The sequence below is a fragment of the Ovis canadensis genome, chromosome 18 (assembly GCF_042477335.2).
Source record: "Ovis canadensis isolate MfBH-ARS-UI-01 breed Bighorn chromosome 18, ARS-UI_OviCan_v2, whole genome shotgun sequence".
Classification (NCBI taxonomy): domain Eukaryota; kingdom Metazoa; phylum Chordata; class Mammalia; order Artiodactyla; family Bovidae; genus Ovis; species Ovis canadensis.
In genome coordinates, this window is record NC_091262.1 from 45707528 (window position 1) to 45848903 (window position 141376).

General features: G+C 48.0%; 2 protein-coding genes and 1 long non-coding RNA gene across 8 annotated transcripts; 1 reads left to right on the forward strand and 2 right to left on the reverse strand.

Moving 5' to 3' along the window:
* The first annotated feature begins 17603 nt into the window (after positions 1-17603).
* On the forward strand, positions 17604-62501 carry PSTPIP1 (proline-serine-threonine phosphatase interacting protein 1). 6 transcript variants are annotated; one of them, XM_069560142.1, is made up of 16 exons: positions 17842-18427; positions 42574-42674; positions 43007-43081; positions 43825-44086; positions 51483-51517; positions 51743-51849; positions 53547-53609; positions 54236-54334; positions 55180-55225; positions 56147-56226; positions 56772-56870; positions 57913-58009; positions 58542-58632; positions 60875-60930; positions 61133-61266; positions 62197-62501. In XM_069560142.1, exons 6-16 carry the CDS (start codon positions 51745-51747, stop codon positions 62326-62328), a joined length of 1002 nt encoding a protein of 333 aa, XP_069416243.1. In that variant the 5' UTR covers positions 17842-18427; positions 42574-42674; positions 43007-43081; positions 43825-44086; positions 51483-51517; positions 51743-51744; the 3' UTR covers positions 62329-62501. The 6 variants fall into 6 exon arrangements, with proteins under 6 accessions (XP_069416241.1, XP_069416239.1, XP_069416243.1 ...); XM_069560141.1 differs by lacking the exons at positions 17842-18427; positions 43825-44086 and adding exons at positions 35648-36690; positions 36914-37170; XM_069560143.1 differs by lacking the exon at positions 17842-18427 and adding an exon at positions 36914-37170.
* Positions 62502-79061: 16560 nt separating this feature from the next.
* Positions 79062-106686, reverse strand: TSPAN3 (tetraspanin 3). The gene is made up of 7 exons (XM_069560145.1): positions 106338-106686; positions 91520-91711; positions 91197-91271; positions 88055-88156; positions 86959-87111; positions 86616-86699; positions 79062-79967 (listed from the first exon to the last, which is right to left on the reverse strand). The coding sequence occupies exons 1-7, from the start codon at positions 106398-106400 to the stop codon at positions 79875-79877; spliced, it is 762 nt and encodes a 253-aa protein (XP_069416246.1). The 5' UTR covers positions 106401-106686; the 3' UTR covers positions 79062-79874.
* Positions 106687-135552: 28866 nt separating this feature from the next.
* LOC138423804 (uncharacterized) lies at positions 135553-137780 on the reverse strand. Its single transcript, XR_011250453.1, has 2 exons — positions 137310-137780; positions 135553-135956 (listed from the first exon to the last, which is right to left on the reverse strand). It is a non-coding gene; the product is annotated as an uncharacterized lncRNA (long non-coding RNA).
* Between the last annotated feature and the right edge of the window lie 3596 nt (positions 137781-141376).

Genomic DNA, 141376 nt, shown 5'->3' on the forward strand with positions numbered 1-141376 from the left:
AGTCTGGAAACCTACAAGCACACCAGTGCCAAAACCCCTTCCCTGTGCCTGGAGGAGACGTTTCGGAAGTCTGAAGAGACACGACGCCTCCCATCCTCCCTGCACCACTAGGCTGAACTCCTAAAACTACAGGATTTGGGGTAGGAATGCCAGAGTTGAGGAGCAGCCATTCTCCCCCTCTCTGCTCTCAGAGACAACATCGCGGGGTCCAGCTGAGAGGCCCAGCATCACCAAAGAATTTGCTGGCAAGTCCTGAATGCTGAGTTGGCCCCGCCTGCACAGCTCTGGATAGGGGGACAGCCAGCCCTCACCCCAAGGCTGGGAAGTGACTGGGGCCGGGTCTCCACAGGCAGAAGACTTGAGCAGGGACGCTCTGGGGTCAGGTGACTCCCTCGCACCTGCCCATGGCCCCAGGTGATCCTTTGGGGGGACAGCTTCACTAACTGTTGGACTGAAGTCAAGAGGCTCAGGCTTCTCACACTAAAAAACACTCAGAAACACTCAGATTGACTCTGACACAAAGCTCTTCCAGCCATAAGATGGGGGCTAGGGGGCTCTTGCTGATTTTCACTGCCCCACACTGCCAGCCTTCAGGGGGCGCTGTTCCTCCAACATCAGAGATTCTGAGCAAGAACCAAGGGCAGCTCCCAAGTGACAGCTCAGCGGTGCCTCACACGGATGGTAAAGACCCTGCAGATAAAGGCTTGGGGAGAATGAAGGGAAACTGGATTAGGCAGAAACACGGAAACTCCTTTGGGCGTGTACCTGGGCTCCCTCTTTCCTTGCTCCAATAGCACCACCTGCTCCTCCTTGCTGGAGGAGACCCTCCAAAATGCAGACCAAGAGAGGCTGAGCCCTCCCTCCATAGTGCCTGGCCCTGCACTTCTGTTTCCTGCCTCCTCACCTCCTAGCAGGAAAGCAGGGACCTTCCCTGGTAGGACCTGAAGATGGCCTTCTCCAGAAAGACACAGCCACAGCTTCTGTGAATGACAGACACACAGTGAGCAGTGGAAGGACAGTGTTGGGGAGGACTTTTCTTTGCCCTCTGGACCTTTGTCCCATGGGCATGACTCTCAGTTAAGGAGAGCCTGGGGCAGGCCAGTGAGCTTGGGGCTGGGAGTGTGGGGAGACGAGTGTAAGCACCTCTGGGGCAACCTAGGGCAGGGGTGGGTGACAGACTCGTAGGAAATAAGCATGGTCCCTGCCTGGAGAAAGGGCACTCACTATGAGGGTAACACCCATTCATGCCACAACTATTCTCGGAGCATCTCTTAGATGTCAGGCACTGGGCGAGTTGCAGTAAGAGCTGTGTGGTTCCAATGGTCTGGAGCCGATATTGGAGAGTAGAGACAAATAGTATATTTATGCGTGTGTGCATAGTTATGTCCGACTCTTTGCAACCCCATTGACTTGTAGCCTGCCAGGCTTCTCTGTCTATGGGATTTCCCAGGCAAGAATACTGGAGTGGGTTGCCATTTCCTCCTCCAGGGGATCTTCCCGATGCAGGGACCGAACCTACGTCTCTTCCGTCTCCTGCACTGGCAGGCGGATTCTTTACTCCCCTGGTGGCTCAGACGGTAAAGCGTCTGTCTACAATGCGGGAGACCCGTGTTCAATCCTTGGGTTGGGAAGATCCCCTGGAGAAGGAAATGGCAATCCACTCCAGCACTATTGCCTGGAAAATCCCATGGACGGAGGAGCCTGGCAGGCTACAATCCATGGGGTCGCTTCCGTCTCCTGCATTGACAGGTGAACTCTTTACCGCTGAGTCACCTGGGAAGCTCAAGGAAGCAACTATGTAACTCTAAATAGCAATATGAACAATGAAGGAAATCGGGAAGGTGCTGAGGCAGAGAATACTGGGGAGGAAGGAGACATGCTGATCAAGGAAGGCGGCACCCAGGCTGAAGCAGGGATTATGGAGGTCTCCCTCTGCCCAACACCCCTTTCCCTTTTCTCCTGCAGCCCTCTCCTTTCCCTCCTCTACTCTTGATCCACAAGGCTCTGGGAGAGGACATGTGACCCAGATCCAGCCAATCATGGCAGCACATCCCACACTGGCCACAGTGATTGGTTCATAGATGGGCACATGACCCCAATCCGGCAAAGGAAAGTCAGGCTGGAACTTTGACTGGACTCTTGAATAAGAACCTGTCTCTTTTTTGTTTGAGGATATTAAAACAAGGATGTAAGCCTTGAGCAGCCATGAGTGGCCACATGGAAAGAGTGTGCCTGGGAGCACAGCCAACCTCAAGGAAAGCAGAGATGAGAATTTCTCCTGAGAGAGATCTTTCGATCAAGCCCTAAGGCCATTTTTGGAATCTGCAGGAGGGAAGAGGAAAAGAAACATCAGCGTTCCCCTAAACTCTCTTCAGAATCATCTTCATCAGTCTTCTCTCTGCCCTCACTTCTATATGGAGCCGAAGGCGGGTGTTGGGCAGCCATTCATGGTCTGTTTGGAGCCCCTTTTGGCAGGTCCTGCAAGCACAAGTAGTTCCCTGAAGTCTCTTCATGTCTTCACCTTTGGACAGCAATCAGAACTCTGTGGGAGCAGAAAAGCCCCGTCTTTAACATCTTGTTATATGAGTATTGTTGGCTGATTCCGATAAATAAGGAAAACGAAGCTCAGAGACGTCGAGTAACTTTCCAAGAATACAGAGCTAAAGTCAAGCCCCAGTTTGTCTGGCTTCAAATCTTCCTCCCACTTTCTACTATCCCAACCTAGGGGGTGTTATGGCTGGGCAGGCAGATGGCTCCTAGTGTTGGGCTCTAGGCAGCTTGTGCTGGGATTCAGGTCCGTGACTCCAGCTCTGGCAGGCTGTGGGCAGGGCGGTCCCACATCCAGAGTGACATTTATCTGGAAAGTGTGGCTCAGGGTCTAGGCTTACAGTAATGGATTGGGTGCCCACTGTGTGTTATTGTGCTTCATCCAGATACGAAACTGACGACCAGCCAGAGCTAATGATACCTGCGGCTGGATGCCTTCTTGTCCTCCTTTCCTGAGTCAGGACTGACCCTTGGGATGGGGTGAGGCTGAGGCTGGCCAGCAGGGAATCCCAGCTGTTAGGAGCAGAGAAAGGCAGTGTCAGAAGCCAGACCCATACACCTTTCTCCCACATCCATCCATCCGGGACCGGGGCCAGCCTCCTCACGTCTCTCTGGAGTCCTCCCCTGCCCCTCTGCCTCCAGCCTCTCCCCTCACCCCTGTTTCCCAGAGCTGCCCCTCTGCCTCCAGCCTCTCCCCTCACCCCTGTTCCCCAGAGCTGCCATTGTTTGCCTGATCATTCATGTCTTGCTGCCAAACGAAGGTCCAAAAACATGTTTTGTAACAGCAACCCTTATCTGTAGAAGATCTTTGAAACTTCTGGGCCTGGCATTTACAGTGGGCTTCCTGAGCTATTTTTAGCTGTGTTTCTCCTTTCTTTCAGATGTGTATCCTGCATGTGTGTCAAACTGTGTGTGTCACACATTGGCTCAGGCAATTTCTTCCATCCCTGCCTCCCCTCTCCATTGTTAGTAAGGCAGTTCATTCGTTCAGTCCATCCACCTTTTGTTCAACAGGTATTCCAGGCATCTTGCTCTGCACCTACCATTCCAGGCAGCTTCGCAGACCATATCTCTGACACCTCACCCCTGCTTCTTCCCCTGCTGCATTCAACTGCAAACCCTTCAAGGGCAGGGGCTGTGTCTTGCCTGTTTTGCAGTCCCACAGTGTCCTGCCTGTGGCAGGGGTTAATAAATGTGTACCACTTGAATGGGACAAACACAGGCTCTGGTGGGAAAGCACTAGAAACACTGGCTTGAGAGGCTAGAGGTTAGTCTCAGCTCTGCCACTTACTAATGTGGCTCATGGAGAATTACTGTCCTTCTCTGGGCCTCAGGATGCCCACCTGTAAAATGGGACTGCCATCCTGTCCTGGGCACCTTGCTGGGCTGGAGCGGGCGGGAGACGGTGCAGGTGTGGGCTGTTACTACGATGGTCTCTCCCGTAGGCAGGGTATATGTTGACAGTGGAGGGAGATGACTGTGTTTCTCGGAGCCCTTTGGCCATGAGAGCTGAGTTGAGCAAAGACAGCAGGAGGACACTCTCAGGACCCCCAGTTGCCAGCCCAGGAGTTTCAGCAGGGGAAATGGCCAGCAACCTGATACACCTGTCTTTCTGAGGCTGGATGTGATGCTCCAATGCTCCAGGGCGTTCTGCCAGTATCCAGGGAGGTGGGGGCGGGCACGAGCTGTTCTCCAGCCCCAGGCTATCTGTGAAGGGTCTGTGAGCATGGCATCACTTGGCTCATTTGCAGTCCCGTGGTCCTCAAGGTTCCAAGCTGCCTCCAGTAACTTTCAGGGGGGGTGATGTGTGTAAAAGAAAGTGGAGTTTGAGTTTGAGTTTGAGTTGGGACATTTTATCATCACAGGCTATCTGAGTGGAAAGGGACAGCTGAGCCCTCGGAGTCAGATGCCTCACTGTCCAGAGAGGAAGCCGAGGCTCACACTGGAGAAGGGACAGGCCGAGGTCACTTTTATAGTCCAGGGGTGGGTTTTGGAGATTGAAACCCAGCCCTGTCGCTTAATCCTGTAAGAGCTGGAGCAAATTGTAACTCTAAGTCTCAGTTTCTGTAAATGTTAATGTGTGTGTGTTAGTTGCTCAGTTGTGTCCAACTCTTTGTGACCCCGTGGATTGCAGCCCACCAGGCTCCTCTGTCCATGGGATTCTCCAGGCAAGGATACTAGAGTGGATTGCCATTCCCTTCTCCAGGAAATCTTTCTGACTCAGGGATAGAACCCAGGTCTCCTGCATTATAGGCAGATTCTTTACGGTCTCAGCCACTGGGGAAGCTCATACATGTTAATGGGAGTTTTCAATGCTAATATGGCACACCTGTGAGGATTGGAGGGAATGGTGTGTATAAGGTGCCAGAGGCAGCTCAGGCACGTCTCCAACCCCCTGACCCAGGGTCATAGGGATGCTCCCTCCTGGACATCCTGAGCTGCTCAGGGGAAATTCCGCCCTGCTTCTCGGGTGACAAAGCTGTCAAAGGCTTTTGGAGCCAGGGCAGGAGAAGGCAAGATTATGCCAGTCAGGAGACTGATTCTGAGGAAGTGAGCATCTTGGGGCCTGGGCCAGCCTTCCCACCCCTTCCTTTTCTTCATTTGCTCATTTGTTCCTTAGAGATGGATTGAATGTCTACTCAACAATGGATTCTGTCTGGCTGCTGCTCCACCAGGGAGGAAGAAAACCAACTGCTCCCCGTCTGAAACCCTCATCGTCCAGTGGGGAGAGAGACAAAGCAAGGAGACACCACGAGAGTGGGAATTGCTTTAGAGTCTGCATGGGGTAGGGGACACGGAAGAAGTGGAGCTGCGGAAGCTCGCACTTTCTTTATTCTCATTTTAATTGCAGAGCAAGTTTACATGGTTGAGATCAAGCTGTATAATTTTATAACCTGCTATTTTCATTTGGCGTTAGTCATAAATGTTTTCTCCATGTGATTATTAAACTCTTTATAAATATTTTCAATGGCTGCAGCATATTTTCAGCAGAGCAACACCATAATTTAATTAGGCTTAGACATGTAGATTGGGGGATTTTTTTCCCCTATGATACATAATACTTTTACAAACATCTTTGTACATAAATTGTTTCCCATGTTTCTTGTTATTTCCTCCGGGTAGTTTTCGAATTCCTGGACACACTGTATCAAATTTTAAAAATTCCTCAGTAATTCCTTGATATTTACTGCCAAGTGTCTTTCTGAATTGGTTTTTATGGGGCCCCCTAGAGAGGCTGCTGTAGCGCTGGCTGGACTTAAGTCTGTGTAGAGGTAGGAGGTTATAATAGAAAGATAGGTTGGGGATGGGGATTAGAATATACAGACTTGGGATTCCAGTCCCAGACCCTTAATTTCCTCATCCTGTACAGTTCTCCTGTGACAGGGGCAATGACACTCTCCTTGAGTTGCTTTCTGAGGACGAGAAGTGCAGAGCTCAGCTCAGCTCGGCGTCTGACACACAGTAGGAGCATAGTAATGGTGACTACCACAGATGACAGTGTCCTGGTCGGGACTGGGAGGACCCAGTGCCCTCTGGAAGCAGAGGCTGCAGGGTGAGGCCTCAGCTCCAGCTTCCACCAGCCCAGGCACAAGTTCTCCTACACTGGCCAAGCCAGAGGCCCCAGCAGCCCAGCAGGCAACGGAGCAGAAGGAAGGGGCCAGAGAAAGTGAACAAAAGGCTCTGGGGGCAAACAGGGGGAGGAAGTGATTTCCAGGCTGACTGAGGAGGGGAGTGGGAAGGAGAGAAGCGGGAAGAGGGGCCGTAGGAAAAGGCAGGACCAAGGGCATGAGAACCAAAGGGAAGTGCTGGTTCTATACTGGAAAGTAAGGTGAATCCAGGTACTAACCAGGAGCACCCAGGCTGTCCCAAGGCCAGGGGTGGGCTCTGACAGGCTGCCCACACCTGGTTCCATGACTAGCTCACTTGACCCTTTGCTGGCTCTGACAGGCCCACCTGCAGAAATCTCTGGGGTCCTTCTATCTCTGACATCCTCTGGGCAGGCAGCTCCCTGGAGAGATGAATGACTCCCCATCTGGTCCTCTAAGTTTAAATCTACCAGACAATTTCTCTGGTGCAAACAGGAGACAGAACTGCTCCAGGTCTCTTGTACCAAAGGGAAGACTTTTCTGGAGGATTATTGGAAATGGGAAGTGCAGAGCTCAGAGGAAAAGGGCTTACTCAGAGAGAGTGACCACGGAGCACAATGGACAGGGGAGCCCTGAGGCAGGCTGGAGGAGAATTAGAAAATGGTGCCTACTTTGGTGGGTGAAGTCCCATGTCATACTGCTTGGCTACAGAAGCAAGCTCTGGTTTTCAGCCCTCACTCATCCCCTTGGCTGGACCTTCTTGTGTGGCAGTTTGTATTCTGCACAAGCAGACCCTGAGGCAGAGTTTGGAGCACGTGATGTTTATTAGAGATTCACACCTGTTGAAAGGAAGGGGGAGAAAGCAGGACGGGGCAGAGGAAAAGTCAACCTGTGTGTTTCAGGCTCAGTCAAGCTCAGCAAACACAGCACCAGCTCATCAGAGTTGTCCACGCATATGATCTCAGTGGAGGGGCCTTTATCCTTTTGCCAATAGTCATGCCAGGAAAGGTGTGACCTCAGCTAAGGCGGCCCCCTGCAACTGAGAAGGAAGGAAGTGACAGCTGGAGACTCTGTGCTGGGCACTCTCCCTGCAGCGGGGCAGCAGGTCCTTTGGGAGGGGACCTGGGCTTCACGCCTTTCACGTCTTAAGCAGTGAACCACCTACTCGACTGTACATGGCAGCCCTGTGGAGAGAAATTTCAGAGGTCACAAACCTGTGCCTTCTCTAGATGCTTTGAAAAGTGTGGATGAGGGGGGGAAAAAGTGACAGATCATTGTCTTTGTACTAAGGGAGTCCCGTCAGGAGAGTCACGTCCTCTGACCACGATGGTTCCTGATTTTCTTGCCTGGCAGTTTCGAAATGTCCGGGTTGTTGTATCTCACCACTTCCTCCCCTTCCCCAGCACTAGCTCCTGGGCCTTGTCATATGCTTTCTGCTGGGAAAGGGTGTCAGATTATTGTTCTGTTTGTCTCCTTATCAGCTTTCTGTGTGATCTGGCCACAAGTTCTTGACTTTCGGTACTGAGAAGGCAGCCCTAGAAAGAGGCATGATGTTCATGGGGAGAAAGGAGATGGAACCCTCTGGCTCTAAGATCTTTGGTGGTCCCTCAGTTCTCCTAGCTTGCAGTCCAGACCCTCAACCTGGTATGCAACACCTGCATGAGCTGCCCTGCCTCTTCCCAGGCCGGCACACAGCACCACTGAATGAATGGAAGTGCTTATTGTCATTAATAGTGATGATGATGATAACAATAATAAAAGAATTCATGTTTCTCTAGGCTCCTCCAAACCGCAGCCATCCATCATTCAGGGCTCAGATCAGCAATGACCTGAAACTTCTCAGCTCATCTATTCATACAAAATCATGACTCCTTAAAAATCTACTCCACCCATTTTGGGGAGACAAAGGTAAAGAGCAGTGAGTTCAGAGCAAACCTTCAGGGATTTCCCTGGCTATCCAGTAGTTAGAACTTTGCCTTCCAGCACAGAGGGTGCAGGTTCCATTACTAGTGGGGAAGCTAAGATCCCACATGCCTTGAGGCCAAAAAACCAGAACACTAAACACAAACAATATTGTAACAAATCCAATAAAGACTTTAAAAATAAAAAGAGCAAAACTTTGGACTCACTATTGAAAACAACCAGGGATCCTTGGAGAAACCTTGATTCTAGAGCTAGGGGCAGGTAAGTAAGAAGTACTCAAAAACAGATAGCGTCATATGAAAAGGAGACAGAAACTGCTCTAATCTGGGACAGTCTGAGCATCAACATAGATAACAGTAATAACAGATTATAACCTATTGAAATAGAAATTCCCGAGTCTTCATTAATATAAAGGAATGAATAGATAAATGAGGAAAAGGAAACACTTCTGTTCAGTAGGCTGCCAACTAATAAATATAGATGGAAGGGTGGAGTCAGAAAATTGTCAATGGATGTCAAAACAAGCAGGCGAAGCTGTGATGAGGAACAGATACATATATTTACATAGCCTTAAAATTTTCCCTATAAGATACTCATTAAACATGAAAGGGAAAACTGGTGGACACCACCCAAATCAAGTGACCAAAGTTAACATCACCAACAACAAGTTGACCTCATGTGCCTCCTGATACGAGGCACTGAGAAGAACACAAAAGTACTTGTGTGGTGTTCCTGTCATACGAAGTGTGTGATCTGAATGTAATCATGAGGGAAGAACCAGATGCAAACCCAAATGGAGAGACATTCTACAAAATGAGCAGCCTGCCGTTTTCCCCAGTATCAGTGTCATGAATGTCAAGGGAAGATAGAGGAACTGCCAGAGATGGAAGGAGACCAGGAGGGAAGCATAGACTTAAGGGACATTACGACCGATGGAATCAAAGGTGACTGAGGAGACGGACTAGACAAGAACCTTGTACAGTGTTCAGTTTCTTGGTTTTGAAACTTGTGCTGTGGTTATGTAAGAGAATGTCCTTGTTCATAGGAAATACGCACTGAAGAATTTAGGGGTAAAGGGTTCCATGTCTCTAGCTTACTCAGATAATATCTACTTCATTACTAAGCATATGTAATCAGTTCAGTTCAGTTCAGTTCAGTCGCTCAGTCGTGTCCAACTCTTTGCAACCCCATGAATCACAGCACGCCAGGCCTCCCTGTCCATCATCAACTCCTGGAGTTCACTCAGATTCACATCCATCAAGTCAGTGATGCCATCCAGCCATCTCATCTTCTGTCGTCCCCTTCTCCTCCTGCCCCCAATCCCTCCCAGCATCAGAGTCTCTTCCAATGAGTCAACTCTTCGCATGAGGTGGTCAGAGTATTGGAGTTTCAGCTTTAGCATCAGTCCTTCCAAAGAACACCCAGGGCTGGTCTCCTTTAGGATGGACTGATTGGATCTCCTTGCAGTCCAAGGGACTCTCAAGAGTATTCTCCAACACCACAGTTCAAAAGCATCAATTCTTCGGCACTCAGCTTTCTTCACAGTCCAACTTTCACATCCATACATGACCACTGGAAAAATCATAGCCTTGACTAGACAGACCTTTGCTGGCAAAGTAATATCTCTGCTTTTGAATATGCTATCTAGGTTGGTCATAACTTTCCTTCCAAGGAGTAAGTGTCTTTTGATTTCATGGCTGCAATCACCATCTGCAGTGGTTTTGGAGCCCAAAAAAATAAAGTCTGACACTGTTTTCACTGTTTCCCCATCTATTTCCCATGAAGTGATGGGACCAGATGCCATGATCTTTGTTTTCTGAATGCTGAGCTTTAAGCCAACTTTTTCACTCTCCTCTTTCACTTTCATCAAGAGGCTTTTTAGTTCCTCTTCACTTTCTGCCATAAGGGTGGTGTTATCTGCATATCTGTGTAAGTACAGAGAGAGATATAAGAAAGAATTGTGGTAAAAATGTAAATGATCTGCTGAATCTGGGGAAAGAGGATGAGAGTTCCTTGTACTCTTTTTAAACTATGTCAAAATAAAATGTAAAAATAAAAAATATATATATGAGAACACATGTCTTTCAGAGATATCTGGAAAGGGGTGCTGCTGAGGACAGGGCTTGGGAAGAAACTCAAGAGCTGGGCCCCGGCTCCCCAAGAACGTGGGGTTTCGCCGTCTGATGAGAGTCTATTGTCATGCCCTCCACACTGCTCAGGCCACCAGCCACTCCTGGGCTTTGTTCTGCTGTCTGAAGTCCTGGGAGTACATCTTCTCCAGTCACTCCCTGGGAGGACAGCCCCTTAGCAGCAACAATGCCAGGTCTGAAATGCTGTCATCACCGTGGGCTGACAGGCCTCTGTGCACGGGAGCGGAGCTGGATGACCTCATGCGCTTAAGTACTGGGCGAGGCATGTTAGAAACATCTTGTATAAATTTTGGAGCAACCCTGTTAAATACATAGGCTCATCATCCCCTTGTTCCAGACGAGGAACTTTGTCAGTGAGGTGAGGCTGGAGCCAGGATTCAAATCCTGTTCTTTGGTCTCCAAGCCGAGTGCTCTCCCCACCTCCCACCCCTCACCTGGATGCGCCCAGTCGCCCCCTGCTTCCACGCCTTGGCGTATGCTGTCTCCTTTGCTGCATCCGTGCTCCCTTCCCCATTTCTCAACTTACTGATTTCCTGGCCCAGACAAGACTGAAGTCAAGGTCTCCTGCCTTTGAATGCCAGGATCTCAGTAATAATTAAACAGCAGCTGGGCCAAAATCAAGCTTTGCCTTACTGTGAGCAGATACTTTCTGACCAAATGAAGACCAGCCCAACTGGGAAGGGGATTTTGAAAAACTGTTGATGCTCTTGTTTGAGACAGCTGCCGTTATGGAAAACACAAACCAAAACAGGCTAGAAAGGACCAGAGCAGGAATGGGGGGTGAGAGGTGATTATACCCTGCCTTCTCTGTTATTAAAAAGAATCCGATCAGTGGTTCTGTCCTGCTGGGCCTGTTTCCCTATCTGTAAAACGGAGCAGTAAGGGAATGAGAGGAGTTCCCTTCCAAGCGTGTGCGTCTGACTCACAGACGGTGACTAGAAACTGTGACAGATTCCCTGCCACTACCCAGTCAGTAAGTCTAAGCTGAGATCTGGCCTTATGTTTTTTAACCAAGTCCCACAGGTCTTCTGATAGGCCCCCTTCTTGCCATGTGAGACCCTCAAGAGGATCTCTGCGGGCCCTTCCACCTCTGCATTTCTCCACCCTCTGACTGGTGAGCTGGCGATGGTCGTTCTCAGCCTTCACCGAAGGAGCCCTTCCCCCACATCTGCAGGGCTGGGTGGGGGGTCCTGGTGACCCTGCTGGCCACCTGCTGGCCACTTAGCACTTCTGTGATGTCTTCTAAGCCTTCCGGCCAGCAACACCTGGCTTCTGAAGAATGATGATGACTGGAAACTTAGAGTCACACCCTGTGGCTGCAAATTAGTAAATCTGAAAGCTCCTTGTCAACTCTGAAGAGCTACATAAGTGGGAAGAAGCTTTATTTTTTTGCAACTGCTTCTCTGGGGAAAACTGAAAAGTAGAATCTATAGCACATCCTAAGGGCCACAGGCCACATCCATGGGCCCCTCTGCAAAGATCTGGGGCCAGGATGTTCCCAGGTGTCAGACAGGCCATCTGGGAGCCCCGCCCCCACCCCACAGGGCCCCTGGTCCCTGAACTTCCTCCCCAGCTGCTGACTTCCCCTCACTCCCCTCCCTCTTCATCAGGCTTTGGCCCCAGACTCTGCCCTGGCCCCTCACCTCCAGGCCTACTCTCTAGGAAGGAAAGACTCCACTTAGGGTGGAACTCTAGCTCAAGTGGTAGAGAATCTTCCTGCCATGCAGGAGACACAAGAGATGTGGGTTCAATCCCTGGGTCGGGAAAATCCCCTGGAGCAGGAACTGGCAACCCACTCCAGTATTCTTGCCTGGAAAATGCCATGGACAGAGGAGCCTGGCAGGCTATGTCCATGGGGTTGCAGAGTTGGACACGACTGAGCATGCGCACACTGACAAGTTAGCTGAACTCTCTGAACCTCAGCTTCCTTATCTGCTGGATGGTGTGAGGTCTCAGGCGTGTGTGCTTAGCACACAGCTCTGTGTGCTGAGACCCCAGCAGGCCTTGGCTGTCATTCTGGAGACTGCTTGCTGACTGGTCACACCAGCCAGCTCCTTCCGGCTACTCAGGCCCCAGCTCCCCTCCTGAGGGGGGACTCCCCTCTCTCCTGCACCCACCGCTGTTCTGCAGTCAGCACACCTCCCTACGTGGGCTTCCTCCCCCATCAGACAGGCAGGAGCTCTGCCTTGTTTGTTTCCACGTCCCAAGATAGGAAGGCTCAGGAAATGCCGGTGGGTGCTCTGCTGCCGGGTTTGTTCCATTCCGGGGCAGGGTAGCTACGGTTGAGTGCAGGGGCCCCAGCATGGTGGACATGTGCCTCTGGCCAACTGGAGGAGCCTGACGCATTTCCCCTAGGAACAATGGGCCGTGGAGCTTGGGTACAGGACCAGTCCAATTCAACCATGGAGTGAGCAGGCACCCCACGGCCATGCCATCATCATGGCAGTGTGCTCTGCTTCTCCAGAAAGGAAAGGTATGTGTGTCACCTGGCCTGCCTGGACAGTGGCAGGTATTATCAAGACAACAGTGAGAAAAGCAAATGTGAAAGTGATAGTCACTCAGTCATGTCCGGCTCTGCGACCCCGTGGGCTGTACACCATCAGGCTCTTCTGTCCATGGGATTCTCCAGACAAGAATACTGGAGCAGGTAGCCATTTCCTTCTCCAGAGGATCTTCCTGACCCAGAGTTAGAATCCAGGTCTCCTGAACTGCAGGCAGAGAGGGGCAAGACAAATGCCCCTTGGACCACGGGTGATGCTATTTCTGAATAAAATTCATGGTAAGGGCCTTCTGAATGCCTAAAGTCACCAAGGAGCTTTGAGATGCTCCTTTCTACAACGCCTTCCGTTTTCTAGAAGGCTCCAACCTATTGCTCAAGATTCTTCCTGTTTGAGATGAGGTTGAATCATGGGCTGGGGTCAGATCATGCAGTATCTACAGGCCATGTAAGGCCAATGACTATTGTTCAAAGAGCATTGAGAAATCATAGCTAAGGTGACCATGGAAAGTATATGATCTAATTTGGTCTGAAAATGTCATCCTGATGTGTGGAGAACAGGCGGTACTGAGCAGGGGTTCCCACAAGGATGTACATCTTGAAACCCTTTATAATGCTATCTTCGGATTTCTGTTTTTAAGTGAAGTCTGATGGGACAATGAGGCATGGATTCAGGGCTTGGCTCATGCATGGCCCCATCTCCTACCACCTCCCCTGATGAGTTCTCAGCTTTCCCCTCCCCCCTCCTGCCTAGCAACCACTGTCACCCTCTGCCCACAGCAGGGCCCGGGCATAGGTGTGGGAAGGCTCAGTGTTGCCTGGCAGCATTTCAGGACGGGGCATGGCAGTCCCCGCACTGAGCTGATGGCACCGTGGCACATTCGGCAGGTGACTCAGGTCTCCTGCCCACTCCTGACCCATGTACCGAGGGCGTCCTGGTATGAGCTTGCAGTAGTCTTGGGGATCACCCTCTACCATGAGAAAGGGAGATGCCTGGCTTGACTTCCCTGCCCCCAGCCGGAGAATGCAGTCTCGTGACTGGCAGGAGGGGAAACCCAGCAGCTGGTGGATTTCCTCTGAAAGTGAGTCAAGAGACGGAGGGCACTTGTCCCTCAAGTGTTCCCATGCCCAACGGGGTGCAACATTAAATAGCAAATGAAGCAAGTTGACAGAACATGGGAAAGGGAAAGACTATATTTTAGAAACTTTAATGGCAATTTGTCCCTTGCCTTGTTAATAAGAGGCCCCACACTTTCATTTTGCATTGATGCTGCAAATGACATAGCTGATCCTGGCAGAGAGCCATCAGTGAGATCAAGCATGTAAAGTACATGCAGACCCTGCAGGCAGTAATACTCCCTTGATGCTGGCTTGTATTATTGTTTTTGTTGTTTATTTGGCTCAAGAGGATGGATGAACTGGCTTCAGGAGCCAAACCCCTCCAAGGGGCTGGCTGTGGCAATGTTGTAATAACTGATTTTGTGCTTTGTTCTCAATCCATGGACCTACTACTTCTTGAGTTTGAGTTCCTCAAGGAAATGTATTCAAATGTCATGCAAAATAGGATGGGGCTCAGCCTTCATGGAGGGACTCCCTCCTTAAATAGGAGCAAAGTCTGGCTCCAAGCGCAGCTGCCTGGACTTCAAGGTGAATGGTGTTTTGATGCAACTGTGATTATGATTTTCAAGACTGGATTCCCTTCCCCAGGGAAACTGGTGATGAAGGGAGGCCTGAGAGCAGTTCCTTTTCTTCTCAGAGGCACTCAGATGTCTCCCTCCTTCTCCTCTGTCTCTGTAATGTCCCACCAGTCCATGCCTTCCTCCTGGCCTGCCCACCTAGGGCTCAGTCCTCTCTCAGAGTTATTATAACACCCTCTTCTGGTCTCACTCTCTCCCAACCACTTCCCATCTGGAGAGATCTTTCTAGAACCCATAAGTGGGTCCTCCAGCGCAGAGACCAGTCTGTGTCCTCTCTGAGCCCCAGTCCCAGCAGGGCCTGCCAAGAATTGGTACCTAGCAGTGTCTGTGGATCTGGTGGACAGAGGGCTGTGGTGGCCACAGTGGCTGGCTCTCAACATCCCCATCACCCCAATCAAGACATCCCCTTCCTGAGGCCGGTGATGGCCATACCTGTGCATATGATTCTGTCTCATTCTGGCCAATGAGACGTGAAGGGAGGTCTCCTCGGAGCCTGGGCAGGGAGGACTTTGAAGAAAATGAGACAAAAGGAGAGGAATCACTTTTCTTCCTCTGTGGCTGTGTGTGCGGTCGTAGACCAGAGCCATTGGAGCTGGAGAAGGGAGACAGTTCAGTTCAGTTGCTCAGTCATGTCCAACTCTTTGAGGCACAGTAAGTTAAGGGAGACAGTAAATGAGAAGAATCACAGAGAAACTGAGCCGGGGCCCTAATGAATTTCACCCAGGCCATGCTGCCTCCAGACCCCTTGTATGGATGATAACACATGTTGTCCACATCAGACCCTCTGGTTTTATGTTCCTTGGAGCCAAAGCATCCTTAGGCGGTGCAACTAACAAAGGGAAATTGGACAATGATCATGCGCCAGGGCTGGACTCTCATCCAATAGAGCCATCAGCCCCAACAGCCTCCCTAGACTCACCTTTTCCAGCTCTGGATCAGAGTGAGAGGTTCTGGAGGCAGAATTGGAGAAAGGAAGGATGAAACTCACTGTTAAGAGAGGTTGTTGGTAACAGACACGAGGGGACATTAAGACATGGGCTTTGGCATCAGAAAACCTGAGTCGAAGCCCAACACTCTATTTACCAACTGTGAGGTATTGAATGAATCAGATAAACTCTTTCTTTTCTCTTTTTTGATTTTTTGGCCATACCCCGCTGATCTTAGTTTCCTGACCAGGGATCAAACCCATGCCTCCTGCATTGGAAGGGGCAGGCTTAACCACTGGACCACCAGGCAAGTTCCAAGTCACATAAATTCTTTAATCTTTGGTTTGCTTCTCTGTGAGGAGAGGATGATGATAAGGGAGGACTAAATGAGGTAGTCGGTGTAAAAGGCTTAATGATGCCCCCAGTACTAAGCAAGTGTAAACCAAAGCAGAGTTGGCTATTGGCCACCGAGGTGGCCAAGCCTCAGTGGGGAGTTGAGGAGGGAGGAGGAAGGCCTCTCTACAGCAGAGCCCTTTAGAGTCTCTTTAGAATCCTCCTATTACTTCCTTCCCTAATTGCTTCAGCCCACAACCTGCATGGTCATCCATCTGGGGCTGCCCCAGGGCAGCTGGGACAGGAAGGTCTCAAGTGTGCAAGCTTTGTGGCAGGCCTTGAGGGAAGGGAGGATTTGTGCAGGGAAGGAAAATGAAGGAAGGCATGTCAGGAGGGAGTCTGGGGAGCAGAGAGAGGCAAAGACGTGGAGGTAGGAGTAGAGAGGGGACCTTTGCGGGGAAGGAAGAGGGCTATTTGGAGCAGAAATTTATGAGGGGTGATGGGAAGAGTCCCTGGAGAGGCAGGGGAGAGAGCCTGACTTGAAGTTTCCTGCTAATAAGAGGGTGTGTGTGTGCTCAGTGGCTAAGTCGTGTCTGACTCTTTGTGACCCCAGGGACAGTAGCCCACCAGGCTCCTCTTCCCATTCGTTTTTTCAGACAAGGGTAATGGAGCAGGTTGCCATTTCCTCCTCCAGGGGAATAAGAGGGCAAGAGCCTGAGGGTTTCTTGTTTGTCTCCAGAACCAGAAGCATCACTCCATTTGATAGATGGAAAATCTGAGGCCAGGGAGGCTGAGTCGGAGCTATCAGAGGTGGTGATGCCATTGGGATGAGATTCAGCCTCAGCCTTTGGCCTTCGGCATTCAAGGTGATACGTCAGCTGTCTTCAGCTACAAGCAACAAAAAATCCAACTGGGGTGCTTTCAGTGCTGGAGATGTTTATTAACTAGATCGTAAGGATTCTGGGCTTCCCTTGTGGCTCAGCTGGTAAAGAATCCGCCTGCAATGTGGGATATCTGGGTTCAACCCCTGGGGTAGGAAGATCCCCTGCAGGAGAGCTTGGCAACCTACTCCAGTATTTTTGCCTGGAGAATCCCCATGGACAAAGGAGCCTGGCGGCTATGGTCCATGGCTGGGACACAACTGAGTGACTGACACACACACAAGGATTCTGGAGGTAGGGGGCTACCCTCATAGCCTCTGCTCTGCAGCTCTCCCCAACAAGTTCTCTCTTGGGTGGTTATTTCAGAGGTGTGGGTGTGCCCCAACTCTAACCCCAGGCTCACATAGCTGGTACTTGGGAGCTTAGGTCTCTCCTGCGGCAGCTCTCATCTGTCTGATCACCACAGTCAGTGGTAAGAGAGGCATTGCTGAGGGTGGTGATTTGTGGACGATCCTGATTCACCCCTTCTTGCCAACACACCCCGGGCTCCGGCCCCCCCTGCCGGCATCTTCTGCTGAGTAGGCAGGCCCTTCCTTCCCAGGTGTCTGGGGCTCCAGTCCAAGGCTCTTCCCAAGGTAATACCAGACACACCGAGAGAGCCCCAGCACCTGCCCTACAAAAAACAGAAATTCCAGTAATTCCCTAATCTTTTCCAAAGATTAGGGGTGGCTGACAGGGAAACCAAGGCTTGGAGAGCTGGAGGGTGGATTAAAGTCCTTCTGAAGGGTAGGGCCCAGACAGAACAAAAACAGGGGCCTCCGCCTGGATTTTTCAAACTCTCCCATTTATGCCTCTGTAATCCTGTCTCTCTCGGTCCAACAACATTCTTTCAGCCTGAAGACCCCATCTTCAGAGGGGACTTCCTGCCCCAGAGAGGGTCTAATCTGGAGACCTGGAGAAGAGGCAGGCTCCATGAGGCTGTTCTCTATTGGCCTAGCTACCTGCTCCCCCCACCTCCATGCTCTCACCTTCCTCCCACAGCCAGCCCACAGCTATGTCTGCCCCCAGACTGTGATTCCTCGAGGGCAGGACGCGGACTGGGGCATCATGCACGCAGAGTTTGATAATGTTCTGGGTTGGGTGAGCCCCTCCCTTCCTGAAGTGGTTTGCTGGTGACGGGTGGAGAGTCTGGGCTCTCTGGACCTGGGTCGGGGTGGGGCTGGCGTGGTGGGTGACAGCACCTGGGTTCCTGCCCTCCTCCTTGCCCACAACTGCAGTGGGCCTCAGGCTCTCTGGGCTTGTGGCTCAGAGAACATTCCCCGCTAGAACATCAGAAGGGGGCAAGTGGAGGCGCGTAGCAGGGTGGCAGGTGGCAGGCGGGGCGGCTCCACTTCCTGTGGGGCGCCGGCCCTGGAGCCTGCCCCGGGGAGGTTGCACAAACCTTCCTGTGGAGGCCCCGGGGACCGCCTCTCCCGCTGGCCACTGCCTCTGCTGACCCGGGGCTGCCCTCCTTGCTCTCAGTCCTGCAGCCTGGACTGAGTCTTCCATCTCCGCAGGGCTGGCGAGGGGCCGGGCCGGACCGTGGGGCCCTTCCTCCCGTCACTGGGCACCAGCCCTTCCTCATTTTGCCGCTGATTCTAGCCCCAAACAAAACAGGTTGAGCCCTTTTCTTCCCTCTGGCAGTCTCTGGCTTACGGCTGCCTTCGGAGGCGCTGCAGAGGGCTCCGCCGGCCGGGGAGGGGGGCCCCGGGCCAGCCCTGCCGGGACTGGGACTGTGCGCCTGGCTCCTGGCCCTCGTTCAGCCCTGACCGTGGCAGGAGAGCAAGCTTTGCCGTGGCAGTTGCCTGAGGATGATGCCTCAGCTTCAGTTCAAAGATGCCTTTTGGGTGAGTGAAGACGCCTGTGGGTTTGAGCAACTGGAGTGTGCCTGGGGAGGCCAGCTCAGCTGACATTTCCTCAGGGCGGTGGGTTGGGGATGTGGCTCCCAGAGGGGGGGTTTTCTCATAAAAATGATGGCTGATTTTGATCCTTTATTGTCGTGGGGTGAGGGGTGTGACCTGGGCTGTTTCTGAGTTGGAAGTGGACAATGGGGGTCCTCGGTCTGGGGTACTGATTCCTCTGCAAACTTCAGCAAGCAAGGGATGGATATTCTCTGGGATCCCAGGGCAGATCTTTCCTCTGGGAGACCCCCTCTGCACAGCAGGAGCCTTTTAGGAGCATCTGATATATGGCTGGGAACTTGATGAGGACTTGTGAGGTAAAGGAGGAAGGGTCACAGGTCTGGGGACCAGATAAACTTGAATTTGGATTTTGGCTCTGCTATTTAGAGTCTGGACAAGTCATTTTACCTCTCTGAACTTCATTTCTGGCCACCCCCCCATCTATATGGTAGAGATAATTAACAAACGTGCTAACTGAATGGGAGAGCTAAACGAGGGGATCTAATGTAACAAAATCCCCTGCATCTCGCTGGAGCACCAAACGGGAATCTCTTGCCCTTACCCCACCCCTCTTCACCCCTCTTCCTTGCAGACCTTAGGGGTCCTTCAGGGAGGCAACAGGGCTGGGCAATTCCTTGCTCGCTTTCTTAAATTCAGCACATGTGTAAATCAAGTCTTTTCCTTGTGAAATTCCAGCGCCCAGCTGGCTTGTGGGGGTGAAATTGCTGGCCCCAGGCCACACAGCCTGCAAGCCCAATTTGGACCCCACCACCTTTTTTCCTGCTGTCTCTCAGCCTACCCCTCTGCTTCTCAAGCGCTGACTGCTCCCAGTGGCTCCCAGGGAAAAGCTGAGACCTCTCTGGTTAGAGCTGAGGAACGTGGCTGTCCTGAGGGCACCCCCTCCAGCCACGCAGAGGACACTGGCTCTTTGCTCAGTCGGCCTGAACTCAGCCGACAGTCTGGCCTCCCTGGGCCCTTTCCTGGGGCCTCCAGCCAGGAGGACGAGAGCTAACGAGCCAGGTCTTCCTTCCCTTCTGGGCCACGCTCTCCTTGGGGCCCATGGCCAGAGTCTGAGTGGCTCACTTCCCGCCTGCTCTAACTGCACAGTAGGCAGAGGACTGTCTCTCTGGGCCTCCATCTCCCCATTTCTACAGAGAGGGGCTGGGACCAGCCCAGAGAAGCCAAGGGAAGCAGACCTGCCTCGGCCCCTTCCAAGCACCAGGCTGGCAGCTGGGACCCATGCGAGGGGTGGGGGCTGCCGTCAGCAGGGGATGCGCAGACTGGACAGTGCATCACTATGTCATTGCTCTGACTTGGAGTGCAGAGCTGGGGAAAAGTTAGGGCTTCCCTGTGGCTCAGATGGCGATGAATCTGCCTGCAAGGCAGGAGACCTGGGTTTGATCCTTGGGTTGGGAAGATCCCCTGGAGAAGGAATTGCCAACCTACTCCAGTGTTCTTGCCTGGAGAATCCCATGGACATTGGAGCCTGGTGGGCTACAGCCCATAGGGTCACAAAAGAGTCAGACATGACTGGGAGACCCACACTTTCACTTGAACATCCAGGTGGTTAGCAGCCCATGGCGGGCCAAGCACACCCTGGCTGTATTTGAGTTCCAGGACGTCTGGTCCAGCCCAGAGCCTTTGGTTCCACCCTCCCGAGGACAGAGCTGGCCTGAGGAGCAGCCCCAAGGCAGGATCTGGGCAGGAAGGGGGTAGGTGGTACCGGAGGGAGCAGGGTGTGGTGGCAGCATTCTACCTGCGGCCGCTTCCTGTGCTGCGTCCCGCCACACTCTGTGCTCGCCCCACCTCTGAGTCGCTTGCAAGTTCTCCTCTCCTCTGCTGCTGGCTCCGGGGGCTTGGGGTAGAGGTGCCACTTCCTTAGGGAGGGCCAAAGCAGGGAGGGAAAGGCCAATGCCCCCGGGCTCTGAATCCTAACCTGTGTCCCAGACGCTCAGCCTGGCCCAGGCCGCAAGGACAACTAACCCCAGCACTAAAGACGTGTCAAGCACTGTCCTCAGGACTATGCATCTGTTGACTCATTTAAACCCAGGAAGTGGATGCTATTGTGGCACCTATTGTTCACAAGAAGAGGCCAAGGCACAGAGAGCCTCAGTCACTTGCCCAAAGTCACACAGCTGGGTGAAACCTGGACAGGTTGGCCCCAGTGTCTGCTCTCACTCAGGTGCTTCATTACCTCTTTAGCCATAGCGCCCATCACTGGATTTTTGGGTTACGTTGGTGAAGGAGGGAAAAACTCAGTCCTTCCTTACCTCCCAGAGAAATCAGATCAGATGGGCTCCACAGAAGTCTTCTGAACCCCAATTTATAGACAAAGCAGTAAAATGGAAAAGACACAGTGATCCAACTGCCGTGTGGGTGTTAGGGACAGGGCTCAGCCTGCCCTTCCCCCTGGCTTTCCCCCACCCCATGCCCAGGCAATGCCATTAACCACAGCTTGGGAACACGCTGCCTGCAAATGGCTGGTCTGTAGTGGAAGGAAGCCCCTGAGCTAGAAGGGTCGTGTCTAACACTGCGGCACTCCTGTTAACTGGCAGCCTCAACCATCCAAAACACAGGTGAGAGCCAGCCTTGTTCACAGCAGCACTTCATTGTGAGCAGGGAAAGTAAAATGGTTTCTGAGGTTCTAAGAGTTTGCATTAAAGCTTGCATACTTTACTCATTTGAGATGCCCTATAGCTTTTAGTTAGGGCCCATGAACTCTGATTTTACCCACAGTTTTAACAAGCTTAGTCATGTGATTTTGTTGACCTATAGATATAGCAAATGGTAGGTATCTACATGGAATCTGACTGATTAAATATTGGTGGGCCTGACCTGTTAGACCCGTTAGGGACAACAGAGGATGAGATGATTGGATGGCATCACTGACTTGATGGACATGAGTTTGAGTAAGCTCTGAGAGTTGGTGATGGACAGGGAAGCCTGGCGTGCTGCAGCCCATGGGATTGCAAGGAGTTGGACATGACTGAGCGACTGAGCTGACACTGACCTGTTAGAGACAGTTTCATAGATAGCTGGTAGCCTGATAGTAAGAGAAGAGACAACAACTTATAAAAAGCAGACACAGTGGTTAGAAGTGGTAGAGTTGACCAGTCCTGTCCCTCAATAGGCCTGTATTTGCAATCTTGTCAGTGTGGCCATGCAGTATTTATTTATAGCCTACTTCTATCTGCAGCCTAACGTTCAGGCTTCTTTTGGAGTGAGGCTGGGGTGGGCTAGCCACAGGGGAGGGAAGGGATCATTTGATTTCTGTTAATACACAGTGATAAAGAAGATCAGTTTTGCAGGAAGTTTGTGACTGAGCCTCAGAACAGGGGGCTGTTGGAGAGAAAGCTGAGGATAAGAGTACCAGGTGTCCAAGCTGACAGGGCCTTAGAGCTCCTGGAATCTGACTCAGCACCAGGCCAGAGGGGCAGAGAATCCCAGAGAATGCGGGATTACCACTCCTCATCCCAGTATACACAGCTTTCCTTGCGGGGGCTCTGCTCCCAGCAGCAGCCAAAGTGTATTGCAAGAAACACCTGTCTGCATCCTCAGCATAGGGCTGGTGAGTGGGCTGTGTGTTTGGTCAACGTTAATAGAATAAGTGGACAAACAGTAAGGGCCTCCACTGTCCTACTGCCTTCCTGAACCCATCTTCTCCTTCATTTTGCTTTAGTTACATTCAACAGATATTTGTTGAGAAGCGTTCCTACTAGGTAATCTAAGCTGGGCCCTGCGATCCTCATCCCCCATCCAAACAGCTGAATGAGACTGTCAGATTACCTTGCCCTAGAGGAAGTCAGGATTGACTTCTGGAGTCTAGAGTTCTTTGATAATGGACCAGGCACAGGAAGCACCCAGAGGACTGCTCTGAGCTGCACTTTCCCCTCCTGCCCTCTCATTGCCTCCCAGACCTATACATCCAGCCACTTTTGCAAAGAAGTCACGGGATATTGTTTTAAGAAGGAAAATCTAGTTCTGGACCAGGTTTTATTAAGACCCACATCCTGTCTTTTTCGGGGTTGTTAAAAGGAAAAGTAATGGCCACATATACTCCTTCTCATGCCTTTGCTCTTCCCTCCCTACCGTCATGGCTTTGGGCGGAAACCATCAAAGGGGACCTAGAAACCGGGCCTGAACTTTTCCCTCTGACTTGAGGTTACATTTCTCCCATTTGAGGCTGAGCTCCTGCTTCATTTGGAAATGCTAAGCGAGGAGGTGCTGAGCTCCGCAGCAGAAGACAGAGGAGGTACCACTTCCTTCGGTGGGGAAATGACTCACCAAGGATGCATGGGCTAGGGGCAGGGGGAGAGGGCTGAGGCCGCATGTGTCTGATCAGCTACTGCGGCCTCTTCCCCTCTCCGGTTCTGAGACTCTGAGGTTCCCTGCTGACGAGGAGAGTGTGGGGGAACACTCCTCTTCTTGACATAATTTTATCTTGAACATGCATGGGCCGGTGTGTGATTTCCTTATCTTCAAAACACCATTGTTAGTGACTGTACAGTCCTCCAATTTGTGGATTTGGTGGACATGCTGGGAATCCCATCCTCAGCATAGGGCTGGTGAGTGGGCTGTGTGTTTGGTCAATGTTAATAGAATAAGTGGACAAGCAGTAAGGGCCTCCATGGTCCTACTGCCTTCCTGAGCCCATCTTCTCCTTCATTTTGCTTTAGTTACATTCAACAGATATTTGTTGAGAAGCGTTCTCTACTAGGTAATCTAAGCTGGGCCCTGCGATCCTCATCCCCCATCCAAACAGCTGAATGAGACTGTCTCATTACCTTGCCCTAGAAAAAGTCAGGATCCTACAGAGGAGCCTACAGTCCATAGGGGTCACAAAGAGTCAGACATGACTAAGTGACTTAGCACACACACACGTGATTTATTTATACAATCCCCTGTTGCTGGACATTTAGATTCAGTTCAGTTTAGTTGCTCAGTGGTGTCCGACTCTTTGCAACCCCATGGACTGCAGCTTGCCAGGCTTCCCTGTCCTTCACCAACTCCAGAAACTTGCTCAAACTCACGTCCATTCCTCTGTCGTTTCCTCCTCCTGCTTTCAATTTTTCCTAGCACCAGGGTCTTTTCCAGTGAGTCAGTTCTTTACATCAGGTGGCCAAATTATTGGAGCTTCAGCATCAGTCCTTCCAACGAATATTCAGGACTGATTTCCTTTACGATAGACTGGTTTGATCTCCTTGCAGTCCAAGGGATTCTCAAGAGTCTTCTCCAACACCACAGTTCAAGAGCATTAATTCTTTGGTGCTCAGCTTTCTTTATGGTCCAACTCTCACATCTGTACATGACTACTGGAAAAACTGTAGCTTTAACTATGCAGACCTTTGTCTGCAAAGTTATTTCTCTGCTTTTTAATATGCTGTCTTAAAAAAAAAAGCAGAGATTATTGCCAACTATTTAGCATTCTGGGTCGATCTTTGTGTATCAAGATTTTGCACTTGACGACCACTTCTTGCATAGCTTCCCACATGAGGAGACATTCCTGGGTGGGAAGGTACAGCCAGTTCTCTGGCATTTGGCACTAGCAGCCACTCTGGGACCCCTCAGAGTCCTCTGGCCGGGCAGGAAACTTTTCATCCAGGAAAGAGGGATCAGAGTGGCCTGGAAGGGGCTCTGCTGGGAATCAAAGCCCACTCAGGTTTCGTGGATGGACTTGCAGCAGGGCAGGGCCCTGTGGCCTTGAAGGCTGAGGAGGCCAGTGGCTGAGGAGGGGGTCCTCCTGAGCAGGAGGGGATGGTAGAGGCAGGAGATGGGAGAGAGGGGCCTCTGGCTGGCCTTCCTTTGCCTCCACCTACTGCCCTTCCTGTGCCTTTCTGGCCGTGGCTGTTGAAAAGGATGAGAACGGACTCTCTCTGGGCTGGTCGCAGAGCTCCTTGAGGCATGGTGTTCTGTGTAAAAAGCACAGAACCAAGCGGTGTGTCTTGTGTGCAACCCATTGTGAAAAGTGGGGGGAAATAAGCGTTAGTGTTGGTATAGGCTTGTATTAGGGTTTCCCTGATGGCTCAGATGGTAAAGAATTCGCCTGTAACAGAGGAGACCTGGGTTTGATCCCTGAATCGGGAAGATCCCCTGGAGAAGGGAATGCCTACCCACTCCAGTATTCCTGCCTGGAGAATCCCATGGACAGAAGAGCCTAGTGGGCTACAGTCCAGGGGCTTGCAAAGAGTCAAACAAAACTGAAGTGACTTAGCACACTTGCATGGGCTTGTATTAACAACAGGAATCTCTGGAAAGATGCACAGAGAGCTAATTAAAGTGATGGCCTTTTGGGGGAAGTGAAAGAAGAAAGATTGATGGGTTTCAGGGCTGTGTGGCATTAAGTATTCTATGTACTTTTCTATAGCGTTTGGTTGTTGAACCATGTAAATATATTACCCAATGAAAATTAAATTACACAATTAAAAATGAAAAAGAAGATGTTTATTTCCTGTTCTGTGAAAATTCTTTTTTCTCTGAGTCCCAGATATGTCATTCTCAGAGGAGAGGCGGCTGTTCCTGGTTGTTGTTCAGCATCCCTTATGTACCAGGCCCTGTGACACATGTGTCCCCAAATCCACCTTGCAGGGAAGGACTTGCCAATGTCCTCCCATGTCCAGAATGGAGACACGGGGAGGTCAAGGGCCAAGTTTATGGTCATACATTCAAGGCAGAGCAGGGACAACCGTTAGCTCTGTCGGACCCTATCACATTCTGCCCCTGAATCCAAGGAGACTGGTGAGTTCTTGGTTCAATTATAATTCCTAAAGGATGAAAGGGTGGCTCCCTATTCGGTAACATTGGTTTCCATGGTTTTGGAAGTAAGGTGATTTCTCTCGCCATAATTTTCTGCAAATGATCACAGATTACATACGCCATTAAAAGGAAAATGTTTAAAAAACAAAACTAAGCAATTCCTGTTTTCAAGCTGAGATCGTGTTTTTAGGTGGCATTTGTGGTTCAGTGGCGTGAACTCTTCCACATACTCTGTGCACACTTTGCGGTGTGTGTGCCCCCAGGGACCCAAGGACTTGGTTCCTCCACAACCACTCCATAGGATGCGGTCGACCGTCTGATGGCCCCAGGTGACTGCAGAGCTTCGTGGTTGCGTTCGCCCTGCTTTTGTGATGCCTGCAGGTATTCCCCTGTAGCGTTTCCTGGCTGCTGTGTCCTGGGTCAAGAACGTAACCCACACCTTTGATTTTATTCTTGGTGGAAAAGATCTGCTTCTTAAGGTCCTCCTTGTTGTCCAGTTGCCAGGAACTCAGGGACTTTGGCTGGCTTCTCCTGGCACCTCCACACAGCCGAGATTGCTAGTCCCTGAGATGAAGAGGGAGGGCCTTGCTTGGGCTTGGAAAGGTGGGGGAGGACTTGGGAGGTGGTGGGAGGGCAAAGGTGGAAAGCTTGGCATGGGAAAAGGTGTGGAAGGGGGAGTGGTGCAGTGGGTTTGCAAGACGGTTTTCTGGCCCAGAGCACTGCGTACAGTGACTGTAGGAAGGGAGGACCCCGGCTGGGCTTTAAAAGGTCTTGACCAGCCTTGAGTGGAGGCAGAGAGCCTTTCTTCCTTTCTTCACCCTCTCCAGTGACGGATGTTTCTTCTCATGCAAAAAGAGGCTTGGAGGCTGTGGGCTGTGGTTAGGATGCCTGCCTGCCTCAGCTAGAGCCTGTCTGACGCTGCAAATGACACGATGGAGGGAACTGGTTGCGGAAATCGAAACTGCCTCACTTCTAGCAAGAGAGAGTGGTACCCGGTGCCCTGGGGGCTGCCCACGCTAGCTAGGGCATCCCGCTGGGCTAGCTCTGGAAGGCCCCTCCCTCATGGGCTTAGTCACTCTCTGTACTCCAGGCTCAGACGGGGGACAGGCCTCTTTGAAGCTTCCCCCCTCACTTGCTGAGGGGGAACTTGGAGAATCCTTTCTCCTTTCTGAACTTCAGTTTCCTCATCTGTAGGATATTAGAGTGAGTCTCCAGTGAGATAAAGGCTTTGAGGATGGAGACACTAAGCACAGTCCTCAGGGGACCACGTGCTGCTCAGCATTGGGAGCCAGTAGACCAGGAAGAGATCCCAAGGGATCCTGACTTATAATTGGATAGGCACCTACAGCGTGAGCCTCATATGTGGGTCTTCCTAATCTCAGGATGCCTCCCCAACTCTGTTCGCCATTGGATACTAAATTCCACCATTTGACAGTCATTCCTATGGCTTCAGGTGACAAGATGCAATAGCCCCATGAGGCTAGTATTCTTATCCCTTCTTTATAGAGAGAAAGTCATGGCTTATAGAGGGGATGTGGGCCTGGGGGTGCCACCCAGATGGACGTCGGGGCTGCTGGGCTAGGCTTGGCTGCTACCTTCCCCGGCCAGGTCAGAACACCCTTGACATTAGCAAGAGCGTGTGGTGGTTGGCTGAGACCCGGCAGCCTGAGCAATGGATAACAGGAGCAGGCCAGTAAGTGACAGGCCCTTCCTCTGATGTCGACAGGCCACCCGCTATTGGGCAACAGGAAGTATCTGCTGCTGTTCCAGAGACTAGCAGCCAGGGTGGGGATGGAGCAGCCAGATGGGATCAGGGTTCTCAGCTGCGGAAATAGAAAAGCAGAAGCTGAGCCATACTCAGAGAAAAAGAAGGGGAGATGGGTTGAGTCAGGAGGGTGCTTGACCTATTCAGGGGACAAGGAGGCCTACGCTGCTGGGGCAGAGTGATGGAGGTGAAAAGTGGTTGGAGATAAGATCAGAAACGTAACAGGGTTCACAACTCCAAAGCCCAGTCGCAGCTCCAGGTCAATTACATACAAATTTCAGAGTGGAGGAGCAGTAGCTTTCAAAGTTCTCCATTGGTGTTGAGAACTGTGGTTTTTCTGCTGCATGGCCATTGCTGACAGTGAGCATATATCTGGCTTTTACCATTTATGCGACCTCATTGGACTCACTTGTGAATTAGTAGAGGATAGAGGGGATTTTTTTTAACCTTATACAATTACTTTTCTGTGGCCAATGTCAATATACATAACAGAAAATTTACCATTTTAATCATTTTTAAGTGTGCAATTAAGTGGCATCTGTACTCTCATAATGTTCTACCAACCATCACTACTAATTCCAAAACTTTTTCATCATTTCAAACAGAAATTCTATACCCCTTAAATAATAACTCTTTATCTTGCTCCTCTCATCTCCTACTCTGCTTTTTGTCTCTATGAACTTGCCATGCTAGGGACCACGTATAAGTAGAATCAGGCGGTATTTGTCCTGTTTCATTTAGCATAGTGTCTTTAAGGTTCATCCATGTTTTAGCATGTATTAGAACTTCATTCCTTTTAATGGCTGAAAAATATTCCATGCTATGTGTATACCTAATTTTGTTTATCCATTCACCTGTTATTGGGCACTTGGGTTTTTATCTCATTTTTTATATTATGAAAAATGTCAAAAAAAAGAGAAAAATGTCACTATGAACATGGATGTACTAATCACTTCATGGCAAATAGATGGGGAAACAGTGGCTGACTTTATTTTTCTGGGCTCCAAAATCACTGCAGATGGTGATTGCAGCCATGAAATTAAAAGACGCTTACTCCTTGGAAGGAAAGTTATGACCAACCTAGACAGCATATTAAAAAGCAAAGACATTACTTTGTCAACAAAGGTCCATCTAGTCAAGGCTATGGTTTTTCCAGTGGTCATGTATGGATGTGAGAGTTGGACTATAAAAGCTGAGCACCGAAGAATTGATGCTTCTGAACTGTGGTACTGGAGACGACTCTTGAGAGTCCCTTGGACTGCAGGGAGATCCAACCAGTCCATCCTAAAGGAGATCAGTCCTGGGTGTTCACTGGAAGGATGTTGAAGCTGAAACTCCAATACTTTGGCCACCTGATGCGAAGAACTGACTCATTTGAAAAGACCCTGATGCTGGGAAAGATTGAGGGCAGGAGGAGAAGGAGATGACAGAGGATAAGATGGTTGGATGGCATCACTGACTCAATGGACATGGGTTTGAATGGACTCTGGGAGTTGGTGATGGACAGGGAGGCCTGGGGTGCTGCGGTCCATGGAGTCACAGAGTCGGACACAACTGAGCGACTGAACTGAATACTGGTTTGAATTCCTACTTTCAGTTCTTTTGGGTATAATACTAGGAATGGAGTTGCTGGATCATAAGCAATCCTATGTTTAACATGCTGAGTAACTGCTAAGCTATCAATATTTTCCCCAGAAGCTGCTCCATTTACATTGCATCAACAATGCACGAGGGTTCCAATTTCTCCACATCTTCACCAGAGCTTGTTATTTCCTGTGTCTTTTCCCCAATCATAGACATCCTAGTAGGCATGAAGTGGAATTTCTTTTTTTGTTTTTTAACTTTGGCTCTTTTATTTATTTGTCTATCTATGCAACATGTGTGATCTTAGTTCCCTGACCAGGGATCAAACCTGGGCCTGTTGCAGTGGAAGTGTAGACCCTTAACCACAGGTCAGGTGGGAAAGTCCCTCACTGGTGTTTTGATTCATATTTCCCAGTGACTAGTGATGTTGAGCATATTTTTACACTTTCATTGACAATTTATCTTCCTTAGAGAAATGTCTATTCAAGTCCTTTGTCTGCTTTTGAATTGGGTTATCTTTTTGTTGTTCAGTTTTAAAGTTCTTTATATAGCCTGGATAGTAATTATTTTAAGTATGACTTGCAAATATTTTCTCCCAATTTGTGGATTGTCTTTTCACTCTCTTGATGCTGGCTTTTAATGAAAATTTTTTTGTTTTGATAAAGTCTAACTAATTTGTTTTTTTCTTTTATTGACTGTTCTTTTGGTATCATATGCAAGAAATCATTGTTAAATTCAATGTCTTGAAACTTTCCCCCTATTTTCTGTTCAGAGTTTTACAGTTTTAGCTCTTACTTTTAGGTCATTTATCCATTTTGAGTTAGTTTTTGTATATGGTGTTAAGTAAGAGTCCAACTTCATGCCTTTGAATGTGAATATCCATTTCCCCATCACCTTTGGTTGAAAAGATGGTCTTTTCCACGTTGAATGGTCTTATCCTTGTTGAAACTCAGTTGACAGTATATGTGAGTGCTTATCTCTAGCTTTCTATTTCATTCCATTGGTCTATAAGTCTGTCCTTATGACAAAACTACACTATTTTAATTGCAATAGCTTTGTAGTGAGTTTTGAAATTAGAAAGTGTGAGTCTTCCAACTTTGTTCTTTTTTTCAATGTTGTTGGCTATTAAGGTCCTGTGTTGAGGTGGGTTTTCATTTTTAATAAAAAAATAAAGTACAGTTGATTTACAATATTGCATTAGTTTTAAATATACAAAAAAGTGGTTCAGTTATACATATTTTATATATGTATTTATATATATTCTTTTCAGATTCTTTTCCCTTATAGATTATATAAAATATTGAGTGTCTTTCCCTGTAATATACAGTAGCCCCTTGTTGGTTATCTATTTTAAATATAGTAGTATCCCTGGTGGGTCAGATGGTAAAGAATCTACCTGCAAAGTGGGAGACCCAGGTTCAATCCCTAGGTCTGGAAGATCCCCTGGAGGAGGGCATGCCAACCAACTCCAGTATTCTGCCTAGAGAATCCCATGGACAGAGGAGCCTGGCGGGCTACAGTCCATGGGGTCGTGAAGAGTTGGATATGACTGACCCACCAACAGTTTCTCTTTTGCGGCTTCCCTGGTGGCTCAGCTGGTAAAGGATCTGCCTGCAATGCAGGAGACCCTGGTTCGATTCCTGGGTCGGAAAGATTCCCTGGAGAAGGGATAGGCTGCCTACTCCAGTAGTCTAGTATAAATCTGCATCTCTATTCCTGCCCTGCAAATAGGTTCATCAGTACCACCGGGGCTTCCCAGGTGGCCTGGGAAAGCCTCGTGGTAAAGAGCCCCCTCTGCCAATGCAGGAGACACAGAGACGCAGGTTTGATCCCTGGGTCAGGAAGATCCCCTGAAGGAGGGCATGGCAACCCACTCCAATATTCTTGCCTGAAGAATCCCATGGACAGAGGAGCCTGGGGGGCTATGGTCCATGGGGTCGCAAAGAGTCAGACATGACTGAGTGACTTAGCAGAGCACACAGGTATCTGCTAATCCCAAACTCCTGACATATCCCTCCCTCCTTTCCCCTTAGGTAACCATCGTCTGTTTTCTGCCTGTGGATCTAGTTCTGTTCTATGAATAAGTTCTTTTTTTTTTTTTAGATGCCACATTTCAGTGACGTCATATGATATTTCTCTTTCTCTGTCTGGCTTCACTTAGTACGATCATCTCTGGGTCCATCCATGTTGCCGCAAAAGGCATGATTTCATTTTTATGGCTGAATAGTGTTTCACTGAATAGATGCACCACGTCTTCTTCATCCATTCAACTGCTGATGAACATTTAGGTTGCTTCCATGTCTTGGCTATTGTGAACAGTATTGGAATGAACAATGGGATGAAAGTATGTTTTTGAATGATGCTTTTCTCTGCATATATACCCAAGAATGGGATTGCAGGATCATAAGCTAGCTCTATTTTTAGTTTGTTAAGGACCCTCCATACTCTTCTCCGTAGTAGCTGTACCAGTTTACATTCCCACCAACAGTGCTGGAGGGTTCCTTTTTCTCTACACTCAAAGTGTTTTTATGGATGAGGAAACAGGTTTGAACATTTCTGAGGTGGTGCCAGTGATAAAGAATCTGCCTGCCATTGCAAGAGACACAAGACTTGAGTTTAATCCCTGGGTCAGGAAGATCCCTTGGAGGAGAGCATGGCAACCCAGTCTAGTACGCTTGCCTGAAGAATCCCCATGGAAAGAAGAGCCCTGGCAGGCTCTGGTCCATGGGGTGGCAAAGAGTTGGACACGACTGAAGTGACTTAGCACGCACACGTGAGGTTGCCACCAGTCTATGACAACGCCCCTCTAACTCTCCCAAGCCTGGATATACATGGAGAGACACCATCCCAAGAGAGAATCCCCTTGGGATGGTGGGTTCCTCCTTAGAGTTGCCCTACCTCTGGCCCCTGGGAAGGCCCATGACTTCTGAGCTTCCTTGAGTCCCCACCAGCTTTCATGCTTCAAGCACAATTGTCCCATAGGCTGCAGTCACCTACTTCTTCAGTGGACTATGAGAAGGCCTTGAGGGAACTGATGTCCACCTTGGCCCTTGTCTGCTTAGACCTGAGAGGCCTTTGAAAATCAGGATTTCTGATCCTCAACTTCCCAACTGTCAGCCACTGAAGCAAAAGAAGTCCCCTTCTTTGTCACCTCTTGAATGTTTCTCCTTCATTTGGACCAGCTCTGAGACCACTCTCCCAGACCTGGGGATCCCAGACTGCAGGTGGTAGGAAGGTCCAGAAGGTCATCTGGGGTCAGTCCACACAAACAGGGTGAGGTGGTAGCCAGGGGACCAACAGAGCCATCTGGATCGGTGTCCACGGAGCTGTCGTGAGGACTGAAACTGTGGGGCATGAGGGTCAGCACAGCATGAGGGTCCGCACTACTGGACAGCAGCACAATAGTAGGTGCTGAGCCGGGGTCTGCAGTTGTTCCCACTCTGACCCAGATGAGCATGGAAATTGATGCTGGAACCAAAGGGACAGTGTGGCTGATTCCAGGGTCAGGGGAAGACCAGCAGCTAAAACTAGGCCTCAGGGCAGGGCAGGAGCTGCCGTGAGGTTGCTGGGATTTTATTTTAGTATGCAGATCACCCCTAAGCCTAGAAGGGCTGCAGGTTTAGTGAGGGGAGGAGTTTGCACTCCAGGATCCAGCGGTCTTGGTTTGAGTCCCACCAACACGTTTGGTGCAATGCAGGAGACACAGGAGGCAGAAGTTCAATCCCTCGGTCAGGAAGATCCCTTGGAGGAGGAAATGGCAACCCGCTCTGGTATTCTTGCCTGGAGAATCTCATGGACAGAGAAGCCTGGTGGGCTCTAGTCCATGGGGTCGCAAAGAGTCAAACATGACTGAACAACTAAACAGACATCAACAACGTGTGGGTGCAAGTGAATGCTGAGAGGGAGAGTTAAGCAGTGATGGCCCCGAGAGAACAGGCTTGCCCCAGAGCCCCAGGACCCCAGAGGTGGCATCTTGCTCCACTTAAAGATGTGCTTTCCCTCGGTGCTGCTCTGTGCCTGATACACGCTGGCTGTGTGGGCCAGGGTAAAGCAATTCCCAGTCTCTAACGCAGAACCCAAAGATGGTGGAGGGCGCCATCCTTGTCTCTCGCACTGCCTTTAGCACCAAGCGCCCCGCTTGGACTCCATTGCGCTTGTGGTTGAGCCCTCCACACTCTCAGTTTCTAGCTCCTTGTCTGTATTAAACCTATCACTGTGGTTAAAAGCCAGAGATGTGCTCAAATGAATGTTAATGGCCTAATAAATGCAAGAGCCCCACATGCAGACCCCTAGCAGGTACAGGAGACCCAGAAAGCCCCTGGGTAACCAGAGCCCAAGGGTCAGCTCTGAGGTCCAGAACCTGCCAAGGGCAGCAGAGGAGGCTGAGGGGCCTTCTGCAGTGGCTGCCGGGGGTCTTTTCCTGCCTTTGGGGAGAGGTGTGAGGAGTGGGCCCATCTCTGTCTTGAGTAAGTCTCGAGCCCAGAAGAATCTGCCAGTTCTCACCCTGTAGCCGTTTATACCGCCAAGCAAGACACCCCGCCTTGGCCCCAGGAGCGTCCGAGTCTAAGTGTTCATTCCGCTTTACGGATGAAAACCCTGAGGCTGAGACTGGAAGCAACCAATCGAGATAAGCGTCACAGCTAGGATCCAAACCCACCTCTCCTTTTTTATTTCCTTTCTTGGTTTACTTTCACTTAACATGTACCGATCACCACGGCCACCCTTTTCCAGGAGCTCATTAAGTCTCAGGATGACCTCTGTTGGGCTCCTACGTATATTATTCCATTTAGTCCTCAGGGCCCCTGGGGGGAGGGCAGTGTTTCACAGCCCTTTTATAGAGGAGGGGCTCTGTGCACGGGAGGTTACGTAACTTGCCCAAGTTCACACTGTCTGTATGCATGGGCTTGGCCAGGACCAGAATCCGGTGCCTGGACTCTTTCCACACCCCCTGCCTGAACTTCTTCTTGATAAGGGGGTGTACCCATGGGCCATCCCCTGGCAGGTATAGGTGGTGTGCAAGGGGTGATGCTTGGGGAAAGGGACAAGTAGAAACAGAGCCTTGGCTATCGGTGCTAGCCCCCAGTTCCTGGCCGGTCACTCACAAGCTGGAACCCGTGCAGCAAGGAGCCGTGGGGCTGGCTCTGCACAGGGTGTGGTCACCGCCTGTCCTTGCTTATGGGCCAGAGTCTCCTCTGGGGCTTAGTGTCTGGGGTGGCTCAGTAACCTCCATCCACCTTCCCCACCTGCCCTCAGCCCTGGCCTGACATCTGCCTCCTGCCCACCTACAGAGGAGCCGTGTGACCGGGGCCAGCCACTCACCTTCCGTGCGTATGTGTGTCTGTCGCTTCAGTCGTGTCTGACTCTCTGCGACCCCATGGACCTTAGCCCGCCAAGCTCCTCTGCCCATGGGGATTCTCCAGGCAAGAATGCAGGAGTGGGTTGCCATGCCCTCCTCCTGGGGATCTTCCCAACCCAGGGATTGAACCCACGGCTCCTGCATTGTAGGTGGCTGCTGAGCCTCAGTCTCACCTGTGACATGGGGCAATCAGGGTACCGTCCTGACACTGCAGGCTTCTCTGAGAATTAGAGGCACAGAGGCACGGGCTTCTACCGGTCCACACACCACCTACCCTGCTCCCTTCTCCTGACCTGGGAACCTGGCCCTGGTTCCCGTTACCTCCTGGGAGGGTCCCACCGCTGGCTCTGCCTGACTCTCCTGGAGCTGCTCTCAGGCCACCTCTTCAGACACCGGCCCCAGCCCTTCAGGCCCATTGTGCTCACAGCTCTGAGCATCAGGCTTCCAGTCTCCTGAACCCGAGGGGCTCAATGCCACCTCCAGGCCTCAGCCCAGACTTGTGTTCCCTCTCTGCCCTGTCCCTTATGCTAACTTCTGCCCATTTTGGTTTCTTAACGCAGGAGGAAGACGTGGGGGATCGAGCTGGGCCTTTAAGAATGGAGGGGAAGTGAGCAGTGCTTCACAGGATGGGGGAGGGGAGCGCAGTAGAGGAGGCTTTTCCTTCCTGATGTTGGAGGAGGCCTACTTGAAAGAACAAAGTCACAGAGTCGGAAGCCAGCACGCCTACACACTTGGTGTTGAAGTTGGGACAAGTTATATAACATCTCTCATCCTCAGATCCTCACGGGGTCTGTATTACTGAGATGAGGCCCCAGGTTGGCACAGTAGGTCCCTTTCTGGTACCTGTGCTATTCCCCGGCCTCCAAACTCTGCAATGTGGGATTCCTAAGAGCCCCTGAATATTCACAGGGCTCTAACAGCGCCCCTCTCCCCCTCACCCAAGGCTGCAGGAAACAATCAACCCCAGGTCTCCAGGTTCCCCAAAGCTTGTGGCCCAGCTGGGTCCCAGGTCAAGGGCCTGGACATCTCAGGGACCATGCAACGCAGCTGCTTGGGTGAAGAGGCCTCAGCCCAGGGCTCAGTGGGGATCTAGAGCCCTCTGGAAACTCATTTCTAATCCCAAGCCCCAGATTAGCTCATTTAACCACGTTCAATGTGCTTTTGTTCCTTAAGAGTCTATCTGCTTTCTCGGCTCTCTCCCTTTGACGCCTATCCTGAGCCATCTTGGAAAAGCCATAAATCACCCCACACCGCCTGCTTATGGATGGACCCCTCCAATCTTTAAGTCAGGGGACACCTAGACTCAGAACACCCAGTTGGACACATCATCTGAGGCTTGAATCCTCTCTGCAGAATCCCTAACCTGCTTACCAGATCCTAGCTACGGGGCACACTCAACTCAGCAAAGCAACTTACCTGTGTTCCATATTCGGGGCCACATGGACTCTTGGAAAGTCCTTTGTACCGATCTGGAGTTGGCCTCCCTGTCTACTCCCCTGTGAGTCCTGGCTGAGCCTCTGGGGACACCAAACACAGATGCTCCCTCTTTCACTGAAGGCCCCACAAAGGCCTATAAATGATCACATTCCTTATTGGCTCCTCAAGGGCTGAGGCCTGGCCTTCTCTGTACTCAACCCTCCTCCTGGGATTCTCTGGGTAAACATCCAGCTTGCTCACTGAAGTCTCTGGTTCATCCATCTATCCATCTATCCACCCATTCATCCAAGCCATACCTGAGTATCTGTTCTTTGCCTTCTTTCAGTTTAGTAATAAATAATGGTGGAGACGAGATCTACTGTGGGGTACTAGCCGTGGGGCAGTGGAAAGATCCTGGCTGCTATTCATTGACTTATCTTCTCTGAGACTCAGTTTCTTTATCTGTACAATGGGGATAGTAACATGTTGTACAAAGTAGTGGGGAAGGGTCTGTCTGGCTTATTTAAGGTGCTGGGTAACTAGTCATTGAATTGCAAACAAATGGTCTGGTCTTCTACCTGGGGCGGCTCAGGAGCCAGCTGTCATAAAGGCACGTCCACTTGAGGGCCTCCCTATGTCCGCAGCCTTTATCCAGTGTATTTGCGGAGCATTGCTGTACAGACGTGGGCACTGGGACCCAGGAGGCAAACCGCCCCTCGTTCTGCCTTCTCCAGAGTTCAGTACTCACTTCCTCAGGTGTTCTGACAGTCCCAGTGGTTTTGCTTCTCAGCCCACAGCAGACAAGCAAGAGTGGACGGGTGGCTAGTAAACTAGCCACGGTAGGCGCCTTGGCCACAGAAGTCCCTTCTGTTAAACTGCGGTGAAATTAGAGGGCGAAGTCGCCCGAGCAGCCTATAACCGTATTCAAAATCGCTGTCCTTGGCTTCCGGGGCTTCCTGAGATAAAAGGACTGAGTCCAGTCTCCTCTGTCTCTTCTTCTACCAGTAAAAGGTGATTTTTAAAAGAGATTAAATATATAAAGAGCCTAGCAACCCAAGAGCAAGTCAGTTATTAGAAAGGTTTCTGACGGTCTCTGAACTTGGCAAGGCGCAAGCGAGAAACTTGAATTTTCTCCTTCCGCCTTCCAAAGCAGTAGAGGTAGCTCTCCCTTCCTTACCCCTGGGCGTGTGTTAGAGCGTGTCCAGTCCTTTTCAGGTCTAACTCCCTCCAGTTCAACCTCGTATCAAGATCTCACTTTGCTGCTCACTTGAAAGCTCCCCAGTCTCCCTCCACTTTGCCAGTGATTGGAAGCCTATGACGCGCACAGGGCACGGGGTAGGTCTCTTCACGCCCACTACTTACTGCTTCCGGCGTCTCTACAGACGGCGTGGGTGAGGGGTCGGAAGGCCTAAAGGGAGGAAGGGTCTTACTCCCCTGGTGCAGTTGCAGCTGGTGCAGCAGGGGACCGATGCCCACAGGTCAGCTCTTCCTCTCCTGGCTACTTCTGCAGGTCCTTTGGGGACCTTGACCCCTGGCTATCCCACTCTCTTCCCTGCAGCTGTCCGCGTCTGATCCCTCCCAGCTGCACCTCATCATCTGCTCCATGCAGCTTTTTCCGGGGGCTCCTCCTTTGCTGCCAGGCATTTCTCACCAGCCGAGACTTACAGGCAGCTCTTCCCAGCCACCTTCCCAGCCTCCACTTGGTTCCCAGGAGACATATGGGTGTCAGCCCCCAGCTGCTCCCTTCCAGGCCTCACACGCCCTCGGACTCCCCTGGGGCAGCTCCAGCCCACCCCTGACTTCAGACATCTCCAGGTAAGATGCAGTTATGGTTGCCATGGTTTCCAAAAGCCAACAGACACACAGCAGACTCCAGGCTGAAAGGACAGTTGAAGGTCACCTCCTCTCCCCAAACCCATAACACAGTCAGGCGGCCCCAGAAAGGACAAGGGCTTCACCAAGACTACCCAGCTTCTTCCTGACAGATCAGACTTGTGGCCAAATCCCAGGCCTCTCCCTCTAAGGTAAGAGGCTTAGCTGTCCTCTGAGATACTTTACATTCTGAAATTTCATGTAAGGGAACATTTGAAAAAGCTTCTGCAGCCTTTTAAATGGACTCTCTGGTGGGGGAGGGTGTATAACTCAGTAGGATGATAACTCGGTGTTTTCCAGCCTTGAGCAGCTGGGTTCTGTCTGGTGAGAGCCAGCCAGAAGGGGCTGGTGAGAGCCGGGTGGGGCCAGGGCAAGGCATGGGGAGCTACTCTTGCTGAACAGATACTGAGTTCAGGGCTTTGCAGAGAGGTTGAGGGGATGAGCTAAGATCTGGCCTGGGAGAGCTCAAAACCTGGCTGTTTCCCACCGACTTCTGAGCAGGTAGCTCACCTCTCTGGGTTCCATTTCTGTCATCTGTAAAATGGGGTAATAATCCTCAGCCCCGTTGCCAGCTCAGGGCAACCTCTGACCTTGTGTTTCCTCGTCTCATCTGTGTACATTGTTTCACTGGCTTCTTAGATCAACTGTAGATGGAGGGAACCATTAGGCCTCTTGTTACAGGGAGGGAAGTAGAAGCTAAGAGTGCCCAGGACCACAGGGTGGGGTGTGAACCCATAAATGGTCAGCTAAACTCTGTCCAGTCTCTCGGGCCAGGCCTGGGCCCCCTCCCTAAACTTGGCAGCCAGCCTGCCCCCAGGGGGCTGTGCCCACATGGGGTGGGCTGTCTGGGGCCAGGAGAGGCTGTCCTCCCCAGGCACTTTCTCGATGAGGAAACCTGGGCCTGAGAAGGGAAGTGGCTTGCTTGGGGCACTTGTCTCTGTGGCCCAGCCAATGCAGCCACCAAGAATGGCATGGGTGTGACAAGGAGGAAGTGGCAGCGGGTACAAAGGCTCCTTCTGTACTTGCACAGTGGGGGCATGGCAGGGCTGGGGCCGGCTTGCCAGCCTGGAGTGTGGCTCACATCCAGGGCCATCCAGCCAAGCGAGCAGGTGGGCCATCCCTGAGCAGAGACCAGAGCCTCCTTCAGGTAGAGGCAGGAGTGCGCTTCTTCCGGCCGGAGCAGCCTGGAGCACCTCCTCCTGTAGCCCTGATCTTCTTCCAGCCGCAGCAGCCTGGAGCACCTTCTCCTGTAGCCCTGATCTGGCTAGTGTGAGGCAAGGGAGGCCAAGAATGGCCACAGGGGGGATGGCAAGGCCTGGGGTCCCGCATCCGGCTTGGGGGAGGCCTCCCCAGGAGGGGGCTGCATCTGCCTGCCACCTGGCACCCCACCCTGGGGTGGATCACCCTAGGTGCCACATGGCGAGGGTGGGGCCTCTGGCTGTTTGCTGGCTCTCCGCTCACATCTGCAGAGCCAGCCCGCCCTCCTCCAGGGCAGCGTTCCTCTGACCCAGCCTGGGCACGGAGCTGGCCTCTAAGAATCCATGGTAACTGGATGACAGCCAGAAACACGGCTTTGGTTTGAGGCAGAGGAAGTCTGAGTAATCATCTTCAAAAGTGGAGTTTTTTCATGTTTTAAAGTGTAACAGAGTTGCTGGACTATTAATGTCTGAACCGGACTGAATGTCTGATGTAGGTTTGGGGACAAACTGCACGTGTGCTCAGGCACTTCAGTCGTGTCCAGCTCTTTGAGACCCCATGGACTGTCAGCCCGCCAGGCTCCTTTGTCCGTGGGATTCTCCAGGCAAGAACACTGGCGGGGGTAGCCACGCCCTCCTCCAGGGAATCTTCCTGACCCAGCGATTGAACCTGCGTCTCTCATGTCTCCTTCACTGGCAGGTGGCTTCTTTACCACTAGTGTCTCCTGGGAAGCCTGGGGACAAGCTGACCTGCATTCATACCCTAGATTCTGATCTTCACCAGCTGAGGGAACTTAGGCAATCACTTACCCTCTTCTCCTCCTCATCGCCGTCCTTAACTCCCTGGGTGTGTGGTGTTTTTCAATAAGCAGACAGCTGTGCTATTCTTGGTATTGTGTGTGGCTGGTGGACTCAATAAACGGCTATTTCACCGAGGGCAAGGCCAGAGGCAGGTCTCAGGTGACAGAGGCTGCAGGGGGACACAAGGAGGCGGGAGGCCCTGCCTTCTCGTAGCTTCCATGCTGTGGAAATGTCCATCTGAGCCTGTAAACAAGGGGTTGGAAGGGAACCCAGGATACATACAGGCTGTGGCTAGTTAGGTACTAGGAGGAAAGGGCAGGGTGGGCCCCTGGAGGGTGGTGAGCCTGCAGGACTGATCGATTAACTGATTGAATGATTAGCTAGTTCGTTTCCTCCGGAGAAGGCAGTGGCACCCCACTCCAGTACTCTTGCCTGGAAAATCCTATGGACGGAGGAGACTGGTAGGCTACGGTCCATGGGGTCGCTAAGAGTGGCATGACTGAGCAGCTTCACTTTCACTTTTCACTTTTATGTATCGGAGAAGGAAATGGCAACCCACTCCAGTGTTCTTGCCTGGAGAATCCCGGGGATAGGGGAGCCTGGTGGGCTGCCGTCTATGGGGTCGCACAGTCAGACACGACTGAAGTGACTTAGCAGCAGCAGCAGCAGCAGCAGTTCATTTCCTCAGCAGCTTCCTGAGCCCCACTCTGCCCCGCTCTGAGCCCTGGGTCGAAGCCCCGGGGACAGGTGAGGTGGGGTGGTGGAGGGGGTGCAGGCCAGCCAGGAAGAGCCCCCAGGGAGTCCGGCACTTCCTTGGAGCAACCTACTCACTGGTGACGGTGGCTCACCCGGCCGAAGCCCCACCTGCTCTGAGTCAGGGCTGGGCCGGATTCTAGAGCCTGCAGAACTTCGGTGACTTGAGCTCCAAGGACCCCGCCTGCAAGGTCCCTCTGCCTGCCACCTCCTCTAGAATGGCCAATGTAGGTTTGGTTTTGCTTCTCTTTCCACTCGGGGGGTCTCTGTATGACAGTGGGGTTCCTCTGGGGAATGAGGGCTGGGAGGAAAGAGCAGAGAGTCTGCTGTGGGGCTGGGGTCGGTCAGCCCTCCCCTCCCCGAGAGGCATGGCGGGGTAACAACAGGGCCTGCAAGTCCAAGTCCTCGTCCCGCTCTGCCTATGGGGTCTCAGGCGCATTTTCCCCTTCTCTAGGCCTCAGTTTTCCTAAGGACTGGACAAGACGCTTCCTAGTTCTGGTGGTCTGTAGTGTCCAGCTCAGAGTGACCCCTCAGAGGGAGAGGGCAGGGGCAGGGAAGGAGCAGAAAGGACCCATCTTCCTCCCTGGCTGCCACTGGCTTTTGTCCTGGGGGTCCGGAGGGGCGGGGGTGGGGAGGCTGGGGCAGGAAGCTGTGGTCTGCTGCCTGGTTAGTAGCAAGTGGCTCACGAAAGCTACAGAAATGGAGCCTGGGGCAGCCACACCAGCCTAGACGCTGGCAGAGAGGCCTGTGGGGGTTCGGGGATGACCACTCTGCCTGAGGCCCTGAGCAGCCAGCCAAGACCCAGGCCCATCGCTCGTCAGCCTGTGGGCAGCTGAGCCTGGTCTCGGGAACTTCTAGGGCTGCTTATGGAGGAGGCATGCACTTGGGATCCTAACCATCTTGTGGGCCAGCAGATTTTACTGTTCTGAGTTGACTGAAGGTGGGCTGGGCCCGGCATGGGGCCAGCTGGTACACTTTGTGGTCTCTCTGCCTTTCTCTACTGTGTCTGATTTTCCTTGCTGCTGCTACTGCTAAGTCACTTCAGTCGTGTCCAACTCTGTGCGACCCCATAGACGGCAGCCCACCAGGCTCCCCCGTCCCTGGGATTCTCCAGGCAAGAACATTGGAGTGGGTTGCCATTTCCTTCTCCAATGCATGAAAGTGAAAAGTGAAAGTGAAGTCTCTCAATTGTGTCCGACTCTTAGCGACCCCATGGACCGTAGCCTACCAGGCTCCTCTGCCCATGGGATTTTCCAGGCAAGAGAACTGGAGTGGGGTGCCATTGCCTTCTCCACTGATTTTCCTTAGACCTTGAAAAACAATACCTTCTCTTCCCAGTGCGTGCTAAGTTGCTTCAGTCGTGTCTTTGCAACCCCATGGACTCTAGCCTGCCAGGCTCTTCTGTCCCTGGGATCCTCCAGGCAAGAATACTGGAGTCGATTGCCATTTCTTCCTCCAGGGGATCTTCCCAACCCAGGGACTGAACCCATGTCTCTTATGTCTCCTGCACTGGTAGGCGGGTTCTTTACCACTAGTGCCACCTGGGAAGCCCAGAGCCGGGCTCAAATACCACTTCCTGCAGGAAGCTCTCCTTGATTTAGACTTCTCCCCTCCTCTCCCCACATACCCACAACACAGCATTTGAGGGGAGGCATGGGGCAGCAATGGCCAGCTCTTTACTCAAGTGTGTGCGGCCTTGGGAAAGGCCTGCTGATTCACTGAGCTCTGGGCTGTGGAGTGTGCATCAGGGAAGTGGGGGCTCCCTTCCCCCCTCTCTGCGGCTCATGATGGGGGATGGTCTGTGGAAATGGAAAAGAAAACAGGTAGGTGCTGCCTCTCCGGGCTGGCCCCAGTTGCCTGGCTGAGCACCCTGGGGGTTGGGGTCCTTCCTCAAGAATGGATGCGGGGAAAAATGGATGGGAGCCAGGCTGAGAGACACAGGAGCCCTGCTCTCAGCACTGTGAGAGCCGGATCCTGACCCTTGACATTCACCCCACCCAGTGGGTGCAGGAGGATCCCCCTGAGCCCACAGGGTGAGCCCGGCATGGCGTCCAGCACACAGAGGATTGTCAGGGAACAGCAATTGCTATTCTTTGCAGAGGCTGTAGAAGGTAGGACTGAAGGGTGTGGGCCCGAGCCAGACAGCCTGGGTTCAATGCCAGGTCTGCCTCCTTCAGGCTGCATCACCCGGGGTACACCTCACCCATCTGTGCCTCAGTTTTCCCACTTGGGCACCTGAGATAAGAGGGTTCATGAGAAGGCGACGGGGGTGAACGGTGCCAGGCACCCCCTAAGGCTGTCATCACGGGGCCTTGTGGTGGGGGCCCTTCCCCAGGCCATCTTAGGTTAGAGCGTCCTGACTGTGAGCTCTGATCCCCGCAGGGCTCATCTCTACCTGATGCCTCCACAGACGGCGGGGACCCTATGTGTGCCTGTGTGAAGCCATGTGCTGGACCCCAAGAGCTCATCCTTAGATAGGGGAGATGGAGGCTGATGGTGAAGCCAGGTCCTGGCGGTGGTCAGCGGGGTCCTCGCCAGACTGCACACAGGGTTCCCCACCGGTGGCCCTCACGTGCCCCTCTGTCCTGTGTCCCAGTGCAGGGACTTCACCGCCCACACGGGCTACGAGGTGTTGCTGCAGCGGCTGCTGGACGGCAGGAAGATGTGCAAGGACGTGGAGGAGCTGCTGAGACAGAGGTGAGCGCTGAGAGGGGAGGGAGGTGGCTGAGCCCCCAGGCCAGCCTGGCCGCTGGCAGGCCACCCCTGCTCTAAGCAGTCAGGAGTGCGATTCCCCTGTTTTTCCCGGCCTGGGCCTTCCCCCAAGTGGGCAAATATATCTAATGTCCCATCAGATGTGCTTGAACTCAGCCACGTTTATTTAGAAGGGCCGGAGGCCTAACCGTCTCAAGGAGGCATCTGCAGGGCCAGAGCCTACATGGGCAGACCCTGCCACCTGGCTGAGCCCATCTGAGGGTGAGCTTTGGGCAGCAGCTGTGGACAAGACCAGTGCCCGGGGGTTGTCGTTGCAGGGCCCAGGCGGAGGAGCGGTACGGAAAGGAACTGGTGCAGATCGCCCGCAAGGCAGGCGGCCAGACAGAGATCAAGTAAGGGGCCCTGCCTACCTCCCCAGGCACTTTCTGGGCCTTTCGACAGGGTTCAGGGCTTCCCCGGGGTGGGCTGAGTGGGGAGGGCCCGCGAGGGTCTGAGTGGCTCCTGGGGCAGGGTAGCTGGTGGGCAGCTTTCTTGGGTGCTGGGCACTCTGGGCAAGGTCAGGTTCTTTGTGGAGGTGAAAAGCCTGCAGTCTGAGCTCCCAGGAGACTCCCTGGGCAAGGGGCACAGCCCACACTCCCTGGGGGTCTCCATCCAGTCTTGAGAGCCCTGGCGAGGGGTGACAGGACCCCACTGGCTGCCGCGCCCCTGCAGCATTGGCTCAGCTCGAGCTTCCAGGAGGGACGTGTGGCCCAGAGGTGGGGTGCCAGCTCCTTACCCGTTGGCCGTGTGACCTTGAAGGGGGCGTTGGTCACTGACACTCGGGGTTTCCGTTTCCTCCTCAGTGAGGGGCTGACAGTGCAGCCTTCCTCAGAGGGTGAGGTGCATCCGGGACTGCCCAGGCCTGGCTGGGAGGGCAGCTGCTGCTGGGAAGCCCCCAGGCCAGCACCTCTGCGTGCAGACTGTGAGAGGGACGCAGGTGCAGAGAGAGTTTCAATTTGAGGGCAGCTAAGGAGAACGTTCTAGCAGTGGTGAGGAAGGGTGGACTCTCCCTGCTGGGTGAGGTCTGAGTCAGGCCGAGGGGCAGATAGGACTCCAAGTCCTGGAAAGGTGACTGAGTCCTCCTCCTCCTCCCCAGGAGCCCAGAGACCCGACCCAGCTTGCGGTTGCCATAGCAACCCCTGCCCGCACCCCTGCCCCCATTCCCCGCGGGGGTCTGGCTCTGCTCAAGGAAAGTGGCCCCAGAGCCTGTCAGCTGCAAAGCCTGGAACCCGGTCCCCTCATTTGAGATGAATAAACAACACTCTCCAGGTCTCCTAAAGACACAGGCGACCCTGCTTCCAACCGGGAACCTGGAGCCAGAGAAGACTTGGGGAGGGCTAGAGGAAGGCTGAAGAATGGTATGAGCCAGGAGACATGGATGCTCAATGCCCAGGGTCCTGCCTGGGACCAGAAAGCATGAACGCAGCTCCAGCAGTAAGAATGTAGGAGCTCTAGTCCCGCTTGGTCTTTATAAGCTGTGTGACTGGGGGCAGGTCACTTAACCTCTCTGAGTTTGGTTCTCATCTGTCCACTCCAGTGGGCTGTTAAATGGCAGGACTGAGGCTGGGTACAGAGGAGGGCATTCCTTACCAGGATGCAGTAAGGAAAATGAACGGGGACCTTCTTGGTATTCCCAGGCAGGGGTGGAATCAAGGGAGCATGATCCAGGAGTCCCCACCTGCCTCCTGACCTCCCAGGGCTGCTGGAAAAGGAGAACTTTCCCAGCAAAAGACAAGCCCTCCTGGGGGATATGGAGGGGGTGCTCCAGGCAGGGCCACAGTGGGAGGTCAGGCTGGAAGCAGAAAGTGTGAGGCACACTCAGGGGGCTGTGAGTCACAGGGCACTTAAAACAGGGAAGGAGAAGCCACCAGTGGAGAGAATAAAGTGGAAATGGAGCCGGGTGGGCAGCGGGAAGGGTGGAGAGGAGCACCGTATCTGGCCCTATCTTTAGAACCATGAAGCGGCCAGGGCGAGGCTCTGGGCGGCCCCGACTCCTTGTGTGGTTGTAGGAGGCCAGGCGGGACAAGGTCTGCCCCACCCTATATGCCGTGTGACCCTGGAGTGGTCACTCCCCACCGCTGAGTCCTGGGTCCTCAGCTGTGAAAAGTCACACTCCTGAGTTCCTCTGGGCAGCCACAATGTCAAGCAGAGAGCCCTAAGCCACAGTGATACTTGAGAAGCATCGAGGGTCATTACGATCTCATGGGCCCCTCCATGAGTCAGACAGATTGGGGTCACCTGGCTTAGTTTAGCGCTGAGGAGACTGCCTGGCCTGGCTAGACCATTTCCTCTGAGGCCCAGCCCTTCTCTGGCCCAGAGAGCTGGAGGGTAGGGTCCCTGGAGGGAGAGCCTCCCTCTGAGGTGGGAGCACCAGGGTGGAGCCCCAGGCCAGGGCGGGGAGCTCAGAGTCAGGATCCACCTTGCTGCCTACCACTTAGGAGCTGGAGCGTGGGCTGGCATGGCCAGGCCCCAGGGATCAGCCTCCCCAGCAGCAGGAGAGCCAGGAAAAAAAACCCACAGGGGCCTCATTGCCCCGCCGCCCAGGTTCCAGAGCAGGCTGGGAGCAGTGCGTGTGAGAAGCAGCCCCACCCCGAGTTCCCCAGGGAGCTAGAGTGGCCAGAGGAGTAGGGCAGAGCGGAGGGCACCTCCTGGGAGAGGACCGTGGGCAAAGGCTGCAGGCTGGAAAGCTCAGGGCACATTTAGAGCCAGAGAAGCAGCAGGCAGGGGTTGGACTCTCCCCACCCACCTGCTGCTTCCCTTCGGGCCCGGCCCCCTTGCAGCTCCCAGCTCAGCTGATGGTGCCCCGTGGGTGCTTAGTCAGTGTTGCTCTGTGAGGTGTGTCCTATAAGGCTGGTGAGACCAAAGTCATTGCTTTCTTTAACTATGGGCCAAGCATCCATCATCCATCTAAGTGTGTGCCATGCCCCAAGCTGTGGTGGGGGTATGGGGACTCAAAGGGTTTAAAATAAAGGCCCCCCCCTGTCCTGAATCTGGGGTCTAGCCCACTGGGGGTGACCTCACTCTCGTCCCCAGTCTTTTGCATCAGAACCTTCCTCCAGGGCCTTCTCATGCCCCACCTCCTCCAGGAAGCTCTCCCAGACACTCTGGCCTTGCCTGCCTGTCAGCTTTTTGGCTTAGACCCCGTCGTCCTATTCTATACCAACCTGAAGGGGCTCTCTGTGTATAGGGTGAGTGGCAACCATGACAACATGGGTTGCTTCCTTGTTGCCACGGAGACTTGTGAGCTTGTGTTGAGGTTGGCACCTGGCAAAGCTGGCTTGGCTATTCCACGTGGGGGCTGGAAGCTCATCCTCCAGGGCCCATCCATCACTCGGGGATGGGGGGAGCCCTGTGCCTCCTCATGGCCAAGCCCCCTGTCTCCCATGGGATGCTCATTCTCAGCCCCTGAGAGGACGAGTGGAAGGGGCTGAGGGTGCATAGACTGAACGGGGTGGAGGAGGAGGGCCAAAGCCAAGGGCTTCCGTGACCCCAGAAATAGCCCAGCGAGAGCTGAGAGCGGGGAGCCGTCCAGACTCCCCCACCCCTGCTGCCTGAAGACAGAGCATTTCGGCGTCATCCCCTGACCTCAGACTGGCCAGAAGGCTTGAGACTCAGCCACATACACTGAGACGAGGTTATTCTGGCCTTTAGGTGACTTTTAGCGCTCATCTCATTCACACATGAACTCAGCAAGCATCTGCTGGGCAGTGGCAATGAGGGCTGGTCCCCAGCTCAGGGAATCCCCACAAGCTCTTTAAGTGCATTTTAAGGAAGCACTAGGTAGGTGCAGGCGGCTTATCAGTATTGCCTGAACCACACATCCAACCCTGCAGAAAGTTCCCCTTGACTCTCCTTCCAACCTTGGGGCCTTTGCTCTGGCTGATGCCCTCATATCTCCCCTGTGAATTCTGCCTGAAATACCGCCTCCCCCAGAAAGCTGTCATCTCCCTCTCTTGCTCATCCTGCCCCGGATAGGGCACTGAGCACCACACAAGCTGCAGAAGCTGCACAGGGTAGGGGTTCAGAAAGGGGAATCGAGGCAGGGCTGGGGTCAGTTTCCTGTGCGTCCCTTTGTGTTGGGTTGGCCCACAATTTCTTTTGGGTTTTTACATGTTATGAAATTCCCAACTGAATTTTTTGGCCAATCCAACAGTACCTGCGAGCAAGGACAGCCCCCACTTGAATCCTTAAACACTCATGTCCCTGCTTCACCCCCAGATGTCAAGCCTAAGACACTGCTTTCCTGTCAGAAAGGTTTGTTTTTTTCATCATCTCTCTTCCTCTGAACTCAGAGAATGAAGGTGTCACTGAAGATACTGCAGTGAGAGAGGGGGCCCTGTTCTTACCAGGGCTGCTCTTCCTCTAAGGAGGCCAGCTCACTCGGGCCCAGCCTCCAGCAGGGGAGTGGGGCAGTGAGAGGAGCCCTCTCCTGGGAGCGGGGAGGCAGGAGCCTCGTGGCTGGCAGGGGGCAGGAGTGAGGATGGCAAAGCAGGGGCAGTGAGATTGTGTGGGCCACACGGTAGTACAGGAGACGCTTTCGCTGGAAATGCAGACTGTCTGAAGCAGAATTCTGGGCTGAGTGTCCTGAGAGCCAGGTTGAAAAGGGTGATGGGATGAGTTACATAGGAGGACACGGGGCTGACAACAGAGGCAGAGGCCTGCACGGGGCTTCCGTCCTTGAACGTGGTGGAGACCCAGCAGAGCCGTTGTTGCTGTTCAGCCACTCAGTCTGTTCGGCTCTTTGTGAGCCCGTGGACTGCAGCATGCCAGGCCTCCCTGTCCTTCACCATCTTGCGGAGTTTGCTCAAACTCATGTCCACTGCATCAGTGATGCCATCCAGCTATCTCATCCTCTGTCGTCCCCTTCTCCTCCTGCCCTCAATCTTTCCCAGCTTTAGGGCCTTTTCTAGTGAGCTGCCTCTCTGCATCAGGTGGCCAAAGTATTGGAGCTTCGGCATCAGTCCTTCCAATGAATATTCAGGGTTGATTTCCTTGCAGTCCAATGGACTCTCAAGAGTCTTCTTCAGCACCACAGTTCAAAAGTCTCTGGGAAATCTTGGTGATGATTTCCCTGAGTTGTCTGGAGTTGAGAAAGGCCTTGGGGTTTATTGAGTATTGAGTTTAATGCATTGGGCTGTGATCCTGGGGACAATGAGGAGGAGAGCCAAGCATTACCCCTGTTCAACCGGCTATTATTTCAGTGCAGTGATAGACAATGTATCAACCTAAGATGACAATAGGAACAAGTGCTCAGAAGAGACAGAAGGGAGAGCCAGGCAAAGATGCTGCACACAGGGGATCAGCATGTGCAGAGGCCCTGGCGCAGGGGAAACATGGTATATAAGAGGAACTGGTGAGTGGCCAAATGACTGTGGGCAAAGAACCAGGATAAGAGACGAGAAGTGAAGCAGGAGGGATGGAGGTGACAGGGCAGGGCCTAGGGTGGTGGCAGTGAGAGGTGGATGGGTAGACTGGGGAGGTACATAAAAGAAGGTGATGGAGGGAAGGGTGTGCATAACCTGGTAGATGGTGGTGCCTTTGCTGAGAAGGGAGCTCTGGAGGAGGAGCAGGTTTGTAGGGTGAAGAGCCCAGTTTCGGACACTCTGAGGTGTCTGTGGGATGTGAGGTCCAAAGGGAGGTGAGGACCAGTAGGCTGCAGGCCCTGGCCTCTGGGAGGGGTCTGGGCAGGATGTAGTCATGTTGTGGGTGAGGGACAGGGTGTAGAGAGTTGGCCGTGCTGGGCCTAGAGCGGCTCTAACTGTAAATGGGTCGACTGAGGCAGAAGATGCATGTGTGAGAAGGAAGTGTAACCGCTGGCAAAGTGTCGGTTCTGGCAGAGTCCTGACCTCTCCACCCCCTACCAAGGCAAGTGGGGTGACCATGCCACCACCCCACCTTCCTCTGGTGAGAAGCAGAAAGCGTCACCACTTGCCAGCTGTGTAGCCACTGTCAGTTTCTTCACCTCTCTGACCTTTGTTTTTCTCATCTGTGAAATGGGGCTAATGTGCCCTCCCTGCCTGGCAGAGTTGCCAGCGTTAAGTAATGAGGCCAGCATTGGAATGCACATCAGCAGCACCTGGAAGCTTGTTGAAACAGTGCGCTGGGCCCTGCCTCTGAGCTTCGGCTCCCGGAGGACAGCAGTGGAGCGGGAGAAGCTGTGCTTCTGAGGACTGCCAGGTGGTGCTGCTGCTGCTGCTGCTGCTGGTCAGTTTCCTGAGTCCCCGTGGGAGGAGGGAGCCCCTTATGAAGCCTGCCTTGCAAGGACGGTGAGGAGGTTCTGGCGGGTGGAGTCGGTGGAGTCTTCAGCACACGTGGTGCTTGCTAGTGGTAAAGAACTTGCCTGTTGACGCAGGAGACAAAACAGAACGCGGGTTTGATCCAGGAAGTGAGTCGCCATTTGATCCAGGAAGACCCCCTGGAGGAGGGCATGGCAATCCAGTCCAGGATTCTTGCTTGGAGAATCCCGTGGACAGAGGAGACTGGCGGGCTACAGTCCATAGCGTTGAAAAGAGTCATACACGACTGAAGCGACATAGCACGCGCGCTCACAGGCACGCAGGCGGGGGTGGGCAGAGCTGTATCGCTGGGTGTCATGTGGTCATATGGCCACCAGGGGGCAGGCACGCTGCTCTGCACAGGGATGCAGCCAGTGACAGGACGCCTCACCTGGCAAGGTTTGGCGTGTGTGTGTGTGTGTGCGCGCGTGTGCGTGTCGCTCAGCCATGTCTGACTCTTTGTGAACCCATGGACCTGTCAGGCTCTTCTGTCCATGGAATTCTCCAGGCAAGAATACTGGAGTGAGTTGCCATTCCCTTCTCCAGGGGATCTTCCTGACCCAGGGATCAAGCCCAGGTCTCCTGAATTGCAGGCAGATTCTTTACCCTCTGAGCCACCATCAGCCTCACTGGCTCTGGCTCCTCGGGTGGCCTGGTGAGCAAGGAGCGGTAGCGTATTTTTGCCTCCTTGGGTAAGGGGCCATGGTCAGGGGCAGAGAATTTTACCCTTGAGAGCAGACAAACCTCGCTTCAGAGCCAGTCTGCAGCCCCCGCACACCGTCTCTGCGCACTTGGAGACTCGGCGCCCATCAGCCCACAGGGATGTAGGGGGTGATAGGAGGGGAGCCCACTCTATGGGAGCTGCTTCAGGGGGAGGCCTCCAACCCGAAGGCGAATTCAGTGGGCATTTCTGATAAGACGGGGGGTGCATGTGGTAAGCTCTTAGGTGGGGCATTTGGGAGGTACAGCTCAGATCAGGTTCAGGGGCCTGGGGGACCCCCAGGACTGGTCAGGGTGTGCAGATGTGGGCTCAGAGGAGGGTGGCATAATGACAGCAACCCTTGCAAAGCATCTACTTTGCACCAGGTCTTAAGAGACCTTTATACGTATTAATTCGTTTAATCCTCACAACCATTTTGCTTGTGATATCATTATCCCCATTTTACAGATGGGAAAATTGAGACATAGAGAGGCTAGGTCATTTGTCTAAGATCATACAGAGACTGTGTGGCGCAGCTTGGAATGAACCCAGGCATCTGGCTCCAGGGTCTGCTTCTAATGTACATGGGAGTCAAGGGCAGGAAGCTCTAGCCAGGTTCCTCACCTCGGATTCCAAGCCACCTCCCTCCTCTGCCAGGAGGGGGAGCTCGCCCCTCAGAGAGGCCTCTGCGGGAGAGCAGGTGGGTTGGGAGAGGCACTTTCCCATCAGTCCTGTTCTGACCAAGGTGCGCCTCACCCATCAGCAACAGACAGGAGTGGGTCCTGAGTGAGCTCCCACATCTTAGCTCAGACCTCACCTCTGTTCATCTCTCTGGGTGACAGCCTCCTTGGCAGGACTGCCAGATAAAATATAGACTGTCCCATTAAGCTTCAGATAACAAATATTTTAAAAATGTAAGTATGTTCTAAATTTTACATGGGGCATGTTTATATTCAAAGCTCTTATTGTCTATCTGAAATTTGAACTTAACTGGGTGTCCTGTGTGTTTATTTACGCCACCTGGCAACCCTACCCTCGGGCATCTCCTTCCACGCTTCCCATGCTTAGCCCACTCCTTCCCTTTGCTTCCTCCTTGGTGTCCTCCTGGAGAGGGCAGCTCCCGCATGTCTGCTTCAGACTGATGCCTCCTACTGTGTTTTCTCAAGCACCCCCAGCTCAGTGCTCCCCAGAGTAACTCCCCATATTCTCTCCTGGGCCCTCTCAGAGGTGTCACCACCATCCACTCAGCCACCAAGCCAGGGACCAGGGAGCCCCTCAGCTTCTCGCTGTACTCAACTGTACACACTGTTCTTCCTGCCTGAAGGCCCCCACATCTCTCCCCTTCAGCACCTCTGCCCTGCTTGTCACCCTCTTCCCCTATAGCCTCCCTTCATCTCCCTCCAAGACGTCCTCAGGCCCCCTGCCAAGTCTGAACCCCCCACCCTCTCTCGCTTCAGTTCATCTGGAGGAGGGGCTCCAGGGAGAGAGGGAGGGCCTGAAGATGTGCAGGGGCCAAGAGCATTGGTGGGGGGAGGGGGGGCGGTATTGGGCATTGATTGCTTTGTAATTTCCAAAGAGAGCGCTTTGCATTCCAGAAATCCCAGCTTCAGTTCTGAGTCAGTGGTCATGGGCTGAGTGAAGGTCCCTTGGGTCTAGGTCAGCGTGTATGAGTGACCCAGGGCCCTTCCACCAAAATAAAAGTCCTTGGGCCCAGCCAGGACTCCAGGTCCCCCTGGAGTCCCTGGTCTTTCTACTGACCCTGGTCTTTCTGTTTTGCAGCTCCCTGAGGGCCTCCTTTGACTCTCTGAAGCAGCGTAAGTCCCGCCTGTTCCCCACCCTGGGCTGCAGGGGGACAGGACCTTCTGGGAACAGCAGATCCCCACCGATGGAGACGAGTGGATTCTGGTTGGGAACTGAGGCTGGTGGCAGAGACGAGCTGTGGGGTTGGGGCTGGGCTGGTCCAGGCAGGGGCGAGTGTGTCACTGGTTGGGGCCCATCAAGTCTGATGCCAGGGACCAGTGTCCTTACTCTGCCCCCAGAAATGGAGAATGTGGGCAGCTCCCACATCCAGCTGGCCCTGGCCCTGCGCGAGGAGCTGCGGAGCCTGGAGGAGTTCCGTGAGAGGCAGAAGGAGCAGAGGAAGAAGGTGAGGCGGGTGCTGGGGATGGGCCTGGTGGGAGACTGCAGCGGTCACTGTGGTGGTAGTGGAGGCTGGGTCCTCATGATGGAGGGCAGGGCAGCACCCCAGGCTCGGGGGTGGTGGTGATCTGGAGGAGAGAAGAGTGTGGACAGAGGCCGGGCGCTGGGACCAGGGCCTGGCTCTCCAGCCTGAAGGCCCCTCTGGGGATCTTCCCACTGAGGTGTCTCATGCCAAGAGTGAAGGGCATGGGCCTTTTCGATCACCCCGTTACAGCAGGCTATGGAGGGTACTCGACAACTTGGGAGTATCCAAAGAAGGCAACCTAAGTTAGGGAGTCACCAGAAACTCTGCTTATCTGGGAGAAAGGAAGACCTGGGGGCTCAGTCACTGCAGCCACTCTGCAGGGCTGCCTGAGGCCAAGGTGGACAGAGCTTGTGGGGAATAGGAGGTGTTGAGCTTGCCCTAGCATCCCAGGGTATTTTTCACAGGGGTCGGCTGTCCCTCAATGCATGGGAAGGAAGTGAGGTCCCCACTGTGGGGGGTATATAAACAGACTGAAGGCGACTTGTCAGAGAAGCTGCAGAGCTTGGATGAGAGGTGGGGTTGGTACCCTCTGTGTCCCAGCGCCCCCTCCCAAGCCTGAGACTCTCTGATTGGCTGAGTATGTGGCCCTCTGGGAAGGCAGGTGTGGACATAGGATCAGCCTTTCAGGGCCTCAGTGATGAGGGTGGAACTTGGACAGGTGGGAGAGGTCAGCACGCAGAAACGCTTCTTGCTTGGAGAGGGAGCATCTTTGTACACTGTCCAAAGAATTGAAAATGGAAACTTCCACACAACTGACCTGTGAAGGGAAAAAAAAAACAACAGTTCATGGCCTGGGCCAGCCTGGGGCTGGGTGTCCTGGCCAAGCCACTTGCCCTCTCTGTGCCTCAGTCTCCCTCTTGCAGGGTGGGAAGCTTCTGTCCACCTCCCACGCTTCAGGGACCCAACCGAGAACCAGGCCCTCTCTGTCTGCACAGGCAGGGTGCCGGCTCCAATGAGTGGCTCTGACCGCAGAAATTTCATGTGGCTATACTCCCTGTCTGCCCAACTGGGGCCTGAGGCTTTCGGGATTCTAAATTTGGGTTCCTGAGCAGACAGTGGGCCCTCAAAGCCCACCCCACAAGTCAGCCCAGCCTTGAGATGCTGGAGCAGGTGACCTCTCTGAGCTGGGACTTGCCTGCAGAGCATCTCTGAGGCCCCAGGATGGCTATTTCAAGCTTTCCTGTGGCGAGTGAGGCTGTGATGTCTGCAAAAGCTATTTTGGACAGAGTGACACCTTCTACAGTGTGGCTGGGGTTCCCACGAGTGTGATTGCTATGCGTGGTTACAGAGGCTTGTGAGTGAAGGGCAGTGTGTGTGCATTCACATGTGTGTGTGAAGGCTGGGTATTCTCTGGCTAGAGACCAAGTGCCGGCTGGGCCAGGAGGTGGGGTGGTCTGCAGGGAGAGGATACCTGGGGTGCATCCATGCCCTGGGCTCCTCTAGCCTTCTGTTGGGAGCAGCAGTTGTGATTGAGCAGGCTGATGGAGGGGGAGGGCAGCTCATCACTGCCCCATCAGAGCCAGGAGGGGAGCCTGGGCCTCCTCCCAGGGACACCCCATCCTCTTGGCCTAGAGCCTCACCACCCCAGCCTCACGCTCAGAGCCTCATGTCCCCTGCAGTACGAGGCTGTCATGGACCGTGTCCAGAAGAGCAAGCTGTCGCTCCACAAGAAGGCCATGGAGGTGAGCCTGGAGGGGCGGCTGTGTTTGGGGTGTGGATCCCAGGAGCCTTGGGATAGGGCTGGGCTCAGGCTTCCATCCAGCAACAGGCACAGCAGCCTGTCAGGTTCCTGGGGCGCACTGGCTGCCAGGGTGCCATGCAGATCAGCCCGGGGGCTCTGCCCCCTACCCTTGTTGGGGGGTGGTGCTTCTGACTAATGGGTAAGCAATCAGTCTCAGACAGTGGTCCACAGGGTCACACACGCTGTCAGCTGGGGATTCCGCAGGTGAAGGGAGAAGGGACTCCTGAGCTGTCTGAAAGGACCACATGCACAGGGTCTGGCATCGTGATGAAACACAGCATTTCCCGAGCCCTGCAGGTGGTCTGATGTGACCACACCTCTGAAGAGGCGGGGGCATAGACCAGGCTACACTGTCCCCAGTGGAGAGGGGGGCCTGGGAACAAGACTCCCTTCTACATCTCCATTCCAGACCCCAAGATCTCTGTCCCTGGTGTGGAGGCCCCCTTTCCATCTACAGCCCGACAGGGAGAAGGGAGGTCGGGCTCAGGAGCCTCACGTTGGGGCCCCCAAGTCACGCCCCTCCCCCCCGTCCCCTCCCCGACCCCCCCCCCCCCCCCCGCCGCCCAGTCCAAGAAGACGTATGAGCAGAAGTGCCGGGATGCAGATGACGCTGAACAGGCCTTTGAGCGCATTAGTACCAACGGTCAACAGAAGCAGGTGGAGAAGGTGCGTGCAGTCACCGAGGCTGGGCAATCTCATGGGGCTGGGGGCAGGGTGGGAAGGGGTGCCGCAGACTCCCCCAGGCAAGGTTTCCTAGAATCTCAAGGTCTAGATAGTCAGTTTGATCCCCTTTGCTGTCTCCAGGCTGCACCCAACGACCCATTCCTCAGAGCAGGCCCACTGCAGCCCAGGCTCAGAGCCCACAGGGCAGACGCTAACCCTCACCCAACCCTTCGGAGAAGGGCTCAGTAGGCCCATGTCCCAGAGAGGAAACAGGCCCAGAGATGGTGAGTGACTTGTCCAAGGTCTCAGAGCCAGGCAGGAACAGAGAAAGGACCCCAAACCCAGGCTGTCCAGAACCCAAGCTCTTGACTACTCCGGCCTCTTGGCCAGGGTGGGAATATCAAAGCCCCCAGGACCCACGAATACATTTGGCCCATTGCACAGACAGGAAAGCTGAGGCACAGAGAGGGCAGGGGCCTGTGGGTGAGTTGGTGGCAGCAAGTCAGGGACAGAGCCCAAGCCCCAACCAGCAGGTCCAGCAGTGGCTGTAGAGCCCCAGGTCTGCATTGCTTGCTCTAGGTCTCCAGGTCTAGTTTTCACGTGTGTCTGCATGACCGGGTTTCTGTTTTATTCCTATTTTATTAGAAAGAGCCTGTGGTCCTTTGTGGGGTGAGGCTGGAGTGGTTCTGGAGGCCCCCTCAGGGCTAGCGTCTGCTCTCCCTGCCCCATGAGAGGTGGCCGGGAGGTGCCCCATGTGACGGAGGCCCTTCAGGGAGGCCAGGGGCCCGAGGTCTGGGCTGGGAGGCGCGGGGCCGGGCCTCAGTGCCGCTTTCCCTCTGTCTTCTCAGAGCCAGAACAAAGCCAAGCAGTGCAAGGACTCAGCCCAGGAGGCAGGTACGCGGCTGGCCCGCCTCCTCAGCTTAGGGGGTGGGCAGCCCGGACATCTTTCCCCCGGCAGCACACTGCCTCCACCCTGGGACACAGTCCCACGCTCCTCACTCTTGCTTCCTTATGCAAGTAAAATGAAAAATTCATTTTCTCGCACTTGCCAACACTGTTCTTGGTGCTTTGTATGTTTTTACTAATGCTCACAACAATCCTATGAGGTATTCACTATTACTATCCCTCTCTTAACAGGTAAGGAAACTGTGGCACAGAGAGGTTATTTAACTTGCCCAGGGTCACACAGCCAATAAGTCATGGTAACTGTATTTGAATGCAAGCCGTCTGGCTCCAGGGCTGAGGACCTTCAGAGCCACTGATCAAGGGAGACAGGCCCACTCGTTGCACATACACCTCTCTCTCTCTCTCTCTCATATACACTGGGACACATCACAGCCTTCTCTGGGCATATGTCTCCTCTATCCTCCTCCCGATGCCAGAAGATCCCAACAGCCCTCATCTCTGCTGACACAGCGCTGCCTTCTGCCACACCACCTGTCCCAACACCCAGGCAGAGGCTCCCTTGGCTGGCGGTCACAGAGCTCACGGTCCAAGCCCGCTGGCTTCCTAGCCCACCAGCTCCCAAAGCTCCCCTTCATCCTTCTCCAGGGCCACCCCCTCTGAGCCTCAGCTTCTCATCTGGAAGGTGGGATGGTGAGAGGCCCAGACTCTGACCTTAGGCTCTGCCCCAGCCCGAGGCAGCTGGAACACAGTGGGCACTGAGCACCTCTCCAGGAGCGGTACCAGGGTGAGGGGCCCTGACAAGCGCTCATCTGTGGCTCCAGCAGCCAGGGCAGGTCCCTCCAGGGAGGAGGAGGGCACTGAGGGAGCACAGGGGTGGGCTGGCTTCCCTGAGGACCCCTGTGCTTCCAGAGCGGGTGTACAGGCAGAACATCGAGCAGCTGGAGAGGGTGCGGAATGAGTGGGAGCAGGAGCACCGGGCCACCTGTGAGGTGAGTGACCCCTTGGTGCGGAGCTGATGCCCGTCCCTGCTCCGGCCGCTTCGTGGGGGAAGAGGGGACCGCAGTGGGGAAAGCCAGCCTTCCTTCCCTCATTCACTCATCCGCTCACTCCAAGGCCCTCCCCAGGGAGCTCCCTGCCTGCCTTTGTGCTTGGAGTCCCTTTCTGCAGGCAGGCAGGCAGGCATCCTTCGCTCCTTTTGGCTGAAGCCGCAACTGAGGCTTGAACAGAACCCATAGCTTCCCTGGGCTCTGATGATGAGCAGGGCCTGGGAGACAGGATTCAGGGTCCAGTGCTTCTCTTAAGACACACCCCAGGGGGGTGGTAGGGTCTGGGGAAGGGCAGGGGGCAGAGTCCCACAGGCAGTTCAACTTCCCAGAAGCCTCAAGGGCTGGCACAGAGGTGGGGGTGGGGACCCCCAGCCTTTAGGCTTCCTTTAGGCTTGGCTTCGGCAGGCCGGGTCTGGCTGGTCAACTCCAGCGGCGCTGTGGGTGGGGCCCGGCTTGGCCAGCCCTACTGTGACCCCATCTCTCCTCAGGCCTTCCAGTTGCAGGAGTTTGACCGGCTGACCATCCTCCGCAACTCCCTGTGGGTGCACTGCAACCAGCTCTCCATGCAGTGCGTCAAGGACGATGAGGTGGGGGCTGAGGGCAGGGGGTAGAGGGGAGGGGTGAGGGGAGGGCAGCCTCCGGGCCACAGTGAGGCCGGTCCACCTGAGCCTGTGAGCAGACCTAGTCCTCTGTGGCCTGAGCCCTGGCCTCAGGGTCTCCGAGCCCAGCACCGAGCCTCTACCCCAGGCCCCAACGACAGGGAGCTCAGGACTGTGCAGGCCACGGCCTCTTGGCCTGGAAGACGTGCGTTGTGGTTACCCTGGCGTCTGCCCTCTCTGCTCGCCCCAGCCCTGAGGCCTCAGCTCTCCTATCAGAGCCCCAGAGCTCTATTCCCTCTGCTGGGAAAGGGAGGGGAGGGGAGGTGGACCCAGGCCCTCAGAGGTTTGCAGAGGCTGGGGGACCCTGGGGTTGCCCTGCTCCAGGCCTGGTGCTTGCAGGAGCCGAGGTCCAGTCCCTCTTCTGTCCCCAGACATCTCTAGGGTGTCCTGGCTCCCCCGCCTTACTGAGCTCTACGTGCCAGGTGGGCCCTGCTCAGCAGAAAGGGGTGGCCACCTCCCTGCCAGGGGCCTCGATCTCTGCTGATGCAGCCCTCGCTCGCTCGTTTTCTGCCCTGACCCCCTGACCCACCACTGTTACTTGCCTAATCCCTTCTGCCCATGGGTGTGGAGTTTTGGGCGCTTTCCCCCCCAAATGACTTGAGCCCACCTGGTGGCCTCATTGTAGCAGAGGAGGGAGTATGAGTTCTGAACCCTCTCATGCTGGACCCAAAGCCCAGCGCACTGACTTCATTTCCTGCTGTGGGATCTTGGGCAAGTCACTCTCCAGAGCTTTCTCGTCTATAAAGGAGGGAGTCCTGTCTCCCACAGAGGATGGAGAAGGAATGTGCACACACTAGGTGCTCAGGAAACAGGAGAAGCTGCCAGCCAGGGCTCTAGCCCTTCAGGCAGGCCTGCAGCAGTTACACCTCAAGGCCCCCGGTCAGGGTTCAGACCCAAAGAGGGGGGCAGGCTTGATACTGTGGGCCAGGTGAAGCCTGGCCCCTCAGCTTCTGCTTCCCCCCACCCCCAGCTCTACGAAGAGGTGCGGGTGACGCTAGAAGGCTGCAGTGTGGACGCCGACATTGACGGCTTCATCCAGGCCAAGAGCACAGGCACCGAGCCCCCAGGTGAGGCCTGTCTGTGGGCAACACGGCTGCTGGGTCCAGGTCCTCCTTCCCTGGAAGGCCTGGCCTGGGTTCTCTGAGCCTCAACTGCCAGGACAGAAGCAGGGTGGCTCACAGCTCCCTTCTGGGTGCCAGGCCCAGGGGAAGGTCAGGGACAGAGCAGGCCCCTGGCTGGGTCCTTAATGTGCTGCCTCCTCGAGAGAGAGGACAGGCAGGGCCTAGGACACTGTAACACTCGAGGGGGGACAGGGGTAGGGAGAGGCAGGAGCCGCCTCAGAGCCCCCACTCCACTCCACGGTTTGGCACCGCTAAATCTTGAGTCTAGAACGTTCGGTCTCAGTGGTACCCACAGTGGGGTCTCTCAGGGAAGTGAAAGGGGGCCCCCTCCTCAAGCACCAGGGCAGGCCAGGGCCAGGATGGGAAGGTGGGGCCCTGGTCTGGGTCTCCGGAGGGGGAGAGGATGGGGTGTCAGAGGGCACAGGTACCCCCTGCCCTGCCCTCGTCAGCCTGGGCCTCTCGCACTTGTCACCTGCAGCGCCGGTGCCTTACCAGAACTACTACGATCGGGAGGTGGCCCCGTTGTCCAGCAGCCCTGGCGTCCAGCCGTCCTGTGGCATGATAAAGAGGTGAGCGCCTGCTGGACACCAGCCGGCTGGGACACACAGAGCGGGGCCAGAGGAGGTGGGCTGCCAGGAAGGGGCCAGCCCCTCCTCCTGCAACTGGCTCTTCCCCACGTATTTATTGGGCACCTATTGTGTGCCTGGTGCAATGTCTAGGTGGGGGGCACTCTTGGGGGACAAGACAGACTCAATCTAGCCTCAGGACACTCTCAGCCCAAGGGGAGCCAGGCACGAAACAGTCGTACCCCACTTATTCACTAGCAACTGTGCTGGGAGACTCCAGGAGGGCTCACCCCTCGAGCTCTGCTGCTGGCCTGGTCAGAGCCTTGGACTGTCAGGCCCCTCAGCCGCTGCACAGGATCAGGGCAGAGGAGCGGGCCCTGCAGCCAGCGCTCTTGGAGAATTCTCCAGCTTTCTCCAAGCCCCCTTCCCTGGCCTGGCTGTGGTAGGTGCCAGGGTCCTGGCGTCAGGCCCCAGTGTGTCACTTGCACAACTCACACGCCTCCTCTAGGCCCAGGGCCTGTGAGTGTTGGGGGCAGACTCAGACCTAGGACTCTCCTGGTTCAGGTCTGTGATGACAGCCCACTGGGAGCATCATAGCCTACTCAGGGTGCACCCACCCTCCCACTCCCCCAGCCAGTTCCCCAAGTGCCCCATCTGTGGGCATCTAAAGGAGCATCGTGGCCTTCACATGGCACCTGTGCCCCATCCCCAGGCCTCCATGACCTCCTCTCTCCCTCCAACCTAGTGCAGAGGAGGCCCTGCCTTTGAAAGGTGGGTGTGAGTGGGGGTGGAGGCGACGGAGCTTCTGGCCCTCCGAGGATGGCTTATTTCTGAGGCTCGTGGGCCCCACGGCATGCTCCTCCAGGAACCATGAGACAGCAAGGACCCTAGGAGGTGGGCATTCCCACCCTCACTATCACACTAAAACCACAGGAGACTCGGACCTCCCTGCACCCCCAGTGAGGGCCAGATGCCTGCACAGGTGGTCACTTAGACAACAGGTCTGAAGAGCTCACTTGGGGGCAGGGCCGAGAAAGGACAGAGAGGAGAGGGGCCTGATGAGGACGAGAGAAAAGAGGGAAAGCAGTCCTGCAGGGGAGGCCTGGCTGCTGGAGAGGACAGGCAGGGACCCTTGTGTGGGGCAGCTGAAGCCAGGCAGGGCTGGGGAGGGGCAGGGGAAGTGAGTGGAGGGAAGAATGGAGTCGAGAGCGTAGATGACCCTGGGAAGGCAGGCAGTGGGGCGCGGCGCCTCCAGCCCCAGCCTGCTGGGCTAACCCTCCCTGGCAGGGCAAGTCTGCATCAGACCTTCCCACGCCTGCCAAGTCTACACTCGCCTATCCATGTGCTCTGTCCTGGACCCTCAGCTCCGCAGACGCTGCCCAGGAAAGGTCTCTGGGTCCCACCTCGCACTACAGGGCAGCTTCCTACAGGCCCTGCCCCTGCCTGAGCCCTCGAGACCCCTCGGTGTCTGGCCTCGTCCCTCTTGCAGTCTTGTCTCCTATACACCCCAAACTGGTCCACTGCACTCCCTCTGCCTGTACGACCTGCACCTCTGCACTCCTCTCCCAGTCACTGGCCATGCCTGGCACCCGGTCTCTGTTTGGTGAAGCTGAGTCTTTGCAGACTTAGCTTGAACCTACCAGGCCAGGAAGGTAGGTTCTACTCATGTAAGCTCTCAGCAGCTCTGCTTCAGGGCACCCACACGGGCCTCCGTACCAGGTGCCCCAGTGTCTGCCTCTTGCTTCTTGCACATTTTTTTTTCTTGTATTCAACATACTTGCATAAGTCTAGCTCAGTCCAGGTCTGAACCAAGCACAGAGGAAGGGGGTGAATCAGCCCAACACTTCCTCCTGGACGACCGCTTTGTGTGGTCGGGGAGTAGTAGGGCTGGCCAGGCTGGTGAAGGTCCCGCAGGGTGTGAGCGGGCTGAGCTCCAGGGGCAGCTCCTTTGCCTGTGGGGGGGCTGGGGAGGGGGCTGGCCAGATGGGGCCCAGGCCCTGGAGCACAGAAGTCTCAGAGCCGCCAGTTTGGCCCTGCAGGGAACAGGTACCGAGAAGACATCTACAGGGTAAGGGACTGGGAGGGTGCTGCCGGGGAAGAGCCACTGGGACCACCCTTTGGAGAGCCCTCATGCCCAGGGGCACCTCATAAGTCACATCTGTGCCCGGAAGCTAGGGCCGACCTTGCGGGCTCCCTGCCTCATCCACTCCCCCCACCCCGACTCACCTGCCCTTCCTGCCCCCAGGTTTTCTGGGCTGCTGCACGGAAGTCCCAAGACCACACCGTCACCGGCTTCTGCAGGTAACTGGGGGTGACAACTGTCACCCTGGCTGGGGGGAGGAAGAGGAGAGGATGCCTACTTGGCACAGATGGGCCTTCCAACAGCTGGGAGGTTAGGGGATGGGAAGAAGCTGAGCAAGTCTGGGGATGCTGTGAGTCAGGGGGCCTCTGGGGACTACTGATTTTTGCAAGGAGTGGGCACCAGGCCTCACTTTGTACTCAGCCTCCACAGAGACCCTGACTCCTACCCCTGACCGGAATGAGGGTGTCTACGCTGCCATCGCCGTGCAGGAGGCGCCAGGGCCCCCCACCATGCCAGGCCAGGACTATAGGGCACTCTATGACTACACAGCACAGGTGAGGCCCCCTGCCCTCCCCTCCTTCTTGCGTGGACACCAGCATGCCCAAGGGTGTGCTCACATGTGGGCACATGCACTCTGAGGGTGCTGGGGTGGGTGCCCTTAGGATAGCACCTGACATTCAGGAGGGGCCTGGTGCACACCTGCTGAATGAAAGCTCATGAACGGCACCAGGCCCTGGGTCATGTGGCGTCCAGGCAGGTGTGGGCACTGCTTGGGCTATGCATGTGTGCAGCCAGCTGGTGGAGCTGGAGCTACCCGAGGAAGTGGTCTGAGGGGCAGGCTCTGCATCCGTGGGTAAAGGCCTTGTTCCCCATGACCATGGGTGCCCAGAGCAAGTCATGGTCGGAACTAGGTCCTCAGCTGTGCATGGTTGATTTTCTGAAGCCCACAAGGGGAGGACGAGTCAAGGAGCCACAGGGCAGCTGTGCCCAGACCCCCAGAGACTCTAATTTGTCCCTGCTTTGAGGCGAGGGGTACAGAGCTGGACCCCAGATCCACTGGGACTGAGGCATCTCCTTGGGGCTTGGCTGGCTACACTGACTCCCAAAGCCTGTGCCCTGGGGAGGGGGCACAGCCCAGGAGAATGATGGTGTGCTTGCAAGACAAGGGCTGGCTGTCCTGGGGAATAGCAAACACCCCTGCTCCTGACTTGCTAGCTTGCTGTGTCTCAGGCAGGGAGTGGGAGAAGGGAGCAGCTTGGAGGAAAAGCCAGGGAAGAAGCCCCAGGTTGTGACAAACCGAGGGGACAAAAGGCTGGTCTCTCAGGGCTGCCCTAGCCCGAGTGGCCTTCTCTTGCAGCCCCAGGAGGCCGCCATGTCTCAGCTGACAGCCCAGTTGCGAGACACTTACTGCCTGGGGGGTAGCCTGACCAGAGGCCCTCCCAGCAGGCCCCTTCAGCCGGATGGGTTTTCCTTCTCTTGCCCAGAACTCCGATGAGCTGAATCTCTCTGCGGGGGACATCCTGGAGGTCATCCTGGAAGGGGAGGACGGCTGGTGGACGGTACAACGGAATGGGCAGCGTGGCTTTGTCCCTGGCTCCTACCTGGAGAAGATTTAAGGAAGAGACAGAAGCCCCTCCCTGGACCTGTCCTGCCCGTGGGGCCAGCCGTGCCCCCACCACCCCCTGGCCTTGTGGGGGGCCTCAGACAGAGCCTGCCCTCAGGGAAGGTACCAGCTGCTCCCCAGCAGTCTTTCCCACAGGGAATAAAGGAGCACTCTTTTTCCTCCTGGCATCTGTGTCCAAGTGCTCCACTGGGAGGAGGTAAAGGAGGGAGGAGTCCAGGAAAGCAGAGCTTCCCACCTGCAGTGTCATCACTGAGGCTCCAGCAGGGTCTGTGCCGGGTCTGCTCAGGATTGGGAGGTACCCTAGTGCGGGGTCCCTGCCAGGGAGACACACTCACAGCTGCCAAGGCAAGAAGGCCACAGGGGTCAGGGAGGATGAGGGAGGGGTCAGGGAGGATTGGGGAGGGGTCAGGGAGAAGCCCACAAGAGCCAGGATGGGGGAGAGCAGGCCTCCAAGGGGCAGAGGGACTAGGGCAGGGCAGCAGCAGACAGGACATGAGGCAGGGAAGAGCACTGGGTCAGGGCGGTGTGTGAGCAGAGGGAGGAGGGAACACCTGGAACATTCTGGGGATGAGCAAGCTTAGCTCCAGGCAAGAAACAGGTGACAGTCTGCCAAGGCAGAGGGGCCGTGGTGCAGAGTCTGGTAAGGGGGGTCTGCAGGCCCGCTGGGTCACACTGTCTCCTGACCCAGCTGCATGCCTGCCACTCCTTCTCAAACATAGCAGATCCCACTAGGCAGGGGCCCCAGGTCTACACAGGCCCACCCTGCGCACAGAGGTGGCCAAGCTCCTCTTCTGTGCTTGATGCTCTCAGGCCATTCTCTTTTTGGTCCCAGAAACATAACTTCTACCGCTGCCCCAGGCCTGCCAAAGCCCTGCTCCAGCCACACCACACCTAAGGCCCTGGGAGCGAATGTGGAGGAAAGCCAGTGAGAACCGGCAGCCAGAAGCTGCCCAGGTCAGCCAGATACGAGACCTGTCAGAAGTAATTCAATCAAGCAAGGTATCTTAATGACTTCTGTGTGAATGACACTGTATTTGAAAATGGGGGGGGGGCTAAGATAAAGGGGTGTTGTCAAAGAGCTCGCTCACCCCAGAAGCTGCAGAGAGATACTATCAGCCCTCTGATACAAGGCAGACAGTAAGTAGGGCAAGAGTGGGACCAGGAGGCCATGTGCAGGCTGGCCAACACAAAGATGATGGTGGCTTGTCCGGGAAGTGGCAACTGAATTGGAGAGCAATTCTGGAAGGATGAGGGAAATACATCAACAACACTTGGAAACTTATAGGATGTGAGGCAGGAATGGGAAGAGTGGAAAGAAAGATGAAAAGACTCCCCTCCTCAGGTGCAGTAGAAGGTGGAGGCGGGGTGGCAGCAGGGACACAGTCTGAGCAAAGGCCCAGGAGAGGCAGGACAGCCCAGCAGACTGGCCACTGGCATCAGGCCATGCAGGAGCAGCCGAGAGGAAAGAAAAAAAGAGAAAGCCCTAGGTTTCAGTGCTTGACTTATTCCTTGAAAATACCTTGTCATCTTGATTGAGCATTCCATTCAACTGCAAAGATCTTTTTTAAAAACCACTGGCCTAGATATTTATCATTAGCCCTGACAGGTGCCGCAGTGTCTACAGTGCTGGAGGGTGATGGGTAACGAGTGTCGGATAACAGGGCCCGCCCTCCAGTCATTTTGGCAGCCACGGAACAGAACTGAGAGCAACTCTTGGGTCACAATTTATAGCAGGGAGAAAGAAACCCACAAATGAATTGAGGTCAGATTCATTGCCTCTGCAGCATTCTCCGTTCTCTGTGCACCAGGTCACAACCTCAGCTGGACAGACAGCCTTCCCAGCAGAGGAGATGGTGACCGATAAAGAGGGAGCTGGCGTGTGGGTAATGGAGTGTATAAATAACTGCACCCCTCTTCTTGACAGAGGGCTACTCACAGGAAAAATGGAGCAGAACAGATAGGAAAAGCATGGCCCCTGAAGTCAGAGCATCAGGGTCTGAAATCGAGACTCATGCTTCCTTGTGTGGTCTTAGGCAAGGTGCAATTTCTCTGGATCTCAGTACCATTATCGCCAAGATGGGTGCAATGAGCTCCTGTATAAATTGCTATTCTTGGAAATTTCAAAATTAGACATTAAAAGTGTTAATGAAAAGCATGAGATGATCATTTTTAATAAAAAGGATCACCACCTCCAAACCTTGGCTGTAATCAATAGGAACTTTGGGCTTGGCATAGCATCCTCATCTTAGTATGCCCTCGGGGGAGCTGCAGTTGTCAGTAATTCCTTCCTGAAAGTGACAAGGAGTAAAGGAGAAGTAGGAGTTCAGGAGAAGCAATGGGCTACTTGGCCGGATTGGACACAAGCACCACTGGGGTCTAACACTTAATTCCAACCACCCTCCCACAGCTATTCCCAGGCTGGGCAACCTCAGCACAGGGCTATCTGTTAGGCTCCGTCTGGCTGAACCACGATCTCTATTTTCCCTTCTGGCACGTGAAGCAGCAGCCCAAGCCTTGCACAAGGTCACCGCCAGCAAGTGGGCACCCCGTCCTCAGCACCAAGCCCACAGGGATTTCAAACTGTGCTCAATGAAGCCCTATCAGGGGCCAAAGGGAGGGGAAGGCGAGCCCCACACAATTTCAAACTCCACTGGTAGAGTCTACCTATGGGACCAGCGGTGCTTCTCAGCCTTGGCTGCTCAGTAGAATCACCTAACAAGTTTTTTTTTTGAATGTTGATGCTCTGGTCCCATCTCAGTCAAACTGAATCCAATTCTCTGCCAGCTCAGCTTGAGCATAAATATTTCAAACATTCTCCTGGTGATTCTAATATGCAGCTAGGGTTGAGAACTTTTCTAATGGGTACTTCAGCTGCAAAAAGAAAGTTCAAAAACCAACTTCTTATAGCATCACAGTGACTGATTTTAGATACTGAGCATCCACTCTGACTACTATGGTGTTGAGGATACAAAGATAAACAGGTCTCTTTTCTTGACATTGTAACTTTCATATCCATTTTGCTTTCAGTGGATAAAGTCAAGAGACATGACCAGTATATGAGTCAACATAGTCAACACAACTAGCCATACACTCAACACTGTCCAAAAAGGTATTCAGGAGGTAAACTTGGGATGTTTCTGTAAGGGCCTGCACAATACCCTCAGGAAATCTCAGGGACACTGCAATGAAGAGCCACACGGGACATACAAATTATTTTCAAGAAATGCAAGCATATAAGATCAAGTACTCAAAGAGCAGGGACTCCTACCCACCAATAACAACCAATTAGGAAATGTATCAGGCACATAATCCCGTTACCACAACAGCAATACACACTGAGTTTCACAGAAAAGTTTCCCAAGTAAACTTAACTGTTTATTAAGATTCATAAGAAAAACAAAAAACCCAAACCAACCAATCCAACTGGGCAGAGGATACAAACTGGAAATTCAGGAGACACAAATGGCTGAACAGCTTTGACAATATCCTGGGCCTAGCTAAGAGTCATTGATGTACATCTTTTCCTCTCCTGGATGGGAAGAAAAGATACAGGCCGGCCCAGAGTGTCCAAAACAGATCAGTGTGGCAGAGTAGGAGGGTGGGGAACTCATCTCTCCCAACAAGCACATCAAAGCTACATCACAGGTGGAACAATGCTCACTGAAAACCAGCTGGAGACAGGGAAAAGACTCCTGCACAACCACAGCTGTAAGGAAGTCACAGAGAATCAGGTAGGAAGAGAGGAGCGGTGATCAGGCTGGGACTCGTGCCCTGGGAGGGGACTCACAAGAGCCGAGAGAGAGATCCTGCGGAGTGAGTGGTTCCAGCCCCATACTGGGTACCCCAGGAAGATGAGATCCCCTGGCTGGTTGGAGGGCTGATGGTACAAACAGAAGGGCTGTGGGAAGCCTGGACCCCACTCACGCGGAGCAAGCACAGGCTTGCTTATCCCTGAAGCAGGGCACAGAAGGCAGACTGAAACCACAAAGGTCTCTGACTAGTTTCCTCCCACCGCCCTGGTATGCACCCTAGCCTGAGCTGAACAACAGCTTTGACCTCACTTGTTCCACAAAGCAGCTCCACACCCAGGCGGGGGCTGTCCTGGCCAAGAGGAAAGCTCGGCCAAGAGGCACAGAGGTAGCCCAGATCCAGAGCAGTGTCTAAGCAGGGAGGGGAGAGCCATGACGCGCTGACACAGGTGGTCCCTCAGAACCTGTCTGCTGACTGTGACCAGACTCCACAGCCCAGGCCCAACCCACGCCGAGCCTGCACACGGGTCCTGCTTGCTCTGTGTTGATGCTACACACCAGGGTGAGCATGGTAGCAGCTGAGTGGAGAGACAGAGGTGGCTCAGACCTGGAGCAGTGTCTAAGCAGGGGAGGGGCAGCCATTACTACTGCTCACACAAGCAGCACATCAGAAGTTCTCTAGATCTCTGATTGGCCTGCTCCAAGCACCACCACAAATCTCCCTTGCCCCAGCACTGCTTCTTTCTGGGGTGAGGGTGCCAGCGATGGGGGCAGAGAGCACACACTTAAGAGGAACAGAGCTGGCACGGACCTAACCCCTCAGAACTTCTGCCCCAGCAACCCGAGACCCAGTCCTGGCCCCACTGAAAATAAGGAAAGTCACCTCTCACATCTGGACTCCACTCCTAGGGAACAAGCACAGACTTGCTTACCTCTGAAACAGTGCAGAGAGGGCAGACTGAAACTCCAAAGTCTCTGACCAGTGTCCTACCACCACCCTGGTGGCTGCGGTCCTAGCCCCTCTCTCTGCAGCCCCCTTCTAACCAGGTGATGGCTGCCAGCAAACCCTGGAGAAAGATGTGACTTGTGTTCATGTCAGATCTGGCTGCCCCGCCAAGGTCACTGGGTGCATGCAGACTGTGTAGGGTGGCTCCCACACAAGGATACCCCTTTCCAAGACTGCAATAGGTAACTGTCTCACCTAATTTCACAGGGACAAAGGTAAGCAAAAGGAGAAGACAGGAGGGGTCTGTTTGAATTGGAAGAGCAAGGGAAAACCTCAGAAAACTAACGAAACAGAAATAAACAATTTGCCAGATAAAGAGTTAAAAGCACTAGTAATAAGAATGTTAACTGAATTAGGGAAAAGAATAGATAAACAGTAAGAATTTTAAAAGGAACTAGAAAATATTTTAAAAATAAATCAGAACTGAAGAATGCCATAACAGAAATGAATAACACAGAGAAGGAATAAACAGAAGACTAGGTGATAAAGAAGAATGCAAAAGTAATCTGGAAGACAGAATAATGGAAATCACCCAATCAGAACAGCAAGAAGAAAAATGAAAATTGAGACCAGTTTAAGGCATCTCTGAGACAATATCAAGTGTACCAACATTCACATATAGAGGTCCCAGAGGAGGAGAGAGAGAAAAGGGTCAAAAAGGTATTTGATGAAATTATGAATGAAAACTTTCCAAACCTGAAGAAGGAAACAGATATCCAGATACAGGACGCACAGAGGATCCTGAACAAGATGAACCCAAACAGATCATATCACACATAATTAAAGTGGCAAAAGTTAAAGAGAGAATTCTAAAGGCAACAAGAGAAAAATAAAGAGTCATATACAAGGAAACCCCAATAAGTGCTGAAAGGGGGAAACCTGCAACCAAGGATACACTCACTAACCAGCAAGACAATAATTTAGAGTTGAAGGAGAGATAAAGAACTTCCTAGACAAGCAAACCTGAAGAGTTCATGAATACAAAACCAACCCTAAAAGAAACGTTAAATGGTCTTCCTTCAGTGGAAAGGAGAAGGCTAAAACAAGAAGTATCTATAGGAAAGGAGAAATCCAACTAATAAAAGCAAATCTATAGTAAAGGCTGAGGATCAACCATTTAAATAAGCTAGTACAGAGATTAAAAAACAAAAAAAATCTGTAAAAACAACTATAACTACAACAATCAGTAAAGGCATAAATGACAAAGATGCAAATTAAGACATACAATGTGGAGATGGGGAGTAAAAAATGTATACCTGCTGGAATGTGTTTGAACTTAAATGACTACCTGTTTCAAAAACCTACAATAGACACACAAAAACTAGAGAGAAAGAGATATAAAAGAAAGTCAGCAAATCACAAGGGACAAGACTAAAAGAACACTGAAAAACTACAAAAATAAGTAACAAAATGGCAATAAGTACATACGTACCAATAGTCATATTCAATGTTGGACTAAATACTCCAATCAAAATACATAGGGTGGCTGACTGGATGAAAATACAAAACGCATCTATATGGTGCTTACAAGAGACTCATTTCAGAGCTAAAGATGCCTACAGACTAAAAGTGAGGAAATAGAAAAAGATATTTCATGCAACTGGAAATGACAAAAAAGCAGAGGTAGTAATACTCACATCAGACAAAACAGACTTTAAAACAAAGTTGTAACAAAAAACAAAGAAGGATGTTATATAATCATCAGTTCAGTTCAGTCGCTCAGTGTGTCTGACTCTTTGTGGCCCCATGTACTGCAGCACACCAGGCCTCCCTTCCATCACCAATTCCCGGAGTCCACCCAAACCCATGTCCATCAAGTTGGTGATGCCATCCAGCCATCTCATCCTCTGTTGTCCCCTTCTCTTCCTGCCCTTGATCTTTCCCAGCATCAGGGTCTTTTCAAATGAGTCAGCTCTAGGCATGAGGTGGCCAAAGTATTGGAGTTTGAGCTTCAACATCAGTCCTTCCAATGAACACCCAGGACGGATCTCCTTTAGGATGGACTGGTTGGATCTCCTTGCAGTCCAAGGGACTCTCAAGTCTTCTCCAACACCACAGTTCAAAAGCATCAATTCTTCGGTGCTCAGCCTTCTTTATAGTCCCTCTCACATCCATACGTGACCACTGGAAAAACCATAGCCTTGACCAGATGGACCTTTGTTGGCAAAATAATATCTCTGCTTTTTAATATGTCTAGGTTGGTCATAACTTTCCTTCCAAGGAGCAAGCGTCTTTTAATTTCATGGCTGCAATCACAATATGCAGGGATTTTGGAGCCCCCCAAAATAAAGTCTGACACCGTTTCCCCATCTATTTCCCATGAAGTGATGGGACCAGATGCCATGATCTTAGTTTTCTGAATGCTGAGCTTTAAGGGAACTTTTTCACTCTCCTCTTTTACTTTCATCAAGAGGCTCTTTAGTTCTTCTTCACTTTCTGCCATAAGGGTGGTGTCATCTGCAATATCTGAGGTTACTGATATTTTTCCCGGCAATCTTGATTCCAGCTTGTGCTTTATTCAGCACAGTGTTTCTCATGATGTACTCCGCATATAAGTTAAATAAGCAGGGTGACAATATACAGCCTTGATGTACTCCTTTTCCTATCTGGAACCAGTCTGTTGTTCCATGTCCACTTATAACTGTTGCTTCCTGATCTGCCCACAGGTTTCTCAAGAGGCAGGTCAGGTGGTTTGGCATTCCCATCTCTTTCAGAATTTTCCAGGTTTTGTTTTTTTGTGTGTGTATGTGTGTGTGTGTGTGTGTGTATACATATATATATGATAATTTGGAAAACATCAGTTTTCATTCCAATCCCAAAGAAAGGCAATGCCAAAGAATGCTCAAACTACCACACAATTGCACTCATCTCACACGCTAGTAAAGTAACACTCAAAATTCTCCAAGCCAGGCTTCAGCAATACGTGAACCGTGAACTTCCTGATGTTCAACCTGGTTTTAGAAAAGGCAGAGGAATCAGAGATCAAATTGCCAACATCCACTGGATCATCGAAAAAGCAAGAGAATTCCAGAAAAACATCTATTTCTGCTTTATTGACTATGCCAAAGCCTTTGACTGTGGATCACAATAAACTCTGGAAAATTCTGAAAGAGATGGGAATACCAAACCACCTGACCTGCCTCTTGAGAAACCTATATGCAGGTCAGGAAGCAACAGTTAGAACTGGACATGGAACAACAGACTGGTTCCAGATAGGAAAAGGAGTACATCAAGGCTGTATATTGTCACCCTGCTTATTTAACTTATATGCAGAGTACCTCATGAGAAACGCTGGGCTGGAAGAAGCACAAGCTGGAATCAAGATTGCCAGGAGAAATATCAGCAACCTCAGATATGCAGATGACACCACTCTTATGGCAGAAAGTGAAGAGAAACTAAAAAGCCTCTTGATGAAAGTGAAAGAAGAGAGTGAAAAAGTTGGCTTAAAGCTCAACATTCAGAAAACTAAGATCATGGCATCTGGTCCCATCACTTCATGGAAATAGATGGGGGAACAGTGGAAACAGTGTCAAACTTTATTTTGGGGGGTTCCAAAATCACTGCAGTTGGTGACTGCAGCCATGAAATTAAAAGACGCTTACTCCTTGGAAGAAAAGTTATGACCAACCTAGATAGCATATTGAAAAGCAGAGACATTACTTTGCCAACAAAGGTCCATCTAGTCAAGGCTATGGTTTTTCCAGTGGTCATGTATGGATGTGAGAGTTGGACTGTGAAGAAAGCTGAGTGCCGAAGAACTGGTGCTTTTGAACTGTGGTGTTGGAGAAGACTCTTGAGAGTTCCTTGGACTGCAAGAAGATCCAACCAGTCCATTCTGAGGGAGATCAGCCCTGGGTGTTCTTTGGAAAGAATGATGCTAAAGCTGAAACTACAGTACTTTGGCCACTTCATGTGAAGAGGACTCATTGGAAAAGACTCTGATGCTGGGAGGGATTGGGGGCAGGAGGAAGAGGGGACGACAGAGGATGAGATGGCTGAGTGGCATCACCAACTCGATGGACATGAGTTTGAGTGAGCTCCAGGAGATGGTGATGGATAGGGAGGGTGGCGTGCTGTGATTCATGGGGTCGCAGAGTCAGACACGGCTGAGTGACTGAACTGAACTGATAATGATAATGGGATCAATACAAGAAGAGAATATAACACTCATTAACATACATACGGCTATTATAGGAGCTCCAAAATACATAAAGCAAATATTAACAAACATAAAGGGAGAAATTCACAATAATACAATAACAGAGGGGACTTTAAGACCCCACTTACGTCAGTGGAGGTCATCAGACAGAAAATCAGTAAGGAGAGTGGTCTTAGATAACATTATAGAACAGATGGACTTAATAGATAGCTTCAAGACACTACATTGCAAAAAGGTAGAATACATTATGTGCACATCGAACGTTCTCCAGGATAGATCACAAAACAAATCTCAACAAATTTGAGGACAAAAATTACAACAAGCGTTTTTCCCAACCATATAAGTCTGAAACTAGAAATCAATTTGGGGAAAAAGGAAAAGCACAAACACATGGAGACTAAGCAACATGCTAATGGGTCAAAGAGGAAATCAAAGAGAAAATCAGAAGATACTTTGAGACAAATGAACATGGAAACACAACTTTCCAAAATCTGTGGGACACAGCAAAAACAGTTCTAAGAGGGAAGTTAATTGTGTTACAGGCCTTCCTTAAGAAACAAGCAAAATCTTGTTTCCAACCTAACCAATCATTCAAATAAATTAGCAGAAAAAGAACAAAGAAAACCCACAGTCAGCAGCAGGAAGGACGTGCAAAAAGGATCAGAGAGGAAGTAAACTAAGAGACTAAAACCTAACAAAGAGTAAAACATCAGAAAAGATCAATGAAACCAAGAGACAGTTTTTTAAAAAAGAAACAAAATTGAAAAACCTTTGGTCAGACTCATCAAGAAAAACAAAAGAGAACTCAAATAAATAAAATAAGAAAAAGAAATAACCAATATCAGAGAGATACAAAAAATCATAAGAGAATACTATTAAGTTATATGCCAACAAACTGGAAAACCTGGAAGAAATGGAGAACTTTCTAGAAACACAGAACCTTCTAATACCCAAAGCATCTACAAGCTGTAGGGAAACGCAGAATTTCGTATACTGCTCAGTTCAGTTCAGTCGCTCAGCTGTGTCCAACTCTTTGCAATGCCATGGACTGCAGCACACCAGACCTCCCTGTCTATCACCAATCCCCAGAGTTTACTCAAATTCATGTCCATTGAGTCGGTGATGCCATCCAACCATCTCATTCTCAGTCGTCCCCTTCTTCCACCTTCAATCTTTCCCAGCATCAGGGTCTTTTCCAATCAATTCTTTGCATCAAGTGGCCAAAGTTATTGGAGTTTTAGCTGCAAAATCAGTCCTTCCAATGAACACCTAGGACTGATCTCCTTTAGGATGGACTGGTTGGATCTCCTTGCAGTCCAAGGGACTCTCAAGAGTCTTCTCCAATACCACAGTTCAAAAGCATCAATTCTTTGGTGCTCAGCTTTCTTCACAGTCCAACTCTCATATCCATACGTGACTACTGGCAAAACCAGTAGCTTTGACTAGATGGAACTTTGTTGGCAAAGTAATGTCTCTGCTTTCTAATATGCTGTCTACGTTGGTCATAACTTTTCTTCCAAGGAGCAAGCATCTTTTAATTTCACAGCTGCAGTCACCATCTGCAATGATTTTGGAGTTCCAAAAACTAAAGACTGGCACTGTTACCAGTTTCCCCATCCAGTGGGAATATAAATTGGTATAACTTTTCTGGAGGGTAACTGAATATATCTGTTAGACTGGTGCAAAACTAACTGTGGTTTCGCATTGTTGAATTTCACTGTTTGATACTGGAATACATTCTTAAATAAATGTGGCTATGCATTATTTTCATGCACACTTCTTACTTTATTTTTTTGCTAATGACTTATTATTTGCTGTTTATTTTAGCCTAGAGAAATGATGTTAGAAAAAATGCAAATTTGAGCAATCTTTTTGAGTTCAAAATGAGTCGTAAAGCAGCAGAGACAACCCACAATATCAACAATGCATTTGGCTCAGGAACTGCTAACAAAGGTACAGTGCAGTAGTGCTTCAGGAAGTTTTGCAAAAGAAATGAGAGGCTTGAAAATGAAGAGTCCAGCAGCTGGCCCTTGGAAGTTGATGACCAACTGAGAGCAGTCACTGAAGCAGATCCTCTTACAACTACACGAGAAGTTACTGAAGAACTCAACAGTGACTATTATAAGGCCATTTGGCATTTGCCGCAAATTGGCAAGGTGAAAATGCTTGATAAGTGGGTGCCTCATGAGCTGACTGCAAATCAAAAAGATCATTGTTTTGAAGTGTCATCTTCTCTTATTCTACACAACAATGAACCACTTCTTAACTGGATTGTGACATGGGATGAAAAGTGGATTTTATACAACTGGTGACAACCAGCTCAGTGGCTTGACTGAGAAGCAGCTCCCAAGCACTTCCCAAGGCCAAATTGTACCAAAAAAGGTCATGGTCACTGTCTGATGGTCTGCTGCCTGTCTGACCCACTACAGCTTTCTGAACCAGTGAAACCATAACATCTGAGAAGTAAGCTCAGCACATCGATGAGATGCACCAAAAACCGCAATGCCTGCAGCCAACACAGGTCAACAAAATGGGCCCAATTCTCCATGAAAATGCCAGACTGCACATCTTACAACCAATGCTTCAAAAGTTGAACGAATTGGGCGATGAAGCTTTGCCTCATCTGCTATATTCACTTGGCCTCTCGTCAGCTGACTACCATTTCTTCAAGCATCTCAACAACTTTTTGTAGGGAAAATCCTTCTGCAACCAGCAGGAGGCAGAAAATACTGAGTTCGTCAAACCCTGAAGCATGGATTTTTACACTATAGGAATAAACAAACTTATTTCTCATTGGCAAAAATGTACTGATTGTAATGGTTTCTATTTTGACTAATAAAAATGTGTTTGAGCCTAGTTATAATGATTTTAAATTCATGGTCTGAAACCACAATTACTTTTTCATCAATCTATTAAAAGTTCAAAGTGAACCACTACTAAGAATCTATCCTCGAGTCCATGTAACAATGCAGAACATGGGGCAATGAAAGTACTCTGGAACTAGACAGAGGGGGTGGCTGCACAATACTGTGAACAGACTAAATGTCACTGAACTGTCGCTTTAAAATGTTAATTTTATGCTGTGTGAATTTTACCTCAATAAAGTTTTTTTTTAATTAAAAAAATTCTAAATGCCTGACAGTATGTGTAGGAAGGTGTTCACTGCAGTGAGGCTGGAATCAAGCGTCTGTCCATTGTACATTGGTTAATCATAGTATTACTATATCCATGCAGCTATTCTACAGTCCAATACAGGTAAGAGTACACATTTTGTTGTGAAGATAAAAAGAGCACCTGTAAAATAGAATTCAAGAGGACCTACAGAATAGAATTCACGTAACAGCAAAAAGTAAACCTACAAACCAAGATCAAGTCTGTTTTTGTATATGTGAAGTCTAGAAGGGTTACACACCACTGCTAAACTTGGCTTACCTGAAGGCACTTTTTCCTTGAAGATGTCCATCTGGTTTACATTTTTTAAAGCACTATTACTATTGTTTAAAAAAATTAGAAACAAGTTTTAAAAGATAGTAAGATAGCTCTAAGAGAATGAGAAGCAAAGTCACCCCAACAGCGATGAGCACAGTTAGCACCAGGGACCAAGGTTCCTTGGAGAAACAACGATTCCAGGGCTGGGGCGAGGTGGGTACAAGATGAATCCGGAACATCTTTGTCACAGATTACAGAAGTGTTAAAAAAAAAAAAAAAGTCAGGATGTCTGAGACAATTTGAAGGGACTCCCACTGGTCACATCTGGAACTATTTGAGAACTAAAAACAAAAACCAAAGGACAATAATGAATCATAGACTACTGGAACAAAGGAGAATCCATCAGTTCACAAGGAATATAAATATGTAAAAATAAACAACTGGGAGAGAAAGGAGTGCAGACTGGTAAATGAGGGAGTCCTGAATTGCAAAATCAGTATTTCACAACCATCACAGGAAAGATTGAATCAGGTCAGAGTCAGCCCTATTTGCTAAACTGAGGGAAAGTTTGGTGAAGAGCAGGATTGTTACATGTCTTAAGAGTGTATCTCCAGAGACTGCTTGAATCGAAAGGGGATAAAACAGCAACTACACCATGGAGAAAGTGGAAAACATCCTGACCAGGTGCACTAGGTATTAATTTGTTGCCTCTTAGCTCCAAACTTGCCTTCCTTCCCCACCAAAGTTAGGACTCTGCAAACTACATTTCTCTTTGCCAGCTGGCCAACAGCCTCTGAAGAGGATGACAAGGCTGGAAGAGACCATTTGTGTCTCAGTCTGGCCTGGATCCCAGCAGCATCCTCCACAGTGATTGTTTTCTGCTCTCATGGGTAGCGGGCACCTCCAGGGAGTCGATTCTGCAGCACAGGGCTGGCAGCATGTTCCTGTCGGAGGTCTGCCTCTCAGGCTTACAGGGCTCTCCTCTGATGTTCTAAGGTCCTTCCTGTCTTCTCTTCCCTTGATTCTTGGGGTAGTAGCTGTTTTCTAGGCAGACACTTTGGAGCTCTTTTCTCCCTTACAGTAGTTAATGACTTCTTACTCAGTCAAAAATTATCTGAAAAATTTCCTATTTTTACCTTTCACTAGACCCTAAATGATAAACCAGGTGATCGAAATTAAGATTACCAATGAGGGACAGATGACACTGTGTTTCCTGAGAGGATATGACACAGTGTTCTAGGTATCTAGAATGCAAAACAATCACATGGAATCAACAGGGAACATCAGATAAACCCTAAATGAGCAGCATCATTTTAAAGAAGCTGTATTCTTCCAAAATGTCAATGTCTTAAGTGACAAGCTCCAGGTTAAAGGAGACAGCTCCCTGTAATACATGATCTGAGACTAGATCCAGAACTGTAGGGGGAGGGCTCTACAAAGATCAGAATGTGAACTGTATTTTAAACTACTCTTATCAGTGGTAACTGTACTGAATTTGATCGCTGCACTGGGATTGTTGAAGAGTATCTTTATTCCTAGGAAATACGCACTGTTAAGTATTAGAACAAAAGGACCATGATGCAGAGGGAGAGCACATCCAAGAATACAAATGACAAATCAAGTGGCATAAATGTTACTCAGTGGATCTAAGCAAAGGATATTTGGGCCTCATGTACAATTTTTATTCCTGCAACTCTGTTAAGTCTGAAATCACTGGGTTGGCCAAAAGGTTTTCTGTAACATCTTAGGAAAAACTTGAACAAACTTTGTGTCCAACACAATATTTCCAAATAAAATTCATTTATTTTAAAAAGAAAATGACTACAGCAGTAATTCTCAGCCTTCACTGCACTCTGGACACCACAAGCCACCTCAGAAGCTCTGGGATTCCAGGCATCTGTATTCTTACAAGTTCCCCCAGTGATTCCAGTGTGCAGACAAGGGTGGGAAATGCTGGTCCAGTGGGAGAGCTCATTTATTAAATTCAGGTATAAAAAGTGGCTCTTTTGCACTCTAGAGAATAAGCCCTGGGGAACAGGTCTCAGGGTAATGCAAACTCCCATGTGGTATGGCAGCTCCATGTGGTATGGCAGAGACCCTGGAGATATTAAGTAGGTAGGTGGTGGTGGTGGTGGTTTAGTCACTAAGTCGTGTCCGACTCTTGTGACCCCATGCCAGGCTCCTCTGTCCATGGTATTCTCCAAGGCAAGAATACTGGAGTGGGTTGCCATTCCCTTCTCCAGGGTATCTTCCCAATCCAGGAATCGAACCCAGGTCTCCTGCATTGCAGGCAGATTCTTTACCAACTGAGCTACCAGGGAAGCCAAAGTAGGTAGGTAGTAAGTGAAATTCGTATGGATCCGGTCAACATGGAGAGATTTCCAATCCAGAGCTTCCCAAAGGAATAAGGCATTTCCATGACTATGCCAGGAATTAAGCACAATTTAGAGCTGACAGGAACTAGGAGGGTTTAACTGGACCCAGAGCTACCATCTCCCCTTGTCTTTTTGGCTCCACTGTTAGCATGATGGGTTTGGGTCTGGCTGACAGAGCACAGGAGAGGATGCTGCTCTCTCACCAGGCAACCTGGGGAATGAGTGAAGAGGGTGGTACGGAATTAGTTTCTTGGGCAAGTTCAAGGAGTGGGTTACTAATTGGCCTATTTTCCCAAAGCATTTTCCTACTCTGGAGGCTCATCTAGGTACATCTTGCAGAAAGAGCTGAGGGCAACCAACATTCCAGCTACTTCTCACCTCAGCTCCAACCTGTGACAGAGCAGCCACAGAATGGTACATATGGAAAACTGGAAGCAAGGATGGGGAGACACGGCTGGGGGATGGGGAAGGTGCTAATCAAAGGCCCAAAGACAAGCAAAACATTCCTGTCTAACATGCAACAGACAGGAAAAGGAGATAGGTTCGGTCAGCAGAACATAGCCAATCTCCTCCTACTCAGTTCAGTCACTCAGTTGTATCTGACTCTTTGCGACCCCATGGACCGCAGCATGCCAGGCCTCCCTGTCCTTCACTAACTTCTGGAGCTTGCTCAAACTCATGTCCATTGAGTTGGTGATGCCATCCAACCATCTCATCCTGTCGTCCCTTTCTCCTTCTGCCTTCAATCTTTTCCAGCATCAGGGTCTTTTCCAATGAGTCAGTTCTTTGCATCAGGTGGCCAAAGGATTGGAGTTTCAGCTTCAGCATCAGTCCTTCCAATGAATATTCGGGACTGATTTCCTTTAGGATGGACTGGTTCACTTTCATCAAGAGGCTCTTTAGTTTCTCTTCATTTTCTGCCAGAAGGGTGGTGTCACAATCTCCTACAGTTCTCTAAAATCAACCACGTTTTGGTTAACTTGCACTTTGAGAACAGAAATTAGTCTCTACTCCTCTCCTTTCTCACATCATCTCTATTTTCAGGCAGGACAGACCTGCGTAGTACTTAGGCTTCTCAAAATTGATGGATCCAAAACTGAACAGGAACTCATGTCCCTAGATATGATCCTTACTGGCTCCCGATCCCTGTAACTAATTCTGTTTTCCCAGTTGACTGAGCCAGAAACCTGGGACTCACCCTCAAATCCTTCCATCCTTCCCCTTTCTCTCTGCCCAGTGATCAAATTCCACCATTCTCCCCTACTCCAAACTCCTCCCGAGACCACCTCCACCAACAGAGCCCCACTCCAAAGAGTTCCCGAGTTCTCTCCTAAACCACCATATCCGCACCGCACTGAAGGCTGCCTGGCCCTCCAGCCCATCCCCATGGCCACAGGGTGGCTATGACAGGTCCACCTGCACCGCCACCATGCTCACACATGACTGCCTCCACCTTCAAGTGAACCTGGCCTCCAAAGCATGTCAAGGAAGACCCGAGAAAACCTACGTTGTACCCCACTTCTTTCCCCAGCATTATTTCCAGCTCCAGGCACAGAGAGTTCCTTGTGGCTGCCTACATACCCCATCCCATCTCACACTCCTGTGTAACCTCTACTATGAAGTCTATCTAGCCTCTGGGCTTGGGCCTCTCCTCCAGAAGTTGCCTCTGACCTCTCCAGGCATCTCCTTTCGGCTCCCATTTGTCACTACAATCACTGCACTGTATGAGAACTATCTCCTTCTGTAAATTCTGTGATACCAGCACTCCACATTCCTTGAAGAGGACGGCGCCATCACTGTATCCCCAGGGCCACGCATTCAGCAGGTGCGCCATATCTGCAGGATGTACTGGACTCAAAAGCATCTCTAGGTTTGTGAATACCAAGGTTGCAACAGATATAATGGAAACACATGCAAATCATAATGAACTACAGATAGCACCAACATTTAAAACATTATACTGCTGCTCTGGAATTGAAGTGTCCCCAAATAATTAAAAACTACATGTTGAGGGGGTGATACAGAGTTTATTGAATTAGATTTTTCTATTTACAACTGAGATCACATCTACATACTATTTTGCTAGTCTACATGTGTACATTATTTCTAACGAGTTTAGACTTAACGATGAATGGGCTCAATCATACAAAAATACACACACACACTCACACTAATTGTTTTAAAATAGTAGTGCATACATTATACTCCTCCTATAAAGCCAGCTTTGATTAAAAACCGCTAGTTTCAAAGATCAGTCTGATTTTGAAGATGAACCAAGATACACGAGGTATGATTCTAAAATCTATCTTAGCCATTTTGTACAGTTGCTATCTTACTGGACTATAGTATATATTTTTAAAAAGGACACTGATGAGGGGCACTATCTGGTATTAACTTTAACCAGACAGCTGACTGCCTCCTCCTCCCCCTCAAAACCTTTGGCCAAGAGTTCTCCACTGTGAAGACTGAAAGGACTTGGTGATACTACAGCAGCAGTCCCATTATGCTTGGAGGTGACAGAAGCAGGGCCACGTCAACCTTTAATTCTACCACACTATGCAACTCACAAACGGTTCTGAGATTAGAACATTTACCGCCGTACGCAAAACACTTATGGACACGGAGAGCTAGAACAGAGGGGAAAAAAATGTCATAGGTGGGTAGGTAAGAAGGTAGACAAATGAAGAGTCAAGCTGCTCTGTCCAACACCTGTGTATGTGTGCTTTAACTAAATGAACTCAGGAGGCCAATAGCAGTGGACCTGCTCAATTCACCTTCCAAATCAGAACAAGACTGAAAAGCTCAGGCTTGAGTTTTCTACTATGCATAGGCTCCGCCGGTGATGAGGAGCTCATAAGCAGGATCTCTACTCCTTCTGCACAACACGATACAGGCGCACAGCATGCCCAGCAGCTGTAGGAAGAAAACAATGGGGAAAAAAGGCTGAAAATCCTCTTACAGCAAGTGTGTATTTCTTTGTTGGCAATGGAACTGTTTCACAGTTCAAAGATCTCAAATCATCAAAAAGATCACGACCAGTAAGCAATTTCTAATGAACACATTATCCTTTTAGGAACTAAGAACCCAGTTTTGGCATCCCTGCTGCATATCTAAGAATAATCCGTGAAGCAAGCAGAATATCCAGGCTCTTCTAGTGCCATCCCCATCTTGATCCAGACCAGGGCTGTATAAAAGTGTGCTTGCTGTACTGATGGCAACAGTCCGTAACTGAGCCGTCACATATGGTAGCCACTAGCCACATGAGGTTCCTGATCACTTGAAACGGAGCTAGTGCAACTAAGGAGTTGCATTCTTTATGGTATTAATTTAAATTCAGGTGTATGTGGCTAGTGGTTACCACACTAGACAGCAAAGGTCTAGAGTGGAATGATCAAGACTACATATGAGGAAATCTAATGTTTATCTTTCACACATCTGGATTTTGGGGAGACAGGCTTTATGACAATCCACAGAATGAAAAGCCCAATATATGAGTAGCCCAAAAGCCCTATGCAGGGGGAACCAATCCTGATACCAAAAAGTGTGGTTTGAAGGTTTCTGTTTTGCAATTATTTTTGAAATCCAGGACAGCTGTGTGATATTATGTACATATTACTTTTTAAAGGTCACTTTCTTCATCATTTTAATAGGCCTAATCCTTCTGTGGTAGCAAACTGGAGTAGTAATAAAGTCATGCCATGTTATTTTGGATAAGTGAGAGGATTAAGCTGGATTAAAGAGAAACGAGTCTAGAATTTCTGACCTGCTTTCTTACAAAATATAAACGGTTATTAAAGAGCTAAATAAATTAATGTGCTGTTCTAACTTTTCACTGAAAGCGAAAGGTCCCAGTTATTTGATTTTAAAAGGCAGGGCCCTTTGTACATACAGGGGTCAATCTAATTTCAACAGAATGTATCCGATCTATAACTAGACACTCAAAGTCTGAAGTGGAAGATTACTAATGAGACCCATGGACAGAGACAAAGGAAGTCCTCAGTCTGAATTCTCCATGATGAAGTCACACACTCCAACTTCTCCCCCTACTTAGCCTCTATTCTACCTATTTGGGATATATCCTTCCTGCTTGAATTCATCAGTTTCATTATAACAGCATTTGCTCAGTGTTTACTAATGCAAAGTACCTTAAAGACATTTTAAAAGAAGATATTGTTGAAGTTCACTATATATCTTAAGCCAATTCTAGACATGTTTAGTATCTAATTCCTAAAAAAACACATTTCCATTCACTGTACATCAAAACATTTTTAGAACAGCTATAAGATCAAACACAATTATGTTCCCAGGCAATGTTAAATTGAGCAATAAAAATGCTAAGCGCTGAAATTATTGATTTGGTTGGGAAAAAAATCTCTTCCCATTCTCATCTCCTCACATTCCTTTCAGCTGGTTAACTTCTACTGGAGTCAGCACTCTCAAAATGGGGTCTGAAATAAGTATCTTTTTTTCTTGACTTTAATTAAATCAACTTGTACTGATTTAAAAACAATTCAATAAGCTTGATAAAATCCTACTCATGCCTGGAAATGACTCTGTTTAATAACATTAAATACTCCAATAAAAATTAAAAAAAAAATTAAGTGCTACCCAATAACTTCTTATAATGCAAACCTCATCACTAAGTATTACAGGTTCATTTCCAAAGCTTTGCTACATTAAAATCTCATTGATTATTGAAGTTCTCCAACAAAAGATTTAAAAATATCACAAATGTTTTAGCTCCAGTGTGATTTCTTAGAATGAAACTTATCCCTACAATATTCAAGTCATGAGAAGTAATCTGCACCTAGTCCAAATATAACACCCAGCCAACAGCAAAAATGATTACTAAATACATAAGCAAATGATTAAAAAAACTGACTGCCAAGGATTAAAATGTTCTATGATACACAATTCGATACACAATAGATGGCATCATGGGGAAGTAGGTATTTTACACAAGGTAATTAGAACTGGACATTGGAAACACTCTTTTCTGAGAAAAATTTAGAAACACCTATCAAAAAGTCATCCCTATTCTCTGACCCCTCAACTTAATGGCTACAAATTTTTTGCTATAGATTTTGCACATACATACAGAGGGTATTCACTACTTGCATTTTGGTAATAGCAACACTTCCATAGGTGCCCATTAATGCAAATAAATTATGAAGTAGGTAAAAAAATAGAATACTTATAGGTAGCCGTGGTTAGCATATTAATTTGTCTTCAAGAAGGTACAAAAGGTTACATGTATTATTCCACTTATATAGTATTTGTAGAATGATGAAGTTCTGGGAATGGAGGACGGATTAGTGGTTGCCAGGGTATGGGGAGGAGGAGTGGGAGGGAGGTGGGTGCAATTATAAAGGACTCTACAGTGTTGTAACTGTTCAGTATCCTGACTGTGGTGGTGGTGGATACAAGAACCAAACAGGTCATAAAATTGTACAGAACTGAATACACATATAGAAATGAGAAATCTAAATAAAACCAGTGGATTGTCTCAATGCCAATGTCCTGGTTGTGATATATAACAGTTTTGCAAAATGTTAACCACTGAGGGAAACTGCAAGACGCATAAAGATTCGGTCTGCAGTATTTCTTAAAACTGGAGGCTTCATACAATTATCTTAAGAAACAAAGCAGAAAATTGCATCCTATCAGCTTCTATTTGTATAAAAAATATTTATGTGCTTGTTTAACCACAAACTACTTTTGGAAGGATATATAGGAAACTGGGAACAGTGGTTGCCTCTGCAAGGAGGGATTCAAGAACTGGAGCCAAGATTTGAGCAGGAGTTTCACCTATTATTAAATATTTATCATTTGAAGAAAAATTTATCAAGTGGGCTTTTAAATTAAAGAATTTTCAAAAAGTTAACAATTAAGATTAATTTTCCCCAAATTGAAAAAAAAAAAAACAAAAACCACAACTTAGCTACTCAGGAATTAGCTTTGGTTTTAAGTTTTTAAGGAAGAATTACTTGAAATATTTTTTTCAAAAGATGGTCAGAATTAAGCCACTCAATTTTAACTATCTAAAGGGCCCAATCCAAAGTGCTATTTACATATGTATTTTAACTCATTTTAATGAATTAAAATAGAAGTTAGAAGAAGCAGGAAGGAAATGGCAGTCTCAGCCCCCTTCACACTTGGCATACAGACCAGAAAAAAGCAGCATGGCCTTGGGAAGCAGTTCTCTGTAAAATTTTGCTCTTGATCATTCCATCTTAAGGACGTGACAGCATTGTGAGACTCCAAGGACTGACAATTTCCATTTTTTCCCATACTGCCTTTGTAGAGAGCTTTACCTGCACCTGATACTTAGAAGAGCTTGCCAAATCAAAAATCTAGATTTTATTATTATGACCAGACTGTTGAAATATAAACTTTATAGCTGATTATTTGTACATTTAAGAGGCTGGTTACTATCAAAGAAGTGAAATATCTTGCTGATTAATAAACTAATAGTATAAGGAGTGTGCAAAATCTTTAAAATCTCATTCTCTTATATTTAAAAATCCTGTTGTAACAATTAACCAGCACTTTTCAGGTTTTTTCCCCTTGATCATTTTGGTCCTATCCAAACCTAGACCACTTAACAAGACTAGAACAAGGGTGGGCCAATGTTTCATAAAGGGCAATTATAGTAAATATTTTAGGCTCTGTGAACCAAGACACAAAATTAGTCTCTGTGGCAACTACTCAACTCTGTCACCATAACACAAAAGCAGCCATGGACAATACATAAAATGAGCGGGGCTCACACCAAAAAAGGTGGTGGGCAGACTGGCCCACGACACTCAAACAACAAGCTCTTATTGGTAAATTAACTTATGAGAGAATTTTATCTTAAATTCACCTTTATGTCTTAGAACATTGATGAAATGTAGCTTAATGGTACCACAAATCAAAATCAAAGGAGACAGCACTTGCATAGTTTTGATACTCACAATGCTACCAAAAATCATCTTTCTTTACCATTAAATAAAACGATTTATTGCAATAGCTCTTAGAGCTTCCCCACTTAAGAACCTGAAGAAAAACGCTAACAATTTTTCAATGCTATTACATTTTGTATTCCATCCAGCTTAAAGTGTCAATTTGCTGTCGGATTTCATAACAGAATTTAGGAATTTAATCTTTTGAGAATCTTAATTCTTCAATTTGTAATCAGAGGCAGAGCACACATGGAGACAAGGTTCAAGATTTAATGATGGTCCTAAGTCATGCTATCCTTGCTCTTCCTCAATTTCAAGGTCTTCAAAACTAAGGGAACAGGGACTGGAGAATCTCCAAGCATCCTTCTAGTTCTTTCTCTATCACGGTAAATATAAAAGCTCATTGCTCTTTGAGCTGTTTCTGCCTTCACCTAGGTTTTCCATATCCTGGGCACCAATCTACACCAGATTCTGAATACCAAAAGTTTAAACATTTACAGGTACTCACACATATTAGAAAATCCTTTTACTACAAATGGATGTTTTTTCTCTTAAAACTAAAATTTTTAAAATTTTTAAAACCACTATGTTTCAAGTCTGCAAAAGTTCTCAATCTCTGACTTAGTTTTGTGGAACTTGAAACATCAAAGCTTTATCAGATATTATTTAAGCCACAGTGATTTACCTATAAAATGGTATAAGAAGGCATATTTAAGAGACTGGTTAGAATGTTTATTAGTCCCCACTGAAAAATATTTAACGAAGAAATATTAATAAGCTGGTTAATAAGCTCAAGTAGATGAGGGACATATTTGAGTGTTGATTTTTATTAGCCTTCTATATACATTTTGCATACTTCATGATCATAAGCATCATAAACTTCTTAAGCTTTTCTGCTGCATGCTAATATATGCAGCTTTATTACCACACATAAAGTTATTAAAAATGCACAGATCAGGATTTCACTTGGGTAAAGACACTACCTTCATGTTTCGTTATTTTTAGCTAAATGACAGTGTTTACACAGAGAAAATATGAAATACATCCCTGCTGATCTACAGATTACTGCTACACTGAGCCACAGAGTAAATGCTTAGAAGGGCAGAGACCATAGCAAATAGAGCTAGGCTTTTTAATCAATAATTTCAGAGGTGTTTGAATACCAGCAAAGTAAACAATCACCTTTTTGCCATTTTAAAAGGCACTTCCTACTAAATACACTAGTTTCTGTTCAAATATACAGAAAGCAGACAAGCCAAGCAACTTACATATAAATTAGCAATTACATTGGTTTATCTAGCAATTAAATGATATAAAAACTTTAACACATTATTGCCTGGGTGATTTTTGCAGAAATAAATTAATGCCTGTGGTGTTGATATGTCTCTGGTCAATAATGTGCTAGAATAGATTCTCTGGACCTGAAGCACGTTTCAAGAATATACTAAAAGAACACTAAGAACACTCTGAGAACTAGATCTGATGCAAAGGATTTTCAATCATTTTCAAAATGTTGTAACATTCCTCTAACAGAATTCCTAAGATAAAATATATATACCTGAGAAACTAGGAATGTAGGTAGTTTATCTGGGCAGATAAATAGTCATCTTCCTTATTTGTTTTTTAGGTGGGTATGAGATTGAAGACTGAAGGCAGGAGAAGGGGATGACAGAGGATGAGATGGTTGGATGGCATCACTGACTCGATGCACATGAGTAAGAGCAAGCTCTGAAAGTTGGTGATGAAAGGGAAGCCTGGCGTGCTGTAGTCCATGGGGTCACAAAGAGTCAGACATAACTGAGCGACTGAACTGAACTGATGAGGTATAAAGGATATGTGTGGGTTTGTTTGTTTTTGATAAAGTGAGAGGTGATTAAAACAATTACCAGGTACTTTGTACAAGCTATTAATAAGGGGGGAAAAAAAAAGACTGTTTTCACTGGTAGGAGCTGGGACAGGTACCCTCAGCTGCCAAAAAGACACAGGACATTTCCAGATATGCCAAGTGGTATGACAGACTTCTTGATGCCAATCTGTCTAAAAAAACTAAATCCACATATACTAGGGCAGTTAAACCTCAGTTTTTACTTAACAGTCTTTTCTGTAAAATGATAAAGTTGCTCCTATTAATGTAAGAGACCAGTGTAGTGCCAGTTCTTGATGTATGTATATTAACATATAAATCCCTTGGAGACAGGAAGCAAGAAATGGAAAGAGAAACAAAAAAAAACTAAAATAAAGCTTTCCATCTCCAAGCTAAAATAAAGCAGTTTGATTTTTTTAACAATTGTGTGAAGTTCTACTAAAGCACCTCCCAAGAATACACTATGACAACAGTCTGTATTTTGAACAGGTCACTCACTAATCAAGTCAAGAGAATAAAATAAGAAATCCCCCGTCCATGGTTTCCCCATCCAGATCTCTGGCTTCTGGGATCATTCTGGGTCTATGTCTGGAGACAGGAAATAGAAGATGTTGGACACTGGTGTCTGTACCTCAGTCACTTCCAAGTTATCCATATACACAAAGCTTAACCGCACTTGGTGGTTAAAAACCACTGGGTGTTGACACTGGAGAATCAGGACACTCTGATAACTCCTTGGCTAGCTGTGCTTACCTGAATAGCTGCAAATGCCAACGCTGCCCAGATAACATGCATCATGATTTCTTGTAGCTTCTTCACAACTAGAGCCTCACACCCCTGAAACACCCAAAGTCATCTTCATTAGTCTTTTTAAAAAGGGAAAAGCTGCAAGGTCACACATTACTACTCACTGGCAGAAACAGAAATGACAAACAGCAAGAGGGAAAAAGATAATGCACTTGAAAATAACTTATATTAAAATTAAATGACATTAAAGGCAAGTAAAAGAAGGTAGAAAAGTTCTAGGTAGAGATAATTCACCAAGAAAACAGGTTACCAGGCTAGATTCAAATGCTAGTCAAGAAACTGAACTTACCTCAGCATAGAGATCAGCGGGGTGGGCCAGGCTGCCATTACAGCTGCTGGCTCTCTCTCTGCAACAACTAAGAGGGACGCTCTGGTTTTTGGTTTCTTTGAACCAGTCTGTATTTTCCCAGTCTGAATAGTTGTGAATTCCACAACAGTGCAGCTAACAGAGAAGAGAATAGAGACATCAGTCCTCATAGAACACAAGGCCCTGTGTTGAACTTCAGAGTTCTGTGCACTGCAGAGCTTTAAGCTACTTTAGACCAGGGATGTCCAAGAGTACTTTCTGCAATGACAGAAATGTTGTAGGTCTGTAAGCTCAGTATGGTAGCAACTAACCACACGGAACTACTGAGCACTCACAATGTGGCTAGTGTTGACTGAGGAAGTGAATTTTTAACTTTAATTTAAACTGCTACATATAATTAGTGGTTCTAGACCCTCTGTCTGAAAAATCATATTGCCAACAAGGGGTAGTTTATAGCTAAGAAAAAAATCTTTAATTTTGCCTGTTAAACATCTGATTCTGAATTAAATATTATATCGAAAGATAAAGTATTTAAAATCTTTTGTCTGAAACGTCTGGGATTTACTCTAAGTTATAATTAGCAGAAGACATGTGGGAGTAAGAAATAAGATGAGATAGATGAAATAAGATTGGCAAAAACTCGATACATTTTGAGGTGAGTTTATGAATACAAAGATCTACTAGATGATTCTACCTTGAGGTATGATTCAAATTGTCTACAATAATTTTCTTTTTTTACGGTTTTGTCTGTTATCTTTGCCGGTCTTATCTTCTAAAGGTATGTGAAAGACTTCTTACCTCCTCTAAAGTTCATTTGGGCTCTCAACTTTCCTGTGACATAAACCTCTCGCTCATTATCACACCTTTAGCTAATTATTTTTGAGGAGGAAGGGCAGATGCTTCTTATGGCTATGCTAGGTAATGGTGGAAAAAACTTTTCAAGGGTGAAGGTAAAAATACTGGACTCATTATGCAGCTAACCATAGCTATTACGGTACACTGCTAATTTACACAGTAACAGAGCTAAGTTCAATGTTGACTCAATAGTGACTGGTTCTCCAGCTTCAAGAGAACTCACCTGTCTCTGAACATAGTCAATGGCCCGGCTAGCAGCATCAGGGTTGGTTCCATTGTAGGTCTTATATACCTTCTGAATGCTGCGATCAACTTCATTTTCCACCTGAATCAAAACAAAGAATCTAGTCCCTCAAAAATATTGGTGAAAGTAACATTAGTGAAGACTCCAGCTAAATGCCTAAATGGCACATATGTAAAGTTTCAAGATAGTGCTATGAATTTCTTGTAAGAAAAAAAGTTATCTCCCTGCCTGCCTTCGGGTAGACTCAGGTAAAATGTCAGACATATTACATTAGATTAAAAGCAATCAAAGAGATGACTGTGTGCAAGATGGCAGGCTACCTATTTATGAAAGAGGGAGAAAGCAGTTGAGCCTTGAGATAAGTGTCCTAGATTATAAATATATCACCTCCTTTTTCAAATGGGGTTCTTAGAAGACCTACTCATTTTCCTTTCCTAAGGAGGTAAAAATTAAACAACTTAAAAAGCACCCACAGGATACTTTTGGGACAAATACCAATATTACATTTTACTTATGTTTATTTAGACTTGGACAAATATGCAAAAGTAATCAACAGATCTAAAAAAAACGATCAGGAAATCAACTCTTCAAAACATATCACTGCCAACAGAGAGGCAACTAAAGTGTCATTTAATTAAGTTTGCTTGTACCAGATTCTCCTTACCCTACTTCTAAGATGATGGGACCTATTTGGTAATTTTATCAGTCATGTGGTTAAGATCATAAAATTGATACCCAGACTGTTGGCAGGGGTATGATCCATTGCATTCTTTTTTATAGCATAGCTGTCTGGTACCTTATACAGCAATGGTTAAATAGTAAATCAGCCTATCATGTCTTTGACTCCAAACCATAAGTTACAATGAGAATAACCCCAAGTGCACTCAGAGAATAAGCCTAGGATGCCTTTGTATCGGTTCTATGTTGTTGTTGTTTAGTCGCTAAGTTGTGTCCAACTCTTTTGTTAATGCATGGACTGCAGCCCCCCAGGCTCCTCTGTCCATCTGATTTTCCAAGCAAGAATACTGGAGGGGGTTGCCATTTCCTTCTCCAGGGGATCCTCCCCATGCAGAGATCGAACCTATGCCTCCTGCATTGGCAGGCAGGTTCTTTACCCCTAAGCCACCAGGGAAGCCCATAACAGCTCTATAGTTTAATTTAAAGCAGCCTATTAGCCTTAAATGCTGCTGTAGGTGGAAGGCAAAAGTGGGCAAAATAGAAAGAAAAGGGGCAAGAAAAGAAGAAATGACCAGAAAAGAGGAAAGAAGGACAAGAAGGGAGTGGCTATAGTTGTCTTGGTGTTTGTGTTGGTAGGGGCCCTCGTTCCTCAGGAACAAGTTGGAGGGTTGCAACCCCCAGTATGATGCATTTGAACTGTGGTGTTGGGAGAAGACTCTTGAGAGCCCCTTGGACAGTAAGGAGATCAAACCAGTCAATCATAAAGGCAATCAACCCTGAATAGTCATTGGAAGGACTGATGCTGAAGCTGAAGCTCCAATACTTTGGCCACCTGACTCGAAGAGCTGACTCATTGGAAAAGACCCTGATGCTGGGAAACACTGGAGGCAAGAGGAGAAGGGGATGACAGAGGATGAGATGGTTAGATGGCATCACCAATTCAATGGACATGAGTTTGAGCAAGCTGGGAGATAATGAAGGACAGGGAACCTGGCATGCTGCAGTCCATGGGCTCACAAAGAGTTGAACACAACCAAGCAACTGAAAACCAACTCCCAGTAACCTTCTATGTCTAAGACCAAGGCATTTTTTCCTGCAGAGGCAATGGAAAATGAAATCCTTAATTTAGTTCTTCTAAAATAGAAATCTGGGAATCTATGGACTAAGGAAATTTGAACAAATTTCTCAGCTGACCAATTATTCATTTGTAGATCATTCTACAGTCAAGGAGACGCTCGTTCCTTGGAAGGAAAGCTATGACAAACCTATGACAAAGACTGAGATGGCACTAGTGATAAAGAATCCACCTGCCAATGCAGGAGACATAAGAGATGTGGGCTTGATCCCAGGGTCGGGAAGATCCCTTGAAGGAGGGCACAGCAACCCACTCCAGTACTCTTGCCTGGAGAATCCCATGGATAGAGGAGCCTGGTGGGATACAGTCCATGGGGTCACAAAGAGTCAGACACGACTGAGTGACTACCACTTACACTTTCTCATGACAAACCTAGACAGTATACTAAAAAGCATTACTTTGCTAACAAAGGTCTGTACAGTCAAAAGCTATGGTTTTTTCAGTAGTCATGTATGGATATGAAAGTTGGACCATAAAGAAGGCTGAGTGCCAAAGAATTGATACTTTCGAATTGTGGTGCTGGAAAAGACTATTCAAAGTCCCTTGAATTCCAAGATCAACCCATTCAATCTTAAAGAAAATCAACCCTGAATATTAGTTGGAAGGACTGATGCTGAAGCTCTAATACTTTGGACACCTGATGTGAAGAGTCAACTCAATGGAAAAGAGCATGATACTGACAAAGACTGAAGTTAAAAGGAGAAGGGGGCAGCAGAGGATGAGATGGTTAGATAGCACCACTGACTCAATGGACATGATTTTAGCAAACTCTGGGAGATAGTAAAGGATGGGGGAGCCCGGCATGCTGCCATCCATGATTGCAAAGAGCTGGAATGACTAGCAACTGAACAACAACTAGAGTCATTTAAAGAAAACTGTCTACAAACTAGGGGTTTCCCTCGTAGCTCAGTCGGAAAGAGTCTGCCTGCAATGAAGGAGACCGGGGTTCAATTCCTGGGTAGGGAAGATCCCTTGGAGAAGGCAATGGCAAATCCTCCAGTATTCTTGCCTGGAGAATTCCATGGGCAGAGGAGCCTGGCAGGCTACAGTCCATGGGGTCGCAAGTTAGACACGATTTAGCAACTAAACAAGCACCACCTAAAACTAGGACAGCAGCAGAGTAACACTTTGTTATATTAAATGAGACAAGAAATCCTGACACATAATTTCTAACTACCTTTATATTCTTCAAGTGGTGGCTAAACTGAAGGCAAAAGAAAACGTTTACTCTGAAAATGAGTTTGTTCTATTTCACTCAAAACACTTAAACCACCTTTCAAAACATATAAATTACAGTAGACAACATACCTTTGCTCTGTAAACATATCCCAAAACCACAACAACAACTTCTGTGACAAAAACCAAGAGTAGGATGATGACAAACTGTAAGGAAATGTAAGGAAACATCATCAAAAATTAAATACAAATGAAAAAATAGCTCTAAATACTCTCTTGATAAAAAGCAATTATCTGAGCTAACTGCTACAAGTTTAAGACAAGTGCTAATTCTATTCCAATTATAAAGAAAGCCAAAGAGAATACGGACTTTTATGCTCAAGTCAAGCAAGTAACACAAATGAATATTCCCACATATTATGATGACACATACGGTCAGGGAAGAACTAACTTACCGTGGCAAGTCCACAGCGGCTTTCCCGGATTGTGGCACAGCAACCAATTAGCCCAATAATGAAAAGAAGGGCCCCAACAGCTATGATCACCACAGCAGGGATGAGAGTGTACACATCTTCAAAGAAGTGGTCATAATCGTCGTAAGTGATGAAGACATAGGCTCCGACATAGCATAAAATGCCAGCGGCTCCCTGTAGAAAATAAGGTCAGAGCGCTGGTAAAATTCTCCAACCCCTGGTAAACATTTCCACTATTTCTTGGCACATTAGAACTCAATGAGATTTTCCACCACTTTTAAATCTATTTGTAGACTTTTTTCAGTGAAGCTGAAAATTATTCATTAGTAAGAACATTTCTTTACTAAAGTTGAAAAGTCTTCCAAATTCCATCTACTCTTTGGTAATTGCTGGCTCATCGAGGACTGAGAAACCATTAATTCCACACATAATACGGATGACAAGAATGAAAACACACACAGACCCCAAAGGCCTTCTGTAGTCAATTACAGATCAGCACAGAGGTGAGGGCTACCCCCCTCAAATGGGGAAATCAGGACAAGTGGCAGAGTCAGGACCTGAACCCAGGTAATCTGACTCTAGAATCTGCATTTATACTCTCATCTCTTGCTTTGGGGAAAGAAAATACAATAGTAACTAATAACCATGATACATGATACCCACTTCTAAAAAATTTGCTGTCCTAGATGAGACTGTGAAATGGTAAAGCTAGAGGGCTGAATGACTAAAGAACTTGGCAAATTCTTTGCGTGTGTTAGTCACTCAGTGATTCCTGACTCTGCAACCCCATGGACTGTAGCCCACCAGGCTCCTCTGTCCCTGGGATTCTCCAGGCAATATTGGAGTGGGTTGCCATTCCCTTCTCCAGGGGATCTTCCTGACACAGCGACTAAACCTGGGGTTTCCTGCACTGCAGGCGGATTCTTCACTATTTGAGCCACCAGGGAAGTGAAGTGAAAGTGAAGTCGCTCAGTCGTGTCTGACTCTTAGTGACCCCATGGACTGCAGCCCACCAGGCTCCTCCATCCATGTGATTTTCCAGGCAAGAGGACTGGAGTGGGGTGCCACTGCCTTCTTCGAGCCACCAGGGAAGCCCACTGCAAACCCTTTAAGTCTATGCTTTAGAATTGTGTTTCTTGAACTACGTAAATAGGAATCATCTGAAGATCTTATTAAACTGCAGACTGATCAGTAGGTCTGGGGGTGGAACCTGAGATTCTGCCATTTCCAACAAACTCCCAGCTAACGCTGTTGATTTTTGAGCTACACTTTGAGGTACAAAGTTTTAGAGCACCTACCGGGAAGTGAATGCAGAAAGTCATAAAACAGCTGCTGCTGCAGACACTGTGCTCCACCTACAGAGTTTTATTAATACATACATTCTCCTCTCATATTGTCAATTCTGCTCTTGTGTCAATTTTGCCAGCACAATGCTGACAGCCCAGTGTTGCCTGCTTTTATGTGAATGAGCAAATACAGTGTGAGGCTAAGTGTTAAAACATCAGTTTAATGAATTATCATTTATAGAGCATTTTGAGGCTTTCATATAAAAAGAATTATTTCACCAATCTTTAAAATTTAACACATACAGCATTAATTTTCAAACTACAAAAGAGCCTCCACAATGATATCATTTATTCTTCTCAACCTGGAAGCAGTTTAAGTCTGTGGGACTCTGCAAGCTTGGGCATCATCAGTGTATTTTCATACACTAGGCCGGTAGAATCACTCAGATCTGGAAGGAAAAGACTCCATTTATAGAAAGTTGAGAAAGTAACTTGACTTTAAAAATAAATAAATAAATAACATGGACTTTTTAACAGACGTCAACTAGAATAATGGAGCCAATTTAAGAAACTATATCCTTTTCAAACTCTCCTCTGGCCTTCAGGAGGCCCTACTGCTGGCTTTCTTCCTATTTCTTGCACTGCTTGCTCTCTCATTCTCCTTAGGGACTCTCCTTTACCAGACAAATGTTAGTGATCTCCAGGGTTCTACCTTCGGCCCTATTTAGTTCTCATTTTGTAGGCTCTCCTTGGGCTAGCCTAGCTATGGCTTCACCAGTCACTGTGGCTCTCCACCCAAGCCATCAGCTAGGAACTACACATCCCCATCTGGAAGTCCCACAGTCGCCCTGACCTCAACCTACCTCAAACCCTCGCTGCCTTCCTGCTCACTCCATTAAATCTGCCCTCATATTTCGTATTTCAGAGCAAACAGCAGCAGTTACTTTTCCTAGTCAAATGCCTGAGAGTTACTCTATACTCCTTCTGTGACCTACCTCTATATCCCATCAATCTTCAAACTCCTTCAGGTTTCCTTTTTTATTTTTTAATAGTTTTATTTATGGCTGTGCTGGGTCTTCATTGCTGTACAGGTTTTCCTCTGTGGCTGAATGAAGGGTACTCTGTTGTGGAGCACGGGCTCCCCGGCTCAGCAGTCGTGGTACATGGGGTTAATTACTCTGCAGCATGTGGGATCGTCCCGTATCAGGGATTGAATGTGTATCTCCCACGTTAGCTGACTCTTTACCACTGAGCGACCAGGGAAGCCCCAGATTTACTTTTAAAACACCACCTGAATACTGTTAACTTCTCTTCAACCCTCTGCAATGCTTAATTCAGGCCTTACCACTGTTCACCCTAAACCTTACTTGCTCACCCTCCCTCTGTCCCTTAATATGTTCTTTATATGATCAGTTATTTCTGTTAAAAATATAAACCAGAACAAGGCATTAGCATGTTTAAAATCAGGATGAGGCAAGTGCCAGGGGCAAGGGGAGGGCGGCTGCATCAGGAGCAGGCTGGCAGCATGGCAGACAGACACACACCGGGGGCCATGTGCCGAGCCGCCCCCAGCCCCCGGCCCCCGAAAAAAAAAAAAAAGGATGAGGCAAGTAAGGCCTCTGATAAACTCAGCTGTTCCTTCCGGCTTTTGGGGCTCGGACTCCCCACCTCTCAAGCACCCTGCACTACTGAAAGCTGCTATTCCGAATGCACTGCACACTCCCGCACTTCTTTACCTCTGCTGCCCTCTTCATCTGCTCAGGACGCCTTGTCACCCATTAAGATGCAGTGTAAATATCACCTCTTCTTTAGGAAACCATTCCTGACCATTTCAGATGGGATTAGGTGCCCTTGGTCACAGACCATCCCCTACATAGCTCTAACGGCATTTATCACAAGTGTTGAAATTATAACTATATAAATCTCTGCATTCCTTTAGGGCACAAACTTTGCCTGTCCGTCTTTCAGCCCTGAACCACCATCCAGCACCCAGAGCAGCTCTTGGCACGTGGTAGGTATTTGTCAAAATTCATTGAGAACACTTCATCTCATCCCTTCCCTTGAAACTGCCCTTCAAGCTCAATCATAAATCTTTGGTTTGGATTTGCTTTGTTTCCTCTTCAGTTCAATCTTACAGATTTTAGTTCACTATTCGAATAAGATTTAGCAACTTAATCCAGCTTACTTAATTCTTAATGGCCATCACATTTGGAATACATTAGTTTACAAATGCTTTACTTACAGCAATTGAACCTGTTCAAAGACCCTCAGTTCACTGACCTACTTACTTTGGGGACATATTATTATGGGATGATGGAAGACATGAGAGAGAGAAAAGAGGAGAAACAGTTAAATAATTTGGGTGCATTAACCACAGAAGTATATGGAATACTTAACACTCATACCCAAAACTACTTTTTCTTGACTACATATGTGTGATATGCAAACATACACATATGTACACACAAACATTTTGTTACAGTAAATACTTTTAGTCCCCAAACTGAATTAGAAGAAATCCTATATATGAAGCAATCAAATTTTATCCAGTTTGTTTTCACTAGTCATCTCTCTATTCTTTGGATTCTTAGCTTTTCTTACTCTAATAGGCAACCTTCATTTACAAGGCTTGAATTAAAATAAATTCCATCTTTGAGGTGCTAGTAAAGGTAATTAAAGGCTACATAAATTTGATAGAAAATAAAACTGGAAGATATAGGTACTCAACAATTTGAAATACAGGACATTGAAGAACTATTTCCATTTTAGATATGAAATGAGTCTGAGGTCCCTACAAGGCTCACCCTTGGTGCTGCCTGGGACTGGGCCAAGCGAAACACTTCCTGTGCGGCCAGCCTCCACCCAGACAGATAATGAGTGCAATGCAAGGAGGAGATGCCATTTATAAAGCTGCCTGTTCCTTTTCTAATAGATTTGAGAGAAGTTTCTTTCCCCAGGCTGCAAACTAGTCAACATCTAAGTCACACAGTGCAGTTGAGAACATAATGCTTCTGTTTTGACAACATACAGGGCGAAGCAGCATAGTCATTGCACATACCAAGAAAAACTGCAGTGACTGCTGATATGAAACTATATAAATCAAGTAACTCATAGAGGGTGTCCTCTAAATTTTCTTCTCTTAATGACGTGTGTGTGTGTGTGTGTGTGTGTGTGTAGTCGCTTCAGTCATGTCTCTTTGCAACCCATTTTCTTTTCTTAATGACGTGTGTGTGCGTGTGTGTGTGTGTGTGTGTGTGTAGTCGCTTCAGTCATGTCTGACTCTTTGCATCCCTGTGGACCGTAGCCCGCCACGCTCCTCTGTCCATGGGATTCTCCAGGCAAGAATACTGGAGTGGGTTGCCAAGCCCTCCTCTAGGGGATCTTCCCAACCCAGGGATCGAACCTGTATCTCTTATGCCTCCTGCATTGGTAGGCAGGTTCGAAGCCCAATGATATGTATACATAGTGCTTAACAAAAGTTGTATAATAAACAACTTATGAAAGACATCAGTTACTTTGAAAATACAGAGAAGGTGTCCTAACAAGAGCTGAAGACCTAAAAACAGCAATAAACAACTGCTTTAATGACATCCAACCATCCAAATGACAAACATAGGTGGGGCGCATATAGTAAACGTAAGGAAGGTTATAAGTAATTCCTAACTAGGGACTTGCAGTCATGAAGATTTTTAACATAGGACCGGTGGCTATTAGAAAGGCTAAAAGGTGAGCAGGGTTAAATCCTTCTTCTGAAGGGTCATGCTAGGATTGAGATCTATCAAAGGCTCTGGGCTTTGCCAACAAAGCAGCTGCAGAGGGGATGAAATGTAGAACTTGGAAGCAGCTGAACTGCTTTAGTCACCACCGAGAAAATCTGAGCCTATAAGGAGGATTTGTGGAGGACAGTATACTAAAAATATTCATCCTTTTTACAAAGAAGTGAAGGGAAATTTAAGGGAAAGGCTGAAAGCTGAAACAATAGGGAAAAAAAAGAGAATTTTCTGAAAACTGTTCCTCCTTACCCCTTTTAAAAATCTGCACCAGGCCTTTAGTTGCGGCATGCAAACTCTTTAGTCTGTCATGTGGGATCTAGTTCCCTGAGCAGGATCGAACCTGGTTCCCCCGGCTGCACTGGGAGCATGGAGTTTTAGCCACTGGACCACCAGGGAAGTCCCTCTTCCTTACCCTTTAATAAACTCATGTTCTAAACTGTCACAAAATTGTAAAACCTTAGGAGAGCCAGTGCTTTTGCACAACACCAAGCTATTCCTCCAAAAATAAAGCTACCTGTTAGAAAATTTTAGAAGTATGAGTTTAGAAGCATGACACTTCACTTTATCCTTTCACCCTTTCACTCCCTACATACAAATGTAAAGCCCTTTTAAAGTAAGAAATTTCACTGTTATGTAAGATTGATTTTTCTATAGTTTAGAAACCAGTGTTTTGGTTTAGAAACTAGTTGTTTTGTTTCTGTACTTTTCAAATCTTCTGAGAGAAATGATGAAATACTATAATCCACAAAACTCCTAAATTCTTTACTTTCCTAAGAAAGAAGAAACAGGAAATGGAAGGTAGCACATCAAGCACAGTGAGCCTGCCACCGGAACAGACTATCCCACGACAGGAGATGAAAGAGCTCTGCTGTGAAAGTGTATTAGTACGGAAATTTAGAAATGTGAAGGTAGAAGCATCCCGCAGAGCATCTGGGGGAAGATAAAGCAAAGAAGAACACAAGTAATTTTCCTGCAGGACAGGGTAAAGATGAAGGGGCCATCTTAAGTCATTCAGCTAAAAGCAGAGTCTGACAAATTCTTCTCACCTGCGAACAATACTTCTCTGTGTGATTTTTGCCTCCAACAATCAATTGGTAAAGCAGAAGCGACTGGAATGTTGGGAGAAAAAATAGAAAAACTTGGCAAAAACCACTGTGTACTCCACAGACTTTGTCAGAATGCAGATTTCAAAAAGCAGAGAGGGAAAAAACAGCAGCAGAAATTCATCTTAGGTATATTTATTTTTAAACATTTAACTCAGAGCTTTCTGTATGGTCACAATAGTCTCTCATGTACCTATCTCCCTTCTCTCCTACAAGGAATCCATTGGTAATTCTATACAGCACATTTAACGTATATATATGGAATACAAAAAAAAAATGGTACTGACGAACCTATTTGCAGGTCAGGAATAGAGACGCAGAGGTAGAGATCAGACTTGCGGACACATTAGGGGAAGAGGGTGGGGTGACTGAGAGAGGAGTGCTGACATACACACCATCATGTGTAAGCAGATCGCTGGTGGGAAGCTGCTGCGCAGCACAGGGAGCTCAGCCCAGTGCTCCATGGCAACCCAGAGGGGTGGGATTGGGGGTTGGGAGCGAGGCTTCAGAGGGAGGGGATATACCTATACTTAGAGTTGAATCACGCTGCTGTACAGCAGAAACCAACACAGTATTGTAAAGCAATTATCTTCCAAGTTAAAAAAGTTATCTATTTGGCTGTGCCAAGCCTTAGTTGCAGCACGTGGAATCTTTGATCTTCGTTTCAGCATGCTGGATCTTTAGTGGCGGCTTAAGAAATCTTTAGCTGTGGCATGTGGAATCTAGTTCCTAACCAGGGATTGAATAGGGGCCCCAGCATTAGGAGTGCAGAATCTTAACCACTGGACCACCAGGTAGGTCCCTATACAGTGTACTTCTGAAAGCTTCCCCAAACTCCACCCTCAAGCCATAAGTTTCTTAAAATCACCTTAAATCTTTCATCATTCTACTACTTACATAACATTTTCTAGTCAAACATATTTGTTTTGGTTCTGACTTACTCTGATAAAATACTTCATATCTTTGAACAGAATTACTCTTCTACCAAGTCCAATGCTGCACATTTTTCTTATCGCTCAAGAAAAAGAAAAAAAAAAAGACTATAGCAAAGATTTCAAATCCTCTTAACAGAAATTAAAGCTATTTTAACCAAGAATTTGGGAAGCTATTAAATATATCATTTTCTCCATAACAAATTGGTCAATAATAAACACAAGCAGTATTCAAAGATATGTAAGGATACAGAGAGAAGAGCCCTCAGGAGTAGAAGAAGAATCTTTCTGGAATGCAATCTGGCAACACATCATTAGCCTCAGCATTTTGCACCTATTAACTGTACTTCTAGGAGTCTATTCTTAAGAAAGGAGGTCAGAAGGAAACAAAAGATTTGTACAAGGTGCATTCATCAAAATGCTACAATAGCAAAAACAAAAGATCATGTTGAAGTTTGACAGAAAACAGCAAAAGTCTGTAAAGCAATTATCCTTCAATAAAAAAATAAATAAAAATTAAAAAGAATACACACACACACACACACACACAAAGAAAAAACCCAAGCATCCAGAGATATATTTGCATTAGAGCCCTTAAATATGTTGAAGCATAATTTAGTAACACACTTGTGGTATGTTAGGGGAAAAACACACTTATGCATGGATATTTATAAACACCAAAATGTTAATACTGGTTGTCTCTTGGTGGCGAAATTATGGTAATATTAAAATATTTTTCAGTGTCTTCTTTAAAAAGGAAATATATATTTGCAGAATCATGAAAGCTAATATTTAAAATTGTATCTGAAATTGAGACTTCGTTGTTCTCTAACAAATGAATTCTTAAATCTGTCCTTAACCAAAACATAAAATAGGAATCTCTTCAATCCCAAATGTTTTAGGCACCTCTGCCAATCTTCCCTGTTTATAACTTTTCTTGGGTCTGCCTGGCTTTGACTCATCTTTATATGTTTTCTGACTACTTAACACAATTCTGATCACTTCAGTATGCATCTATTTTCTGCCATAAATATCACCTATCAAGGAGACAAGCAAAACAAAACCCTACTTCGAGATGTATAATTTTGACAATAAGCCACTTCTTCCTTCATTATCAATATCACTATCATTATTGCCATTATTCTTAAAGAAAGAATATTTTAATCCTTTAAACCAATATTACTCTGGAGATATTCCAAAGATCATGTTCCTCAATTCTGTCCTATTTTCACTTTTTCTGTATTTGACTTTTTATAACCATTGTTTATCTAGCTTAACAAAATTTTTCTATTAATCCAATTTTTATCTCCCAGTTGAAAAATCTAAAACATTCAGGCTGCAGTGAAACTGGAGATCTGCAACTGCCATAGTCAAACTATTTTAACAGCATGGAAATTAGATATTTTCAGATTGCAAGGCTCCAGGGGTCATCTGAAAGAGTATTTTCAGAGTATTTAAATATGCATTTTTCTTTGAGACTCTCTATCCCCATACCCAACTCTAACTGTAAAGAGTCAGTTATTACTACTAGAGCCTGAGGTGTTTCAACTTCATAACAGGAGTTTGCCTTTGCTTGGGTTATGTATTTAATCAATAGCAACAACAATATAAAATACAGTATGTCAGCATTTACTATAGATTTCCTTTTAGTAAGTAAAAAACAAATACATTAATGCAAATAATTTTTCTCAGCTACTGGCTCTACCAAACTATTAAAGAGGGGGAGGGAGGAAAGAGATGACATTTTTAAAGGAAGACTTGAGACTGTCCATGTGGAAGGGGGAAGGAGAGGAGCAGCTAGAAATTAAATTCACTAGAACATTAAATGATTTTGCCTGTCTGTCTGACCCTTCTTCCTATAAGCTATTAGAAAGCAGGAACTATACCTTTTGCATTTCTCAAACAGGTAAAGCACAGATATTCAGCAAGTATTTACTGAGTGAATGAGTCTTAGGGTATACTTGTTTGATGCAAGTATAAATTTTATGGAATAAATTTTTTGCAAAATTCTTAATGTTGGATCTTATGGAATAAATTCATTAAAATATTTCAAAGCATGATAAATACCCTAAAAAGGTAATAAACAACCTATTTCTTAAAAATTGCCAATTAAAGAGAGTCCTCCTACATTCCCTTTGCTTTGAGTTCTTTCAGTTAATAACTCCCAGCCACAAGGTACTTGGTCCAGTGGACAGATGACTGAGAATGCAGTAAGACTGGAAATAATTCATTTTCTTAACTGTCAAAGACAAGAAATAGGTCTCCTGTTATATACGATAACTTGCTTTTCTTCTAGTAAACTGAGAAACAACTATGAAAAAAGAAATCTGTTAGCTGAAGGTGTGCTCCAATGACATATTCTTTGTCGGAGCAGTCACTCATGAAGATGAGACTACAAGAGGTAGAGAAACAAATACCAGGATGGGAGATGAAGGGTCCAGTTTAAAGTATCATATTCTCATAAATGCTGGAGAGGGTGTGGAGAAAAGGGCACCCTCCTACACTGTTGGTGGGAATGCAAACTAGTACAGCCACTTTGGAGAACAGTGTGGAGATTCCTTAAAAAATTGCAAATAGAACTGCCATATGACCCAGCAATCCCACTGCTAGGCATACACACCAAGGAAACCAGAATTGAAAGAGACACATGTACCCCAATGTTCATCGCAGCACTGTTTATAATAGCCAGGACATGGAAACAACCTAGATGTCCATCAGCAGATGAATGGATAAGAAAGCTGTGGTACATATACACAATGGAGTATTACTCAGCCATTAAAAAGAGTTCATTTGAATCAGTTCTGATGAGATGGATGAAACTGGAGCCGATTATACAGAGTGAAGTAAGCCAGAAAGAAAAACACCAATACAGTATACTAACACATATATATGGAATTTAGAAAGATGGCAGTGACGACCCTGTATGCAAGACAGCAAAAAAGACACAGATGTGTATAACAGACTTTTGGACTCAGAGGGAGAGGGAGAGGGTGGGATGATTTGGGAGAATGGCATTGTAACATGTATACTACCATGTAAGAATCGAATCGCCAGTCTATGTCTGAAGCAGGATACAGCATGCTTGGGGCTGGTGCACGGTGACGACCCAGAGAGATGTTATGGGGAGGGAGGTGGGAGGGGGGTTCATGTTTGGGAACGCATGTACACCCGTGGTGGATTCATGTCAATGTATGGCAAAACCAATACAGTATTTTTAAGTAAAATAAAGTAAAAATAAAAATTAAAGAAAAAAAAAAGTATCATATTCTCAACTCGAATGTGCAAGATGTGCTAGAAAACACAAAACATGTATATGGAGATGTGTGACAAACAGTTTTTCTTCATTTATAATGAAATATTTCATTATAAATTTTTATCTTTTAAACAAAAGCATGAAGGTACAGCTAAAACTTCTTTTGGTAATTTGAACACATCAAATTTGCCTTAGGGCCTGTAGGCTGTTCCTTGTCTTAAATGTCTGCCATTTCCTCCAAATCACCCCAACATCTGTTCCTTCACACATTCCAGATTAAATTTCACCTCCTTGGAAAAGACTTCTTTGCCAACCTATCACATCATTCTGTCTTAATTCTCTGCATAACATATCACTATCTGTTATTTTTCTTGCTTATTTTTAACTGTCTGTCCTGTAAAGCTCTGTAAGAACAGAGATCTTCACTTTTCCACTACTTTTTCAGTAATATAAGCAAAAAGTGGGTGCTTAAACATTTGTGTAGTATCTGCTTAACAAAGCACATTTCCTTAATTTTATGGATTTACAGAGGGAAATGAAAGTTGAAACTTTTTAAAGATAAGACAAATTTTAAAGCTTAAATAAGGCTTTTAAATAGGATTTGTATTTCATATGAATGAATGATTAGTTAAGCTGCCACATTCTAAAGTTGTTTCCAAAAGCCTTTAAAAGGTGTTTAACCTTGTGGTATTTCCTACTCCAGAGCCGTTTTAGCGTTACCATGCCCTTTCATATTGATGAAAAACAACACCCTAAACAGATGTGCCAGACTAGAAATTCTGCAAGCAGGGACAAAGCTTTCTCTTACAGTCTCTATAATGCCTAAGATATGTGTGAGCAAAATAAACACTAGCCAATTGGCTCTTCTTCTAGGGTAGAAAAAGTAAAGGTAATTTGTATAACATGGGACTTAGTTAAATACTCAATTAACTGAACAGAATAAAACCTGAAATTATCAAGTACTGATTTAAACTTGTTTTAGATGAGGCCTCCCAGGTCAGATCGAATTAAGACTCTTGTCTGACCTTGGAGCAAAAGTGCAGTTTAGAGAAGAGATTAATGACTATTTATTCTAATAGCCTTCAAAATTTAGTAACTAAACACTTTTGTCTTCCAAAAATCATCATGGGTCTAGCACTAATACACTTACATTTAAAGCTATGCCACTCTGTAAAAAACAAAGAGATCCAAGTTGTACATCCCTTCACTTGTCCAAAATCACCTCTCACGCTACAGGCCCTAATATTCTGGAATTTGGTGATGAGCTCTCAATTTCCATTAAGACAAGCTTAAGAACTTTAGAAACCACTGCTTCCCCTTTGTGCCTTTCCACAGTAATTTTCTTAGACTGTACTGTCCACAATAATCTATACCAAGTCAACATTAACAACTTTGGCTGTTATATCATCTAATGCCGATTCTAAGCATTTCAAGTACATATCTATTTCCACATCACAACTCACTGAACAAACTGCCAACTGAACCAGGATATCAAGATATTAAGAGGCAGAGTTTAAATATGTTGCCAAAGCAATTAAATGCCAACATTTATAAACAGTCAGCTGATAGTAAAGAGCCAATGCAAGTTAAAAAAATCTTTGCTAACGCTGACCAGTGGTGGTGGTGGTGTCGCTAAGTTGTGTCCAACTCTTGCAACCCCATAGATTGTAGTCTGCCAGGCTTCTCTGACCATGGGATTCTTCACGCTAGAATACTGGAGTGGGTTGCCACTTCCTTCTCCAGGGGATCTTCCCGACCCAGGAATTGAACCTGGGTCTCCTGCATTGCAGGCAGATTCTTTACCAACTGAGCTATGAGGGAAACGTTGCCCAGGGGAACCGAGATAAATGTTAGAGATGCTCTATGTAGGGAATGCCTATTCTTACACTGATACATTAAGGTATTAAAAGGTGGAATGAACCACTTATAAAAGAATACACTTATCAGAACTAAAGAATGCAATATAAAAAACCAGGAAGAACAGGTTAACATGTTTTATGTACTTCCTCATAATGACCTAATTTTTTAAACTGACAAGTTAAATAGTCCAGTTTAAATGCTGGTGGAAGTTCTAAACAAGGTTAAAATCATGTTTTGGAGCAAGTGAGTCTAACACTGCCTAAAGAGCTCCTTGCTCCCTTTGCAAGTCTTTTGAAATCACACTTTGCTCTAACATCACAGGCTCTAGAGTATAGGACACCCTGGGTTTGAAGGCTGGCTCTGCCCCACCTTGGGTGTGCCACTTTAAGTAAACTTTAATATCCTCATCTGTAAGAGAAGCATAATATTCCCTGCCAAATGAGGCTGTTAGGAGGCTTTATTCCATTAGAGTGCTTAGCACAGTGCCTGGGTATAAAAAGCACTCAAATTTAGTTATGATTACCAACATCATCAGATTCCAACAGTTGGTCCCTAAACTACTAATTCTGTGGGAGACTCATCTAATATTGCTTCCTTCTTAGTTATGTTACATGAATCCTGCTCTGTGCCATTTTTTTCCCCTACATGTCTGCTTAACTTCCTCATCACAGCTCACCTCACAAACATTTTACTATTCTACTAACCTAGATAAAGGGTGTTTAACCTCAGCCTTGGCAAGAACCCACCATGAAAAGCACAACCGAAGTTCAACATAACCTTCTTCACTAAGTGCCAATAATAGTACATATACTTATATAATTTCTAAAGATGAATGAATCTTTGAATAAACTGCAATTTTAAATGAAAATTTAATTATTTAAAGAAAATGGTTCCTGTATTTCCAGTATTTTGTTTAACAATTCCAGTCCCTGAGCTTGAAAGGCCTAGAAGTCACCTGATAGTACACAGATTCTTCTTCAAAATCAAACTGGATGCCCATAAAAATAATAAGGGACTGTAAAGGATACAAAGCTAAGTCTACACTTAAGAATCTTATCTGATAGTGTTTCTCATCTGGAGATACTAGGAGATTCTTTTACCTTTTAAAAAGGCTTCTAAGTCAAACTAAAGTATAAGAAACACTGCTCTAAATGGAAAAGAAGAAATCGTGGAATCCTGATATCACGTGGGTGATCCTGAACAGTACTCTCAGTCCGGATTCTTTTCATCACACCATACCCTGAAAGACTCTATGGCAAAAGATGTGTGTGGTAAGTGCCCTGTGATGCGTAATTATTCTTTTACGCTACAGCAGTCAGGATATGAAAAGTTTCATTCTTTGCAGGGGGAGAAGGGAACTGGGTTGTAAGAAGGAAAGGATTCTTTCCAATTTAGGTATGTTTGTGGCAAAGAGGTGAATGGACGCATACAAAAGGATGGGAAGTGGAAATGTTCAAGAAGTGTCCTGAAGACTGGGGACAGAGAAGTGTGTCCAGGTGTTTAAGAACATGGTCAATCGTGAGGAAGTAAAAGATGATTTGAGGACTTTGGTTGCAACACTAGGAGAGCACCAAACTTTATTCTACTACTGAAGCTTTGGGGGAGGGGTGTGTGTTTATTTTTTAAATGAAGTAAAATGATGTGAAGGAAGAAAAGCTTTATAAGATTTATCCGGGTGCAAGGTCCAGATGAACTAGGGTGGAGAGGCTGCCAGGAATAACACAGGTTATTACAAAAGTCCCTGACGAGATAAGGACCTGAAGTAAAATGAAGTGCTTTACAAAGGGCCTTTTCTTTGGGGGCGTGTCCAAAAAAATTCATAAGCCACCTTTTATTGAAAGTGAACTCATCGCTTTCTAGATCTTGTGACACTCGAGTCATATTTAACCAAGGTTTATAATCTCAGGCTACCCACCCCCATGGCCAAACAAATAAGATTGATTTTTCTGCTCACAGGATTATTTAGCTTCTCAAGTTGAAACCTTTCCGTTTTCTGGGCTGGTAACCAGTCGACCAGTTCTCCACACACAAAGAGCTCTAAGGCAAAATTCCTCACGCCTGAGTCGGAAGCGTCCCCGCACTCTGCACCGTTTGCTCGCTTGCCTCGGGGCTGCCAGTGGAGCCGCGGGGGCTCCGGGCCCTGACAAAGAAAGCGGAGCCCGACCCTTTGGGGAATATCCTATTTCGAGCCTGATGTCCTGAAAGAATCTGCAATGTGAGCTCTCCGTCCAGCAGGCTGCTCCGGGGGGAGGTCGGGGGAGGGGGGGCTCTCAGCGCCGGGCTCCTGGCACAGAGCCCGCCGGCCGGGGCGTTGGGCCCGGGAGGGAGGCCGCCAGAAGCCCCCGAGGGTTTCTCCTCACCGCCCTCTACACCCCGAGTCTTCGTCCCGGCCGCCGAGATACCAAAGCGAAGCGGCCTCCGGGGCCAGGCCCTCCCGGGTCTCCGCCGCAGACTCCCGTCTCTCCCCCACCTCCTCAGCGCCAGCCACGACCCAGCCTGTGTCCCCGCTGGGTCCCCACCGGCGCTTCAGCCGAGGCCTCTTCGGGCCGCACCGCCGGCCCCTCGCCCTTTCCCGCCCGCTGGCCACGCTCACCCAGAAGATGAGGTTGAGAAACACCAGCACGGTCTTGGAGGAGGTGATGCCACACTGGCCCATGGTGCCGCCGGTCGGCTGCGGCCCTGCTCGGCGAGCGGGACGCGCTCACCGAGCGAGGTGGCAATGGCGACGGCGCCTCCCCACAGGGAACTGCTCGGCCTGCGAGGCGTTCACCGCAGCCCCCGGCGCCGTCGCGCACCCCAGCCCCAGCAAGCACCTCGCTCCTACGCGCAGCCGCCGCAGTCTCCGTAGGGCCCCCGCTCCGCTCCCTAGCAACCGAGTCCCGCCCCGGGACAGGCAGCTTCAGCCAATCACTCCTGTGGTGGCTACAGCGAGGCCACACCTCTTAAAGGAGACGTAAGCTCAGCGCCCTTTTGGCCTCTGGCCGCCCTTGGGATGCAGATGGTTCACTAGGGAAGTTCCAGAGGACCAAACCCAATCCCTTCCTATTGAGCTACGTTTGCCATGCCAGGCTTATAGGTGATTCAGAGCCCGAAGAAAGCCATCTTTCTACCTAGTTCGTTCTCCTAAGGAAGTTAGAGACAACTAATTATCTCCCACTCCACACTGAGATTTTCCTGACAAAGTAACACCTAAGCATTGTGTGGGAGCAGTGCAATGAACATCAACAAATAATTATGGAGAACTTATTGTGTCAAGCCCTAGGCTAGCTCTCAGAAGAGTCATCGGAAAGGAGAAAATGCTGGTGATGGGGTTGGCAAGGCGGAGACATTTTCGTGTACGTGTGTGGTTGGGGACAAGATAACACATCGAGTCTATTCCTGGGTAGACTATTCCAAAGGGGAACAAGATTTAGCAGAATTACATAAACATTGTTTTATATGGCAACGTTTCACACTTTTCTCCCAATCTGGGATTGATCATATTAATTAACAATTATTGAGAGCTTACCCCATGCTAGGCTTTTTATGACCATTTGCTCAATTAATTTCCATCACAACCTTTAGGTGGAAGGTATTATGGAGAAGGAAATGGCAACCCACTCCAGTATTCCTGCCTGGAGAATCCCAGGGACAGAGGAGCCTGGTGGGCTGACATCTATAGGGTCGTGCAGAGTTGGACACGACTGAAGTGACTTAGCATGCATGCATGCATTATGGTTATTAGCCTCATTTTACTGGTGGGTAATTGAGGCTTAGAAAGATTAACAAATTTACCCAGAGCCACTCAGAGAGTAGGTGGTGTAGGGCAGAAACCACATTCTCAGCCACACACAAAACTGTTTACTGTCTTACCTGCCATTACAACCCTGCACACCCTCCTTAAAGATGCCCATTTGCTTGTCCTTAATCATCTCGTTCTCTACAGTCTCCCTAGCTAATCATCTGCTCCAGGCACTCTTAGCAACACCTTTTCATCTCAAACTTTTATTGATTAGCACCAGCAGCAGCAGGCAGCTATTCATTCATTAAACCTTTTGCAAGTACCACCTCTGTGCCTCACAGTTCTAGGTGGTGAGTATTTAACAGTGAGCAAGACAAATCCTTGCCCCCACGGAGCTCACTTCCTGGTAGAGGAGGTAGACCTTAAACAAATAGGCAGGTAGGTTTATGACATGATATTGAGTAGTGATAGAAAATAATTCAGAAAGTAGCATTGACATATATACTCTTAGTTCAGTTCAGTCGCTCAGTCGTATGAACCGCAGCACGCAAGGCCTCCCTTCCATCACCAACTCCCAGAGTCCACCCAAAACCATGTCCATTGAGTCAGTAACGCCACCAACCATCTCATCCTCTGTCGTCCCCTTCTCCTCCTGCCCTCAATCTTTCCCAGCATCAGGGTCTTTTCAAATGAATCAGCTCTTCACATCAGGTGGCCAAAGTATTGGAGTTTCAGCTGCAAAATCAGTCCTACCAATGAACACCTAGGACTGATCTCCTTTAGGATGGACTGGTTGGATCTCCTTGCAGTCCAAGGGACTCTCAAGAGTCTTCTCCAACACCACAGTTCAAAAGCATCAATTCTTCGGCACTCAGCTTTCTTTATAGTCCAACTCTCACATCTGTACATGACTACTGGAAAAACCATAGCCTTGACTAGACGGACCTTTGTTGGCAAAGTGATGTCTCTGCTTTTTAATATGCTATCTAGGTTGGTCATAACTTTCCTTCCAAGAAGTAAGCGTCTTTTAATTTCATGGCTGCAATCACCATCTGCAGTGATTCTGAAGCCCAGAAAAATAAAGTCAGCCACTGTTTCCACTGTTTCCCCATCTATTTGCCATGAAGTAATGGGACCGGATGACATGATCTTCATTTTCTGAATGTTGAGCTTTAAGCCAACTTTTTCACTCTCCTCTTTCACTTTCATCAAGAGGCTCTTTAGTTCTTCTTCACTTTCTGTCATAAGGGTGGTGTCATCTGCATATCTGAGGTTATTGATATTTCTCCCGGCAATCTTGATTCCAGCTTGTGCTTCCTCCAGCCCAGCGTTTCTCATGATGTACTTTGCATATAAGTTAAATAAGCAGGGTGACAATATACAGCCTTGATGTACTCCTTTTCCTATTTGAAACCAGTCTGTTGTTCCATGCTCAGTTCTAACTGTTGCTTCCTGCCCTGTATTCAGGTTTCTCAAGAGGCAGGTCACCGTGTGTAAAATAGCTAGCTAGCGGGAAGCAGCTGTTTAGCACAGGGAGCTCAGCTCTGGTGCTCTGTGATGTTTAGCACAGGGAGCTCAGCTCTCAGCTCTGAGAGGGGTGTGATGTGGGTGGGTGTGAGGGAGGCTCAAGAGGGAGAGGATATATAGCTGATATATGTTGTTGTACAGTAGAAACCAACACAACACTGAAAAACAACTATAGCCCAATTAAAAATTAAAATAAATATTTTAAAAAGAAAAGAATTCAGAGGAAAGGCATAGCGAGTGATGAGAGAAGTCCTTTGAGAGGACATGGAAGGAGACCCAGCTGAAGTTAGGGAGCAGGCTGTGTGAATATTTAGAGGAAGAACATATTTAGAGGAAGAACCAAAGATGGGAATAGTAAGTACAAGGGCCCTGAGGCAGAAATGGGATCAGTAGGAAAAAGCCCGTTAAAGAGCCTAGTGTGCAGGAGGTCAGTGGAAAGCAGAGAATGCAGTCAGCAAAGGCAGATCACCAAGGGCCTCGTAAGCCATATGTGATAGAAAGATACTGCAAGGCTTTGAACAGGCTAGGAACACCCTCTGACTTCAGTTTTAAAAGCACCATTCTTGCTACATCACATCCCAGTTAAAATGTAAGAAGTCAATCAATCAATTAATCCTAACTGTTAGGTTTGATAGTCTATTCCTTGCTGGTCTCATACTCTAAAATGTTTCTCTCGGCTTTAGTGTGATGCTTTTCTTCCTTCCCCAAACATCTTCTTTGCATTTCTTCAGTCTCAAATCTTCCCAGTTACCTGCTGCTGCTGCTGAGTCACTTCAGTCATGTCTGACTCTGTGCAACCCCACAGATGGCAGCCCACCAGGCTCCGCCGTCCCTGGGATTCTCCAGGCAAGAACACTGGAGTAGGTCCCAGTTACCTGAGGAGGCCTTAATTCCCTGGCACCTGCACCTCCATCATGTCCTTCCTTACTTTGATCCCTTGTGTGAGTCTCCCTACCACGCTCCTCATATTAGGATCACCTGGACCACCAGACTTTATTCTGGGCATTGGCCTCAGCACACCACATGTTTTCAATGTGCGGTCAGGGTTGCAAACCGCTGTTCTAAATTTACAACCTGCTTCAGTCTCTCCAACCAAAAAGGAGAAACTGTATTTTTCTTTCTCTCTTCTGTCCATCAAAGTTCCTGAAAGCTCATCTAGTTCTGAAAGATCAGCTCGATGAGACTTCAGCGTGCATGTGAATCACCTGAGGAACTTGTTAATTGCAGGGTCTGTTTCAGAAGATGGGGCTGGGCCCAAGATTCTTCATGTCTAATGAGCCCCCAGGTAACACAGTCAGACCACTCTTTGTAGTTAAGGGCTGGCCTGCTGGTCTGTACTCTCTTGCTTCCAACTCACTTTTTTTTTTTTTTTCACTCACTGCCTTGTGGTTTTTCCCTATAGTGTCACTGAAATTGCCAGTGTTCCCAATGTCCCATCTGTTCCCCCTCTTCTGGGGCAGTGTCTGTAACAGGGAAGAGCACAGGCTTGGAGACCAGAGAGTCTGGGTTCAAACTGTAGCCCTCCCACTTACTAGCTCGGTGATGTCTCTGTGTCTCAGTACCCTCGTCTTTGGGAAGGAGGGAAGATTATGATGATAGTCCCCACCTTGTGAGAATTAAGCAAGTTAAGACACATAGAGCTGTCAGAACAGTGCCTGGCACCCAAGGGCTTCATAAGCGTTGGTGGTGTTCATCTCACAAGGCCTCTCACCAGTATTTGACTCCACTGACTTCTCTTTGTTTAAATATTTCTCCTCCTGTAGCTTCCAGAATACCCTCCTCTCTCTCTCTTTGGCTGCACCTCGTGGCATGTGGGACTTAGTTTCCTGACCAGGGATCCAACCCGTGCCCCCTGCAATGAAAGTATGGAGCCTTAACCACTTGTGCATGTGTGCTAAGTTGCTTCAGTCATGTCTGACTCTTTGCAACCCTATGAGCTGTAGCCTGCCAGGCTCCTCCCATGTCCTCCTCCAGGGGATCTTCCCAACCCAGGGATCGAACCGGTGTCTCTATGTCTCCTGCGTTGTCAAGTAGGTTCTTTAGCACTAGTGCCACTGGGAAGCCCACTCCCACATTTACTGCAGCATTATTTACAACAGACAAGAAGTGGACACAACTTGAATCCATCAGCAGACTTACCACTGGACCACTAGAGAGTTCTCAACCCCCTTCCCACTGAGTTCTCCACCTCCTCTCCAGCCGCTCTTCTTCCTGAGCCCTCTTGGATGATGGTGTTTCCCAGGACTTTGACTTAGGCTCTCGGATTTTTCTCACCTGACCTGAGCCATCTGACCCAGTGCCTTGGGTTCAGGTCCCACCCAAATGCACAGCTTTCCTGAATCTAGAGTTTCCTCCTAGACCTTTCAGTTTCCTATCCATGTACCCAACAGCCTGCTGCCTGGCTCCAGGTATATTCTTTTTTTTTTTTAATTTTTATTTTTACTTTATTTTACTTTACAATACTGTATTGGTTTTGCCATACATTAACATGAATCCACCACGGGTGTACATGCGTTCCCAAACATGAACCCCCCTCCCACCTCCCTCCCCATAACATCTCTCTGGGTCATATTCTTTAATCCATTCAGTACATGTCTACTAGTTTCCTGCTCTGCGCCTGACCCTGTGTCAAGTGCTGGGGGTACAGTAGTGGCCTGGGCAAAGACCTTAGGGAGCTCACAATCCAGAAGGGGGGTTCTGTGCTAATCATGCCACGATTGACTGATTGCAGTTGGGATGCGTGCACGCTCAGTCACTTCAGTTGTGTCCAACTCTTTGTAAACCCATGGACTGTAGCCCGCCAGGCTAATCTGTCCATGGGACTTCCCAGGCAAGAATACTGAAGTGGGTTGCCATGCCCTCCTCCAGGGGATCTTCTTGAACCAGGGATTGAATCTGCATCTCCTGTGTGCAATTTAAAGGTTCAGGGTGCTATGAGAGTGTATAATGGGGACCTGATCTTGTCTGGTGGTGACATATATTCTCCGGACTCCTCGTGTCTCAAACCGAACTCTCTGTTTCCCTGAACCTGCCCCTCCTCTGCCTGTGTTTCTTAGATCAGTGAGCAGCACACCTATCACCTTACCCAGGCCAAGTCCTGGACCTCATGACTCCCACTCTCCCTCACTGACCACTTCCACCCAATGGGAGAATCCTTCCTTCTGGAAAACCAGCCTCTGGATAACTCCTGGCATCCTAAATTCTGACTGCCCTATGCTCAAGCAGCCTGATTTTTATCCCCTGGCAAAGTAGAAAAAGAGCAAATGAGGGGCTGAGGTTCATCCCCAGAAATGCAGACCCACTGTGTGTCCTGCTGCACCTGACTGTGGCCCATCTATATGAGGGGTGAGGGGAGGCTGGGGCACGCATGTCTTCTCTTACTCTCAGCTGATAACTTTCCCCAATCAACCCTGTTTCTTAATCTACACCACACAAAGGAAAATGCACTCTGATTTTACATTGTATGACACAAAGTGGCTATGTTTTACCAAAAAAGGAAACGATATATTTATTTTTTGCACTGTAACAACTGTGTCTGCTTATAGTGATTAGTGTCTTTATTAGACCAGCTCTACAGCCCCATTTGGGACATAGGAGAAAAAAATGTAGATACAGATATATAGGGCCTCCCAGGTGGCGCTAGTGGTAAAGAACCTGCCTGCCAATGCAGGAGATACGATAGACTCGGGTTCGATCCCTGGGTTAGGAAGATCCCCTGGAGGAGAACTTGGCAACCCACTCCAGTATTCTTGCCTGGAGAATCCTATGGACAGAGGAGCCTGGCGGGCTACAGTCCACAGGGTTGCAAAGAGTCGGATACAACTGAGCGACTGAGCGTAGATATATAGATAGAGAGCAACAATATCTGCTTGTAGCAAACATTTGTGTGTGCTTTTTTTTTTTTTAGTTTTCCCACATTTGAACCCCTTACCTATTTGGAAGGATCCCAATTCAAGAATCTTGACTGATAGAATGACCATTAAAAAAATTTAGAAAATTTCATATAGTAGAAGGAAGACAAAAGCTCATTGCTCTACATCCAGACCAAAATAAATTATGAGTAATTTCTTCCAGTCTTTTACTACATACATATGTTGACATAATTGCAATTATTTAACTATATAAAAATGTATATACTTTAAGCTAATTTTAAAATTGTTATTTCAAAGATGATATATAGTCAACGCAGAAAATTTGAGAATACAAAAACAACAAAAAAAAACACAAAAAAACCCCAAAAGTTATGATTCTGAGATAACCACTGTTAATAATTTGGTATATTTCCTTAAAAAATTGTCTCTACATTTTTACATTTCACATAGCTGAGAATACACTGAGGATTCCAACTGTTTTATGTGTAGATAACTGAGACAATCTAACATTTCCTAGATAAAAGATTATATGAAGAGAAGCAAGGGGATAGATGTGAATAATGCTTGCCATTCACGTGATGTATTACTCAGTACCAATTAGAGAGCCTTAATGGATTCAGAGATTTAAAGATGCAGAAAATCATTATGCAAGTTTCTTGGCAGTGAACACGCACATTATGCTGCCCTTCACAACTCTGCTTCTACTGACAAAAATACAGAAGCCTTTTTGTTCAGCTGGTTTCCTGGCACAGTGTTCCAAGCTCTTAAAATTTTGTCCATTATGGGCAAGTGCGGAAACACAATAGGAATCATTATTGTTTTCAGTGTCATCAAACATGGCAAAGATACCACACGAATTGTGGGATGAATTATGGAGCCTGAGAAACACTTTTCCAGGAACTGAGAGAGGACTGGAACAGAGCAGAAACAGCTGACAAGCTGATTCAGTGAGGTGACGAGAAACATGGATCCTGGGACCAGACTCCTCAGACTGGCTCTTGGTTCTTACCCCTCAGTCATTATGTGACCTTGGAGAAGTTACTTTAAACTCCCTGGGCCCGTTTCCTCATCTGTAAAATGAGGAGTGATATTTGCTGATATTTTCATTCAGATTTTTGCAGTCTCTTCAAAAGAGGGTGGGGTGAGTGTTAAGAATAACACCTACTCCATAGAGCACTATTTAACTGGAGAGAATTGAATACATGAGTAAGTAAAGTGCTCAGCTCTACTAACTGAGCAGCAGGGTCCACATATGACACAGAATTCGACTGGATCACGGCATTTGAGAAGCCTTATAAGTTCTTTATATCACAAGTTTTATTTTCTTAAATTATATCATTTTTATTAAAATTTTTACTGAATGAAAACATGCATTCAGAAAAATGCACAAAGCCCAGCTTGATTTTAACAGAATGAACACACTTGTGAAATCACCACCCGGGTCAAGAAACAGAGGATGACCAGCATCAGAAATCTTCTCTCATAGCCCTTCTTGATCAGTATCTCCTATTATCATGACTTCTAACACCATAGATTAGTTTTGTCCGTTTTTTAACATTTTATAAATACAATCATATGATATGTACTCTTCTGAGTTTAGCTTCCTTCACTCCATGCTATGTTTATGGGATTCATCCATGTTGCTGCAAGTAGCAGTAATTTATTCATTCTCAGCACTGAATACATTCAGTTGTATGATTATGGCAAGATGAAACAATGCATTCTTTTGTTGAAGAACATTTGGGTTGTCTTTAGTTTTTAGGTTATTGAGACTGATAAATCTGTGAATATTCCTGAATCTTCCAATCCATTAATATGGTATTTCCCTCCCTTCCTTTATTTAGGTCTTCGTTCATTTCTCTCAGTAATGTGTATAGTCTTATACACTTTTCATTAGATTTGTCCCTAGATATTTGTTGCCTTTTTGATGGCCTTGTGAATTGTCTTATTCTTGAATTTCATAAATTGTAGCTGGTTAGTACTGGTAACTGGTTAGTAGAAGTATTGGTAGTTGCATAAAGACAATGTTTCCAGCAACACTGCTAAATTTAATGAATAAATTAGTTGATTGTTTTTCTCTATCATTTGTTTTCCTATTTCATTCATTTTTGGTCTTGGTATTTCCTTCCTTCTACTTCGCTTGAGCTCAGTTTTCTATTCTTTCTCTAGCTTCTTATTCTATGAGGGAAAGGGATCCTCTTCTGTTCCCGTTGTCTGGTCTCCTGTTCTGAATCAATGGAGTTTGTGAAAAGCAGTGTCCTGGATCATCACCAGGTCTCCCCCTCCATCCTTGTTCCCACCTCAGTGCTTTACCTTGAGACTCTTCATCTTCAGGAGGCTAAGTGCCAGCCTCAGGCTGCCCTACCCTCTCTCCTTTTGTTATTTTCGGGTTGCAACTTCATTTAGTTGCAGAAAGGTAGGTGCAAGAAGGACAGGAATTTAAGAACAGTGTGCTGGATATCTTAAAAAAAAAAAAACAAAAACCATCCCATTTACAGCCAGGGGCAGCTGCCCAATTTTCTAGTTGTTAGATAGCTTGGATCTCTGACTGCAGGAGAATTAAGTGTATTTCTGTCTTTATTTATGCGAATGGATTGCTTTGTTTCCTAGTTGAAGCACAGGCAAGCGATTGTTTTGCCTTTCAGATGCTAGTAATTGATTGTCTGTCAGTTTTGATTTTCAAAATTGTTTGGCATTTTTGTGCTTTTCTGGTGAGAAGTGCAGAAGGCCGTAATGGGGGCTGCTCTCTAGACACCATTTAGAACAAGACATCTCCCAGAATGACCTTTCTAAAATGCAACTCTGACCATGCCTTACCTTCACTTAAAGGATTTTAATAATTCTCATTGTCTACTGAATAGAGACCAAAGTCCCAGCTTGGCTGAATGACTCTTTGTAACAAAGCCCTTGGCTGAGGCTCAGGACACACTGAGCTACTTAACAGTTTTCAAAAACGGCCTTGTCCTCACTCCCCTCCTGGCCTTTGAATATGTTACACATGTGAACTGGAATGCCCGCTCTCATCCAGCTTTACCTTGAAGGACTGTTTACTCTTCAAAATTCAGCTCAGGCAACCCCTCCAAAAAAATCTTTCTGATCTACCCCCTCAAGCTGGGGTAAATCCTCTTCCCTGAATGCTGACAACTCCCTCTCCCCCCATGCATGCTTCCATTAAACTGTTACTGAACACAGGTCTGGCTACTTGCTGCTCATAAGCCAACGAAGAGGTCAGGTTGGTGGAAAGGAAAGCTTGCTTTATTTTGGAGGCTGGCAACCTTGGGGCGGAGGGGCCCAACCGCTGTACAGAGGCTGATTCCCTCTGCCCATCCACCACCCGAGAATCAGAGAGAGGGAGGAGGTTACATGCAGAAACAGCACAGTCAGCTCTGACAGTCGCACTGCTGGTCTGACCAGTGTCATCTTGATTGTTTTAAGTACAGTTAATCTTCAGTTCCAGGGTTGGTTTGTTTCCATTTCCTTGAGACCAATTCTTAGACTTGTGGCAGCTTATATCGTGGCTACAGTCAGTTATCACGTTAATTTCTCTACCTGGTGGGGGTTTCAGTATCCATAAGACAGTTTATAGGACATGGCTCAGAATATTATCTATAGCCCTTGAGAAGGAATTTAAGGTCCTTGGCTATTAATGACTACATTATTGTTTTGTCTCCTTTAACGGTTTTCCTTTGTTTCTGCATTTTCTTGCTTTTCTGATTAAACTTATTCTTTGGCTAAAGTTTTTTTCACAGACAAAAAGCAGATAGAGGACATAGGGGCAAGGACAATAGGCTCCTTTGTTGTCGTTTGCTCACTAAGTCCTGGCCAACTTGTTGCGACCCCATGGACTATGGTCCACCAGGCTCCTCTGTCCATGAGATCTCCCACGCAAGAATACTGGTGTGGGTTGCCATTTCCTTCTCCAGGGGATCTTCCCAACCCAGCGACTGAACCTGTGTCTCCTGCCCTGGCAGGCGGATTCTTTACCACTGAGCCACCAGGGAAGCCTCAGGAGCGTCCTGTTCCATTTCAAAACCACTTGCCACACTGGGTCCTGATAGACTTCGATAGGCCCCTGTTTCTCATGCGTCTCTTTATCCCATGACCTAGGGAGGACCTTAGTACGTCTGTAGGTTGAACAGTGTGGCTCTTCCTGGGCTAGGAGCTCCTATCATATGCGATTCTGGTGGTATTAAGGCCGCCACAAATATGAAGATGCTGGAGCACTGAAAAGTCAAGGACAGCCCCATTGACTCTCGTAAGACTTGCTGACCTTGCTAGCTGTGCCCTGGTGTGTGCATGCGGACAGAAACAGACAAGTATTGCCTCCCATGCCTCACACTGCAGGAAAATTGCTCTTTTCTATCTTTTGGGCCCAGCTTTGTCAACACCCCCAGTCTGTTGCATGGAGAGTAGAAGAGAGAGTAAAGAACCAGTGTGAAAGCTGTTCATTTCTAATACCAGAGTGGAGACAGTGCTGCTCCAATCAGTGGAAGAAGCCTGGTCTTGGGGTCAGATATCTTAGAGAGAAATCCTGGCTCTGCATCTACTGTGTCGTCTTAAGAACAGTGGATTTTTGAGGCAGTGAAACTACTCTGTGCGATACAGTAATGGTGGATACATGCCATTATATACTTGCCCAAAGTGTACAGCACACAGAGTATGTAAACTATGGCTTTGGTTGTAAACAAAACAATTGTATCACTTTACGATATGCAATGATTGCCAGGACGATTAAGTGAGAAAAGCAATACAGAACAATAAATATAGTATGCTACCTTGGCCCAAGGAAGAGAATTGGGGAGTAAGAAGTATATATTCACATTTGCTTATATTTGCATAAAGAAAGCTGTAAAAGATATACCAGAAATTACAAAAGCGGTTACCTCTGAGGCTAAGGAGTTGGGTGTATAGGGACAGGGGTGGAAGCACAGCTTCAGAATGCATGCCTTTTTGTTTTGATTTGTGAACCATATGAAGGAAGGTATTACCCATTAAATTTGCTTAAAAACTAATTCTCTAATGTCTGAAATGCATGGTGCAAAAACCCACTGACCAGACTCCGAGGTGAAAGTGTGCTAATGTACCATACAGAAAAATAACCTGGACCCAGTAGTACTGGGAATCATGTGATAGGGAGACTTATGGGACAGTGGGTTATCTCTTACTCACACTTCTGCCTTTCTGCCAAGGAGCTTTGCACTTGTTTCTTTCTGGCTTCTTCTCCATCACTTAGACTTCCCACCTATTCAAGCGCCAGGACCAGAGCTGGACTCAGTCTAGGTTTGCTCAAGACTGGATGGGGGGTTACTCAGCACAAACATGGATGGCTGCCTGAGCCTCTTCTCCCTGTTCAATAGGGGCTGTGGTTAGAGACAAGTTTCAGGGAAGAGGGATTTGGGCAGGACTGCAGCGATAGGCTCACTTGGCATGGCTGTTGCCTGAAGACCCAGAGGTTAAAGGGGCAACGGGCAGTAGGCTGTCCTAGGAGGGGCAGACATGGAGGGGCAGACGATGGCTCTACTGCGCCTGGAGAAAAGAAGCAGAGAGACAAACCAGACCGGTCAGGAGCTTCTGCCCGCTTCCTGTGTGACCTGGGCAAGTCCCTTCTCTCTGGGCTTCGCTTCTCATTTATGGGACAAGGGGATTGGGCTAGATGACGCTCTGAGGTCCCTTTGGTCTCAAAAGGGGAAACAAGCAAAGGGGGGTGAAAAGAGCCTTGAACCGGGAGTGGGGAGACCTGGTTTCCAGTGCCCCTCCTCCTATAGCCTTGCATTTGGGCCTTCATCAGGCCATGTGATGTCCATGAACCTCTACTGAAAAATGAGGATAACACTCTGCAGACTGCCGCGAGTTAAATAAACTCCTGAGCATGAAAGTGTCCTGTCAACTGTCCTGTCAGTGTGCGTAAGAGGAGTGATTATAAAGTCTCCCACCTCCATAAAAATAGAGGTACGACCCCGTCCTTGGCTTTCTGTCAGGATGACTAGGGGACAAATGAGAGTTCAGGAACTGGTGCAGCGCCTGAGCTCTGGACTGGGCCACAACAGCTGGGCTCTATCACCTGCCAACTGCGTGACGGTGGCCAAAGGTCCTTCCCTTCTTGGCATCCGTTTTTCATCTGTGGACTGGGCCCGATAGTGTCTGCCTGAGAGGTGGCAGTGAGGAAAGATGAAGGCGTGAGCCTGAGGGGTGTTGTGTGGACTGTGGTGTGCTTTTTTGGTGAGAGGAATGATTAATGGGACTGTTCCCTGGTCCCTCAGCTCCTGAAGGAAGCTATTCTGTGATGTTAATTAAGCTCATTTACACAGGCTTCCTCCAAAGCCCTGGGAGGCAGCCCAGCAATGCATTTACATGGTCATAAATGTTTCTGTGAAACTTATAAAAGTGAAATGTTTCAGTTAAGACCACTATCCCTTCCACCGTAAGGTCTCGGTCATACTTCCGCTCGAGTTGGATGATGTTGTACGGCCATTGGCATCTTTGGGATCTGGTTAAGGGGAAGCTGAGTCTGAGATACAATTTATTTGATTTAGTGGATATATTTATGTAGTTTATAGTCACTGCTGTGTATAGTCACTTCTGTATATTGCTAGTCATTCTGGCAATAATTCTTCTAACCACCAATGTCCACCACGTGGACTCGTTATCAGGACAGGAAGATGCAGCCCAGAGGCCATAGTGAAACATGGATGTGTCTACACCCAGCCCTGGAAGGTTGTGGAGGAGGAACAAAGTGTGAAGGGTACAGAGCCAGAAACTAGTTTGGGGAAAATTCTTCCACCACCAGAGAATAGATTCATTCCTCATGGATGCCCAGTCAAAATGGGAATCCCTCCTGTTGAAGAATATACTCAGTAATACCACATATACAATTCTAAATGTACTATACATTTTGTTTCTCTTTAATGGGATTCATGCAAAATAAAACGTATCAGAAGTCAGCTGTCTGTAGGACTTGAGTACTGTAGCAGTCCTACAAACAAGGGGTGCTTCTGTGTGTGAAGTTGCATGTTTTACTCATCCCAATATATGGAATCACATTTTGGGCTGACTAATGCATCACGTAACTAATGCATTGTGTCCTGATGAGGCCTGGAAGTTCCAGATGAAATGGCACACAAAATTGCTACCAATACAACGAGACAGCCTAGAGAAATGAGGATTGCAATGACAAAACTCCTACACACACTCATCAATAAGTACAGTGTATGGAGCATAAGAGAAATTTCATTACACAATTGTGTAGCTCAAAGCAATGTAGTAGCAATTTGCGAATGCATCGGAATTGCTCTGGGTAACGAGCCATCAGTTTAGAGTTCTTAAGATGGGTCCTTACCCTGAAAGCTTACAGCTAGTGTATAAAAGAAGTGGGATAGAAGTTTCCCCCAATTTGAAAACAATCCTAAAAATTTAAACTTTACCAACAAGATGTGAAACTGAAAGAAACCTCCCTAAACTATTAATAAAATCACAAATTGTCTACCACAGCAGGGGACACACTGAATTATCTTTCTGTTTTCCTTATAGGAAATGCCGTACACTATATACTATTGTCATACGAAGAGGCCATCAAAAGGTATGTAGCCAAAAGTCAAGGAAAACAAGGTATTAAAAGATGTGCTAGGCACATTAAAAATATAGAATATTAAAAATATTATGCTCTGTGGGGGGATTTTGTGATATTTGTGGTAGATCAGCTTTTGTTGTCTGTAGGTTGTTTTGATTTCTTTTCTCATTCTAAGTAACTATTCATGTTTGTCCCTGATTTTGTACTTATAACTTGCATTAGTTTTCCTTTTAGAAGGCCTCCAATTGTATAAGCTTTGTTGTTGTTCAGTCGCTCAGTCATGTCCCACTCTTTGTGACCATATGGACTGCAGCATGCCAGGCTTCCCTGTCTTCCAGTATCTCTCGGAGTTTGTTCAAGTTCATGTTTATTGAGTTGGTGATGCCATCCAACCATCTCAACCCCTTCTGTGCTCTTTGCCTTGTTCCTTCAATCTTTCCCAGCATCCATCAGGGTCTTTTACATTGAGTCAGCTCTTCGCATTAGCTGGCCAAAATATTGGAGTTTCAGCTTCAGCATCAGTCATTCCAGTTATTTCCTTTAGGATTGACTTGTTTGATCTCCTTGCAGTCCAAGGGACTCTCAAGAGTCTTCTCCAGCATCACAGTTGGAAAGCATCAATTCTGTGCTCAGCCTTCTTTATGGTTCAACTTTCACGTCTGTCCCCGACTACTGGAAAAACGATTAAGCTTTGACTAGACAAAGCTTTGTCGGCAAAGTGGTGTATCTGCTTTTTAATATTCTCCCTAGGTCTGTCTTGGCTTTTCTTCCAATGAGCAAGTGTCTTTTAATTTCATGGCTGCAGTCATTGTCCGCAGTGATTTTAGAACCCAAGAAAGCAAAACCTGCCACTGTTTCCACATTTCCCCCCATCTATTCGCCATGAAGTGATGGGACTGGATGCCAGGATCTTAATTTTCTGAATGTTGAATTTTAAGCCAGCTTTCTCACTCTCCTCTTTCACCTTCATCAAAAGGCTCTTTGTTCCTCTTCACTTTCTGCCATGAGAATGGTATCATCTGCATATCTGAGGCTGCAGAAGCTTAGGGCTTCACAAAACTTGGATAGGCTGTGGCCTGGGGAGCTGCACGGACTCACATTCCCCCTCCTTGCTCTCTCCAGCCCTTTGTGCCTCGTGGGCCCCACCGGAGTGCACTGCAGTGTGCGGCTCTCCATCTAAGCCATCCCCAGCCCCCGCTTCGGGCAGCAGCAGCAGCAGCAGCAGCAGCAGCGGCAGCAGCAGGCACCTCGCGGGAGGATCAGGCCTGGCCCAGGGAGCTCCCACCGTCCCACACACTCCTGTGCTTGGCTTCCTAACACAGGCCTCACTTCTCTCACACCTTCTCTGGCTCCTCAGCACCTTCAGGACAAAATGGTCTGACATTCAAGGCCTCTGGGTCTGGTTTTATTTTATATCAAAAAATTTTAAAGATCACATTTCCTTCCAAATGAAGCTGATAAATACAAAAGCAATTCTGTATCTGGTCACCACAGTAAATTATTTCATGTAGTTTTTTTCTTTTCTTTATTTATTCTTCTGCTTATTCTCTAGGAATTTCTAGGAAGACAAGCATGTCATCTGCAAATAGCCATGTGGTCTATTCCTTGTCAATATTTATATTTCTGTACCAGTCAGAGGCTCTGTTTGCAAACAACAAAAACCAACTCTACTTTAGCACTGGAAAACTATTGGAAGAGCCACACTCTGGGAAGCCAACAAAACCAACCAAGTCCTACTAGAATTCAGACTTCTTTCCATGCTAAAGTGCAAAAAAAAAAAAAAATCCAGTCTGGCAAACTGAAAATATCTTCACTGTCTTATCAGTTACTCTGAACAACTCCAAGTTCCGGACAAGGTCCATTCCTTCTCTAATTCTGTCCCAATTCTATCTCAATACTCTGCAAACAATATATATAAGCATGGACTAAAGGGAAATACAAGAGAAATTCATTAAAGTATACAAATATATAGATGGCAGAGCAGGAAAGGAAATATGGATAGAGAATACGGGGCTCTGTGTCTTGACTCAGGTGTATAACCTTCTTCCTCTACCATTTATTACGTGATGACTTTGCCTTTGGCCAACACCTCATCTGGCAGGGATTCGAGGCCATGTGTCAGAGTGTCCCAGGCCGTCATTCCTGAGGGGTCTGGGCCTAGTGGTCTTGCCTAACATCTCTGTTGTAATCTTGCTCCCATACTGGAGGCTGCACATGGCAGTACTAGCAGGGAGAGCAGAGGGTTCCTGAGCGTCACCCTCATTGCTTCATGTGCTATTGTAATGACCTCGCCGTTACCCTTTAGTACCTGTTAGTACTCTCAATCAGTGCTGTCCAGTAGAACTTCCTGCAATGATGGACATGTTCCACATCTTCTCTGGATAAAATGGTAGCCAATAGCCATATGTTATAGCCAGGTGGCTCAGTAGTAAAGAATCTGCCTTCCAATTCAGGAGACACAGGAGATGTGGGTTCAGTCCCTGGGTTGAAAAGATCCCCTAGAAGAGGGCACAGCAGCCCACTCCAGCATTCTTGCCTGGAGAATCCTGTGGACCGAGGAACCTGGATGGCTACCATCCCTGGGGCTGCAAAGAGTCTGACATGACTGAGCAACACACACATAGCCATGTATGGATACTGACCCCTTGAAATGTGGCTAGTGTGAATGAAGAAACTGAATTTCTAATTTAGTTGAAATTAAACTTAAATATAATAGCCACAGGTGGCTAGTGGCTACAGTGTTGGACAGCACACTTGTAAATCAATCATTCCAGCTAACACCATGATCTCCCTTGGGCCTGTTCATCCACTGGCATGAGAGCCCCTGATGGCTGGTTGGCAGTATTCACTTCCTATTCAGTGGAACCATTGTGTGTCTCCAGATAGAAGCTGTGCTCCTTTGCATATCAAAACCTCTAAACCAGCAGGTGTAGAGATGTGGAAACAAAAAGCAAATTTTTTGAAAGGAGATTATTTGGTGGAGTGGCAACACGTGCCATGCCCACATTCATGCTTTGGTTCCAGGATTGCTGTAAACCGATCACTATAAGTTGGTTGCTTGTTGAGCTCATATACCACATCCTAGAGGACAGTAACCCAAACTCACAGAGTGTTGTCTATCAGGGTACTGTGACTGATCCTTTAACTGTCTGCTCTAGTCTTCTCTTGGGCCAGCTCTCCTGTGTATGATAAGACCTATGAATCCCATGACCATGGGCCCATGGCTTCATTCTTTGGCTGTACAGTGAGTTTTTGTGCAGAAGCAGTATTGTATGGGTTGTTCTGATGGTATTTATGAAGTCCACTGATGTCAGTCCTGATGGAAGCATGAAGGAAAGAAAATATCTATTCAGCTCCAATATCCATATTTATTCCAATGTGGACAAATCACTGTTCCTCCATGATGGAAGGAGTCCAATATAAGCGACTCGCTATCATAGAGTTGACTATTCCTCTCCACTGTAGTATGATATCAGACTTGCAGACTTGGTCTCTACTGCTGAAAGTTAGGCCCTTGTCAGCAGCAGTGGCTGCTTCAGCTTTGGAACGGCTGGTAGACCACCTACTCGACCAGGTGGTCTCTGTTCCTGCCTCCAAAGCCACTTTATTCCTGAGCAAGACCAGGAATAGCTGGGGAAAGAAGTTGATAGACGTCAGCTCACCCACTGGGTGGGTGATCGTGTCCACCTGGTTACTGAGAACTTCCTCCACACGGAGGGCATTTTGGAGAGCATCTACATGAGACACAGTAGGCTCTGCCTCTGGGTCAGTTCTGACAGCTCTATCCACATTGTCTTTCCCAGACCACGTGGTCACCAATCTCCACTCTTGTTCTTTCCAAGCCCCTGATCATTTGGCCAGACCATTAACTACTGCTCAGGAACCAATGGAGATCTGTTCCTCAGGCCATCTTGCCTTCAAGGAAAGTGACCAATAAGATACAATGTTTTAAATTTTGCCCTTGATAAGATTTCTCTTCCCCATCTTCTTCTGGGGCCACCTCTGAATGGGACAGCAGGACCACAGGAGTCCACTTTCAGTGGACAAGCTGTGTGTAAACTCTGCTTGGTTCTTTTCCTCCCTGGTCAACTGGCTATAGGAAATACTCCATGAAATTATAGATGTAAGAAGTGATGGGAGGGCAGGACCACAGTATATGAGATGTCCCGCAGCTGGGTTTGGGTGACAGGCCACGCATGTGAACGCACATAGTGAACGCACATGGTGCCTCCAGTTGTAACACTCCTTCCGGGCAGTTTGTGCCTGAGCCTTCTCATTCTTTGTGCATCTAAAGTCCTGTAATTATAATTCCAGTGGTTTTTTTTTTTTTTAATGTATCAGATTTTGGTATGCCAGCTTTGCCAAAGAGTCTCTTTCCATCTTTATGTTCTACATATTAAGTAAAAATATCAGTCCTCGAAATTTTGTTAGCCTCTACTTTTTGATTACGCAATTTTGATTTAATGTTAAAAATTCAATCAATATAACTCACTATATTTATGAAACAAACAAGAAAAATTATACAATCATCTCAAGAGATGTAGAAAGATCATTCAGTAACATTCAGCATCCATGGCAGGCAGGCCTTGAATCCAGCCCTAGCAGGGCCTTCCTACTGCCTCTGAGGGCTACTTTGTGAATTATTTGTTTATTTATTTATTTTTACTGGAGGATATTTGCTTTATAATATTGTGCTGGTTTCTGCCATACATCAACACGAATCAGCCACAGGTATACATATGTTCCCTCCCTCCTGAGCCACCCTCCTGCCCCCTTCCCCATCACACCCCTTTAGGTTGTCACAGAGCACTGGGCTGAGCTCTTGGTGTCACACAGCAAATTTCCACTTTTTGTCTGTTTTACATATGGTAATGTATGTAATGTGTATGTTTCCATGCTATTCTCTCAATTTGTCCCACCATCTCCTTCCCCCCCACTGTGTCTGTTCTCTATGTCTGCATCTCTATTGCTGCCCTACAAATAGGTTCATCAGTACCACTGTCAGATTCTACTTTGAAATCATTTAGTTATTTATGTGGTTTTGGTGATTAGATCCTGAACAATCTTTTCACTTTCTTCTGTAGTTATTGGACCACTCAGTCATTCCACCGCTTATTGAGTCAACTTAGGTAATTTATGTATTTCTAGTAATGTTTCCATTTTATCCATAATAGCTTTCTAATTTACCTGTTTTCAAAAAAGTTTTGACATTGTATTATACATGTCATTTGTGCAAAATCTGTATCATCTTCTCTGTATCATTCCCTTTGCCATTTCTAAGGATACTTTTTCATGATTCGTCTCTTTTCTTCTCAGTCAACCTAGCAGTCTGATCAGATCTTAATTTTATCAATTCTGTTAGATTTTTCTTTCATTAATATTTACACTTTTTTATTCCTCTCTCTTACTTTCCTGAGAGTATTTTATTATACCTTTCTGGCTCCTCAAATTGAATATTCAGGATATTCTAAAAAACCATCCTAACAGTTATCTGTTTGCCTGTAAGCTCCACAGAGAAACCTCTCTCTTTCGGTCACCGACCTACCCTCAGCACCTAGAGCTGTGCTGGCCTATAGCAGGCACTCAGAATATCTTTGTGCAGGGAATGAGACATTGGCTTTACACAAAAAAGTTTAAGACTATGACTGCTCTGAGGAAATCTTCAGTCAGAGTATTTAGGTTTTGGTGTGAGATATTGTTAGCCCTTTCAGGCATTTTGTCATCAGATTTAAAAAATTTTTCAGTTTAACTTGAGCTAGTTAGAGGAATCGCCAACTCAATGGACATGAGTTTGAGTAAACTCCAGGAGATGGTGATGGACAAGGCCTGGTGTGCTGCAGCCCATGGGGTCACAAAGAGTCGAACGTCACTGAACTGAACTGAGAACTGAGTTAGAGGAATATTTGAAAATTTCCAAGTGGTTAGACTTGAGGTGAAGACCTTATTTTTTTTGTTGGTAACTTCTAGATTTATTACGTTATGATCTGGGAATATGCCTCATCTGATTTCTCCTTTTTGGTTTCTGAGATTTTTGTGGCCTGTGTGTTATGTGGTAAATTTTTATTTTTGTTCTATAAGGATCTGAAAATAAAACAGATAGTTTACCTTTGGGCTACACATGAAGCTTGTTAAATTTGATAGTCAAACCTTCTCTTTACTCAATTTGATTTTAGGTTATGATAAACCCTTCCACTATGCCTATGGTTTGGTTGAAGTTCTTTTTTATTTCACATCTTCCTGGCAGACTATACTTTTTATTTGAAGAACATTTATATTATTTATCTTGCTTAATGTGTCTTGTCTTGAATTCTACTTCGTCTGATATGAACATATCCTACATTGCTTTGTCAGCTTTTGCCTGGATTATCTTTGCCAGACCTTTCATGCTAATCTTTGTTATTTTGTTATAAGTGAGTATTTTGTAACTGACTGGTCTATAACTGGATTTGTGGGTATGACTGTGTAGAAGAATGTGCGTGTGTGTGTGTGTGTGTGTGCCCAATAAAGAAACTTAAGTGTAAGTCACAGGTGTATTGTAACAATAAACTGTTTGCTCTTCCTGCCATTCAGTTTCATATTTCTGTTAATTATTCTTTCTCAATATTTTCTTTTTTCCCTTTTCTGAATTTTGTTGGGTTGACAAAGCCTTGACTGTTACTTGTTTTTCCTCTTGTGTTTTTAACTTCCATATCATATCCATATTACTATTAGTTGTTGTTCAGTTGCTGAGTTGTGTCCAACTCTTTGCAACCCCATGAACTGCAGCACGCCAGGCTTCCCTGTCCTTTACTATCTCCTGGAGTTTTCTCAAACTCATGTCCATTGAGTTGGAGATGCCATCCAACCATCTCATCCTCTATCCCCTCTTCTCTGGCCCTCAATCTTTCCCAGCATCAGGGTCTTTTCCGGTGTGTCAGCTCTTCGCATCAGGTGGCCAAAGTATTGGCATCAGTCCTTCCAGTGAATATTCAGGGTTGATTTCCTTTAGGATGGACTGGTTTCATCTCCTCGCTGTCTAAGGCTTTTCCAGCACCACAGTTCGAAAGCATCAGTTCTTTGGCGCTCAGCCATATTATTAGGACTCATCTTTAAATTACAAGCAAATGTATTTCAATGTATCATTTCTTATTTACATTAAGAATTGAATAGAATATGGTTTATCCACTGAATAAGACATGTCTTTTATAAGAGATGGATACTCAGCTTAAATTGGCTTAAGAAAGATTTTCATAACTGAGGAGCCCAGATGTCCAGACTAAGTTTTGATGCCAGCTTCTCAGAGAGCTGTCTAGAATACTAACTGCTGGCATCTGGCAGGCTGGTGGAAAATTGAACTTTGACTGTTGAGATAAGGGTAGCTTTCAGTGGACATTCAGCTTGTTACCAGGCAACCTGAGCTTCCATAGTCATTTGCTGGATAATTCCCTACTCCCCCTTCATGTGCTTATTATTTTCTATTCCCTGGAATAATTTAATGAGGATTGAGAATGTCCGTTCCTTCGGCTTTGTAGAACTCCCCTCTGAAATCTTTTTTAGGGATTAGCTCTTTAACAACTTTCTCTACTTCTTTTAGTAGATTTATCTATTTAGACTTTTTCTCTCTTCTGGGGTCAGTTTTAATAAATAATGTATTCCTAGAAAATCAATATTTCAACTAGATATTTCAAAGTTATTTGCATAGAGTTATGCAGAGAAACATCTTATAATTTTTAAATTCCCTCAGTTTCAAAGGTTATTCCCACTTATCTTTCTTGTCTTGGATGTGTGTGCTTTCTCATGCATAATCGTCTCTTATTGTCTGACTGACAGATGGAATCAATGCTCAGAGCAACCTGGGAGCTCACTTGTTGAAGATGACAGTGCTTCTTTCATCCCAGGTCTTGGGAAAACTGTGGGCAGCAAAATCCCCATCTCACTCTACCCCTTCCAGTTGGACTTCACATGAGCAAAACTAAACTGTTGTGCTAAGCAAGTGATATTTTTGGAATTTACCCATTATAGCACCTTAGCTAATATACAGATTTTCTTTTATTATTTTTATAATTTCATCGTTACAATTAAGATCCATTTGGAATTTTAAGAGAGGAAGTAACATGGAAAGCTATCCTTGTTTTTTTTTTTTAAGATGCATGGTGAGTTATACCAAAACCGTTTATTAAACGGCATTTTCCTCTCTGATTTAAAATACCATCTTTACCTTAAACTAAATTCTCCTATCACTTCTGTCCTTTTTTTGAAGTCTTAATTTTTCTTTAATTAGTCTGCTGAAAAGCCAGGACTGACTGCTGTTGGTCTTGATTGTTCTTTATCAAGTTTTTGCTGAGATGTACTGTGCTTTTTCAAATATAAATTCAAATCTTTCCTTACTTAAGGAATGTTCTCCCCTTTCTTGAGCTCTTTGCTCTCTCTCACCACATCCCTTTTTGCATTTTCAGAATTCTCCTTTAAAGAGGTATGGATGTGAGAGCTGGACTGTGAAGAAAGCTGAGCACCGAAGAATTGATGCTTTTGAACTGTGGTGTTGGAGAAGACTCTTGAGAGTCCCTTGGACTGCAGGGGATCCAACCAGTCCATCCTAAAGGAGATCAGCCCTGGGTGTTCATTGGAAGGACTGATGCTGAAGCTGAAACTCCAGTACTTTGGCCACCTCATGCGAAGAGTTGACTCATTGGAAAAGACTCTGATGCTGGGAGGGATTGGGGGCAGGAGGAGAAGGGGACGACAGAGGATGAGATGGCTGGATGGCATCACTGACTCGATGGACATGAGTTTGGGTGAACTCCAGGAGTTGATGATGGATAGGGAGGCCTGGCGTGCTGCGATTCATGGGGTCACAAAGAGTCAGACACGACTGAGCGACTGAACTGAACTGAACTGAAAGTGACCTTCAGAGCTACTACCTATTAAAAACAATTGTAGTTGAAGATTTGTGTTTATGAACTGTTTATTTCATCAATGTATTGGAGTATAGGGCTTCCCTTGTGGCTCAGCTGGTAGAATCTGCCTGCAATGAAGGAGACCTGGGTTTAATCCCTGGGTTGGGAAGATCCCCTGGAGCAGGGAACGGCTACCCACTCTAGTATTCCAGCCTAGAGAATTCCATGGACTGCATAATCCATGGGGTCACAAAGAATTGGACACGACTGAGCGACTTTGACTTCACTTCAAAGTGACCTTCATTTGGCAAACATGTTAGTCATTTCTGAATTCTCTTTCTCCTTCGTAATAGCCTGCTCCAGTTTTATCTGTGTGAAATCCTTCAAATCTCTCAAAAAAATGTGGCTCAGACGTTTTCTCAAATTATTATTTTTTTTAAAATTGTATTTATTTGGTTACCCTGGGTCTTTCTTGCTGCACACAGGCGTTCTCCAGTTGTGAGCAGTGGGGGCTGTTCTCTGTTGTGGAGCATGGCCTTCTTGCGGCAGCTTCTCTCGTCGCAGAACACAGGCTCTAGGCAGTGGGCTTTAGAAATTGCAGCACGTGGGCTCAGTAGTTGTGGCTCACCGGCCCCAGAGAAAGCAGGCTTCTATAGTTGTGGCACGTGGGATCTTCCCAGACCAGGGATCAGGTCCCCGTCCTCTCCACTGGCAGGTGGATTCTTATCCACTGTACCACCAGGGAAGTCCCAAAGTTATCTCCTATTTACTGAACTCACTCCTTTCCACTGGAGGCCTGTTCTGATTTTGTGCCTTTGTCTCCTCTTCTGAGCATCTCTTTCTCCTCTTGTTCTTTATTATTATAGCTAATGTTTTGATTTCTCCTATTTATAACTGAAAGTCTAGATCTTTCCTCTCCAAGTATTCTACTGCACACTGCCTCCATGGGATATTAAAAGGGATCACGAGAAAAAAGTTCAGTGGTTCAGTAAGTGTGATAAATGATGAGTTGAAATATTTTTTTAAAGTTACTGATGAAATAACACCAAATAACAGTGAGGATATAGAGGACATGGAGCCCCAGAAACTCCTATACATTTCAGGGGGAGTGTAAGCTGGTACTCTGTAAAGCAGTTTAGAGGTTTGCATGCACCTCAAAATTCCACTTCCAGGTAAAACCACCCAGGAAAAAGGCGAAACGTGTTCACACAGAGTCTAGTACAGAGTACAGAGTCTAGTACAGAGAAGTATTCATAGCAGCTTTGTTCAAGCAAAAGTCGGAAAACTCTAAATATTTACCAACAGGAAAATAGATAAACACATTGTAATAAATATGTATCTTACCATGGAATAGTCCTCAACCATTAAAAGTGATGAACCTCAGACACATGCAGTAACGTAGGTCAATATTACAGATAATACATGGAGTGAAAGAAACCAGACACAAAGGAGCACATATTGTGTAAGAATCCATAAACACGAATCCTCAGAACAGGCAAAACTAATCTATTATTATAGATCAGTTGCCCTTGGGGTGGGGGTAGAGGTGACGGGCCAGGGGAGTGAGCGGACTTCCTGGGGTGATGAAAGTGTTCAGTGTTGTACAAATGATAAGACTGTGGGTTATGTGGGTGTGATCTTTTGTCAAAATTCACGAGACTGCACATAGTAACTGTGCTGAATGTAAAATAGAATAAAAGTGACTATAAGACCTCTCAGAACCTTGGATGCCTAAGACCTACTATGAATATCAAAAGGAGGGTGTGGGACACAAGGTTTCCTGGCCTTATTTGAGTCTTGCTGGGGAGGTATGGGCAGGAACTGTTCCCTTCCAAGTGCAGAAACTGGGAGCAAATGGACATGTGGGGGCAGCAGCCACAGGATTGCTTGTGCCTGACATCCTGGGTCTCATGGAGCTCTGCCCATACCACGAGGTTGGGGCAGGGGCGGGACAGGTCTCTGTGGCCTGTTCCAGAGGAGTCCAGGCCACTCTTCCTGCTCCCCACCCACCCAGTCCTATAGCTTCTGCCAGCAGGGCCTCAGGTGTCCACAAGGGACTAGGCTGTAATAGCCAATAGCAGTAGAGAAGTTTCTGGCATGGCGGGAGCTGCCACTGCTACCAAGATCCCCCTTGCTTTCGTCTGTGGTAATTGCGGGGCCCTGTCCTCTCTGTCTTGTGTGAGCCTCGCACACCCCTCACTGACTCAGCATGCAGTCCTAACTGGTGAAGCCTGAGCATCCAGCTCCCAAGGCCTCCTTCTGCCCCTCTGCTCAGCCCTGCCACCCAGAAGCTCGCTGGTGGGAAAACTGGTCCCCAGTCTGGGTAGGTCATGGGCTGTGCTGCACCAGTGGGCTTCTCATTTTGCTTGTTCTCATCTACTTCTCAGCTTCTAGAAAGCCTGCAGAATGACTCATTTGTCAACAGTACCTTTACTGTTTTCTAACACTGCTATAGTGGCTTCCCAGGTGGCCCAAGTGGTAAAGAACCCACCTGCCAATGCAGGAGACGTAACAGATGCAAGTTCAACTGCTGGGTCAGGAAGATCCCCTGGAGAAGGGCATGGCAACCCACTCCAGTATTCTGGCCTGGGAAATCCCATGGACATTCCAAGAGCCTGGCGGGCTATGAAAGGGTTGGACACGACTGAAGCGACTTAGCATGCGCGCACACAACACTGCTATAGAGATGTTCTCATTTTTCTCTTTCTTCTGTCAGTGCAAAAGGGACAGAGCAGACACTTTATGAATGAACCAGGCTGTGTGTGTGCATGTGTGTGCGCACGCGCGTGTGTGTGAATGTCCATTCAGCCTGAGCCCAGGCAAAGAGAAGGGGCTGGAGGAGAGGCTGGGGAGGTGGCCTGGCAGGCGGCGGACAGCCAGCCCTGTGCAAGGTCCTTGCTGGGCGCGGGAATGACATTGCTGTGTGGCGGGGCTGACAGATGCTCCACGGGAGATTAGGAAATAAGTCTGCATCTCCCCTGGGCCCTGATACCATCAGCAGTGAAGAGGCCTGTCTGATTTCATTACAAATCTTCCATTCCCGGGGCTTAGAGCTCAGCCTCCGGACTCACAGGTGTGGGAGGACAGTGGGCCATGGGAAGGACATTTTGCTTTTAATCGTGGTCATTAATCTGGTGCTAACAGCTGGTCTGTCCTGCAGGAGGGGAGGGTGGGGGTGGCACGAAACCCATCAGTCGGGACCCAGTTGGCTCTGCTGCTTTGTTTTCTAGGAAGCAGGAAGCAGGAAGCAGGAGGGGAAACCTTCCTAATCTCAGTTTCACGGCCCCCTTTCCTGGCCGCACTGGGAAGGATCTCGGTTGGCTTTCTCCTTGGATTTGGGGGGAGTTTCCTGGAGCCTGTCAATGACTAGCTCCCAAGCCACGTTCCTTGTGTTTTCCTAGGGACAGGGCCACAGCGGTGTGCAGTGGCACCTTGCCGAGGGCCTGGCCTTGCCCCAAAGTCAAGGTGTGTCCCAGTGAGAAACGTGGAGTAGGATTACTTACCAGGGCCCAGAGAAGCATCTGGGGTAGCCCAGTGAGGACCAGGAGGGAGTGGGGAGAGGCCCCAGGCAGAGGGGACAGAGCTAGAGGGAAGGCCAGTGTGACCACAAAATGGGAGTGTGGGCCAGACAGTGTACATGTGTGCATATGTGTGACAGCATACATGTATGTGCACGTGTATACATGTGATGGGGAGGGCAGGTAGGGGAATTTGCCAAATTCTATCCTGTCTCCATCCATCCACAACCCTGAGCTGTCCCTCCTGCAGGAATGACTCTGGCAGGCCCTGGGGGTGATTTAGAGCCCTGGGTCCACCCTGGGAGCTTGCTAGCATCAGACAAGTACCCAGTGGTGGGTGGGCCAGAAGGAGCATAGACCAGGTAGGGAGAGGCCCTGTGGAGTTGGAAAGGAGGCAGGCAGACTGAGGCCTGGAAGGGTGAACGGAATCCTGACAGGCAGAGTCAGGGTGGTGAGTGAAGAGGGAAGGTGTGTGCTGCTGGGGTTCCTGGCCAACCGACTACTGAAGGGTTGCTGAAGGTTACTGAAAACAGAGGGTCCGCTGGCAGTGGACTTGAATCCTGGGTGGCAGGCCTGGGGTCTGGTTTTTGGGCTTAGAGGCTGCACCTATGAGGACACCATTTGGAAGGTGGCTCTATGCCCTCAGACCCCCTCAGCCTGAAGGGAGCCAAGAGCAAGGCTGGGGTGGCTGCAGTCACACTGTGTGCTGGGACCCCAGAGACCCCGTGCAACCCTGGGGGCAGGGGCAGACATGGGGTCACTGAGGCTTGGGGAGGAAGAGCGACTTGTCCAGGGTTACATGGAGCAAAGCGTGTTTGAACCCAGGCCCTTCTTGCTATACTGGGGGGCCTTCAAGAAAGAGGGAAGCCCAGCCCTGCTCACCTCCTCTCTCCAGCAAGAACAGCCTGGGCACGAATGAGGGAGTGGGCAAGATGCCCAGGTCAGCCCTGGTGCCCCTGGGGAATGATGTTTGGTGCTGGTAAGGTCTTTTGCCTCCTCAAAGGAAAACCTAGACTCTGGTCACCTATTAGGGATACTTTGAGGTAGAAAGTCAGTAAGGCCCCATTTGAACGTGGAGCACACCTACCCAGGGTAGGTTGGGCTCAGTGTGGGGAGCTGCCACTCGCTCTCCCACTTATGGAGTTCAGTGACCTTGGGCGAGTCACGGCTCCTCTCCTTTCTCACTGGAAAAATGAGGGTAAGAACAGGATCCACCTGGCAGGGTTAGTTACACTGAAGAGGAAATGTATTATGTAGGCAAAGCACGAGTAACGGTATCTGGCTAAAGGAAGCTGCTAGCTGCAAGCGGCTGCTGCTGTTGCCATCTTACAGACCCATTCGGAGGAAGCACAACCGTTCAGTAGCCAGGGAGTTTGTCCGAAAGGGCAGGTGTCACCTCGACATCCTCCTCATCTGCTCCCTCCCAGGGTTTCCTCAGGACGCCTGACCAAGCCAGGAGACATTGAATCTGCTTCTTAAATATTTCATGATCTAGCCCTGCTCTTCCATTTTCATGGCAATGAGTTGAGCTGAGGATCTCCCAGCCTCCCTCACCTGGTTCTCCCCGCCCATAGACTCCCCCTCTGAACCCTTCTCTACTGCAGCAGACAGAAAGAGGGGTTTTCTCCAGCTCAAATCTGAGCCTCTGAAAGCTTCCTGGGGCTCTCGGTGTGCAGACACTCCCTTGTCTGGAATGCTCTTACCATACTTTGTCTACCCGGCGTACTTCTATTTATCCTTCAAAACCTAATGCTAACACACCTTCTGGAGGCTTCCAGACTGCCCTTCCTCCCCAAGTCTGAGACAGTGTGCCTAGTGTTTAACACTACCTTCAATGCTGTGTGACCTCTATGACAGTTTATATTTTACTATTGTGCAAACTCCTTGGGCCTATCTACCCTCACTGCTAACCAGGGTCTGGCTTGTGTCAGTTTTAGTTGACCCAAACTGAATTTGTTATTAAGGATTCTCTGGTCTATGGACGTTACTATACCAGGGCCATGCTGTGTGGCCTTGGGCATGCTCCTTCCCTCTCTGGGTTGCAGTCTTAGGATCTCTATAACGAGGAAAGTGAAGTTGCTCAGTCGTGTCCGACTCTTTGCGACCCGTGGACTGTAGCCCACCAAGCTCCTCCGTCCGTGGGATTCTCCAGGCAAGAATACTGGAGTGGGTTGCCATTTCCTTCTCCACTATAATGAAGAAGCTGCCTGGATCTCTGAGCTGTTTTGAGTTTCTGGAACTTCCCAGGTCTGCCTGCCTACTCTAGGGGTGAACAAAAATTTGGGGGGTGGGCTGGTTCTTAGTGCCTTACAGACCACCTGCCTCTCCTGTTAGCAACTTTGTCCCCTTGGAACCAGGTGACTGGTATTATTGGGAAACAAAAGGACTTTCGCAGAAGTTAATATTTCTTTCTTTTCCCCAAAGAAATGGATAAACCTCATTAAGCCAAGACAAGGGAACTAGGTCATGCCCGATGATGCCAAGCAGAGGCTTGTGAGTGAAGCAGGCTATTAAATTTCAGATATAAAAAATATTCTGTTCCTTGTACCTGCCTGATTACTTTATTAGCACAAAAGATAAATTTAAACCTCAGGCTTATGACAAAAAGAAGTAAGTTTGCACTCTCCTCCTAATTAAACCAAGAGAAGCCAGCCTGATCCAAGGACACCCGGCCCACTCAATTAGTTAACATTTATTACAATCAGAAAACAATCTAATTCAATTAAATGTTTCCACAAAAGTGGTTTAATGACTTTTCCCAAAATAAAGTACATTCGACCGGAGCATTTATTATGCCAAGGCCCAGTTGTCGGTCGTAAGGGGAGCCAGAATGACAGCCCTGATGTGGCTCTGTGGAGAAACAAGGATGGGACAGGCACGGCCGGCAGGATCTGGGCTGAGCCCCTTGTCAGGGGAGAGGGATGCTTTCTGCCTCCAGTGTGCTGTGTTGCCTTGAACAGGCAGGAGGTGTAGAGAAAGGACAGTTAGCAGGGCTTTCTGAAACTTAGCCAGGAGATATTTGGAAAGCTGGAGAAACTGCCGTTTGAAAGCTGTGAACAGTTTTCTGACTCTCATGAGGCAGAGATTTGAATTCACATTGCCTTTGTTCAGCAAAAATCCCTTGATAGGTCCTGAGTAATAAAAACAGAAAGCAACTAGTTGGAGTTTGCTCTTTTGAGCTAACAAAATAGTATGAGCACATGCTATTGCCAGGCAGTGGGCTAAACACCTCTAATAGACTTAATCCTCACAATGACCCTGCAAGCTGGCACTCTCCATTGAAACCAAGGCTCTGAGTGTGCCTGAGGACCATAGTTAACTAGAGGTGAAGTGTGGATTCAAACCCAGGCAGCCAGACTCAGGGCAGAGAGGCCCGTGGCAAGCTCCAAATAACCGTGGGACCCTGGGGAGAGGGAGGCCTCTGCCGTCAGACTTGGGTGGGGCCCCAGAGTCTGTCCTTTTGAAAAGCCCCCTGGAGACTCTGGTGCTCTGGTCTTGGAGATCTGCAGTCTCTACATGGCTCCTGGGGTCACAACTGGCCCAACACCGCTGCTCAGCTGTGGCCTCAGGAAAAGGACAGGATGAGCTAAGTCCCTTCCCCTCAAAATCAGTTGCACCTACGTTGTCTGAACCTCATACAGTGTCATCAGCACTGAGTACAAGCTTTAAAAAGAGCTTTGTTAACCTGATAGGCAGCAAATGGGAAGCCAACAATAGGATTCAAACTAAAAATAAAAAGGCAGAGGAAGCAACACTTGCAGGATACACAGCAAACGTCAGTATTGGTCTCTTCTGGACGGTGACCCAGTGGGTCAATTTTATCCTCCAGATTTTCTACTGTAAACGTACATCTCATTTATAATCAGAAAATGCTATTAAAAGGGTTTTTAGGTTCTTAGTTTTTCTTTTCTCTTATTTCTAGAAAGGTTAAGCATTTGTATTCTTCTGATTCTTCTCTGACTTGTCTGTTCTCATCTCTCCATTGGCATTTTATGTTCTTAATGGTTGCATGAGCCCTTTGTAACAGGATTTTAACCCCATGTCCATTATATTTGTTGAAATGGTTTTTCTGCCTGGTTATTTACCTTTCAGTTTTGTTTCTAATGTTTTCAGTGGATGAAGGGTTATCATCTTTATGTAGTCAAACCTATCGATCTTTCCCTTTCAGATGCCTTCTATTGCTTTTTAAGTTAGAAAGTCCCCTATCAACAAGAGATAAAACAGGTATTGACTTAGCTTTCTTTCTAGTTCCTAGGATTCCTTTTCATTTTTCCTTTCCTTTGTGCCATGTAGCTCTTTGATCTGCTTGGGTTTCTTTGGGTTTACAGTGTGCAGATTAATTATTTTCCAAAGAGCTAACTGATTGACATCTTATTGGATAAGACTTTCTTTCCCTCCCATAGAGTAATGTCTAACTTATCCTATATTACATTTTTTATAGATAATAAGCTTTGTTTTTAAGTTACCTATTCTGTTATACTGACCTGTTTTTTCTTGTATCTCTATTACACTGTTTTGTTGATGATAGCTTTTTCATATACTTAAATAGCTTCTCAGTTTCAACAATTTGAGGGTTTCTTTCACATATTTGTTCTTCCAAGTGACTCAGAACCATTCTGTAAAGGTCAAAAAGAAAAAAAAAACAATAACCCATTGAGATTTAAAATTCAATGAAATATTTGAGAAGATAACATGGTTCTTCTATCCAGCCTGGGGGTTCAACTCTGTATCTATGCAACTTCTATTATAGTTCTTGAGAGAGCTTTGTAATTTCTCATGTTTCACTGTTTAACCATCCCTACAAGTATGTGGCTAGATGTCCAGAGAAGTGGAAATAATGATAAAAATAATATATTTACATATACGTATGTTATATAATTGGTTTCCCTGGTGGCTCAGCAGTAAGAATCTGCCTGCCAATGTCTACCAGTGCAGGAGATGCAGGTTTGATCCCTGCATTGAGAAGATTCCCTGCAGAAGGAAATGGCAACCCACTCCAGAATTCTTGCCTGGAAAATTCCATGGAAAGAGGAGCCTGGTAGGCTACAGTCCATGGGGTCTTAGAGCTGGACACGACTTAGCAATTAAACAACAACAATGTTATATAATGCTATCATTTTTAGTGAAAGAAGCTGCCTTTTGAGAAGTGCTATGATTGTGATGTCTATTGGGTCAGTCTTAAGTGAGAAAAGCAGTTTGCAGAGTATTGTACAGGTGTATGTGTATGGTTTGTGTGTATTTGCGCAAAGATCTGGCAAAGGGTTGAGCACTTTACAATCTAGATAACATGATAGGGAGGGAATGGAGAGGGTGGGTGAATGGAAAGTAGATTCCCTCCACCCCCACACCCCCCACCCACACACACGAAAAAGAAGAAAAAGGAGGAGAAAGTTGCCAAACTGCCTCTATGTTACCTCTATGGTGAGTGGTGGTCGCCCAGTTACCTTTTTCATCCCCGAAGCCGTCCTAGGAGGGCCCCATAGTAGCAACTGCTGGCTGGGTGGAGCTGGGCTGTGTTGATTTGGCAGGTTTTGCCCCTCTCCCCCTGTGGAGCGGGGTGAGGGGAGGCGAGGCTGCTCTGCACCCTCTTGAGTGGGAGGCCTCAGAAGGCGGCCAGTGCCTCCTCCTCAGGTGACACCCTCTTCTTGGCCAGCCCCTTCTGGAAGGAACTGGGATCTGACTGCTCAGCCTGGTGCGCCCCTCTGGACTTGCTCCCCCCCCGCCCCCGCCATTCCCCACTTTGCTTGTTTCAGGAAGGCTTCCTAGGCTGCCCCAGTCTGTCACCGTTGGCATGAATGACTGTAGGACTCAGAGCTTTCCCTTGGCACAGAAACAGGCTAGGACTTGTGATGTGGTGGGAAGAGAACTGACTTCCGAGGCAGCGGGGCTGGGTTTGAATGTCAGCCCTCATACTTACTGGCTGTGCTTGTTGTTCGGTTGCTGTCATGTCTAACTCTTTGTGACGCCATGGACTGCAGCACAGCAGGCCTCCCTATCCCTCACCATCTCCTGGAGTTTGCTCAAGTTCATGTTCATTGAATCAGTGATGCTATCCAACCATCTCATCCTCTGCTGCCCTCTTCTCCTTTCCCAGCATCAGGGTCTCTTCCAATGAGTTGGCTGTTGGCATCCAGCTGTGCAGGCTTGGAGACATTTCTCACCCACTCTGATTCAAGATTTCTTCATGTGCAGTGGGGGTCAGAGGGCTGGAGTGAGGATTAGAAGTGGGGAGACCTGGCCCAGGACCTGCAGGCAGGAGCCGCGGGCGCAGTGCTGTTCTTGCCCCTCCTGCTGCTAGGCCGATGAGGAGCAGGCGGAGTGAGGAGCAGGACGTGCACACCAGGCTGCGCGCTGGATCGAACTGCAGGCTGGCGATTTCAGATGGATGAGAGAACACTTCCAGTGGGAGTCACCCCAAAAGCTTCTTGGCTGAATGGGGGCCAGGAGAATGGGGAGGTAAGGACAGGCACAGTGTGGGCAGGGAAATCTCCAGTGTGTTTGAGCAGCAGAGAGACCAGCCTAGCAGGGTGTAGAGGTCTGCTTAGCAAAATGCATGGCCAGGGGGCGGGACTTGGGCTCTGCAGTTGGGTTGTCTTCTCTGGGCACCAGGAGGCCACTGACGATTCTGAGGGGTTGAAGGGGTCAGGGAGGAAGGCCATGAGTTCTGAGAGCTGCGAGGAAGAGCCAGACTGTCTTGAGGACAAATCCTAGTTCCCTCACTAGGGATTCGGTGCCAATAAAACCTCTGGCTTGTCTTCTCGTGGGTAAAATGGGATAATTCTAGAACCTACTTCATAGAGATGTTGTGAGGATAAACTAAGCTAGTTCAATCCCAAGAAACTCTTTCTTGATGTCTTTGAAACTCCTAGGGAAAAGCACTGACAAGGCACACAGATCCGTGTTCAAATCCTGAAATGGGCAAAATGGCGCCATCTCCTTGGATGGCAGTGGAATGAAGCTTGCTCCCACTGGCACTAGTCCAGGGCTCTCTGAACAGCACCCAGGCCAGTTGCCCAGAGTGCGTGGGAAAGGCGCAGGGTCAGGAGTTTGAGGAGAAAGAAGAGTCAGTGGGGGAAGCTGGGCTGCTCCAAGCCTGAGCAGGGAGGCCTGCAGAGCCTGACACACAGTGGGCTCTGTCCTCGGCATCGGGGGGGGGGGGGGGGTGAGTGGCTTGGGCAGGGAAGGCCGGGGCAGTGGGACTGGGGTGGTTTCGGGTGTGCCCCTGGGTGTGTGGTGGAGTGCGCTGCAGGGAGAAGAGGCACTTGTGGGGAGAGGAGGAACAGATGGCGAGCCACAGGCTTGCAGGTTTTCACTCTGCCCAACTTCCGACCCCTGGTTCCAGGACTCCAGCCCAAGTGTGAGGTGATTGCTCCAGGGAGCAAGAGCTCTGCGGCCCCCTGACAGAGATTCGGTTCCCCTCACCAAGCACATTCTCCAGCACCCAGGAGCCCTGCTTAGATTCTCCAGCTGGGACTGGTGACCAGTAATGCTCAGCCTTTCGGTTGCTTCCTCGTACCTTCAGAGGGTAAGCGAGCAGTTAGTTGGGATATGTGTGCGTGGAGAGAGAGTTACCTAACATCTCCAGGAGGTCAGGAGTTGTGTCCAGGCAGCCTGTTTCCACTCAGAGGTTTGCACATTTGAGAGAACTGGATCTTGGCAACCAAGATCCCTCCCCCTCCGCCCTGTATGCAATCCAGTTTTTAAGTTTCAGCTGTGAGCTGCCAACTGCAGCCCTTGGCTCCTGAGGCACTAATGAAGTCCCTTCCCTTGTAGAGCATGGGCTCTCTTACAAGGATGCATAATTAGCTGAGTCTTGGAGAAGAGCAGAGAGCTCACAGAGTGCACACCCTGTGCCAGGCACCCAGAGAGCTTCTCGTACCAGTAAATCCCAGGTAGGAAAGAACTCAAGATTCTTTGTGACCTGGGTTGAAAGAAGTCAGCTCCCAGGCATGTGGAAGCCAAAGAAAAGTTAAAGTGTTAGTCACTCATTTGTATCTGATTCTTTGTGACCCCATGGACTGTAGCCCACCAGGCTCCTCTGTCCATGGGATTCTCCATGCAAGAACAGTGGAGTGGGTTGCCATGCCCTCCTCCAGGGGATCTTCCCGACCTAGGTGATTGAACCTGGGTCTCCTGCATTGCAGGCAGATTTTTTACCATCTGAGCCACCAGAGAAGCCAAAGGCCCCACTCAAATGTCAGTGGTCCATCACCTCTGGACAATCCAGAATCAAAGGGAAGAGTGGTCTTCCTAAGGGCCCACTGACAGAATTCTTAGGAATGGATCCCATGCTGGGCAAGGTGCTGAAGGGGTAACAGGATCTCTCTCCAGTCATACCAAAAGTCAGAGGGATCCCATCTGTGGCCTTGCTCCACCCGCTTTGGAGCCTGACTTGGGCAACCCTGAACCCTCACCATCCAAGCCCGTATCTTTCAGGGGCCCCAGTTGGCCACTCTCCAGCAGAGCACTGGACAGCCACCCAAGCGTACTGTGTTCCCTCTCTATAATGTTGAGACCTCTCAGCTCCAACTGTCTCTTTCTTTGGTTCTCT

Coding starts and splice junctions, on each gene's coding strand:
- TSPAN3 (XM_069560145.1), bottom strand. CDS start 106,400: ATGGGCCAGTGTGGCATCACCTCCTCCAAGACCGTGCTGGTGTTTCTC. Junction 88,157..91,196: donor GATATGTTTACAGAGCAAAG/GTATGTTGTCTA, acceptor GTTTTGATTCAG/GTGGAAAATGAAGTTGATCG. Junction 86,700..86,958: donor CCGCTGATCTCTATGCTGAG/GTAAGTTCAGTT, acceptor TGGGTGTTTCAG/GGGTGTGAGGCTCTAGTTGT.
- PSTPIP1 (XM_069560138.1), top strand. CDS start 18,392: ATGATGCCTCAGCTTCAGTTCAAAGATGCCTTTTGG. Junction 18,428..42,573: donor AGTTCAAAGATGCCTTTTGG/GTGAGTGAAGAC, acceptor CCTGTGTCCCAG/TGCAGGGACTTCACCGCCCA. Junction 43,082..51,482: donor GGCGGCCAGACAGAGATCAA/GTAAGGGGCCCT, acceptor TCTGTTTTGCAG/CTCCCTGAGGGCCTCCTTTG.